This window comes from Notamacropus eugenii, chromosome 1, assembly GCF_028372415.1.
Source record: "Notamacropus eugenii isolate mMacEug1 chromosome 1, mMacEug1.pri_v2, whole genome shotgun sequence".
Classification (NCBI taxonomy): Eukaryota; Metazoa; Chordata; class Mammalia; order Diprotodontia; family Macropodidae; genus Notamacropus; species Notamacropus eugenii.
Genome location: NC_092872.1, coordinates 109,372,623 through 109,516,801, shown reverse-complemented (window position 1 = coordinate 109,516,801; position 144,179 = coordinate 109,372,623). Strand labels below are relative to the sequence as shown.

The 144,179-nt window shown below is 37.8% G+C and overlaps 1 protein-coding gene and 1 long non-coding RNA gene across 3 annotated transcripts; one reads left to right on the top strand and one right to left on the bottom strand.

Moving 5' to 3' along the window:
- Positions 1-24,934: 24,934 nt before the first annotated feature.
- Positions 24,935-81,271, bottom strand: MTAP (methylthioadenosine phosphorylase). The gene is made up of 8 exons (XM_072612059.1): positions 81,026-81,271; positions 66,330-66,416; positions 64,745-64,803; positions 61,175-61,342; positions 39,779-39,881; positions 31,998-32,237; positions 29,364-29,486; positions 24,935-25,562 (listed from the first exon to the last, which is right to left on the bottom strand). The coding sequence occupies exons 1-8, from the start codon at positions 81,056-81,058 to the stop codon at positions 25,524-25,526; spliced, it is 852 nt and encodes a 283-aa protein (XP_072468160.1). The 5' UTR covers positions 81,059-81,271; the 3' UTR covers positions 24,935-25,523.
- Positions 81,272-92,556: 11,285 nt separating this feature from the next.
- On the top strand, positions 92,557-100,799 carry LOC140505757 (uncharacterized). Of its 2 annotated transcripts, none has more exons than XR_011967652.1 (3): positions 92,557-92,957; positions 99,092-99,166; positions 100,368-100,799. It is a non-coding gene; the product is annotated as an uncharacterized lncRNA (long non-coding RNA). The 2 variants fall into 2 exon arrangements; XR_011967651.1 differs by having other exon boundaries at positions 92,557-93,109.
- The last annotated feature ends 43,380 nt before the right edge of the window (positions 100,800-144,179 follow it).

Sequence of the window (144,179 nt, the reverse complement as noted above, 5' to 3'; positions counted from 1 at the left end):
AACTGACCCTGTCTGAACTAAGACTGTCCTGGTGGCAAGGTGTGATTTCTTTGAAGGATAGAGAAGAATGATTCTTTTCTACTCTGATTTCATGGTCACCTTGCACCACTCCCCATGAGAGGCATAAATTCAAGCAGGCAGTTTCACACTAAAGGGGCTCCTGGTGGTCTTTCTCCTTTTTATGATTCTTCTTTCCTGATCTTAGGCAAAAATGAAACCTGACAGGGATTGTTTCAACTAGTTTCTTTGCTGATTCTCTGGGATTTTCTAAGTTAACCATAATGTTTCGATACCCTGAGAGGGAAGTATATTAAGTACTTTGTGAATTTAGAATGTCCACAGGTCCCATCAGTAAGTAGGAGCTCAGTGACAGGAGCTAAATGGTTGAAGGCAGGGGAAGTTTGTGCAGGGGAAATTTGTCGAGGCTGACAGAAAGAGAACTGGACTAGTTTGGATGTTTCAACAGCAGGTAGAAAGCAGGAGTTGGTCAAACTGGGATGAAAAGTAAAATGGCTTCGAAAGAATTCCTTAGCAACATTTTAACTGTTTGTATGATCTGATATGCCTTAACTTCTAACCAATTGTAACAATAGTTTTCTGAAGTTACTTAATCCTGTATAAATCATTCTGTTAGAATGTACACTATGACTCTTCTTATGTTCAGCACTTTTCTTTGTGTTAGAGTAAGTTATCCACCCCATGCCATATGTAAGTTTGTATATTGAGAACCTTTTTGCTTCTCCTCATTTGGGGAACACGTTAGACTTTCAAACTCTAATTACCACTCTAATTAACATTATATCCAAGATATTGGGGGTGTGGTTTGTTTATGGGCCAATGAGTGTGAGAACCAAGAGCCTAATCTGCCTAGTTAGAGGTCAGAGCTCCTCAGCACTGAACCCAGTCTATTAGAAGCTGTGGCTAAATACAGGACAGAGAGTGGAGCAGAGCAGTACTCTGGCCCTTGTACTTCCAGCAACAATTCCTCTATTAGATTTCCTTTGTGTATTCAAATTTTTTGTAGTAGTCTCAGGAAATTTATATCATAAATTTTTCTCTTAAAAATAAAAGGCAGACATATATAATTGATATCATATTACTTGCCTTCTCGATAGTTGGGGTAGGAGAGCAAAATTACTTTAGAAAGTTGAAAATAAATAAGTATTTTTCATAATGACAACCTCATTTTCCTCCTAATTGGACTGAACTGCAAACCACATTCATCCTTCAACAAGGAACTTGGCCACTCTCATTTTGAGTTAGTTTTTTCAAATGATTCATAACAGTGGACTAAAGTAGTGGTTAAAAAAAAAGCATAGCTAGATTTTACTGGTATCTAAATATTTATGGTCTAAATTTCTCAGTAACTAGTCACATTTGTATGTATGTATATGCTGATGAAGAGAGGAATCTGAATTCCTCCTGTCTGAAAAGTCATTGTCTTACATTTAAATATATTTTGTCTTTCTTTCTACTTCATAGTTTCCATTTTCATTCTAGCTCCTGCTTATCAGGAAAGCAACCATTCAATAGCCTTTGCCAGAAGTGAAGTCCCACATAATTATTAATGTTACCAGCCTCCTCTTGTTCATTTTGATACAGTATAATACATTAATCAGTTAAAGAGGCAGTCTTCTATTATGACTATGCCACATGATAGGTGAAGGAGCTAGCTAATAAGATGACCTCTCCTGCCAAGGATTCTGGAGATTCATGATTTGGGTAAGTTTTGAACAAGAAAGAGAACTGGACTAGCTTGGCTGTTTCAACAGCAGGTAGAAAGTAGGAGTTGGTCAAACTGGGATGAAAAGTAAAATGGCTTCTAAAGGACTCCTTAGCAATATTTTAACTGGTTGTATGATCCGATATGCCTTAACTTTCAACCAATTATTCAAAGATTGCATGGTTTTTATTTTAAATTTGCACATGTTTTACAGGCAAAGCTCACTTCTGATCAAGGACCATTCAAGCTTGAATCATGGAATACTCTTAAGTCCCTGATTTTATTAATGTAGGTATACTTTGCAAGAATGCAGATTATAATCCAGCTGAGTCTATCCTCAGCTATTCTTGTTTATATTTTTTCTGTAGAATTTTCTTTCTTCTTCATAAAATTATCATTGAAATCTTCTACATACACCAAAACACTTATAGCAGCACTTTTGGTAGTGAGCAAAATACTGGAAACATTGATGGGACAATGGCTAAAAAATGTTGGTACCTGAAGTTCCATAGATACTTGTATGTCTATTTCTTATATTTATTCACCTAAACTCCACAGTCGAATCCTTTGGAACATTGGAGCAAGCATTTCATAAACATCTACTTTATGCATAGTGATGTATTAGATATTATCATGGAACTAAAACGAACTACGCTTGAGGTAGTTTCAATTAAAGTGAGGAAATAACAGAAACCTAGTGAGAACCAGTTTAAAAAGGAAGGACTGACTTGGACACTAAAACATTGGACTGAGGGTGGGAGCTGAGTGGGGAAGTTTAAAAAAAAGAGGGGAATAGTCAGACCTCCTACAATTCACTTTCCCATTTTCATGGATCACCCACTGCTGATCTGTTAAAGGTATGTTCATTGGAATAAACTGTCTCTGGAGAACCTGTTTCAAACCAACATTTCAAAGATTAGGGGGGAGAAGAGAATAAAGAATGAATATTATTTATAGTAAATTAAGGACATTTCTCTATAGGTGAGAGTCAACACAGTTCTTTCTTGGTATAAGTGGACTGATCTGCAGATATCTCCCTCCCCTCCATGGTTCTGTGGCTCCTGAAGCATCTTCAGTACCTTGGAGCCTGAAGCCAAAGTAGTTTCTGTAGCTTCAGTGCCTGGAGCAGAGGACTCTGGCTGGGGGCTTCACCCAAGTTGCCACCACCTGGAAGGAGCTTGAGCAGGAGCCCAAGACTCCTTGAGATTATGCTCCACTTTCCTACCTCCCTCTAGAAAATCAAATTTACAGAATGAAAATTTACATAAAGTGAGAATTGTCTGTAACTAATGTTTTAAGTTAAAAGACTGAGTGAAAGTTAGTGAATGTTAGTTAGACTTAGTGAATGTTACAATCCCTTTGGAATTCATAGTAATATACTATGTTCTTTAAAGGCCATAAGCATTTTGCAGGAAGGGATCTGAAATTTTTAAAGTTCCTTTTTCTAGTGGTTATCATTATTGAATCAAATTCCTACCTTTTCTTCATTTAATTCATATGACAATGAGGGGTGGATTTATTTGCTATGGAGTAGCACGACTATCTTGGACATTTGAACATTTAAAAATAGATTTCCACTGTGTGGACTCTTTTCCTAGTCTATTCAGTAGTGCCTTTATTTAAAGATCTTTAGTGATGGGAAATACTACTTTCCAAGGTAGCTCATTCCATTGAACAATTGTTAGAATGTTTTTTTCTTATATTGTGACAAAATCTACTTCCCTGCAACTCTTCTTTAGTGACCGTGGTCCTGCCCTTGGAGGTCAATTAGAACCAATGTAATCCTTTTTCTTTCACATATATGAAGCTCTTGTTCTCCCTATGTATGCATGTATGCATGTGTGTTTTTTCACTCCTTTATCTATTTATTTATTATTTATTTTATTTATTTTTATTTTGAATTTAAACACACACAAAAAAGCATTTATGAACACATAGCAAAGCACAAAAAAGTATTCTGTATGAAACATGAATCTTCATTTCAAACAACTTGCTTTTATAATATTACATATCCATATATACCTATTTGTATAAATTTGATAAATTCTTCAAGATTCTTTCAAAACTGCCTGGCTTGTTTAAGCCTTTATGCATTGCTTTCTGTTCTCTCCTATGCATTTAAAAAAGTTTTAATGGCCCCTCTTTGAGAAAACATCACTATTACTAATCCCTCTTCCTCCAAGTCTACTTCTAATTCACAGGAGAAAAAAAAGGGAGGGAAGAACCCTTTTAACAAATGAGCATCATCAAACAATAAGACATCACACAATGACCATGTCCAAAAATGTATGTCTCTGTACCTTGTATCTCTCATCTCTCATCTAGAAGAGTGTAGAAGTCTTCCGAATGTGTAAAAAGATAAGAAAACTGAGGTAGAGGGTGAGGGAAGCACTTTTGGAAGGGTGTGTGTGAATTGACATTGGGGAGGTGGGCATGGAGTGGGGGAAACTCTTGGAGGGGTGGGTGAAGTGGGGAGCTTAAGGGTGGGGAGATAAGATAAGGTAACAGGGAGAGGGTAAAAAGAGAGCCTGAGAAAGACAATAATGAGTAAAAATAAGATGGATGAATATTCACAAATAGTAATTATAACTTTGAATATGAATGGGATGATAATGTGGTGAGAAGGAACTGGAAGTTGGAAGGACTGTCATCAACTGGGGTATGACTGAACAAGTTGTGGTGCATGGTTGTGATGGAATACTACTGTACTATAAGAAATGATGAGCTCAATGATCTTAGAAAAACATAGGAAGACTTGCAGAAAATGATGAAGAATGAATTAAGCAGAACCAAGAGAACATTGTATATAGCAACAGAAATATTATTGTAAGAATGATTTTGAGCAACTAAGAAATTTTGACTACTATAAATACACAAATTAAAAATAAAAGATACATGAAGAAAGATGCTATCTGCATCCAGAGAGAACTGATAAATAAAAGTATATATAGAATAATTTTACAGATAGATAGATGATAGATAGATAGATAGATAGATAGATAGATAGATAGATAGATAGATTGATAGATAGATAGATGATAGATGGATGGATGGATGGATGGATGGATGAATAGATAGATATTTGTGCCTAGTGGTAGCCATTTCTAGGGAGGGATGGGGGAGGTTAAAAAATAGAAATTGACATGATAACTTTGTTGTATATTTGTAGGAAATAACAAGTTGTACATGGCAGATTTGCAGTTTCATGTGCAATCATCTTTTTTTAAAAAATTTTACTGTGTTTTGGAGATGTTTTTGTTCTGTAAAATGAAAATAAAATAAATTTTTAAAAATAAAGTTGAGTAATATGTTTTTCATCATTGGTCCTCTGGAGTCACAGTTGGTCATTGCTTTGATCAGTTTTTAAGCTTTTCAGAGTGGTTTTTGTATACTGTGTTGCTTTTGTAGATATTATTCTCCTGGTTTTGGTCACTTCATTCATACTACCTAGGATTTTCTGAGATCATCTCTTTTGTCATTTCTTATAACATTCTCTTACATTCATACACCACAACTTATTCAGACATTTCCCCACTTGCCTAAAGAGTAATCTAAAACCCCTTTTTAGAATCCCTCCCCAGTATCATCCCAACTTATAACTCTCTAGTTCCTAATTCCACTTGTTTCTCTATTGAGTTTGAAGTATTTCTTCACTAATCTATTTGCGTATATGTATTTTCCTTTATTCATTTTGGATAAGAGTGAGGAAATTCATCTGATGTCCACTATCGCACTCCTTTCTTCATGTTTGCATAATCTTCCTCTCATGCATCCTAATCATGAGAAATAGCCATTTCTGCCCCCTCCTCCTGTTTAAGCTAGTGTATTCCCCCTTTAATCCTATTCAAACCACGAGAATTGAGCCAATCAACCCTCAGGAACTTGGTTTTTCTTATCTTCTTTGGTATTTTCTTATTTAACTTCCTCAATATCCTTTTAAGACATTACAGTTCTGAAGGGACATTTGTTTCGCATCCAGATCACCTTCTTCTTAATACATTCCAGGTTGTCAGTGTTTCTCCTAAAGTGCAGTGTTCCAAACTGGACCTAATTCTATATTAGATCTGATGAGGGTAGAAGATAGAAGGATTCTTACTTCTTATGCTCTGTACACTAGAATTCAGGGATAATGTCTTGTTACATCTCTCTATGCTCAGTGACATATGCAGTAGATACTTAATAAATAAGTGTTGAATTGGGGGGAAAATTGAATTGAATTCTAAGCAAACATTAAGAGGCAAGAGAGAGCTTATTCAGGTGGATCCCATGTGGTAAAAATTCCAAACAGAAAGTCAGAAAGTTATGTAGCCAATTGGTGGATGCCCAGTTAAAAAAGATGGAGCTTCCTGTGGTTGTACATATTTTACATATGAAAGGAGGCTATGGTAAACAAGAAGCAAAGTCACATCTAGACCTGCATTTTTTTTTTCAATTATGATACAACTGGAAAAACAGCTAAAATCAGTTTACTTGTCAGATTGTTAGAGTAATTTAACAGCAAATGACTCATACATGATAAATACTTAGTAAATATCTGTTGAATGAATTAATGAATTTCATAATCCCATAATCCCTCAAGTTAGAGGAGGGGTCAGTAATCATTGAAAAGTGGTGGAAGAATCACACTCTATTCTTTTGGTTCGGGCAGTTAGGGAAGAGAAAAATGAGGAAGTCATTGCTGAGCATTATGAACAGGTGAAAATTGGGTGTGTTCAAGGCTGGTCTTCCTGTCAGTAAAATACTCAATTTGTATGGCGATTTTATTGCAACATGGAGAATGCTCTTCCTTATACTGCCTTAAATCTCTAATTTTTCTTTGTCACATTGTGTACATTTCACCAATTAGGGAATCATTTCCATTAACATGGCTTCTTTTAATATGCAGGTATATCTGGGATGCCAATGGGCCTCTGCCTAAGCGCTGTTCTGGAACCTCCTGGCTTTAGAGTGATTATCAATAGTAACTCTTACTGTTTCCCTCCCAGCTTAATGTCTTTCTTTTTCTTGGCCTCATTAAAGGGGCCATGCCCTGACTACTTCTTAAAGAGGTCTTTTCAATGAATGGGCGTTACCTCACCTTAAGTGACTACCTGCAAAGATCTTGGCCCAAGATCTCCTAGTGCATCCTGGGTCATCTCCAGTCATCCTGATGAATATCTGGTCACTGGATTCAGATGCCTCTGGAGGAAAAATGAGGCTGGTGACCTTGCACAGCACCCTCTCACTCAAAACAAAGTCAAGTGCAAGTCATGTCGTCATTTCCCTGATGGCATGGTCTTCTTCGCCAATGAAGGACGAACACACAATATCTGGGAAAGCTATCACAGTAACTTAGCTTTACTTTCTCAGCTATATATTAGAGTAAAGCAAACTAATGTATGGAGTTTACACAGAGGGATTGAGAGTTTTGATGGAGGGGAGAAATAAATTTTGGAGACCCTTCAAAGCATTATATATGTTTTAGTTATCTTTGGTACCATAGTTGTCATCTTTATATTCATTATCATGTAGTGACTGGAAGGATAGTGGTGTCCTTAACAAATACTAAGAAGTTCAGAAGATGAGTGGGTTTGGGAGAAAAAATAATGAGTTCATTTTGGGACCTGTTGAGTTGGAAATGCCTACAGACCATCCAGATTGAAATTGGGCAATTGGAGAGATTGAACTGGAATAGAATATGTGAATTTGGGAATCATATGTATAGAGATAATAAATTAGACCCATAATGAGGTCATTGAGAAATTGAGGCTGATGATGATCTAGTGAAGGAGACTCAAGCACAGTCTATGTACCATTTCACAGCTTCACCAGCACTATTCACTACTACATTTCACCCCCGACTATTTATTAGTGTGCCTATTCTTCTATAATGCTTCCAACATTGGCCATTGCCATTTTTTGCTATTTTTGGCAGTTTTCAGGGTGTGAGGTTGAAACTCCAGGGCTGTTTGGATTTGTGTTTCTCTTAGTGCTGGTGAAATGAAGTATTCTTTCATGTGATCGTGAATTTTCAACATTTCTTTTGAGAACAGTTTACATATTTATTTTGACCTTTTGTCTATTGGGGCATAGAGATTAGTCTTAAATATATTCATTAATTGTTTATATATCTCTTAGATACTAAATCCTTGTCAGGGAAATTTGGTAGAGGTTTTTTTCCCTTTTCAATCTCTTCCCTTCTTATCCTAGATGCATTAATGTTGTCTGTGCAGAAAACTTTCAGTTTCAATTAATCAAAGTTACCTATTTATTCTCTGTAATTGCCTCCTTTTCTTGTTTGGGTAAAAATACATCTACTCTTAGCAGTGAGAGGTACATGATTTATTTTTCTTTGAGTTATTTATAATATGATGTTTAATATTAAGGTAATGTATCCATTTAAAATGTATCATGGAATGTGGTATAAGGTAATGATTTGTCTTATGTCATCTTTGATTCTCTCTTTATATTATTTCACTTGGTGAGCTCATCAAATCCTGTGAGTTTAATTTCCATTGTCTTGAAGACTCCCTAATCTATATGCTTCATTCACAATCTTTATTTTATATTTCACACTAGATGTCCTATAGGCTTCTCAAACTTGATAACTCTAAAATTGAACTCTTTCTTCCCAAATCCACTCCTCTTCCAAATTTCCCCATTTCTATTAGGAGCACTGACATTCTTTCAGTCATCCAGGTTCACAATCTCAGTGTTATTCTAAATTCTTTACTTTCCCTCATCCCATATAACCTGTCAGTTTAAAGCCTTAAAAGAAATTAATTTTTCAATCATGAAATTACTTGTCACTCACATTGTTTCAATGAGAAACAACATGCTGGATGTTTGCCAGTTTTTGCCTTTATTACTGTTTTTAATAATGTTTCTTGGATCTTTGAAACACAATACATGCAGGGATTGTTGCCACTTTTCAAAATTAAGAGGCAGAAAATTGCATAGTCAAACTTCTTTCCATTGAAGCAGCACGTAGTTCTAGATTTCATTCCTAATATGATTTAAAATGTGCAATAGGAAAAAAAAAGTATAAAAAACCAAAGCAGTAGTCTGAAAGTTCTTCGAAATCTTCAACTTGTGCACAATTCTGTGTTTTAGAAGAAAATGCCTTTTCTTAGCTGTCCATCTCCTCTTTTGTCCTGTCAGTAAATTAACAATATGAATTATTAGTTTACATCATTATGTATTAATATTTTTTCACAAAGAATTTGCCTTGCCTTTTTATAGTTCTGTAAATTATAGTTAAATGGAGAAAATGATGTTCAACCTTTTAAAAATTGCAAAACATTCTTAGATGGATATATAATTGCATTTGCTTTGTGTTTTATATGAGGAAATACCTAGAGAATTCCCTGTTATATTTGTTTTAAAGGATTGTTATCTTCTGTGATAAACTTTGCTGCGTACCTGAAAACATGTATGCATATATGTATATGTGTATGTGTATATGTACATATATACATACATACATACACACTAAAGACAGACAAAAAAGAAAGGATACTCAGCAAGTAGTATACATTATGGGTTTAGAGAAACATAGTTTAGAAGACTCTTGGGTTATGGTGACCTCATGAAAGTGCACTATATCTGAAAGGCACAGACTTCATGGGCTGACCCTTTTTAGGTCCTGAGTGTCTACAAAACCATCTCAATATCTTGAACCTCCTGGGCCAGCCAGTTGTGTTGGGATATGCCTTTTGGAAGGGGCGTGGAAGGAGGCAATAACTAGCCCAGCCTATGTATCAAGGCATTAGGAGAAATTATCCCAGTATATGATGCAGAGTTTTAATAAATATTGCTCCTACTTCATCTTCTCAATGCCTTCTCCACAGAGGTGCCAGAGATTTTCCCAACGTGCTAGTTTTACCATGTCATTCTGCTATCCAACAAACTCCAGCGACTCCCTTTCTTTCCAAATTCTGATCAAGAACATCTTTATAAGTCTTTTCTGATCTCCCTCCCTATATCCCCCCAAAATCATCTTGTATTTATGTTATATGTATCTATTTATAAATATGTTGCCACCTGATAGAATGGGAACCCCTTGAGGGAAGAGTCTGCTTTGCTTCTGTCTTTTATCCCCAGTGTCTAGTACTGCCAATTTTATAGCAAGCATTTATAAATGAAGATCGATCAATTAGCTGATGTCAACCACTGTGCTAGAAAGGAAGACTGAAGGCAGCCTAAAGAAGGCCTTAAATGACAGGCTTGGTAGTTTGCATTTAGAGGCAAAAAGTAAGTTACTGAAGGTTTTCAGGAAAGCCTTAGGGGCAGCTAGAGGAGAATAACAACTGTACCAGCTAGAGGATCAGCTATACCAACTAGAGGTAGCTAGGTGGTACAGTGGATAGAGTACTAGACCTGGAATCAGGAAGATCTGAGTTCAAATCTAGCTTCAGAATCTAAACTAACTGGGCAAATCATTTAATCTCTATCTCAGTTTCCTCAGTGGTAAAATTTGTTTCCTTCCTTTCTGCGACATGGTCTGATCCTTTGAGGTTAGAGACTGAAAGCAGGGAGAACCAGGAAGCTACAGTAAGCTGAAAATGATAGCGAAAATGAGAAGAGAGGTGAGGGAAGCAACACAAAGAAAATAAATATGGGCTTTGAGGAGTAAAAAAAGAAAGTTGGGAAAGTATATCTAGAGAGTATAATGTGCCTGGAGGGCTATTTGAAAAACTGGAGTCTGGGCTACTAACTTATTAAAAAAGGAGGCTGGCAATATAAGATAGTACAGTGAGGTCAAGAAATAAGTTTTTAGAAAAGTAAAATTTAATGTACTAGTAATATAACTTTAATCATTTTAAAAATTATTTTTTCAATTAACAAATTATCTCTCCTACCCCACTCTCATCAATAAATAAAAAGAAAAGCAAAACCCTTGTAAAATTTGTAATTTTTCAATTATTACATATCTTTTCTTTTTAAAAATGAATTTTATTTTTTTAATTGCATTTCAAGTTTTAAATTGTCTCCTTCCCCATCCTACACTAGAGAAGGTCACCATTTGACACAGATTTATAAATATATGTGAAACCATATTATGTGCACTTCTGTTTATTGATTCTTTCTCGGGATGTGGATAGCATCTTCTCTCATAGGTCTTTTCTAGTTGATTTGAGTATTTATAGTACTCAGAGTAGCTTGGTTGTTCACAATTATTTTTCGAACAATATTGCTGTTACTGTACACAACATTCTCTTGACTCTGCTCACTTCACTTATCATTTCATCCAAGTCTTTCCATGTTTTTCTAAAAATCGACTAGCTCATCATTTCTTATAGCACAGTAGTATTCCATCGTAATCAGATACCATAACTTGTTTAGCCATTTCCCAACTGATGGGCATCCCTGCAATTTCCAGGTCTTTGCCACCACAAAGAGAACTGCTATAAATATTTTAAAACATAAGTTCTTTTCCTTTTTTTCACTGATCACTTTGGGAAACAGACCTAATAGTAGTGTTACTGGGTCAAAGGGTATATATAGACAGTTTAATAACTCTTTGGGCATAACTCCAGATTGCTTTCCAAAATGATTGGATCAGTTTGTTTGTACCACCACCAGTTTGTTAATGTCCCCATTTTTCCACATCCCCTCCAACATTTGTCATTTTTCCCTTCTAACATTTTAGCCAATCAGATAGGTGTGAGATGATATCTCAAAGTTGCTTGAATTTGCATTTCTCTAATCAGTAATGATTTAGAGCATTTTTATATGACTACATATGAATATGACTATATATTTATCTATTTATATGCACTACATATTTATATGACTACACACACATATATGTATGTAGATATAGATATATATTTTTTAACTTTTTATCAAAAAACCTGCCTGTTCATAGCCTTTGACCATTTATCAATTGGGGAATAGTTCATATTCTTATAAATTTGACAAAGTTCTCTATATATTTATATATTTGATATATGAGACCTTTATCCAAGAAATTATCTATAATTTTTCCTCTATTTTTTGCTTTCCTTCTAATCTTGGCTACATTGGTTTTATTTGTACAAAACCTTTTAAATTTAATGCAATAAAAATTATACATTTTACATCTCACAATACTCTCTATCTCTTCTTTGTTCATAAATTCTTCTTCTATCCATAAGTCTGATAGGTAATGGGCTCTATATTTTTCTAGTGTTCTTATATCTCCCTTTATACCTAGGACATGTATCCATTTTGACCTTATCTTGGTAAATAGTCTTCTGCCAGACTGCTTTCCAGTTTTCCCAATAATTTTTAGCAAATAGTATATTCTTAATCCCAAAGCACAGATTTTTACATTTGTCAAACACAAGATTACTATGATTATTTACTACTGTGTATTGTATGTCTACTTTGTTCCAGTGATCCACCTCTCTATTTCTTAGTTCGTACCAGATAGTTTTGATAATCACTGCCTTATAACATAGTTATAACATAAGTTTAAGGTACTGCTAAATCTCCTTCCTTTATATTTTTCCCCATTAGTTGCTTTGATATTCCTTTTGTTCTTTCAAATGAATATTGTTATTATTTTTCTAGCTCAGTAAAATATTTTTTCATAGTTTAATTGGGATTGTATTGAACAAATAGATTAGATAGAATTGTCATTTTTTTATATTGGCCTTGCTCACCCATGAACAAATAACATTTCTCCAATTATTTAAAGTTTACATTATTTGTATAAAAAGTGTTTTATAAGTATTTTCATGTAGTTGCTGAGTTTTTCTTGGCAGGTATACTCTCAGGTATTTTATACAGCCTATAGTTAGATGTTTTAAGTGGGATATTTCTTACTATCTCTTCTGGCAGGGTTTTGTTGGTGATATAGAGAAATGCTGACAATTTATGCAGGTTTATTTTATATCCTGCTACTTTGCTAAAATTATTGGTTCTACATCTGTTGATATAATCATAGGAGTTTTTCACTTTTGTTATTGATATTATCAATATATTATTGATTATGTATATAGTTTCCCTTATAATATACCATCTATCTATATATATATACACATATCGATATATATAATATATATATGCCACCAATATATATAGTTTTCCTTATATTATACCATCCCTGCATTCCTGATATAAATCCTACTTGATCACAATGTATAATCCTTTTGATATATTGTTGTAGTCTCTGGCTAGCATTTTATTTAGAATTTTTGCATCCATATTCATTAGTGAAATTGGTACATAATTTAGATTTATTTAGTTCTGAAAGGGGAAAATTGAAGTCCCCCACTATTGTAGTTTTGCTATCTATTTCCATCTGTAATTCATTTAGCTTTTCCTTTAAAAATATGGATGCCATAGCATTTGGTGCATATAGGTTTAGTATTGATATTATTTCGTTTTCTATGGTACCTTTTTATCATAATGTAGTTCCCCTGTTCATTTCTTTTAATGAAATCTATTTTAACTTTAACTTTGCCTGAGATCATGATTGTTAACTCTGTTTTTTTTTCTTACATCTGCTGAAGCAAAATAAATTCTACCCTGGCTCTTTAAAATGTGTTTCTTATAACAACATATTGTCAGATTCTGGTTTTTAATATTATATATCTTTTCCAAAAGGCAGATCAACTTAGTGTGAGACTGAGAATTTTATGATTACATAATCACAGAAACTTGGAATTGGAAGGGACATTAGAAGTCATCTAGTACAATCAGTATCTGAGCAGAAATCCTTTCTAGGTTTCCAGGCTAGCTAACAAAATAGACTTTTCTAAACCCATAATTTAGTTCTGTTATGCCATTTCGTCTTGATTTCCTGGTTTCCTTAAAGACTCAAATTAAATTCTACCTTCTGCAGGTGGCTTTTTCTACCTAGATGCTACTGTCTTCCCCTATCAGATGACTTTTCATATATATTTTATGTACATACTGACACCCCCATTAAAATGTGAGCTTTCTTGAAGGCAAGGACTTTTCACCTTTGTTTCCCCAAAGTTTAGTACAGTAGATGGCACATAATAAATACTTAATAGATACTTGTTTATTGCCTGACTGAACTTGATACCGATGCTGATCGAGAACTAGAGAACGATTAGAACCATTAATTTTTTTTATTGGTGTTACATGCTTTTCCAACAATCATTCCTGTATATAAAATCACACACTCCCCATGCTGATACTGAGGCTTCCCTTATCACAAAGAAAAACAGCTAAGCAAAATTAACTACTTCTGAAAGCAAATGAAACATTTGGAAACCAGACTCCCAATTCTCTAATATAAAAATGGTGATTTTCCTCATCTCTTTTATGACAAATCGTTATAATTGTACAACATTTAGTTTCTTTTTAGTGTTTCATTTACATTATTTGGTCACTACATATATTTCTAATTACCACTTTAAAAATTGCTTTTCTGGGGAAATTCTATTAACAAATACTATGGATAAAGCATGAGTTACATTGGGAGAAATCAGGAATATAACTTTTCTTGATTCCCTAGTATCCTGAAGGTCTCAGCTTTTTGCAAAGAATGGACCTTGGTAGGGAAGGGTACCAGGAGTCCTTCACATGCAAAGGTCAAATCTTCATAAGTAGGAGAAATGTATTTGAGAATAGGAGGCACATGCAATAAAAATATATGACTATCCATAAAATATGTCACAGTATAATAGACATATTTATAAGTTTATTTTTAGAAAGAGCTCTTAATGGAAGGAAACACTTTAATTTTTGACAACTGTTCCTTAATCTTAATCCCTCCAAAGTACTACCTACTTTCATCTTGAAATAAATTAGGTGAGATCTTTGGATTCTTATATGGTAGATTGTTAAGTGAATCCATACATTCTTTGGAAAATGATATTCACAAAACCTACCAATCAGAATTGCAGCTTTATATCAAATGTTATTTTGAGGAACCAAAATAGTGTTTTTCACCAGCAATTTAGAAGGTAAAATAAAGAACCTGTAGAAATATATATATTTAGGTTTAAGAGAAACTTGTTGATTTCCACAGTTAAATTTTAAATAAGTCCATGATTTACACCTCCCATTTTCAAAAAAGGAAAGAGAATACAGTCTTAAAACTACAACCTCAGTCCTGACAGTCATTGCACTTCATCATGGAACCCAGAAACTTTAAAGGATCTGTGTATTTTAGAGGTAGAAGAAGGATCAGGAACAATTTAGAAGAGTTGATTCAGGGGCAGACTCACAAAAGAACTGGTCCACCTACCTTTCACCCCAAAATGATTTTCCTTAATCCTATAATGTTTTTTTTTTATCCCATTTTTATACTGCCTGAAATGACATCAATTAGAGATTTGAGTTAACCAAGTTTTTTTTCTTCTTTAAATCTACCTCTGGGAGGATTAAGAGGCTATTAAGCATTCATGTATTCATCAGATAGTTTTCCTTCTGGCACTGAGCTGAGATTGACCATGGGAATGGGAATTTTAATTGAGAGGATAGTAAAAAAGATAACTAGGGAACATAGTGCATTTTAGATGATAAGTCAGCCTATTTCCACTAACTAGTTGTGGGACCATGGGTAATTCATTTCGGAGGAGGCAAGACAAAATAGAGTTCTTAACACAAGCAAGCAAATTTGACCTCACAGGTATTCACAGAAACCTGGTGGGATGAAACCTTAATTGGAATACCCTTGTTCAAAATAAGTAAAAAGTGGGATATAGTCATGGGCGGAAATACAGGAACCATAAGGAAGGCTAGACAGAATTTGTTGAAGAACCTTGTGGAAGAGTAATATGGTGAGCTTAATTTGGGTGAAGAGCAATGGAAAGTGTTACATTCATTTTGTCATCAAGGTAAACTACCCAGAGAAGAGGACAGATAAAGACTTTGGAAAATAAATAACAAGTCTAGCACACCTCAATTATCCAGATATTTGCGGTTAAGAGAGCAGCTAATAATTTCTTTCGAGAATAACTTCATTTTAAAAAATTTATTTAGAAGAAAACTTCAATCTTTAAAAGGTAGAAGAATCAATAAATAATTCTAGACTGAATCTGATTCTTACTAGCAGAGAAGAATGGGTTGCTAGACTGAAAATGATGGGAACATTGCACGAAAGTGTCCATTTCCTCCTAAGAGTTTGTGATTAAAGAGAGAAAAGCTGGGCATGGTCTGACTTGCACTCTAGATTTGGGGAAAGATTTTAAAGGATTCTAAGCAAAGAGAAGCTGGATAGATCCCAGACCAGAGGTGTCAGTTAAACTCAAGGCTTTCAGGAAGCATGTTGCAGGCAAAACTCCTGAACCCAGATTAAAATGTAATTGGGAAATGTTTATCAAAATAAAAAAAATACAATGCAACATAGATAATGCTAATTCATGTTTTTCTAAGTCAACATGTAGCCAGGATCCATTTCTATTTTGAGTCTGATGCCACTGCCCTGGACTTTGTGCCTTTGTGCCCAGTTAGCCCAGGAGGGTAGAAAACTCTTGAGAATGAAATTTTGAAGCTACAAAGGAAAACAATTCCAATGAAGTGGAGAAATAGGAGTTATCTGAAGAGATCTATGTGAATATAGTTCATTCATACACATAGAGGTGTAGGTGAAGGAGCACAGAAATGGGGAGTCTATAGCTATGATTACATTGATAAATGAAAAGTGGGGAATTCCTGGTGAGAAAACCTCTACCAATGAACAATTGAACAATGAACAAATTCAGCCTACAGCATGATTTCCATTACATCCTGAATTTGGAAAGGGAGTTGTGTTTCATATCCTTTTAATCTAGTAGTGTGTGTTTTAAAACTGTAAATATTAAAGTAATTTAAATTAGATTTTTATGATTCATGAATGCTGTCTTGTAACAGTCTTTGGGAGGACAGATGTTCCCCTTTTGACCCTTGCTTCCTAGGACTGGGCTCTCAGCACCTAGACCTCTTCCAGGGGTGCCACTGTCAAAAGGGAAAGTTTCTGTTTGGGGATCCAATTTATATCCCAGGAATGACCATGGGCTAGTCAGAGATGTTGGGGGTGGGGGGTGATGTGGGAAACTCATTATCTTATAACAATCTATCTCTTGGTCTTAGAGACCTCCCATGCATGACCTGTATGTTTACAAAATGCATAGGAAGCAATTATTTTCAGCAAACAGATCTTACTGAGACAACCAAGCAGAGGGCACCGCCTGCTACTATTGCTCCTGCTGAAGGTGGTGGAATGTTAGGGATGGTCCTGTTATTGTGGCTGCTGCTGCCTCACCTCCTGCCTTCTCCTGGGCTATCCAATACCTCTGCCTTCCCTGCTAGAGCCTACTAGTGACAGGAAGTCATAAAAAAAAATCTAATCAGGTTGGCATTCTAGAAATTAGTTCATACAGCAAAAAATGGAACCAACCTTATAAACAACTACAGGAAGAGCAACAGTTACAGTTCATCTGAAAGTTTATAGAATTTATCGCACATACAACTTGTTCTTTCTATCTATCCCTAATCATCACAACATTTAGAAAAGATGTGGCACTATGTAGACCTAATGTTACCCATGAACGCCTATTAGCAATGAGATGGTAAGCCTAATTACACATTTGCTTAGTTGTTTAGGATGATAGGAAGTTGAGTACAAATTCAGATTAAAAACATTAAGGTGTTCATAATTGTATCCCATTAATAGTAACTCAGAGATGTTTGACTATTGCAACAAGAAGATTTAGCATTCGTATATAGATAAAGATAAATCTCATATTTCACTTACGCTGGTTATAGAAATTTGCTATGAAAGGAAAAACAGATGGACATGGTTCTAACAATATCAAGACTGTCCCTTCAAGGCACAGATTGACCTGATAGAAATATGACAGAGGAAAACTTCTTTAGCTCTGTCTGATTCCAGGTAGGAGCAAAGTTAACCTTCATTTTGGAGTAGACAATTATGCAACAAGGCTCCACATTATTCACAGTGTATTATGGGCAGGTTCAGAACTAACCAGTTGGGAAATTTTCCTGTTTAAAAAAATAGCAGAAAGCGGAAATTAAGTCAAAGGGCTCCTACCATAACCATAAGGTTGTCTCCTGAACTTTGTCTACCACAGACACTCTCCTATAATAGTTCTCAAATCTCATTCCCTTTGGGCAACACATAGCATTTCTCTTGAATGGTAGATTATTGGCTTAATGATGATTCAATCATATTCAGTATCAAAATATAGTCTCAATTTTACCTCAAAAAGCATTTCTCTCTCTGTCTTTCTCTCTGACTCTGTGTGTGTGTGTGTGTGTGTGTGTGTGTGTGTGTGTGTGTGTGTATACACCAAGTCACAGCTTAGGGCTAGATAGTTATTTTTTCTCATGTCGTAATAACAATTACATAGCAAAATGTTTACAAGGCCTTGGGTAAAACATTCATTCAACATCCTCTTTTTTGTACTCTTCCAATACTGTAATTTTTTCCTTTTAAAGCAAAATATACCTAATTGAAAACTTGATAGGTTGTAACATTATGACAACAGCCTCTAGAAACTTAATAATTTCACAACATCCTGATCAAAAGAGGAGCTAATTTTCTAATGATATCATGGCATCATTCTTCTAACCTCATTTCTTATACTATGATTCCCCCAAATTCACAATATAAGAAAATTTAGAAAAATAATAAAAATATAAACAATATTATAGATGTAAAACATAAAACAAAACATATTGCTAGTATACGCAATATTCAATGACATCAATTCTGTTAAATGTTTCTCCAAGTTATCTGCTATAAAAAATCACTTCATATTATGAGTTTTGGCATTCTATGTTGATTGCATTTAAGATCACTATAGAGTGATTGTGATCCAATTACACTTTTAACAAAGCTTTAAGAAACAAAACTTTTGGCCTTCATTGATACTTTCAAACTAACTTCAGTTTTTCTTCCTTCTTTTATTTTTTAATATTTGTTTAAGAATTTTAAACATTATTTTTTTCAAATTTTGAGTTCCAAATTCTCTCTTTCCTTAATTCTTTGGGATACAGACCTAGTAGTGTTATTGCTTGGTCAAAAGGTATGCATGGTTTTATAGTTCCAAATATAGTTTATATAGTTCTAAATTGTTCTCCAGAATGATTGAATCAGTATACAACTTCACTAAAAGGGCATTATTGTTTTAGTTCTCCTTCCTACAGGAGTGTGGTGGTAGCTCAGAGTTGTTTTAATTTGCATTTCTCTAATCAATTTAGAACATTCAGATTTAGAACATTTTTTTCACATAGACTATAAATAGCTTTGATAACTTTGTCTGAAAACTACCTGTTCATATCCTTCGACCATTCATCAATTGAAGAATGGCTCTTATTTCTGTACATTTGATTCAGTTTTCTATATATTTCAGAAATGAGGTCTTTATCAGAGACTCACTGTAAATTTTTTCTCACACTAATGAATATCAACTATATATTTTCCTCTATGCTATTCTCCCTATTTATCCTCCTCCTCCTCCTCTCTCTCCTTTCAAACTATCCATTCTCAAGTGTTTTGCCTCTAACTTTTACCCCACCCCCCAACCTGCTCTCCCTTCTATCAGTACTCCCACTCCCATCTCTTCCCCTCTTACTTTCCTATATGGTAAGAGATTTCTACACACCAAATGAGTGTATGTGTTATTCCCTCTTTAAGCCAATTCTGGTATGAGGAAGGTTCATGTGCTCCTCATCCCTTTTCCTCCCACTTTCCCCTCCACTGTAAAATCTCTTTTGTGTCTCTTTTATGCCAGATAATTTATTCCCCATTGTACCTCTCCTTTTTCCTTTCTCCCAGTGCATTCTTCTTTCTCACTTAATTTTATTTTTTTAGATAATCATTCCAACATATTCAGCTCACACCTGTGCTTTCTATAAATACTCCTTTTAATTGCCCTAATGATGAGAAAATTTTTAGGAGTTACAAGTATCATTTTCCTCTGTAGGAATATAAACAGTTTAACCTTATTGAATCCCTTATGATTTCTCTTTCCTGCTTACCTTTTTATGCTTCTTTTGAGTCTTGTATTTGAAAGTCAAATTTTCTTTTCAGCTCTGGTCTTTTCATCAGAAATGCTTGAAAGTCTTCTGTTTCATGGAATATCAGTTTTCTCCCCGAAGGATTATACTCAGTTTTGCTGGGTAGGATTTTCTTAGTTGCAATCCTGGCTTCTGCCCTTCAGAATATCATATTCCAAGCTCTTTGATCCTTTAATGTAGAAAACTGTTAAATCTTGTGTTGTCCTGACTGTGGTTCCTCTGTATTTGAATTATTTCTTTTTGGCTGCTTACAGTATTTTTTCCTTGACCTGGGAGCCCTGAAATTTGGCTACAATATTCCTGGGAGTTTTCATTTTGGGATCTCTTTTAGGTGACTGGTGGATTATTTCCATTTCTATCGTTATCTTCTGGTTCTAGAATTTCAGGGCAGTTTTCCTTGATAATTTCTTGAAAGATATCTGGGCTCTTTTTTTTTATCATGCCTTTTAGGTAGTCCAATAATTTTAAAATTATCCTTCTTGGATTTATTTTCAAGTTCAGTTTTTTTCATTTGGCTTATTCTGTTTTTTAAGGTGTTGCTTCCTTATTTTTTGGTGCCTCATTTACCAAACTGTTGACTCTTTTTCATGATATTCTTGCATCATTTTCATTTCTCTTCTCAATTTTTCCTCTGCCTCTCTTACTTGATTTTTCAAATCTTTTTTTGAGCCATTTCATAGCCTGGAACCAATTCATATTTTTCAGAGGCTTTGGATGTAAGATTTTTGACTTTGTTGCCTGTGTTTGGATTTTCCCTGTCACCATAGTAACTTTCTATGGTCAGGACCTTTTTCTGCTGTTTGCTCATTTTTCAGTCTATTTTTTTTTTTTAACTTCTAACTCTACACTAAAGTGAGACTCTGCTTCCAGAGTGGAGGGGGCACTATCTCAAACTTCAAGTTTTTTGAGCAGCTGTTTTTTAGAGGTAATTCTGGAAACCTCTAAGTTTTCAGTTCTTCCTTATGTGGCATGATTTAGAGAGAGGTTGTGTTTACTCCTGGTTTGTACTCTGGTCTATGAGTGACCAATAAGCACTCTTTTCCATCATGGAACTGTGACCAGGGTCCCTGCTCCCCTGTAGTTACAAATTCTGTTGTACTAGTACTTCTCCTTGCCCTGAGACTGAGAGTGAGGACTATGACCTAGATCCAAGTATTGGCAATGAAACAGTCCTGCCCCTGGTAATAGCAAGTGAACCTCTGTAATCTCTTCAAAACAAAATTGGACCAATTGTCCAACCACCTTACCATTGGTGAGCCGAGAGGTTTGGAAACCACTGGTGCTACCACTGATTTGGTCACCTCAAGGCCTGCTCCTGGTTTGCTGGGGCCTGGTCTGTGCTGGCATGTCCTGTGCCTCACTCTCACCTTTCCTGCTGACCTCTTAGGTTGTCTTGGACTGGACAATTGTTTCATTCTTTCTTTTTGTATGTCCTTCCTTCTTTCCTTCCTCTTTTTTTCTTCCTCACCCCTTCGCTCTAGAGATGGCTATCATTATTCACAAATAAACATATATATGTAAAATCATCCTATATATACTTCTATTTATAAGTTCTTTCTCTGGATGCAGATGTCTTTCTTCATATGTCTTTTTATAATTAATTTGGATATTTATGATAGTCATAATGATTTATTTGTTCAAAGTTGTTCTTAAAACAATATTGCTGTTACTGTATACAATGTTCTCTTGTTTCTGCTTACTTCACTTCATTATTTCATGCAAGTCTTTCCATGTTTTTCTAAGATCACTGAGCTCATCATTTCTTATAGTACAGCAGTATTCCATCACAATCGTCTACAACATATTCAGCCATTTCCCAATTTCTTTCTCCACTTTCTTGAAATTACCTTTCTCCCTTGTAATAACACACACACACACACACACACACACACACACACACACACACACACACACACACAAAACAAAAAACCTGTCACTCTCCAGGGGAAAAAAAACCCAAGTGCTATTTTTGTGTAACTTTCACAAAGCCTTTATTCTGATTCCTTTTTTTTTTTCTACAGGAGTGTTACTCCTCCAGATATACAGATTTTGTTGCCAAAGTCACTCTGGAAAGAAATTCCTTGGAGTCTGAGTTAGTTATTGGATCTTTTATACCTGAAACACATGGAGAAATCTGTCCTGAGACCCACAGGATTCCACCATATCTTTGCCATTGGAGGTGACTTATTTTTCACCTTATATTATGGCTAGTGCCTAGAAGCCCTAAGACACACAAGACTTCCAGAACTTTGTCCTTGGAGAAAGTTTTTACACTCTAAATCTATACCTGGGCCCCAGAAAATGGGGATTCACAAACTAAAATCCAGGGAGAAAGCATGCAGGTTGTTTGACTTTCAAACAAAATAAGACCCCATAAGTATTCCTCTCCAAAATTCTCTAGATGACATATAACTACTTATTCCTAGTTTAATGGAAATCGTTTGAATTGCCTACATTGCTCACACTGTTCCAGTATCTTGCTTTTGACAGTTATTTTGTGACAGTCCTCTGGCATAAGGGATTCCTTCCTAGAATGATGACCCTTTTGACCCTTGTTTTCCCAGTGTCCAGGTACCTAAAGAAGTAGGCCTGTCAAAAGGGAAGTCCCTGTTTTGGGACCCAATTTATGTTAAGAAAGTTCCCTGAGTCAGCTAGAGGCATCAAGGAAAATGATGCCATGAATAATGTCATGACAATTGAGGCCAGTTCAACACTTAAGTTTTATTAACAAATAATAGGGAAGGTTGGGGTGGAGAGGAGCGAATTAGGGGAAAAAGGGATTCATACGCAAAGGGAACAAGTCAGACTATAAGTATTAACATAGACTAAAACTCACTTAAGAGTGGGGCACTGCATCAGAAAGAACAGGAGTACAGGTCCATTCAAGTGGTCCATTTAGATGGGAAAGCTTGGTCCTGTGGAGCTGGGGAAATGTACTCCAAAGTGCTCTTCTGGGAATGGGATACTTAAACCCTCATCTTGGTGGCTGCCTGGAGCTGACTGATTTGCACATCAAGACTGACACCTTCCTAGGTTCTCCCTCTGCCTCACCCCTGTTATTTTAAATGTTTTTTTCTACCCATGTACTCTCGACCATAAGAATACATAAAAAGGAACTTATGTTGCTGAAAAAATTATTTTTATTATTATTACTGTTTGTTGTGACTTGGTGTATCATTTGTTTTATATTATGCAGTTTGCATAGCAGTAAATAGAGCGTGTGCATGCGTTCCTCCTTTGTTGCCAAAGAAGACCGTGCCATCAGAGATATAATGACATGACTTGCACTTGACTTTGTTTTGAGTGAGGGAGGGCTGTGTAGGTCCACCAGCCTCACTCCTCCTCCAGAACCATCTGAATCCAGTGACCAGATATTCATCAAGATGACTGGAGATGACCCAGGATGAGGCAGTTGGGGTTAAGTGACTTGCCCAAGGTCACACAGCTAGTGAGTGTCAAGTGTCTGAGGTGAGATTTGAACTCAGGTCTTCCTGACTCCTGCTCTATCCACTGTACCACCTAGCTGCCCCTAAATACAATGTACAGAGTTGGTAGGTTAGATTAAAAGAAATTTGTTACTGGACAATTGTGGTTGCAATTTTCCCATGACTACACAGAGGATTTTTGGTGGTACACAGCTGCAGAGGGGAAACATACAGTTAGCCAGATATTATTTTTGGACACATGGTTGTATGAACCATAAAAATATTATTGTCAGTGTGTTTATATGCCCTAATCTTATAGCAACGTTTTTCATGCATAGATTCTGAGTTACAGCCTCCCTTAAGGGGAGATTGTTATGGTGGGCTCAAACCACCAACCGTTATCTTACAAGTGCCTATTATTTTTCAATAGGAAAAATTTGAACCTGATTGACTTGACCAAATTGCTTAGCCTACAACGCTCTTTAAACTGAAGTTAAAAAAAAAAGATATCTTCCAAATATAGAAACAAGGGTCAAATAATGGAGTGTAAAATGGGCCTGTCAAAATGTCATGGGAGTATTCAAATTCAAAACACATCTGAGCCTGGAGAAGAAAGCTAAGGAATATTAAAAAAAAAAATGTTCTATTGTCTTCCCTCTATTATTTCCTATTTGTAGCTTGCTTTGTATATATTTGTTGCATGGGATCTCCCTAGTAGATTAGAAGCTCCTTGAGGGCAAGATCTGCCTTTTGCCTCCATTGGTATCTTCAGTGCTGAGAACGGAGGCTGGCGGACTGTTGCAGTGCAGCTGTGTCTTACTCTACATGACCCTGTAAACTTTAATCCAGGTTTTCTTGGCAAAGATACTGTAGAGGCTTGTCATTGCCTTCTCCAGTGTGTCCCCAATTTACAGATGCAGAACTGAGGCAAATAGGGTTTACATGACTTGCCCACACAGCTACTAAATGTCTTGAGGTCGCATCTAAACTCAGATCTTCCTGACTTCAGGCCCACCTAGCTGCCCACCTGATACATAGTAGGTACAAAAGCCACAAACTAGAGGCAAACTTTTTGGGTATGGGCTGGAGTAGCCAGGTGTAGAGGTTTCTTTAAACTCTAAAATTTGGAATTTCTCCAGTTTTCAATATCTGCATTGATACTTTATACGAGAGCTCAAAGTTACTGCTATTTAGCAGTGGAACACTGGCACTGTAGGCTGTGGTATATTTGTCAATATATCTTTCTCAATCAATGCTCCAGCATTCTCATTTTGAAGAAAAATACAGTTCAACCACTTCATCAGTGTTTCTAGATCATTTAAAGGCCTGCTCTTTTTTCAGCAGGATGCTTATCAAATTCGCCATTGGCTTTGGTTTAGGGGAAGAGTTCTGTTGGCTGCTCAGTCTCCATTTTCTCAGACTAACTAGGCAGATATTCTTGAAGCCCTTTTCTCTTCTAACCACCACGTTTTATGTTTTTTTTTCCTAACAATGTGAACAAGTTGGCTGCAAGAGGATATATGATTTATTTTAGAGAAACATTATCTCAAAGGCAAGTCTTTATATATTCTATAGACAACATAGCACAGAACTGAAACATGATAACAAACATTTGAAAAAACAGACAAAGGCTTACAACTCTTTAAAGAATGTTTTGTTATAGACCACAGAAAAGCAAAAGCAAACATCTATTTTTCAAGGTAAAGCTTTCCTGGAACACTCTTTGTATCTTTTGATACACATCAAATGTCAAGTCCAAATGGTCTTCCTCAGAAACTCTGTACAACATCAATCATAAATTTAAAAAAAAAAGCTTAACTTAATGGTAGGCAAGAAAATGATTTTATTAAAAAATCAAAAATCTCAAATTAATAAATCATATAAAAAGGAATTCACAGGGCCACAAAAGCAGCAACAATTTAAAAAAAGAGATAAAATGTCAACAATAAAATGCCTACAATATTAAAATGCATACGTATTTTTTCTTAAATTGTCTTCATCTCTAGACAAATATAATTTTTCTTGGAAAGATAGGCAATGAAAATGAATGTCAAGTACTTTTCTAACAGAAAAGGCTCAATAAACTGCCTCCTTTTCAGAGTACAAATATACTGTCAGCATTTAATGTTGGGAGAAATGATCCACTTTAGGATGGTACTTTCTTTAAACTTGTAAATATTAGAGATACTGTGATGGCAGCTTGTTTCCAAATACCTTTAGAAATCACTTACTTCTGAAGCTACCAAGACCTAGCAGAAGTAAACTCTTGAGTAAATACAGTCTTTTATCACCACAACTATTTCACAAGTGGTACAGAACATGTGATTCTCTATTATTTGTGGTAATTACACATCCTGGAAATTACTGGAGAAGGGACCTCTTCTGCTCCTCTGAGTATCCACACCATTTCAGTGTCTTGGTAAAATAATGGAAAATTGGACCACGTGCTGAAACAAAGATGTCAACAAATGAATGAATTCTAATATGTCACTATAAACAAGTAATAAGAACTGGAGGTATTTATTGGGTTTTCTTTACTAGAAAATGGCATATGGCACAGTTTCTGAGAAGAGGAAAGCCACTGAATGACCCTCAGGCAAATTACTTTATCTTTTAGGGTCTCAGCTTCCTTCACTTCTAGAACAAAGGGGAAGGACTCACATCAATAAATTATAAATCCACTGATAAAAAACTTTTAATATTAATGCACTGGAAATATATGATCTTATTTGTTCCTCACAATAACCCTCTTGGGTAGGTACTACAGTTTATCAATGCCATTATTTTACAGATGAGGAAATGATCAGAGATTGTGATATTCCCAAAGTCACACAACTTTAACAAGGAGAAGAGGATTTAAATTCAGTGCTCTTTTAGATCCAAGTCTAGTATATTTCCCACTCCACACACCAGGATGCCTACAGTCATATTTAAGGGTCAGGTCTTTTGACCCTAAATCCAGTGCTCTTTACATTTATTATACCCTGATACCTCCCTGATGATCCTGAGGAAAAGCTTATCACAAAAGCCAGTCAACTGTGTTCTAATAATTTTGTAAGCCCCTAACAGTTCATATACAGATAATTTAAACCTTTACATGGAAATTCTATTTAACTTAAAAAACCTGGCAACCAAGGCTTTCATTTCCACTCTACGTTGGTATTCCCCATTCTTTCAACTTATTTTCCTATTGTTAACAAAATAATTCCTCTCTTTAATATTTATGATGGTTCATTTCACAAGGAAAAGAGGCTGGTTATATCAGAAACCAGCCCTAGTTCCTTTGGATACTTCCCACTTCCACGCAGATAGTGTAACATCTACTCACTACTTATCTAGCTCCCAAGATCAGGTATACAACCAAAAGTCTTAGAGAGACAGTGTGGTACAACAGGAATAGCGCTGGATTTAGGGTCAGGGTATGGGTTTAAATTCCATCCTGCTGCTTACTAGCTGTTAGATCATAGACAATTTAATACCTTTCCTGGGCCTCAGTTTCCTCATTCGTTATATAAGAAGCTTGGGCTAAGTAATCTCTTAAAATCCCTCCCAGTACTAAATTCCATTAGACACACACAGCACAGCCTTTTCCCCTCCCCAATTCTTTCTCTACCCCAGGTGTCAAATACACCGCCCTAGGGCCAAATACCCCAGCAACACTCCTGAATGCCTCCTGATCCAGATTAAAATGCAATTGGGAACTATTTGACAAAATTAAAAAAATACAACAGAACATAAATAGGATCAATATGTGGTCCACAGGGAGACTTAACTATGGGTTTAGTAGCCCACTGTTTCCCTTAAAGCTAGGCAACATTGCTCTATAACAACTTCTGTTGTTCAGTCACGATCAACTCTTCATGACCCCATTTGGGATTTTCTTGGCAAAGACACTGCAATGGTTTGCCATTTCCATCTCCAGCTCATTTTAAAGATGAGGAAACTGAGGCAAACACAGCAAAGTGACCTGCTCAGCCAGTGTCTGAGGCCAGATTTAACCTCAGGAAGATGTGTCTTTCCTGACTCCAGACCAGACACTCTACTGTACCACCAAGCTGTCCCTTCCCCCACTCCCAAACTATTAAACCAATATTCTTAAAGCAGAGCTCACTCTCCTGCTTAAGAAACTTCAATGGCTCCTCCTGGCCTTTAGGATAAAATACAAACTGCTCTATTTGGCATTTAAAACTCCTGATAATCTGGCTTTAGCCTATCTTTCCAAGCTGATTAAACAGTATTATCCCTTATACATTCTAGGACACAGATAAACTGGATTAATTTTTCTTCCTCTATGTATGACAATCCACTTCCTACTTCTGACTTTACATGACCTGTCTACAGCACTGAGATGGTTAACTGCTTTGCCCAGGGTCACAGAGTCTCTACTTGTACTAGGCAGACTTGAACTCAGGTCTTCTGTTCTCTGTTCATTATACCTATATTGCCTATCAAGTGCACATGGTAGGCACTTAATAAAGGCAATGCTTACTGCCAAAAAATAATTTCAGTACAAGGCAGAACTTGAAAGAGCAGAGAGGAATAAAATGAATTGTGTGTTAATTACGAGAAGGGAGAGCTGGTTAAGGAGAGGAGAAAAAGCTTCATGGGGGAAGACTGGATTGCTTGAAATGGCAGGGCTAGGGGGTAGGGAGTAAACCATTATTTCAATGCCTCATTAGTGGAATAAAAGTGCGCCGAGCGAATTAAAAAAAACACAGCTCTACTGTACCACCAATCTGACTGAAACTAAAATGAAACTATAGTAAAAAGTTATTAAGCATCTGATTAGCAGTTTTGCTTATAATCTTTGTATTTAGAAGGGATTTGTGGAGAGGTATAATCTGGATAACCCAAGAATTAAAAAAAAATTCCTCATTGGCTGTGATCAGTCATACTTTACTGTAGGAGTTATTCATAAAATATTTCTAGTGGATGATGAAGAAAATCTCTCCAATGGAAAGCATTTTTCCAAGTAAAAACAAAAAAAAAAATACTGTTCCTTACCACACTTTTTCAGGTTATTCAAAGCTAGCTATAAGCTCTACTTATCAGAATGGATCATGTCACAATTTCTGATCCTTCACAGAGTCTAATTTACTTTTTATATAGGTATTATTTGAGCATGTTTTCCATTTATTATAAAGCCAGGTCATTATGAATGGACCTATTGGCAGGATCTTAGGTTGCTTCCCTAACTCAAACAAATGAAAATAAATAACCAACCCATAAGGTTATTAGATGCCTATTGTGTATGATATCTGCAAGAGAGCACACTAACACTGTGTGATAACCAACTCTGATAGACTTAACTCTTCTCAGCAAACAATGATCTAAGACAATTCCAAATTCCAAAAGACTCATGATGGAAAATGCAGAGAAAGAACTACAGAGTCTGAATGAAGATCAAAGCGTACTACCTTTTTTCTTTACTGTGGTTTTTGCCTTTTGTTCTGATTCTTCTTTCATAACATGACTAATGTGGAAATAAAAAAAAAAAGAAAAGCGCATGCTCTAGGTTCTGTAGTATTTGAAAAGAACCTTTCTAACATAGTAACTGTGTGTGTGTGTGTGTGTGTGTGTGTGTGTGTGTGTGTGTGTGTGAAAAAACAGTATTATGTTCCTTTCTAACTGGGGTGGAAGAAGGGAGACAAAAAACCAAGGAAATTTCACATAATCTTTCTCTAATAACAGTTATTATCATCATTATTATTCTTAGAATATTGAAAAAAGCAAAGAAACAGTATTCCCAATCATTGTTTTGTCCAGTGTGCCAGACTAAAACAGACTAAATATCAGAGATTCATTTAATACTTTCAGCTTCAGGCTTTATTTATAGTAAGTATGTCTCACAGGAAGGCAGTCATCATGCTAAAAAAAAGTATTAGAATTAGAGGTGTTCCAATTTGAAATAGGCTGCCTTGGAAAGTAGTGAGTTTTCTATTTCTAAGCAGAGGCTGGATAATCTCTTGGTGGACATTTCGGAAATGCAGATTCTTGATCAGGGTCATGTTGGGCTAAATGGCCTCCAATGTCTATACATTATATAAGATAATACAACAAGGCAATCTAGGCAAGAAAACACAAATGAAGTGAAAAATGTGGGCGGAAGGAGAGGACAGGTGTCTGAGGGGTGAAGACAGCGATAGGAAAAGGAAGAACAAAGCTGAGGGGGTAGGCTGAACGTAGTCAAGCAGCTGGTTAGTCTATTATCTGTTGTCTGTTGCCAAGTTCGTTTTTATGAGACTTACTTTCATGCTGCGTAGGGTTTCTGTCCATTCCACAGATCCGATCTGTGGTATTGCAGTGAGAAGTAAACTGGTGGCCTTGTTCGAATTTTCTTTCAGAGTCTTCATGACATTATCAACTGAAACCTAGATGAAACAGCAAGTGACATTAAAACCCCTAATGTTTTTGAATTCACACATTGATATTTTGTGACTACAAACACGTTTCATGAAGAGACATCTTAGTTTACGTAGAAATGACTTATCACTACTTACATTAAACATCTAATTATCTAAAAAAGATAGTAGGCAATGGAAAGACTGCTGGGTTTGGAATCAGAGCACCTCCAGATTTAAATCCTGGATCTTCTATTTACTTCTGCTGTGACCCTGGATAAGTGACCTCTCTGAATCTCAATTTCCCAAGGAGTTGGATGAGATAACCAGTAAGATTACTTCTAGGATTTAGGGTTAGGGTTAACATAACGAAGACCACTTAAATAAAAGTCTTAAATAGTTTTCAATTTCAAAGAAAAATGCAGTGTCCTAAAAATAAAAATTAGAAACTCTGAGAAAAGACACTCCTTTTACTCTGGGCAGAAGGAAATAAAAAAGGGAGGGAACAGTCCTTGTCTTCCAACTCCTCCTGCAACATGGCCTGAGAAACCATGTTTTAAAGTATAGATAATACAAATTCAAAACAAAATAAAACAGGTTATCACCGGGGCACGTGTGATTACAATTGACCTAACATACCTAAATAGTCAATCGGAGGCTGGGATCTCTGAACTGTGAAATTCTTGCTCTGCTTGTACCCCTGGGGGTGAGTTATAGCCACAGAACACATTCTGGAGGGATCTGATAGATCTGTGTGTTTTCAATAGTAGAAAATTCACTCTCAGCACTTCCCCACTTATAAATAACAAGGCTTTAGTCAAATAAAAAAAGGCAGAAAAAAGTTAGGACCTGCACAATTTCAAAAATTAAGTTTAGGTTTATTCATGGCTAAATCCAGATGCAAATTAAGTTACCACATGTCACTTTCTAAATCTGTTAGTTCCATAGTCAACTTTTCTGACAAAATATAAAAGCATTTTGCCAATGGAGTCTCTTACATAAGTGTTTTCCAGGCGTTTTTTCTCTTAGACATCCATGAGAGTGCTGGGACATATAGGCATCATACAGGGGTGATACAGGTCTAAGCATCTCTATTCATTTCTATTCTATACCTGTACTCAAACATACCATTCATTCATGATCTCTACCCTAATGTTACCTTCACCTTTTATAAGTGGTTTATCTTAGGAAGCTGCATTCTTCCCAAGTTTAGCCCTGGCCCCCTTACATACTTGTGTGGAACTTCCATAGCCAAGGAAGGAACACAATGTGGTAGAAAAAATACTAGACATGAAATAAGAAGACCTGGAATTGAGTTGTTGTTCAGTATGTCTGACTTCCTGTGATCCCACTTGGGATTTTCTTGGCAAAGATGCTGGAGTTGTTTGCCACTTCCTTCTCCAATTCATTTTGCAGATGAAGAACTAAAGCCAACAGGGTTAGTGACTTGTCCAGGGTAACACAGCTTCTAAGTGTCTGAGGCCAAATTTGAACTCAGGAAGATGTGTCTTCCTGACTCCAGGTCCAGTACTGTGCTACCTACTCACTACATGAACATGAGCAAGCTACTTAACCTCTCTCAGTTCCCTCATCTGTAAAATGGGAGTGACAATACTACCTCCCCACAGGGCTGTTGTGAGGGAAGTGGTTTGTAAATTATAAAGTACCATGTAGCTGGTTATTTCCCCAGAGTATTTCCCTGCAAGTATCACAGTCAGCAAAGAACAGATTGGTTGCCCTATTCTACCATCATGTGGCTTTAGAAATATAAGGGACTTTAGAGAGCATTTCACCCAATCTCAACATTCTACAATAAGAAAACTGGGGCCCAGAGTGGTTAAGGCAAATCAGTCCAGGGTCACAGAGTTAGTGACAGAACTAGTTCTAAAGACTCGGTTTTCTGATTTCTAAACCAGTGTTCTTTCCATGTCACCTTAATACTTTTCCACATCTGAAATCAATGGTTTCCCAATAAAAAACACTCAGATTTAAAATTTCTCATCAAAGGATCAGTGACAGCTTAGGGTTAAGCTGAGCATTGTGAATTATCCAGACCATGAATTCTGTTCTTAAAAAATCAAATGGTAGTAACCCCCCCACTTTTGGGGGGATGGGGGAAGGGTGAAGAGAAAAACTCAAAAAAGTCAATCCAAGGAAATTTCACACTGAACTAGAATTGTTCCCATTTATAGTAAAGCCACATCCACAAAACTGTTTTGCAATTCTGAAAATGTAAACAGCTTTGCAATATAACTGATCATTTAGAAATTAATTTGTCCTTTACTCCCGGCCAAAGATAGATCTCAAGATAAAAAGTTTCTCATTCTACAATGTGGTGTTTCTGTAAACACCAAAAGCCAGTCTCATTTCCAGTTTTCAAAAGCAGATTTCAAAACACTGTGAAATCTAAGCTATTGTTTAAATATAAAACCAGTTCCAAGGAGCACAGAAAACTTTCTCCGAATGGACTTAGCTCTATTAATTTTTTTTTTTTTTTTTTACCAAAGAAGGGACTTCTGTAAGGAAAGAGATTCCACCCACCGCCTCCTCATGCTCTTTCCAGCAGTCGTAATCCGTCGCCATAGCAATGGTTGCATAGCAAATTCCAGCTTCTCTGGCAAGCACCACCTCCGGAACTGTGGTCATGTTGATCAGATCTGCTCCCCAAACACGGAACATCAGGCTTTCTGCCCTTGAACTGAAACGGGGTCCCTCCACGGTTACCATTGTTCCCTTTGAGTGGCACTTGAGCCCAAGTTTCTTAGCAGTCTCTATGAGAACCTTAAAGAAACCAACAAAAAACCTCACAGCTTTTTTATGCATATCAAAAATATCTTGAGGCTTCTTAAAGGTACATCTAAAAAACAACGTATCAGTAATCTAGGGCAGTGGCTCTCAATCTTGCAGTGTTGTTGGACTGTATGGGATGGAGTTACTGGCCATGAGATCTTTCAAATGCATATGTGCACCAGGTGTCATTGTTATTTTGTAATTTCTAATATTTGAGAATTTCATGTGTGGGACTGTACATTTTTTTGACATTAAACAAAGACCTTTATATTTAAAAAATGGTTAGGAACTACTGACCTAGAATTAACAAATGAGTGGGAAGGGGGGAGTAGGATAAGAGAAGGGAGGAGGGGTGAAATCCAGCTTGACAACAGCATAATAAGTTCCAGTATGATGCGCATGTAATTAAAGCATCATGTTGCAGCAGAAGAGGCAGTGATTGGGAAATCAAGAACAAATTCAGGTTTTGCCACTGGGCAATTTGCCACCTTGGGCAATTTGCTTAATCTATGGACCTGACTTCCCTTCTCTTTATTTTTTTTATTTTAGACTCAAACATCAGAACACAAATACAGAACAGAGAAAAAACAAAAACATATAAACTTAAATACTAGAACTTAAATACAAAGGAAGAAAGAAAAAAAGCACGCTATGTGCATAGTACAACATAAGAGAGGATTCAAAATATGTAACGAAATTTCATTTCAAGAAAGCCTGCATGAAATACTTCACAGTGTGTTGAGAGGCGTTCATCTTTTCTCTATTTCTTTGTAAGCTTTCTTTTGTTCTCTGCTGTGCACATTTTAACTTTGGTTCTCCCTCTTCACACATGGCTACAATTAAGTGCAGATATATTTTTCTATAGTTATATACATATATAGACATATACTTTCCCAAATAAATTCTACACCTGATCTTTGTTTTAATGTTTGTGTCCTTCTCCTTAAAATGATGAGATTGAACTACATGACTTCTAAAGTCCCAGTCCTTTTTAGTTTCAAAATCTATAATCCTAAACTGTTAATGGATTGATGTTGAATTACCCTAGTATATAATATCTGGAGTAAATAGCCAGGCTCTGAATTTGAAACCAAGAAAATGTATCTGAACATAAGTTGATTTCCCTTATGATCCTTACTTCACAAAAGGAAACAAACATTTATCAAGCACCTACAATGTGCCAGGCACTGTGCTATAAGCACTTCACAAATATTATCTCATTCGGTTCTCCCAATAACTTTGGAAGGTAGGTGCTTTCATTATCACCCCCAGAGATGAGGAAACAGAGGGAGATGGGACAAAGGTCAAATGATTTACCCAGGGTCACATGGCTAGTAAGTATCCTCTAGGATAAGAGATTCCCATAGGCTACATAATGACTTAGAAAACCACAAAAGTTAACACTATCTACACTGAATTATAGGTTTATTTTGTTAAAATTTCCTAATTACATTGTAAACTGGTTCCAGCTCTACTGGGCTGCCACCGGTGGACAGGATTTTGACATTTGCTCTTAGAAATGAATGAATGGTAAAGGAGGAAGTATCCTCCTGAACCTGTAACAAGCAAGAGTGCTAACAAATGGAAAGAGAGCCAGAGTGGCACACCATTGGTACACTTGAAACGATCCATCAAGAAGACCCTAAGGTATATCTCCAACTCTTCAGTGTTATTTATAGGAGGATATAGGCTTGTACAGGACACAAAGACACAGATGGCTTGCAACATGAACTCCTGAATAGAGAATCCTGAAAGAGGTAACTATGGACCCAGTGAAGTATCTTTTAAGTCATATTAAAGAGTACCTCTACACCCCTACCTTTTCCTTCTTTTAAAGGATAATCTATTAATTGGGGAAGTGGGGGTGTGGGGGAAGGGAAAGGAGGGGTAAAACTATTACAGCAAGTAGGGAGAATTTATTCAAGAACCTTATCACAATGAGATCCTGAATAGCTCCTACCAAAATTCTAATGGAAAATCTAGTAACTGGCCCCAGTTCAAGAAAACTTGGGTCTGTGACAGCCATAATATCTAATATATTTTCCGTTCCACTGTTGTGAAAATCTAAAATAAAAATCAACTACTATTGGTTCAAAAATTGAAGCTTTGCCTGAATCTCATATCTGCTGGTATAAAACCTAAATGTGGAAAGAAAAAACACACTCCAAATTGAAGAATCTTTGAGAGAAGTAAAGTATTTTTTAAAATTATTGATGACGGAGGGAAAAGGTTCAATAATCCAAACCAAAGTCTAACCAATTAACCAGCGTCTTGAATCTCAACATTTGTGGAACTAAGGTTTTCTTTTGGTCACCTTAATAGGGAAAAGAAATGAAGAAGGATGTTGCTACTGTGTGCTAGGTATTGATTTAATTGCTTTACAAGCTTTAGCTCATTTGATCTTCATAACAACCCTATGAGTTAGTATTATTATCTTCATTTTACAAAGGAGGAAACTAAGACAGACAGTGGTGACATGACTTTCCCAAGGTCACACAGTAAGTGTCTGAGGCTGGATTTGAACTCAGGCAGGTCCCTCTTGACTCCACTCTAATCACTGCATCACCTAGCTGCCCGACTGTCCTAATAGCTGTCCTGATTTTCATGAAATATAGATACAACACTGGATCACTATACTAAATGTGTTACAGCTCAGAATCATTTTGCCCAGGTAATATTTAAAATGCCTATAGGGAAAGATAATTTAAGGGTTTTCCAAGTTGAAGATGGAGAGGAAGTGCTGTGTATTTAAAAAAAAAAGTGAGCTCATGCCCCTGAATCTTTTATTATCACCTGGAATTTACATAATGCTTTAAAGTTTGCAGAGTATTTTATAATAAGCATCATCTTACATGATTCTCACAACAATTCTATTAGGTAGATGCCATTATTTCCCCTATTTTACAGACAATGAAACTGAGGTTTGGGGAGAGGTAAAGTGACTTGCCCAGGGTCACATAGTTAGTAATTATCCAGGGAAGGATTTGAGTTCATATCCTCTTGACACCAAGTCTAACACTCCATCCCCTGTGACACCTGGTTGCCTCAATCATTTTGAGGTTATTATTAAATCTCTATTACACTTAGTGAATAAAAGGAAGTATTGTTTAACTGCCCATTTTTCTAAACGAAAGAACGCCTTTTCGTTATTTCCATTCTTGACAAAGTCCTCTGAAGCAGCTAAAACAATATCAAGCACTGTGGTGCAAATCATAGACATACAGCTCAGCCTTGAAGTAAGGCTAAAGGAATCAATTAACATTTATTAAGTGCCTGTTATAAGCTACGCACCATGCTAAGTGCTGAGGATACAAAGAGGCAAAAGAAAGTCCTCATCCTCAAAAAGCTTTACAATATAATGGGAGAGAGAATGTCTAGATAAATACAATAAGCAAGTTATATGCAGGGTAAGTGGAAATAAGTAACACAGAGAAGGCACAAAAATTAAGAGGGGCTGGGAAAGGCTTCCAGTGAGAAATGAAATTTTAGTTAGAATTTAAAGAAAGGTAGGAAAATCAGTAGGTGGTGTTGAGGACAAAGGTCATTCCCGGGCATGGGGGACAGTCAGAGAGAATGCCTTGAGCCAAGAGAGATGGAGTGTCTTGTTTGTGTAGAATAGCCAAGAGTGCAGTGTCATTGGATTGAAGAATACATGTCAGAAAGTAAGATGTAAATACTGGAAAAATAGAAGGGAGCTAGATTATGAAGGGCTTTGAATGCCAAACAGAGAATTCTGTATTTAATCCTGAAGGCAATAGGAATAGAGTCTATTGAGTGGGTGAGTGACATGACTAGACCTGCACTTTAGGAAAATCACTTTAGTGACTAACAAAGATGAAATGGAATGAGGGGAAACTTGAGGCAGGGAGACCCTCTGGCAAGCTACTGGACTGGTGAAGGTGATAAGAGTCAGCACTAAAATGGTCAGAGAAGAGAAGAGGACATATAGGAAAGATGTTGCAGAGGGGGAATCAAAAGGCCTTGGTAACAGCTTGGATGTGGGTGGTGAGAGATAGTGAGGAGTCAAGGATGACTCATAAAGGTTGCAAATTTGAGGGATTAGGAAGATGGAATTGCCCTCTATGGTAATTGGAAACATAAGGAAGATGGGGTTAGGGGAAAAGATAATGAGTTCTTCTGTTGTAGACATATCAAGTTTAAGATGTCTACTGGATATCCAGTCTGACATGCGTGAAAAGCAGTTGGAAACACAAGATTGGAGGTCAGGAGAGAGACTGGGACAGAATTAGGAGATTTGAGAATCACTAGCACAGATGAGATTACTTGGTGGGATTGTGTGGTTTATCCTTTCTGCTCAAAGAGGACCATGTCATCAGGGGAGATAGTGACATGACTTTGTTTTGGGTGAGGGAGTGTATTGTTAATGTATTTTTTTTTTTTTGCTTAATTTGAAGCTCTTTCCCATTCATTAAGAATTCCACTGATCTGCTTAAATCACCTGGAAGCCTAAATCACATGTGGTGGGAGGAGCCTGCTGAATGGGTGGAACAGAAAGGGTTCTGTTCTGCTAGAGCAGAGCTGAGAGGATGTTGGTCAGACTAGTCAGAGTTGGGAAAGACAGTGGAAGCAGGCAGCTAGGATTATGTTTGTTTATGGGAAAGCCTGATAGTGTGTATAGACTTCTTGGTTACTATGATAGATTATAGATTACTTTGTTGCTATGATAGATTTGGTTTTCTGGTGTTGGGATTTGGTTTTCTGGTGTCTGAATAAATGTTTTGGTTCTGTCTTTCACACGGACAGTATGATGTATTTCCTGATTCAGAATTATGCCAGCATATGGCATGTTCATAACTGCTGTAGGTGCTGTGAATATCACATTGGCACTACAGGGAGGGCTGTGCAAGGTCCCCTGCCTAACTTTCTCCTCCAGAACCATGTCAGTCTAATGGTCAGATATGGATATGGATGACTGGAGATGACCCAGGATGCAGTGGGAGACCCTAGCCCTTTTAAGCTAAGGTCTTTTCAGGTTCTCACTTTGAGTGAGGCAACACCCATTCAGTGAACAGGCTTCTTTAAGAAATGAATCAAGGGATGGTTCCTTTAATTAAAAAAACAAACAAACTGGGAGAAGACCTTCAAGGTTGCTGGCCAAAAGAGAAACACTTACTTTTGGGAGAAGGAAGAGGGCCCAAGACAAAACCATGAGGGACACCTATGATTAGAGAGTATGATCTGGAAAAAGAACAGTTCACCTATCAAAAAACTAAACCAAAGATTGGATAGTTGCCATTTTCATTTCTGTCCATAGGGCAGTACAACTGACTCAATCTACTGAGTTTCAAGCTTCCTGTCCAGTGTCTTTGTAGTCTTATGAGAAACAATCCATAGACAGATGGTCAAATTTTTACTCATAGAAGCTGGCACTTATATCTGTATCTTTCTATGTATATGTGTATGAATATGTACATATACGTTATACAAGTATATATATAATATGTAGACATGTATAAATGAACGAATAAAACATTTATTAAGTGCTTCCTATGGGCAAGGAACTAGAGCTACAAATAGAAAAGTCAGTCTCTGCTCTCAAGAAACACATCCTAGTGGAGGAAACAACACACACAGAAAGTTCTGGCTGCAAGTATGATGGAAAGTTCTTATCCTTCTTAGGGTAAAGCAGAAAAGGAGTTTGTAATGCCTCTTTAAAAATGTCATTTCCACTGAAAACTTTTATTAGTTTGCTGTAAGTTAGGTCTGGTGATCTTGCTGATCATGCCTTCATGGAATCACTCCGGCTCTTTAAAATCTAATATTAACGGACACTGTGACACTCAGAATTACCCCCCACACCCTGATGCTGTATCCTCTGGCCAGGCCAAGTCTCTGCCCTTGCTTGATTACTGAAATAAGAGCTGCACTTGTGCCTCCATCTGTTTCATGACAATCTGGCACCCAGTCAAGAAAATCCAATAACTCAATCCCCTGGAAACCTAGCATTTGAGCCCTTCTCCCAATCCAGGGTCCTTGCTGCTGGAATGCTTCCCACTCTCTTCCTTCTCATTTGTTCCCCCCTGCAATAAAAACAAAGTGCTGTGTGTCAAGCTTCTGCTTGATATATTCCTTAGCATCAACGAATGAAGAGGGTGCTGCTTCCCCTCTGATGTGGGCACAAGTAATCAGGCTAGAGTCACCTTAGATCTGAGCTGGAATCAGGTCTGTGATTAACTTTCCTTAGCAGCCACACCTACCCAGTAAACTGGTTTGAGCTGTAGTAGAAAGTGGAACAACATGATCCCCAGACAGGACTTCCTTGGGAAATAGAACACAGTTCTTGATGTCAAACAATTGACAATGTCAAGGTCTTTGGTGGCAAAAACTTTATATGCATATATGTATATACACTAGTTCCCACTATGTCTCCTAAAGTGATTTAGACCTGTACCAGGTACCCTAATACAGTAATAACTAGTATATTTTGAACTCCCATTTGCCCTTCTCCTAATTTCACTCTTCATATTCCAGTTCTGAAAAGGAACTCAATATGTTCAATATTTCTTTGAGGGAGCACTGCTGGGTAAACAAGGCAAGCACACCTGACTTCCTGAATGGATGGACAGAACTATGGATGCAAGATTTGGCAATGTTCATATATATGTTTATATACTTTAAAGCAATAGTCTCAAAACCAGAATTTTTAGGATGATCTCTTGGACTGCAGAAAAAAAATGTTAAAACTTTTATTTACATATGAATCAATGATAATTATGAATTTAACAAGAAGTAGCATTTATATAGTGCCTAGTAAGTGCCAAGAGCTATGCTAAATGCTGTACAACATTATTGCATTTGATACTTGCAACAATGCTGGGAGGTCGGTGCTAATACTACCCCCATTTTATAGCTGAGGAAACTGAAGCAAACAGATTAAGTGACTTGCCCAAGATTACACTGCTAGTAATTGTGTGAGGCTGGATTTGAACTCAGGCTTTCCACTTCCATGCCCAGCTCTTTTATCCATTGCACCACTGGTATCCTCACCTTACTTAGTGGAATTGTGTGGTTAATGCCAGCAAATACCCTTATGGAAGAAGAGTGCGATGGTGTGGAGAGCTTAACAGCAGCACCCTCATGTTCACATTTGCTTTCAATACACTGTGAAGTATTATAGTTTATAGGTGCCCAGGGAAGTGGATTCACCAATCATAATATTATCTAGTTTTAGTGACACTAACCCTCACAAAATAGCCAAGAGGCTTAAAGAGATTTCTGTGAAGAAGCCATTTTGGATATATTCTGCCATGCTTGTCAAACAGGGATTTGAAGTCTTCACAGAGAAACACAGCTACTTTAATGTCTATGATCAAAACATATACTCCTTTTGACCTACATTCAGAGAGGTGCATTGGAAGAGTGAAGGGGAAAATGGAATAAAACTTAAAACAACTGGAGTTACCAAATCAACTCTGAAAATCAGTGAGGTGACAAATGTCTTCCCCCCACCACCACATCACTAAAGTCTGTACATCATCAATTTGGATTGGGTTTTCAGGTACTCTACCAACCTCTCTGGTTTTGGAGCAAAATGGCTCAGCCATTGGAATGTGACACACTCCTGAAGAGCAGGCATGGCTTCCATCATAGAAGGTTTGATGTCTTTTGGTTGTCCTATTAAAATAAAATGAAAAGGAAAACTCAGTCAAATCTCAATTATTCATCCACTGAGGTGTTAAGTATGGATTACAGAGACCCTCTGTTTCTTTACTTCCACTTATGTCCGGTCTCCCTGTTAGCCTTCTCATTAGCAATTCATGTCAGAATTGGTGGTTTGCGGTTTTTTTTTTTTTTTAAGTGTAATTTCTTGTCTAAAGGAAGGGGGAGGAGTTTGATGCCAGCAGCTGTAAGATAGGTTTCATATTTACAAGGATTTCAGTTTGTTATCCCCAAGTCTCAATGCTACAGCTAATAAAGAGGAAGCTAAAACCATATCCTGAGCCGGATCTAGAAGGCTTGTTTAAAGAAACATCTCTGATGTTCCCTGAAATAACTGACTTCTTGAATCACAAAACATCAAATCTCTCTTAGTTCCCCCTCCCCCCAGTGTAACCACCAGCAAGTCTACTCATCATTCATGTTTTTTTGATCTAGCAATGTTTGAATTCATGAGTGAGCCAGGAAACAGAACTATCTGATCGTTCCTTTGGGTTACGGACAAACCGAAATCAGAGTTTAAAATAGCTGCTGCAAAGTAAAACATCGTTTAATTTCCTGTCCCCAAGGTGTAGATCTCTAAAAGGAATAGCTTTTCCTGATCTAAAACTCAAAACAAAGATTTGCCTATCAGAAATAATGCATTATTACCATTTAATCACATACCAAAACAGTGACTTAAGCTTATACCAAGAGTGCAATAGAAATTAAAAGAATACAGACGTTCTTCTGGTATGTCTGCTCTAGTGAGCAAATCTTCCAGCCCCCCTGCTGTCTTGGGGCACATTAAAGGGAAAGTTGTAACAACCTCAAAACAATCCCAGGTAGGGCTGAAAAATGAGGTACAAAAATACCTAATTTTAAAATCTCTTTACATACACACACACACATACACATACACACCCCAAAGGATTTTCCCCCCTTTGCAATACATAATAATAATTCTGGCACTTATGGGTCACTAATCTATGGCATTGCTTCACAAGTACTACAAAACACGTGTCTAAGATTACATCCCTAGGTATGCCCATAATTGTAAAAATAAAATACTGCTTTAAAAATCCCTGGCGGAAAAGTTACTCCATGATAATCTTTTTTCCCCTCTTCATGGCTATTTCTGCCTACCACCCTACTTAATTACCCTTTTCCCTTACCATTTTTCATCATAACATAGGAAGCAGAAGACACTGGTTTAAGTTCTAGTTACATTACTTAATAACCAGGTGACTATGAATAAACTACTTTCTCTTTCTAAAAATTAATTTCTTCATCTATCATGAGTCCTATTATCTACCTATATTACCTACTTCAGAAAACTGTTATGAGGATTCCGTAAAGTACCTGATACAAAGCACTATGTAAGCAGTTAGTCCTCTACCTTAAAAAACCAAACCAAACCAAACCTAAATCCTTATTCAATTGTTTCCCTTTTTTCTATCTTGATGACTAAATTTTCTACCTTTTCTTTGGACTAAATCCAGCATACTTCCAAACACTTCTGGGTTCAGCTGTACAGGACAACCTCTTGTTGGCAAAGTGGAAAGAGTAGATTCCTGTTTAGGCACAGATTAGACTAGGCAGTCCCTTGTAATCCCTTCTGATTTTTAATTTGTGCACTTCTGGGAATGTCTACAATTTCCATTTTACCTTTTCCGGAATGAAAACTACCTTTCTTTTAAGCACCAGTATTCTACTTATTCAATATTATATTTAATTAAATGAGTTGGAGCTCAAAGTAGTGGTTAAAAGAGCTGACCTCAGAGCTAGGAAGATCTGGGTTTGAGTTCTAATACTGACAAATATTACCCAGGTGACCCTGGGTAAGTCACTTAACTTCTCAGTACCATGGGCAACTTTAACTTTCTAAGACTCTAAATTGGCCCTTCCTGTCTTCCTAGAATTCCTTATTCCTAAGAAATCACAAGTTTAGTCCTTATCCCTATTTAATCATTAACACTGAAATAGGACCATTAAAAACTACAGTGCTGAGACTATTATGTTTCTATAACAAATTTAGATAATGACAACATTAAGACTTTTGCAGCCAAAGAGCAACAGGTATAAAATCTTTAAATTCTTAATCTATGTTTTATTAGAAGGTTTAATTTTTCAGAAATAAAAACTACTGACAAGCTAAAAAAGACAAGTAGAAATGAGGTCAAGACCAATGCTTCAGACGGTGGAGATTTCAGAAACGCTAACAATAAAAAGCCACACGGTACCCAAAAAAGGGAACAAATGAGGTCAGGTACCTTTCCCAACTACTGCAGGAGAATGAGTACAGGAGAACATAATGTACAATAAGAGATATCAGGAATACATAAAAAAGATTTTGAAAGACTAAAATCAATGCAAAACTATCCGAGAAACAAGTAGGATGAGACTATTTGTATCACAGATGAAAGTCTGATACATAAAATATACAGAAAATTGACACAAATACATGAAACACCACAAGCACGTCCTAATAGTTATGTGGTCAAAGTATACAAAGAGTTTTCAAAAGAAATGCAGCCTATTTGTGACTACATGAAAACATACTCCAAATTACTAATAGTAAGAGAAATGCAAATTAAAACTACTCAAGGTTTTATTTACATTAAAAAAGTTGCCCACTGCAGTAGGGCAAAAGTACTCTTGAAGCTTTACCGCATATCACACAAACTGACAAATGTAAAAAAAAAAACAAAAAACCATGAGTCAAAGCTGGAAGACAGTCATTAAAATACTATTTTACATATAGGAATTTTATGGTAGAGTAAGTACAGACAAATATAAGGAACTCAGAGGAAACATTCTCAAATTTGCACCAGAAGATGCAGAATAAAATTAAGCAGAAGCAAGAGAACATTTCTCTCCAACAGCTACTAACTAAATGAAAAGACCATCCAAAGGAAGTCAAACTCTGAGTACCAAAAAACTAATGAAGGGATAATGAACCACACTGAGAAATAGAAGACAACGAGGATGGCACATAATTGTTACATGTGGTTGCTCCACTGGAAGCTCCTTATTTGCCTTTCCTTTTAACAAAGGAGAGCTAAGTCTGGGAGTGGGGGTTAAAAAGTCTCTAACGTAAAGACAAAAGTTGGAAATTTTCTTTAAATAACAGCATCAGACTATAATAACTACATTAATTTTTATGTAAATTTTATATAAATTTTATACTTATAGTTTGCTATACTATAAATACATATTTATTAATACATTTAATAAATATAATTTGTAACAAAATATATTATATAAATATATGAAATATAATAATACATATATTTATAGAAATAATTTATATTACATATAATATATAAAATGTATGATAAAATAAAAAATATTATAAAATATAATAATGAATAACACTTCTTCATCTTCTCCCTCTAATGTGTGCACTAGGATTCTCTGTCCATTCATTCTCATTCACTTTCCTTCATATGATCACATTCAGCAATGTATACCATTCTTCTGGTTCTAGCTTTCCTCCCATTTTTATATTTCATAAAGGTTCTTCCAAAAAAAAAAGGTCCAACTTTTATATGAAAAGTTGGGTTCTAAGTTCCAAATGACTGAATTAAAAAGAAACCTTCAAAATAAAACTTGTATGTAAGTCAGGAGCTCAGAAGATGGAAAACCATAAAGACCACCAAGAAGTCCATGACCAAATAATTTATCATCAGAACAACAGGCACGTCCCGAGCGAGACAAGACATGCAAGGAATATTACTGGAACTCTTCAGCAAAGCATGACAATTGTCTAGGTGAAGACGACTGGCATGAAATAGTTCTCTATTATATATTTTTCCCTTATGACACACAAATTTAGCAATGTAAGCTCAATCTTATAAAACAAAAACTCCCTTTAACAAATATATTTGCTAGAGACATCAAGAAATAGCAACATAAAATAAAAAAAGGCAACTGCTAAATAATCAACACTAAATGCTGTGGAATTATAAATATCACCTATGCCTGGCCCCACAAGAGAAACAGAAAGTGGACGAGACACTCTGAGTGTGGAACACTGCATAGAATGTCAAACATTAGATACAGTGGTTAGCTTGGCCGATCTCTATTACTCGTTTTTTCCTTTTTTAAAAAATTTTTCATTATAAGAGATGTCTTTATGGGATGAAAGAAGAATGTGTTGTGAACTGCAGGCAATGTAAAAACAAAAGATCTAAATAAAAATAAATTTTAAAAAAATATACTAGAAATAGATCTTTACTAAAGAGAAAAGAAGAAATAAAATTTCAAAAATGTCTGTTCCTCACAAATCTGTAAGATTATATAAACTATATGGCTTCAAATAAACTAGGAAATTTTACAAACACTTTTTTACGTGGCAATTTTTTATTTTGAGTGTACTTTATGACAATACACAAGCCCAAACAAATTCAGGTCTCAATCCTAATAAAAACTGAGTATTAGTCAACTGAAAGAAAGGTATTTTCCAAAATTTCTTGAGGTCCCATCCACTAAATTTCTTTGAGTCAAATGGATAGGCAGGTTTCCAGCCAACACCACTTTGGCCTTTTTATATGTCGCCTTCTGTTTCCTCCTCTGTTCTGGTTTTATATCTTCCTTTTCCCATTTCCTGAGGATAATTCCTCGCCTTCAGTTGAAAAGGGACTAAGTAGGGTAGGTTTTCAGGTGCCAGTCTTTACTGTCTATCCATCTTGAAAGCAAAGGAGCAGGAAAGCTAGGGAAAAAACAGCCACAATCTGGGAGAAAGATGGAAGAAAGGTTGAAGAGGAGAAGTAAAGCAGAACTGCTAGGGGACATTAAGGAATTTTCAGCAGAAAAAGAAGCCCCTTTCCAGAAAGGTCGTTCCGTTCCTTCTCATACTATATAGTCATGTTTCCACTAACCGTAGTACTTTACAGAAATGTTTCTTTCCTAATCTTCAGCTAGAAAATCTCCTAAAGACACTATGATTCAGCTCCACTGGGGCGGGGGGGGCAGGGGGGAAGAGGAGGAGGGAGTAGGGAAATCACTCAGAATCCAGGTGCAGCTCTGAGAACGTAAGAATACAGTTGCCAGAGAGAGAACTCATTGTTGTCTCTTGTAAGACTCGGAAAGCACGCTGGGCTGGAGGAACCGAAAAAAGGTTAAAGAGAATTCTTCTAACTCAAAGTGTTTCCCAGAAGCAAAGGGAATGTCCTCTCCTGCAACTATCCCAAAATCAAAGTTTGGAAAAACACTACTCTGTGTGTGTGTGTGTGTGTGTGTGTGTGTATACATACACACACTATATATGTATATACACACACATACATATATATGTATATATGCATATATATACACACACACATATGTATACGAATATATATATATACGTATGTATGTATATAGCACTGACAGAAAGCTAAAATGGAAAGTTGTTGCTCCAAACTAGATTTTGGACAAACAACTATTACAAAATACGAAATATGAAGATCAGCTACAGGTTCTGCTTGGAGCCCAAGGGATGGAAAATACAGAGTGGCAAATGCAGAATTAATATAAGGAAAACCTTGCTAAACAACAGTTATCCTTTGAAATGACCTCCAGTTTACCCTGTGTCGTTTAGACTGTGAGCTCTCTGATGGCAAAGACTGCTTTGGCCTTTCTTTGTATACCCAGAACTTAGTACAGGGCCTGGCACGGAGTCAGAGCTTCATATATACTTGCTGACTGCCACCTGACAAAAAATGGAATAGGATGTAACGCTTTTTCCCTCCTTCTGGAAAAAAACAAATCTGATTTGTAATTTCGTTAAATGTCAACTTAAAGCATATCATAACATCTGGGAGATGCTAAAGTTCTTTGGTGGGGAGTTTGAAAGAAGGAAGAATTTAAAGCAAGGATGAATGTTATAGAGGCCATGATTGGTCAGGAATGGGTTAGACTAAGTGGTCTTTGGGTTTATGTGTTGTAAGGGACCTCAGGGATCATTCAGTTCACCTGTTGTTCTACTCCCCATATAACCAAAGGCGTGTCAAATTAATAAGTTTGTAGATTCAGATCCACTTCTATGGGAAGCAAAACTGAAAGGAAAAACAAGAGACACGGTTTCATTCAAGGGGAGAAAAAAAGCCCTGTGAAAAGGAATGAAGTTCTGATACCACAGGAATAATTAACAAAATGCAAACAATCTAAGAGTAACGCACTCATGTATTCTAACCACATACTAGCCCTCCAAACAGCTGTACTGGGTATTTCTGACGAACAACTGGTAATCCCCAACTGACAATTATCTTAGTCGTTGTTTAAAAAAAGAAAATGACTATTTTATAATTCTGAAAGTAGAATTTCAGTTTTAAACGATCTATCATTAATTAGACCAGGAAAAGAAAGGACAACAAAATGTTCAACATCTACAACAACGAAAATAAAAATAACAGTAAGGCTACACTGAGCACTAAATCACTACAATGCCTAAGTTAGGAAAATGTGAAAACGATTATTTCCTGCTCATAGCTCATTAGTGCATAGTTGTTTGCATGCATGTTGTGTTCCCCAATAAGAATGTGAGCTCCCTGAAAACAGGTTGTCTTTTGCCTTTTTTTGTATGGCCATGGCGGGGGTGAGGGATGTGAGATGGGACTGGGGTGATTGAGGTGAGACTGAAATACCTCCCCTCATTATTTTGCTGAGATAGGGATAGGTATATGGGTATGGTCTGTTGCATATACGGTTACACATGGAAAAAGGGATTGACTGGTTTTTTTTTAAACTTCTCTTTTTTTAATAATTCTTTGTTACAAGGGATGGTTCCCTGGATAGGAAAAGGAGAGAAAGCAGAACCAGATCTACGATTTCACTGGTGTAGGGAAGGGCCAAGTGAGAAAAACCCATCTACCAGCACAGGCTGGCAACTCTTCTCCAACTTATAGTCTTATAAAATTGCCTAGAACACTGAGAATTTAAGTGACTCGCCACGCATCACAAAACCAAAATCTATCTGATGTGGAATTTGAACACGTCTTTTTTTCCAAGAAAACGAAGGTAACGGGGAAAAAAAAAACAGATGATATAGATAAAAATCATAACTAACTATTATACTCATTCCCAAGTGAAAAAAAAAAAAAAACTAAATACAAACTTTACTCCCTACACGTAAGAAAGTATTTTACTAAAGAGGAAAAAAAAACCCTCCAGAGGCCAACAGTCGTCACCATGTCAGCATTTGGTCTGGACAAGAAGAAACCTTACAAATCTTTTCAGACCATAAAGGTTAAGGTTAGGTCGCCTACTACACCCTCTCCAAAAACAACGTTAGTGGTAGGGCGTGCTTACACTCACTTAACCAAGATTTTAAAATGTGACGATATCCCCCTCTAGTGGCTGCAACTAAAATTTAGAAACATGAAAGGAAAAACATGAAGCTAACCTCTGGAGCTTCAGGATTATTGTCCCGTGTGAGAATTTGTTTGTAGATTTGCAAAAAACGCCACAAGAACCTTAAATTGCCTCTGCCCCTGTTTCTCACTACCACGAAGACTGGCTTATGATAATCTAATTCAATGCAATTTTCATAATAGCATATAACCTCTCCATTGCAATGTGTAGTAAAAGGTCACATAGGCAAGCAGAGTCAAGACCCAGGTCTCTTACTCCAAATCAAATGTCCTCTTCACTGCACCATCCTACCTCCTACTGAATCCTCTCCTTTCTCCTGGTTTTCCAGCGAGCTTTACTCTCTCAGGACCTTCAATTCCACTCTTTCCAGTATTCCACCGGCTCCTTTCTGCTTTGTCCTTTCTGCCAGTAGACTGAGTTGCTTGAGAGCAGGGGCTTCTCCCCAGCCTCCTCCCTTTAGCTTGAAAAGCCTTCACTGGATCTTGGCACCTTTCTTTAGATACTATACCATAACTTACCTTCCTTTTTCCCCCAAACCTAAAAACAAGAAATTCCAGAGATCCTAACAGAAGGAACCCAATTTGCCTTCACGGGAATCTCTGAGATCCAGTAGGGTAGAACTCATGACTGAAATATAGCTCTGGAGCTGTATACCTTATTATACCGGATAGGTAAAAGTAGAAGAGATGAAGGTAGTTGGTTAATGGGGGAAAAAAGGTCATATAAGGAAACCCAGGAACCAGAAAGGGGGAAACAAACTGGTCTAAGGTCAAAGGAAGGGCAGTCACAATGTTGTGGGATTATATCATCAACAGTACGTATGCTGAAAAGAACTTAGAGACGGATGAGTTTGGAAAATGAGTCACAAATCTAGGACCAAGGCATGATCTAGGACTACAGTAACATCTGCTGAAGCCTGCTTAAACCAAAAACCAGAAGAGCTATTAGATTCTTAGATTACCATAAAGATCATCTGAACCTTCAAGAATGTGGAAGAAAAGGTTAGGGGAACTATTTTATGGATCAGATTCTTACCAACATGGAGGAAGGATGAAATAAGAATTTACTAAATGTCTACTACGTGCTAAAACTTTGTAAATATTATCTCATTTAATCCTCAGGACCCTGGGAGGTAGGTACTTTTGTTATTCCCATTTTTACAGCTGAGGAAACTGAGACAAAGAGAAGTTCAGTGACTTGCCCAGGGTTACAAAGGTAGTCAGAATTTGAACTCAGATCTTTCTAACTCAAGGCCCAGAGCTCTATCCACTATGCCACCTAGCTGACTATAGAAGGAACTGCATAGTGAAAAAAATGGGGTGAAATGACTATTCTATTTGAGAATTTGTGTGTGTGTGTGTGTGTGTGTGTGTGTGTTTGTCCTTCGCTGCCAAAGAAGACCATGCCATCAGAGAAATGATGACATGACTTGCACTCGACTTTGTTTTGAGTGAGGGAGGGCTGTGCAGGTCACCAGCCTCACTTCTGCTCCAGAGCCATCTGAATCCAGTGACTGGAGATGACCCAGGATGAGGCAATTGGGATTAAGTGACTTGCCCAAGGTCACATAGCTAGTGAATGTCAAGTGTCTGACTCCCTGCCTCCCTGGTACTCTATTCACTGCACCACCTAGCTGCCCCATTTTAGAATTTATAAAGTAAAGCAAAACTAGGCAGTTACCTAGAGGCAAATGGGTAGTGCAATGGATAGAAAATTGGAGTTTTTTGGAGTCAGAAAAAAAACCTGAGTTCAGTTTTTGCCTGAGACACTTGAAACTGAGGCAAACACAGGTTAAGTAACTTCTTCAGGGTCACACACCTAATCTGCAAAATGGGGACAGTAATAGTATCTACCTCTCAGAGTTCTTGAGAGGGCAAAATGAGGTATTTGTAAAATGCTTTGCAAACCCTAAAGCTGTGATGATGATGATGATGATGAGATACAAGACAAGAGATGTCAGGGCGTTCAGAGAGAGGAAGTAGGATCCCTATGACTAAAACTCTCAAGGGGAAGTAAGCCCAAGCGGGATAGGAAGCTCTCAGGAAAAAAAACTCTTGAGAAAGCAAGAAATACTAAAGTAGAGGCATAAAAGGGGAAGTTGTCTGAAGGGCCCAAGTTAGATGCAAAGGGCTGAGGATGACCTCAAAAGTAACAAGGGAAAGCTGGGATCTAAAAGGGTTCAGACGGGTTAGTATTGGGGGCTGAATGGAAGGAGATGAAATTCAGTGAGGATAACTGTAAAGTCTTATACTTGATACCAATTTTACCAGCATAAGATGGGAAAGGTATGAGTGGACAGCAGTTCCTTTAAAAAAAGAGCCGGGGGCCTGGGTGGACTGGAAGGTCAATGAGTCATCAGGGGCAATAAGGCAGCCACAAAAGCTTAGCTCCCTCCCTCCAACAGCTCTACTCCACCTTGGCCAGACCACATCTGAAATGCCAGGCTCAAATTCGGCTACCACATTTTAAGAAACATGTCGATAAACTGGAGATAGACCAGGAGAGTGAAGGTTCTTACAGATTTTTGCTATATAAGGAACCAGGGATATTTAGCCAGCATAAGAGGGTGAGGGGTGGAGGAGCATTGATATCTGTCCTCAAGTACGTTAAGGAGTTTAAAAAACGTGAAGAAAGAATCAGACAAGACTTATCTTGCTTGGTCTCAGAAGAATAACTAAGATTACAGATCTAGAGCGGGAAGGCTACTTAGAGGTCATCTAGTCCAATCCTCTCCTACTACAGCTGAAGAAACTGATTCAGAAAGGTTAAAACAACTTGCCCAAGGTCATACCAGTAGTATATGGCCAGGCTAGGACCTGAACTCAGGTCCTGTCACTCCAAGTTCAGCATAATTTTCACTGTACCACACATTACTGTATCTGTTTGTTTTTTTTGTTTGAAGAATATATGAAAGTTACAAACAAAGCTCCATGTAAGGAAAAATATAGTGAGTTATTCATAAGAAAAATAGGTTACCTCAGGAGGCAGTGGGTTTTCCCCTCCCCATGGTCCTTAATGTAAAAGTTGGATGGTCAAGGGTAGATGGTAGAGACTTTATCAGGAATGGTATGGCCTAAATCTAGGCTTATGGGATCCTTTCTGAAGCTAAGATTCTGTGAGTCTCTGAGTCTTAATTTTTTAATCTGTAAAATGAAGTTAATAATATCTATTCTGTTTATAGAGTTGCTCATGAGAATTAGGCAAAACTAATATGATAGAACTTGATAAATTGTAAAGTTTTTTTTTAATCTATGGAATTATATGGAAGATGTCTTCTAAGAACTACCCATTCTAAAATTTATTTTATTCTTCATTCCTTGTCTAATCTAACAAATAAAAGAACTAAAAGGGGAAAAAATTAAAATTTTCCCAAGTCTAAGACACATTAAAAAGAGCCAGCGTAAAATGTTCTTAATTGAAAGATTATTATTCAAGACACACATTTTATTCAAAAGTATTACATATGCTTTTGTGGAATTATTCTAAAGGAAACATGTCCACCCTTACTGCCCTCTTGTCCAAGTTTATAAAATCAAAGCACCAGGAAATTATTTTCTTTGCTTCCCTTTCCCTCCCCGCCCCCATACTTCTATATTTTAAATGGCCAAACTTCTAGGCATTTACAATTTCCAGAACAGAGTGCAGACTTTTTGAACCAACAAGTATTTTCAAAGTGCCTATTATATGGGGATACAAGTATAAAGTATGAAACAACTGCTACTTATAAGGAGAGCTTAAGAATGAAATGGGAAGGGAGTGTGGCCTCTTTTTCCAGCAGTATCCAAAGCAAGAAATAGTACTATGGGTAGGGAGATGACAGAGCTAGATACAGGATAACTCTTTGCCGCCGCCACCCCCCCCCATCTTTCATTCATTTCTAAAATATTAAACACCCGCTATATGGAAACCTGAAGTAAGTGCTGTTAATAAAAGATGATGCTTATTACTATTTTTTAAAAACTCTTGTGACCCTAGTGCCTCACACTTAGCACAACATCTAGCATAGTAATTTAAAATGCACAACAAGGGCAAGATTTAATGCTACTGTCCTACTAAAAAACCTTCAGTTACTCCCAATTTCCTCCATGATAAAATACAAATTCCTCAGCTTGGCATTTAAAGTCTAATCTAATCTACTTTTCTAGACTCATTTCCTTACCATTCACCTTCAAAGACTCATCACTCCAGCCCAGCAGGACTACTGGCCATCTTTGCATTTATCCAAGATGTCCACCATTCCTGGGATAAACTCAATCCTTGATCCCGCCTCTCAGAATCAATGTCTTTCTTTAAGGTGATAACAACTCAGGGACCTACCACTTCATCTGTGAAGCCTTCCAAAATCCTCCCAGTTGCTAGTACTTTCTCCTTCCTCAAATTATTTAGAGTGATTGGTATGCCTGCTGTAGCTCGGGCCCAACTGTCCCCGACTCACCTTACCCTGATCCCACACATGAAAGCAAGAGCTGTCTCTTTTTTGTCTCTGTATCCCCAGTACCTAACACAGAATCTTCCACATAATAGTAATTTAATAAATGTTTGTTGAGTTGTTTATTTAAAGAGTACCAAATACAAAACTTCTATCCCAACAGGTTATGTCATTCACTCATCTAACAAATGTATCTTAAGTGCAAGTATCATTAGGGATAAAAAATGGGATACATACAGACACACAAACATATACACATATATATTAAACATGTGTACATACAAATATACACAGATACAGAATATAAGGGTCGTATATACTAAAGAAATTCTGAGAAGTTGCTTCTACTTAGGATGACCAAGGAATGCTTCATGGAGGATGGGTAGCTTCTGAGCTGGGCCTTAAGTGACGAGTAGCATTTACATAGAGAGGAATGGTATGGGAGGTATTCTAGGCAGAGAATGGCCATACACTGATTTCTGCAGCAGTAATGATCAAATGGGGGGTGGACGGAAGGGAAAATGAGACAGGAGGCTCTGAAAAGAATTCAGGCATGAAGTAATAATGGAGGGGACTGAACAAAAGTGGTGTCTTTTCCATTCTCCTTTGAGAGCTATTATATAGGATAGAATGACAGAATGTAAAGAAAGGGAAGGAGTACTCAAAAGATCACTCGCCTAGTCTTAAAAGCTAAATGTGGGATACTGGTACTACAGTAGGTAGAGAAGCAGCTTTGCGTGTTATGGGGAAGGTAGTCTAGTAGACATCTAGATGGAGGTATTAGGCAAGCATTTGGAAATGTGGAACTAAAACTCTGGAGAATGCCTATTTTTGGGGGTGGGAGGAAGAAGGATGGCAAAGAGATATTCAGCAAAACAGAAGAACTTGGAATGAAACATACCAAAATAGTAAGGGAACAGAGTAGTAAAGACAGGACAGCTGATATGGTTAATGCTACAGAGATCAACAAGGACGTCTGAAGGAGGGCTACGAGATTTAATGAGCATAAGAGAGTCCTCAATAAAGGAGTGCAGCAGAACGAATGAAAGATAACCTAAAAACAGTAGTGGTGCGCACTACTAGTAACCCAAGCTGTCTGTCATATTTTATGATATCTGTACATAGACATCGCAGGCCACTGCTTTGCTGGTGGTACCTTTCCTGGGTTTTGGCAGATTGGATTATCTATCGACATTCTTCCTCAGTAGACTCACTTTCTACATGATCTACACTGGAGGAGAAGAGGAAGGAAAGACAGAAATGTTGATGACAGTACCTGACATTCATATAAATCTTTAAAATTTGCAAAACATTTCATATACATCGTCTCATTTGAGTCTCACAACTCTTTAAGGTAACTACTACAGTTATTATTGTCAGGATTTTACAGATGAGGAAACTGAGGCTGGAAGACATGAGATGTTAATTTGCCAATGGTCACACAGCTAGTAAATACTGAAGGTTATCTGCATCCAGATTTTCCTGATTCTAAGTTCAGTACATTATAATTGGTTGAGATGGTACTAGTTGTTACACAGGTCTAAAACTAGTACTTAGTCAATACTCTTTTCACTAAATGAGAGCATCTGAATTCAATGAAATTAAGAAAATCTAACATGACCTTCTGTAAAAATTTCCAGTTGCAAGGTCAACACAACAGAAGTTTGCCCTTCAATGAACCAGAAAACTCAGATAACCAGAAATCTCACATACACACTCCTCCCCCCATCCTAAGAAACATTTTTCTAAATCAAGAAAGCTTAATTATGAATTAGTGAAATAATCGTGTGGGGTGGGAGAAGAGGAAGCTAAGGAAAAAAGTGATTTGGGTTTTGAGTCCCTTCCCTTGTCCCCAATTAAGGTCCAGATTATTAATAGCATGTGCGTTATCAGTGGTACTATTGAAAGGGTGTTAGTGGGAAGTGTTTTCAAAAGCTTATGACACAGTTCGGAAACAAGAATGACATAATCTTCCAGTACTAAACATTCACAAAGAGGGACTTTTTGGTAAGTACACTAAAAAAAATTTTTAAACAAAAATAGATCGCCCAAGCTACTCCTTTAATAATTAATACTTCTAAGAAGTCACATTCTTTGAAGAGGAGATAAATTCAAAACAGACAGATCTGTATGTGTGAGTAATCTTGCCCAAACCCTGTTTCAAAGCCAAGGACGCTAACTCCTGCAGATTAAGTGAAGTGCCCAAGGTCATACGAGCCAATTAGTGGAAGAATTGGGTTTAAAAAACCCGGGTCCTTCTGAGTGTTTTTTCCACTATCCCATCTCACCTCTTTCAACATCTGTCCTGAATTCTGTGCGGAAATGGTCACATGAGTGCACAGTGGGTAGAGCTGGGAACTGGTCCAGAAATTCTGGAAAGCAATTTGGAACTCTGCCTCAGAAGTTCATAAAATGTGCATAAGTTTCAACATAAAGGTCTATGCCCCAGAGAGCAAAAAAAGGAAAAGTCCTCATGCACAGAAATATTTATAACAGTTCTTTTTCAGTGGCCAAGACCTGGAAACTGAGGTGGTATCTATCAGCTGGGGAACAGGTGAGCAAGTGACAGCATATAAAAATGACAGAATGTTATTGTGCTCTAAGAAATGATGACAAAGAGAGTTTTAAAGAAACCTAGAAAGAATTATATCAGGGAAAGCTAGTTTATGTTTAACAACTGGCTCTTCTGGGGAAAGAAGTGTATATATGACACACTTAATGAATCTACTTTTTTTCCATCTCTTTCTTAAGTTTAGACAAATAAGAAAACAATGAATCAGGTCTCAATCTTTTATTTTCTTCAATTAGTGAAAATTTTCTTTCCCTTGTACTTCCACCTTAACAAGACTCCAAAAAAACTTGTCCGTGTCAGAGGGAGGGAGGGAGGAAGAGAGAGAGAAAGAGTGTGTGTGTGAGAATCTGAACTGTGAGTCTCCTACAGGAAGTGGGTAGCAAGTTTTCATGAGTCCTCTGGAAATGTAGTTACTTATTTCATTGATCAGAGTTCCTAAGTACTTCAGAGAGTTGAACATTCAGATTGTATCTGAATATCTGCAGAGACAAGAAACTCATCACTTCACGAAGATGGTTATTCCACTGCTGAACAGCTCTAATTATGAGCAGAAAGTGGGACACACGGATAACAGCAAAGGAGATAGAGAAGTAACAGTTAGACAAGGAGGAGCATATTATGAAAGCCAAGAGAGAAGACAGTATCTGGAAGAAGGAGAAGGTTCAGAGTGTCAAAGGCCTCAGAGAAGTAAATGAAAATGAGGGTTGAGAAAAGGACAATTTTAACAATCAAGAAATCCTTGGGAACCTTGGATAGAAAAGTTTCAAAGGATCATGGGATAATAAAACCAAAGACAGAAGGGACCTCAGATGAACTCTGGTTCAACCCCTTCATTTTTACAGATGAGGAAATTGAGCCCCATGATGGTTAAAGGACTTGCCCAAAGTAACAGAGGTAGTAATTCTAAAAGGTAGGATTTCAGCTGAGGGGTTGGTATAGCGGTGGTAGTGATAAAGCAAAGGCCAGAAATATTAGATAAATTTGAGTAAAGTTCCCAAATTCACATCCACCCCACCCCACCCCACATACACAATGAAAAGAACATCAACAAAAGAAACTTAATCTAGTTCAATGAACCCTCATCAAACACCCACTCTTGATACACGTGGCGCAGTGTTGAGCACTGGGGACAAGGAAGATATATTTTGGAGGCCACAAACCAACTCTAAAAGGTTAAGATCTAGTAGTATATGCCACAGAGTTAACTCTAAAATCTATCCTATTGCTCTTTGGTTTCAGGAAGTACCTTGTTACTGATTTATTTCTTTAAGAAAAAAATCAAGGCAGTATGGTAAGGAGGGGAGACTGATCACAAGGGGTAGAAACTGGGATCCTTGACCACTGCCTGTAGTTATTATCCAGGTTTAATTCGTGATTTTAAATCATTTCATCCCCAAATTGGAAACCGCCTTCTGTGTCACAGAGAGTCAAAGATTGGGGAAGTACTTTAAATACACAAAATATTGTCTTCACAGCCTAACTGAGGCAGATTTTTTCTTCATTTAACAGGGGAGGAAACTGAAGATTAGGTATGTTCAGTTTGGGGCGCCATACTTTATGAAGGATTGGGAGGGAGGGGGACTGGACTTGTGATTTCTTGCATGTAGTGAGTTCCTGGTGAGCAACTTCCTTTACCAATATAGATCAGTACTTTCACTGCAATTTATAGTCTTAAGAAAGCTTGGGGCACTGCATATTACCGGCTTTCCCAGGGTCATAAAGCCAGTAAGTGTGAGAAGTGAGCCTTTTGTAGCTAATAGTAGCCGATGAGACCTAAATTTTAAAACCATGCTATATTAGGGTGAGTCAAAGGAACTGCGCAGATAATACAGGAGAAATGAGTGACATGAACTTTTTTTTTCAAATACTTTAAAGGTTATCTTATAGAAGAGAGCAGACTCATTTGGCTCAGGTCAGAGGACAAAAGTCTGATCGACATGAGGAAGCTATCAGAATGGATTTTTTGGCAGGTTGGGAGGTCATTATGGGAAACTCAAGAATCAAAACTCCTCAGTCGGCAACAAAATCATTCACACAGCTTCTTTTCAACCAGTCAAAAAAATTTCAGAAGCATTGACAAACGTAAGATACAGGACCATGCTATACTACAGAAAAGAGGAAAGGAGAGAATTACAGGATAAAACTTTACTTAGAGAATGGGTTCAGTAAGACGATCTTATTATTAGACTGGGAACTTCTTAAGGGTAAGGACTAAATTTGCTTTTATTTACATTGCTAGAACCAACACTGTGCCATCAGGATGTTCACAGGCACCTAATAAATGCTGGTAATCATCCTGGAGAGGTAATTCTCTCAAAGTTGAGTCAAACTTTGGAAACACAACAAGTACATACATACCCATCTTCACTTCAAGTCCGATAGGTAAGTGAAAGAAAAGTCAGTCTCCTAAATACTCTGCACTTATGGAAATCCTTAATAGTGGCTGAACTTGTACACACAAATACTCTGAAATTTTTGCTAGCAGAGGCAAGAAGGTGGTGGGCAAAACCCCTGTATAACATGTTTACTAATCCCACTGGGCTTAAAAACCCTGTTTAGAAAAGGAAAATAATCTTGAAAACAACCTCTCTCTTCCCCCTCAACCCCCACCCCCATAAAACCCCAAGAAGTATGAGCTACAGCAAGTACTACTAAGGTCAGCTCTACCAAAACATGAGAAAGGAATGATATAAAAATAAAAGACTATGCTATAAGGGGTAAATCTGGCCCAGTAAACTGAGAAAGTAGAACAAAATTCTTGGGACCTCAAGAGCTCCTTGTAGGAGATATTAATTATGAGCTCCTCAAACCCTTCAGGACTGTGATGTGGTGGGAGGGCAGGCCCTTGTCTCACCAGAGACATTCTGGCCAGCCCATCTAGAATTGAAGGAGAAAGAAGACTCTGGCCTTGCTTTAGGATAGCAGTCCGTGGCTACTAAGATGGGTATCTTCCACACAGCGGCCAAAATTGATATTCCTAGAGTACCCTGATCGAAGAAGCTTCTATGTCCTCCTACTACCATCAGGATAAAATACAAACTCCTCTGTGACTTTTTCGATGCTTTATATTTGGCCTTCACATTCTTCTTCCAGACTGATTTCATGACTTTCCTGCATGATCTCTGTATTCTACTCAGAATTATTACCTCTTCGCTAGTCCCTGCACACAAATTCCATCTCTCATATTCTGTTGCTTGTGCCTGGAATAAACTCCTTACTTACATTTGCCAGTGTCCCTAAAGGTTCAGTTCAAATGTCACCTCCTACTCACAGCCCTGTCCTGATTCAAACCAGCTGTTAAGTGCTTCTGGAACCTCTCAAAAAATTAACTTTTATTGGTATCTATTATTCTCTCCCTTCCTTCCCCTTTATACATACATCCTGAAATGAAATCTTGAGTGCAGGGAATATTTTGTGCCTTTTGTGGAAGTAGCTACGTAATAAATGCTTGTTAGATGAATGAATTATAACACTCTATGTCCAAAGACTATTAATATGCAGCTCTAACAACAGGAAAAAAATCACTGTCATTTAAATGGAATGTGTTGGGTTATAATGATTCTACAAAGCTAGGAACTGGAGCAAAGGACAATTCAAGAAGTTTGTTGTGAAAAAGCAGCTTTATGAAGGAGGTTTTTTCTTATTTTTGGAGGGTGAGGGCAAGAATGAAAAAGATAACATGGTTCTTTGTTATCTGAGTTTCTGACAAGTATATGTTTTACTTAATCCTGCTTTATCAATCATAAGTAGAAATGAGAAATGGTTGACCTCATTTTAAAATGACAGTTAAGAAATTTTCCTGTAAGTTCAAATTTATGACAGTCACACCCTCGCCCACTTACACACACACACACACACACACACACACACACACACACACACACACTTTCAGCATTTTATAATTTGGAACATTGCATGAGATGGAGGACTGATGTTCAGAATACAAAAACTCTCAACTTAGGCTATGAGACTTCATCAACGTTTCTGAGGTTATACAAATCTGATGTGGCCCCTCTCATTTTGAAAGCTTATATGTGGAAGAACATGCACCATGCTGAACCCTGTGAAATGGGTATCCTGAGAATACAGATCTGTTTTCACCTCCCTCTGTACCAAGACAAAATCTCTTCATCTTTATATACTTTATATATCACAGTACTCTGGGGATAATGTGTATCAATAGTCTAAATGCCTTGATTTTTGTCACTGTGTGAACTCTCTCTAAGAACACAGAAAAATCTTGCCCAGAGCCTCAAGGAATATAAACACCAAGTCTTCCTGACCGTAATTCTGGCACACATACCCAACCCCCCCTTCCTACCCCCACCAAACTGAAGGCTATGTAATTATAATGGTCTTAGAAAGACATGGAAATACTTGTATGAAATAATGAAGAGTGAACTAAGCAGAACCAAGAGAATAAGGTATACAGTTACAGCAATATTGCTTTGAGCAACTAAGTCATTTATTAAATGTTATTAAAATTACCCAAATTAACTACAAAGAACCTACGAAAGACGATGCTATCTATGTCCAGAGAAAGAACTGATAAATGGAATTATGTATAGAAAGCTTTTACATGTATGTGTGTTTTTATATATATGTGTGTATGTGTGTATATATATATGTATATATGTATGTGTGTATATATATATCTATACACACACATATATTTGTGGCTAATAGTAGCCTCCCTTGGAGGGAGGGAAAAAAAGTTACATGATAACCTTATTATATATTTAAAAGAAATAGCAAGTTGTAAATAAATAGATTTACAGTTTCACCTGCAATTCTCTTTTAAAAATATTCCACTATGTGATAGAAATACTTGTTTCATTTCATAAATTAAAAATAAAATAAATAAGATCTGACTCTGAGGGAGAAGGGTTTCTATATTCTTCAAGAAGATCAAGGGATCCATTCATTAATAACTATCCTTTTAAAAAGGTGGAATGTCCTGACCCAATCTCATTCCTTAGGAGGTGGCCAAACAGCATTTTATTTTTTATCTTGGAATTAATAGAGAGTTTATTGAATAGAAGACAGAAGTGGTATGATCAGCTTGAACCTGGAAGAGTTTTCAACAATGAGGTTTTAAGATAGATACATAAAAAAGATTTTCCAGCAGTAACCGAATAGGGAGAAAGAATACCTGTAAGGAAGCCACTTCACTGCAAAAGTTGAGGTAGATGATAACAAGAACTGATACTAAAACAGTGGTATTGGGAAAACAGAAGATGCCCCTTCCAAATATGGGAATGTAACTTGTTCCAAATCATACAGTATGCAGCTGTCACAGTCATAGAAATCAAGGAGTAGTAGGCAGGAAGCGGATGCTTGAAGGACCCCATTTCAAATCTGATGACTATGGATTACAAGATGGTTGGGCTAAGACAGGGGTGGGGGAACCTGAGGCCCCGAGGTCACATATGGCTCAGTAAGAACATTAGACTTCTGGTTATTCACAAACTTTTCAACAATTAATTATCCAGCATTTATTAAGCCCTCTATCATTAGCCAAACACTTAAAAAATAAATAAAAACCAGACAGTTTTAAGAAACTGCAGACTCACCTAGAAAACTTTCTACACTCTAAGTCTAACAAGATCAATGAAAAAGGAAACCAGCCAGCTAGTAAGGCAGCTAGGGTTTTAAATTATTACAATGAAAATGGTCATTTTGGAATTGTAATTTTTTGAAAAAAGAGAAAGAAGAAAAAAGAAATGAAAGAAGGAAGGAAGTAGGTTAGAAAGTAAATAGGACCGGAAGAAAAGAAAGGGAGGCGGAGGAAGGGAGACAAGGGCCACTGCTTTTTGTGCTCAGGAATCTCAGAAACTAGTCCAGGTTCTGGTTCTCTTCCCAGGCACCTCAAGCCACTCTAACAATACCCTGTTCTGATTTCTCTGCACCATCCCTCAAAAAGTCATTAAATGGTGCCCAGCAAAAGTCCTGCCAAACCTACTTTTAATACAGAGGACAAAAGGGTTTGGGACATCGGTCAGTAATTATTCATAGTTCAAAAATCAATATCTATGTCAGTTCCAGAATTGGGCTTAATAAAGATTCATTCCTTATTTACCTAACACCTTTTTGTTACATTCCCCAGTGACTTTAGGTCTTGAAGTCACCATTATTTTGTCCTCCAATTTCTCCCTACCCTTTCTGGGAATCTGGGACAGCCTCAGGACTTTTGCCTAGTGCCAGGGGTTGATGTGGTAACTGACCTTTACAGAAACAAAAGCATCTGAATTCTTGACGCTAACTGTTTTTTTAACATCCTAAAATGTTCCTTGCCCCACACCTGCATTTTAAACATGACTACTCAACCCTGATTATACACATCGAGGGAGGAAAGGCATTTTTTCACACACTACCTAAGTGATGTGGCTGACTTCTACCCAGCAACAATGAGAGCCTTGCCCAGTAACAGGGGGCTCTATCTGTTGACAAGAAAACCTTGTTATTTTCTGTATATGTAATTACCCCCTAATGTTTGTGCCCATATCCTCGAATGCTGCAAGTTAAGTTCCCTACATCCATGAACTGTTTTGTAAAGTACCCAATATCCCTGTATCTCCTTTCCTTCTTCTCAGTACTCACCTGCTTCCTCTTACCTGATATCCTTCCCTGGGGTTAACTGCCCACCCACGAGCATACTGGTCCCTCCTCTACCACCTTAGCTGAGTGCCCAAAACTTGGGTATAAAAGCAAGCTCCAGTCTTATTTCAGGTTGCTAGTGCTCCTAAGAACTAGCCCACCACTTCTGTGACAATAAAGCTCTCTTGTTTAGGAGAATCTCTGCCCCTTGAATTCTTTCCGAACAACCCAACTTTAAACACCATCTACCTCTTCACTAAGGATTCATGATCTTACAAGAGCTTGAAATTTCATAAAAACAAAAAAAAAAAGACTTACCTGTCAATAAACTGATCAATTATGACTATGTCTCCAGGTTGAATTTCTTCCCTTAAAGAGCCACAAGCAGTAGTCACTATAATGTGAGTGCAGCCCTCCTCCTTTAAGGCCCAAATGTTTGCTTGGAAGTTGATATTTGAAGGCATGATGGTATGCTGCCTTCCATGTCTACAGGAAAGAGACAAAAGAGGAAGAAAGCACAGGCTTTTTTGGGGGTGGGAAAATCAATTGGGGGTTAAATGACTTGCCCTGGGTCACACAGCTAACGTCTGAGGTTGTATCTGAACTCAAGTCCTATGACTCCAAGGCCACTGCGCCATTTAGCTGCCCCCAGGATCTTTTTTAAAATCACAAAATTAAAATGCCCATTGATATGCATCATCATTATATTCTTATGAAGACTTGATTAATGTTTAAATAAAGCTGGTTGTTGCATAAAGATAATACAAGGTAGAAATAGTGGTATGGCTGACATTTATGTGACACCTTAAGGTTTATACAGCACACAGATTATCTGACAGTTTTGCTTTCTCAAAGGCAGACATGCTCAAGGTACTGGGTAGGATTATTCATTCCTTTCTTTATAAAACAGGTACGGTATGGTAGAGTTCCTTAACCTTAAATGTCAGCACTATATTTAGGTTATCATCTAAGAAGTCATTGCCAAAGGCATTGTGGTTGTATTTGTCCTTTGTTGCTGAAGAAGACCCCACCATCAGAGACATGATGGCATGACTTGCACTTGACTTTCTCTGAGTGAGGGAGGGCTGTGCAGGTCACCAGCCTCACTTCTCCTCCAGAGCCATCTGAATCCAGTGACCAGATATTCATCAGGATGACTGGAGATGGCCCATGATGCAATGGGAAACCTTGGCCCCTTTAGGCCAAGGCCCATTTGGTACTCACTTAGGGTGAGGTAATGCCTATTCAGTGAATAGGCCTGTTTAAGAAGTAGTCAGGGGATGGCCTAAAAAAGAAGCAAAGCTTGTGAAGTGTGAGAGAGAGAGAGAGAGTGTGTGTGTGTGTGTGTGTGTGTGTGTGTGTGTGTGTGTGTGTGTGTGTGTGTGTAGGGGGGGGCGGAGGGGGGGATTAGGAAAAAGGACTATCTCTTCATTAATAACTGACAAAAAGAAATTGAGAATGACATGACAGTTGGGTTTTTTTAAGTGTAAAATAAGGATCTTATGACCAATGGCCTTTATTTTTTCAATAAAATACCCCTGCTGAAAGGGGTTGGTATGGGAAGCATTTACCTAGTGCTTTCAAGAGAGTATAGTGATTTACATTTAGTCTTATGACTACTTCAAACCTCAAATCCCAAAGAATATGTTATAGCCTGAAAAGGAAAAAACCCTCTGAGGTGAAGTTTTCTGTTTTTTGGAGGCAACTGGGAATAAGTGACTTGCCCAGGGTCACATAGTTAAATGTCTTGAGGTTGGATTTGAACTCAGGTTCTCTTGACTTCAGGGACACTACTTTATCCACTACACCACTCTGCTGCTCCCAGAGGTGAAATTTTTAAACACATTCAGATACCCCACGCAAATTCCATCAGTACAGTTATCCCTTTCACACCTTGGGGGTTAGGGACATGGCACCTGTGTGATCTGGAAAATCCATGTAAGATTTTTTGGCCCTCTCTTCATACTACAGAAGACATCTGATTTTTTTCTCTTTCTTTTATGGGGTATTTACAGTACCCTATTGTAAAGTCTGGGTTAAATGGTCATAGGATCTGTGTTGACTGTTGGCCTTCATGTGTCAGTTGCAGCTTCTACAAAACTCCCTCCAAATTCCCATTTAATTTCCTATGTTGACCCTGGATATATTGAAACCAGGATGGGAAAAGTCGTGATATGGAAGGGATAACTGGACAAACAATTCTATTTTTGTTTAGTGGATGTTTACCAAAGAAAAAACATTCACCCCTTGCACATAATATACATTAACATCCTGCCCTTGGCACCATGCCAGACTGTTAGAAGAATCACAAAGACCCTTAAGTGCTCACCGTTAGAAAAGACACAAGTCAAATCTTTTAGGTTTCTCAAATCCACATTAATTTTTATGTGCCAAATTGTTTTTAAAAGCACCATGAATGACTATCTATAATTAGCTAATGACAGTGCCTACAAAATTTAGGACTTACGTTTTATTTTTCTATTAATTTTATTTATTTTTAGTGTTCTACAATCACTACCATATAACTTAGATTTTTTTTTCCCTACCTACCCACATCTCCCCCCTCCCTCCCCAAAACACCATCAATTCTATATAGGATCTACACATACATTCCTATTAAATACAAGGACTTTTTAAAAAAATTTCTGCTCTGAACTTTTCAATCACCAAAAACCGCAAGCACGTCAAAATACAAAGCACAAAAAAGGCTTGTATATTTTAAAAGCATATCATACATTTAGTGACGTAGTAACAAAACTGCCTTGTTTGTACCACTTTAACTTCTTTTTATTCTGTGTATTTTTAAATGCTCTACTGACCTGCTTTTCTTTCTAGCATTTATTTTGAAAAGTATTTGAAAAAGTGAAAGAATCTGCACACAACTAGAGATACTTGTTTAGGACTATTTGATAAATCTTAACCCACTTTATATTCATCATGACTACTAATACTCAAGAGAGAAAAACTACATCATGTGATTTCTCATGCTATAAGAATGCAAAACTCAACTTAATCTCTGGCAAAAGGAACATAGGTTCACTTAGATAAAACCACAAGCCCACTGATTATTTTAAAATAGGTTTATTCCCCTAAGGGAAGTGGTTCCTTTACAGAAATACAGTTTGACTCATTTTTGGCCATCAGATATCACTTTTTTTTTCCTTTGAGGAGACAGAAATTTTATACCTATTATGTAATTTAGACATAATTGACAATGAAGGGGAAAAATTTCTAATAAAAGAAAGCCAGTCTAATGAAAAACATATAGTAGATGGGTGACAATCAAGGACAAATCAAGGGAACCATCCAATTCTGACTCCTTTCAGGGATCTTTTCAGTAAAGCACACTCATCACTGCTTTTTCAATCTAAACAAAAAAGGTTTATTTTATCATCCCAGAAGTAAATGCCTTCATTTTGAAAATCTTTCATTTTAAGGAGGTAAGTCATAGGACTGTGGCTTTACCAACTTGGTGACATTGTTAACATTTGCCATTTTGCCACAGATTCTGGACAATATTGAGAGACTAATCAACAGGCAATTTTCATTTGAAATTTAGCTGTGGTTCAAAAGAAAACCCTGATAATACTTCGGCGGGCAAGATCATTACTTTCCTCCTTGCCAAATAAGATTTTTAAAAATGTTAGATCCCACTTAAAAAGTTACAACTGGAGGCAGTGTGGTACAACAGAAAGGATTTGACCAGATTTGGAGTCATATAATCTAGGCTCAAATTCCATCTCTGCAGATTATGGTTGCAGCTATTTTATTAACTGTTGCCTCGGACAAATCACTTAACCTTTCTGTCTCAGTCTGATCGTCGGTAAAAGGGGGTTGGATTCCATGGTCTCTAAGGACCTTTCTAGCTCTAAATCTGTGATTCCTTACCTTGCAAGCAGGACACAGTCAACATTTTTAATCTTCCCCAAAATCAAGGCATCTGACGGCTGCACATGATGCAAAAAGAAAAGGGCATAAGACACTGGTGAGAAATTAAATGATCACCATTTTTGAAAAACTTAATTCATCCTGAAAAGACACAGCCCATGATAAAAAATATTCTTGCCCTCACACATGAAAATACTACCTGACAGGTAAGCAGATGATCCAAATTTTCTAGAAGTTCTAATGGGACTATTCATGCTCTTTTCACTGATTCTCTTTGAAATCAATGGTTTAAATTCTCTTGCCTACCGGCTAGGGCTGAAGTACATTCAGTCTTGTAAGGCATGTACATGTAATTCTATACCAAGTGAGACAGCTTCTGTGGAGATCAACCTAGTAATCACAGCTCCGTCTAGCCTCATGTTCTAACTAATTCAGCCCCCCAAGCCAGACACTCAATAATGCACTCTAGTAAGAACTACCAGGTTTTTGTAGAGTGGGAAAAAAGATCCTTCAAAACTACTCCAGCTATGATTTTTTAAAATTGTCAAACATGCTCAGAGAACCCACAAGGGTTCATCCTTATATTGAGTATGAAAGATAAGAAGGAAAAAATGCATGGAGAAATGACAACAATAAATCTAGAAAGAGAAAAGTTGTGCCTTTTTGTTAATGGCCCAAAAAACAATATAAGTGGTCCTTTTCAACTCTAGATCTGAGGGTATGATCATGCCACTCTTTTAATCTCACAAAATGAGTCAACATGATTACGTTCAGTTTTGCCTTCACTTAAGTGCTATGTGTCTCTTAAGAATTATTTGCCACTTCCTATCTTCTCTCTCTCTCTATGTTCTGGGGGGGGAGAAAGCCTTGCATTCTTGAACTTCCTTATGTAAAATAGTGAAGATTTTTTTTTTAACCTAAAGTCTATTGCTTTAAGTATAGTAGGTTAAAGAAATCTGCAGAGTTACAAATAATGGAGATTAGTGTACTTTGCAGAGTTCAAAGGAGATGATACAACTATGACTCTGGAAACCAAAGAACTGGGAAGTTTTCAGTCTCAACTCTTGATATCTATTTTTCCAGTTCTGGAGTATTTCATCAGAATAGACAAACTTTTGTTTTGTTTGGGTTTTAGTTGAGTTGTGCATGATTATTGTGAGTTCCTTTCCTTTTCATTCAATGATAATTCTAACTTTATATCTCTGGAAAGGTATTAATTTCTTTCATATTTCTGTTGAGAATTTTTTTTTTAGCTACTACTTGCTGTCACCCCAGATGACTAAATTACCCAGCATCTAATGATATCCTTACAATGATATATAAACTTCGTTATATCCATATTCAGTTTGGAATACAAGTCATACACTCTCAAATCTAGCTTGTATAAATTCTGAATGTGGTCTATAGTACATACATTTTTTCTGCTTTCAAAAATATCTCAAAGTAGTGACATGGTCCACATTTGGTGACAGATCAATAAATAAGGTAAATAATTATGGAGGTTCCATAAGGAAACATAATCGTCACTTTAAAAATCAAAACATCCAAGAGAAAAAATAAGCAACACTTGATTTAGGATATCAACCTTGCCATATGGTGTGTCAACATATTTTTCAGTTCTTCCTTCTAAAATTTCAGGATCATCCAGACCAGTTCCACCAATAATCCCAATCTAAGAAAAAGAGGGAAAAAAATCATGTAGTTTACCCCTAGTAATACAATTTTAAGAGAAGAAATAATTATTTGGTGATTCCTTTATGTTTCTGCAAGGCCTGTCCTCTTCTTCCATTGTTGAGTTCCTACCAGGGCCTCTATTTTGAGGAAAAGCCTTACTTCCCTTCTTAGCCCTTTAATTGTCTTTCAGACTTCAAAGCCATGCCTCTGCTGCTATCTCATCTTAGGGCTTCCCTCAGTGCTTGGGGCCTCCTCATTCTGGAACATGCAGCTACCCACGTGGCCTTCTCAAGACCTACCCCCTTTCTCTTCTTGCCAAGATCATCCTGGGGCCTCCACTTTGTGGAGAGGCCCAAGTCAGTCTTCATGCCCTTCCCAATCTGTTCCTACTCTTGATTTTAAAACCATGTCTTCTTCCTTCCTCTGTCCCTTCACCCGCCTCGCTCCTGGTTTTCAGTTCCCTTTTTTGGTGTTCTCATTTTAGAATATAAGCTCCTCGAGGGCAGAAGCTATCTCCAGTACTCAGCACACAGATCCTGGCACAAAGCGGTTGTTTAATAAATGCTTATTTCCTTCCTTCTTTTTAAACTCCTGAGTATGCACTGCCATCTCCTCTCTATATAACCACTGCTAAAGTTCAACTGGATTAGAAGGCCTCAAACTTTAGAACACATCAGCCCAAGTATACTTTGACACCTACCTTTTTTTTTTTTTTAAGGTGACTATTAGGGGAAAAAAATGCCCCAACCCTATATAAGGAATAAAGCAGTTAACTCAGAATTTGTTGCTAATGGTTTAACGAATTGAAATGGGGAAATCTAAATGTTTAAAGAAGCATGAGACATCCCACACTTTATTAGGAGAAAGGTAATTTTTATTCCCTTGCGATAGCAAACCTTAGGATAGGTTCTTTTCTTTCTCCACCTGCTTAAGAGCTCAACATTTTTTATACTTCAAGAATCAGTGACTCCTTTCAGTGTCACTTCATTATATCTTCCTCTGATGTAGAGTATAAACTGTTTCAGCCAACTGTCTTCCTGAGTTGCTATGCCATGCCCTCCACCTCCAAAATCTCCCTTTTCCCCCCAAAAAACAAAACCCATTTCATGGTAAAATCTTCTGGTGATTAGCTTCCTCAGTTTTTGCTATGTTGGTCTGAGCAAAGCCTATACTCAGACCTTCCAGCTTTGTAGAACCTGTCTATTCAACTAAGTTCAAGAACTCAGGGTCATCTCCATGGTATTAAATAAGGTATGCATGGTATCCATAAGGCATTAAGGTAGTCCTTTTAAAAGATTTTTCTTTTTTATTATGAACTTTGTAAAAAAACTAATCAACGCAAATACCTCAATATATAAAGAAAAATAACTAAAAAAAAGACTGTCTGTGAAGTTGCAGTCACATGAACTGTTTTACTGGTTCTGCTCACATCACTGCATCAGTTTGTGAAAGTCTCAGATTTCTCTGAAATCATCCCTTTTTTCCATTTGTTACGGCAAAATAATATTCTATTTCATTGAAGTCTTTCCTTCCTTCTCTGTGCCTTTGCCTAAGTTATTTTTTATGCTTGGAATACTCTCTCCTCTCATCTCTGCCTCAGCTAGATTCCCTTTCTTCAAAGCTCACCTCAAATACCTCCTACACAAGTGCTTTAATGATGACCCCACCCCCACCCCCACAACTGCGAATGACGCTAATCCTGGAATTACCTTGTATGTGTGTCTACGTCACTTACAGGCATACACGCTGCTTTCCCCAATAGAACAGAGACTATTTTGTTTGATCTTTGCATTCTCCAGTGTCTAAAACAGCACTCAGCATACAGTGGGTACTTAATAAATCTTTACTGACTCATTTCTCATCCTGAATGATTCTTTTCCTTATTTTCTCATGCATCTTTTATAAAGAGCCAAAGTGGAGGAAGGCCTTCACTTTATTTATCTTGGAATGATGAGGATACCACTCCAAGAGGTATGAGTCTTACTCATACATTCTCAAACTGTCGTATGAGGATGCCACATACATTTTCTTTCATTGTTACATGACTAAGCCACTTCCTTTGCTGATCATATAAACCCTTGGTACCTTATCACTTCCTGAACGCAGGCAAAATGCTATAACCTGTTCATACTCCATCCAACTTAACATTTTTCCTTGCTTGTCTTTGGGTTTATGTGACATTTTAATTCTTTTGGGGCCATGATGTTCAATGACTCACAGCCATTAAACACTGTCAGAAGAATATTGGTATTTGAGGTGGGTTTTTGCAGCAGGCAGCAGTTTGAAAACAAGGCATGATTTCTCAAATGCTGAATCATTCTGATTTGCCTCCTGCAGCTCTAGTACTGGACTAGTTCATTATTCTACTTGCAAGTTTTTGAACCAAATACACACTGCTCATCCAGTCACATGCCATAACTTGGCCAATATGTACCTTCCATACTTTATTTCTTCTCAAGAATATTTTTGTAGTGTTCTGAGACACAATGAAATCAACACCATGTCATTTGTGAATGGAAGACCCTGAAGGACCTCACCACCAGTGGTAGGCCCTGCTTCTGTTTGGCCAGTAACTGGTGAATGTGTATTAAGACCTCACTTAATGCCAATTTTAATTTTTTTCTTTTTATTATGAGGTTACCAACAAACTAAATCATCAACATTTCAACATACAAAGATCAAAAAAGCATTAAATGTAAGGCTGTATCTGTTATAGTTTATGTGAATGTATATAAAATTGCCCTGTTTGTCCCCTTCCGAACTTCGTTTTCTTCTCTGTATTTTATAAGACTTTATTAATGTTATCATTTCTTTTTAGTGTGTTTCTTTATTATGAACCACTAAACTTACACCCTCTCCAACCCTATAACAATTAAGTATAGAACAGGAAGGCAACTCAACATATGACCACATCTGATCATACTCTGCATCTCTAATCTGTCAATTATCTGCCAAGAAGTATGAGTCATGTTTCACCATCAGTCTCCTGAAGACATCATCGTAAAGTTAATATTAATCAGAAAACAGAATTAAAATACAACAGTAAAATTGACAAAAAATGATCTACAAAGAAATGTCAAGGAATTGTGAATGATTTTGGTTTGTATGAGATACCCTGATTGCTTGTTCAGATGCTTTCTTGAAATTAAAAAAAAAATAAACCTCAGCTCAGTCAGCTGTGTGGACAATAAGAATACAACATGCTTCAGAAAAACCACCTGGAAAAAACCTTTGTGCTCCCTTCTCAGTTTTTTTAAATTAAGGATAACCTTCATGTATGCATAAGTAATCTTCCTAACAATTTTTATAGTAATAATAACTCACATTTATAGAGCCTTACAAGTTTGGAAAACATTTTCTTCGCAATAGTAGGAGGTAATATTGATGCATTATTCCCCTTTTACAAGAGAACCCTCAGGCTCTATCAGTTCATCAATTATATGGTCAGTCAGTGACTGTTACAGGTAGCATCAGGTCTTCCCAATTCAAGTCCAGGTCTTTTTCTACTGTGCCCCATCTACACACACACACACACACACACACACACACACACACACACACACACACACACACACACACACACACACACACACACACACACCCGAAAGCAGACACCCCCACCCCATATTCATAATCTAAGTTAAACAGACAAAATTCAATTCCTTCATTTTTATATGAGAAAACTTCTATCCAGAAGGGTCAGGTGACTTGCCCAAAGCCATATTGCTAACAGCAAGGTCAGAATTACAAACTAGGTCTCAAGGATTCCAGTCCAATCCTCTTCCCAAGTTTTCCCTCAATAAATTTTCCCTAAAATATTTTTGATAACTTGATTTTAAAATTCGTTAAATCTATCTTTACATTCAAATTTCCTCAAAGCACTTTATCATCTTCCAGAGCTTATTAGAATAGTGCCTGGCCCGTAAGTAGATACTGATGGACTGATCGATACAATATATATCGATCATTAACTATATGGCCAACAGTGTCATAGGCATAGTATGTAAAAGAAAAAGCTCCTTGAGAGGGATTAGCACAAGGTACAGTTAAACACCATCCCCAAGATACCACAGCACTAAGTGCTGCTACAATGTGTGAGGACAATGTAACCCACAGTGCAAGGATACCAGATCAGAAGGGATGCTTGTCATGATGGGATTTGAGAAGACATTTAAAGGGCAAATAAAACTGGGATAAGCATAAAAGAAAAAGAACCATCCAATTTGCTCTTTAAGGTATCCTGGACATTAGGACTATGCCTAAAAGTCTTTTTTATTTCATTTTTAGTACCCATAACCTAGTTTAGAAAGAGCCAAGAAGAGTTCTAGAATCTTTCCTTTGTTAAAAACATTTTAAAAGCAGAAATGGCAGGGGGAGAGTCACCAGAATTTTGTGGAATTGCTTTTTAACTGCAAAAGTGAATATTTATAGGGGAAAAAGGAAGAACTAAGTACCAATCTTGAACAGCAAAAATAATGACAGAAGGAATACAGAAGGTCTAAAGTGAACCAACTAAAGACTTTTTAGAAGGACAAATCATAGAGGCTTCTCATTTGGTCTTTTCACTAAAAAATCCATATGAATTCAGGTAACTACCTTAACTTCTCTGGACTTAATTCTCGTGAGTACAATGATGAGGGTGGCCTAGATCTTTCACCTTTTTGGTGTTAAGGTCCATTGCCTTTCTGGCAGTCTCGTGAAGTTTATGGATTTCTCTGAATATTGTTTTTAAATGCATAAAATAAAATGATTACAAAGGAAACCATTTAGTGAAATAGAGTTTAGTTCATCTCTGTGTGTCTCTGTGTCTCTTTCATTTCCCAGACTCCAGGTTAAGAACTGAACTGGATCGCTTTTCAAGGTTGCCCTTCCACATTTGAAATCCTACTATCTGTGACTGACATCATAAATTCTACCAGTTCTAGTTTAATTCAATGGCTACTGTATTATAGAAAATTAAAATTAATCAGACCTAGCTCTTTTAAAAACAAACTAAATCTCTGTGTGGCTTTGCTGGATGACCTGACTGTGTGGTAGTGCCCCTCCAGGCTGACACAGCTATTTCTTGCACACTGGTGCCATCCTGTGGTACAGCCTTGGAAACATAAGTAAAATGTATTTCAGCATACAATTTAAAACCATGTAAAGAAGTTCAAGTTATCAAAACACTTTAAAATCCATAGAAATATTATGTAAGTAGAAAATGGAAGGCAAATTCATTACATATAGAGCTATATACTTCTTGCTTCATCTGGGCTGTTTATTATTTCGCTCAGCCACTATCTTAGGTGCTGGGGACACACAAAAAAAACCCAGTTTCTGCCCAGAAGGAGCTTCCTTTCTAGTAGAACACAGATACCATTTTGTAATCTTCTTATAGCTTGACTATTTTTTACCACATGGAATGGTTATTTTAAGTTTACGTCTTATTTGCCTTAGTAAGACTGGTGGGGGCTATACCTTCTTTGTAGAATTACAGACTGTTAAGAGTTAGAAGGAACCTTAGAAATCATCTAGCCCAACCCCCTCATTTTAGAAATGAAGACAGGTAAAGTGAATTTAAAATCAAATAGAGGTAGAGCTGGGATTACAATCTAAGTCTAATTATAATAAGTGACATTTCTATGGCATTTTTATGCTCGCCAAACAATTTACATACATTCCCAACTGGGGGGACAGATGACATAGCTTATCTCCATTATGCAGAAACCTGAGGCTCTGAAAGCCTAATATGCCAATCGTCACACAAGGATCAGCATGAGGATGTGAAGGAGAAGGCTTCCAACTCGGACCTTCATGACTCCACACTTCTCACTCTATCCCACTATACTATACTGTCTCCCTGGGCCTGGTGTCCACCTCAAAACTTGTTTTTTTTCAGTTTTTTTACTTTTTATTTTTAATTTATTTATTTAACATTCATTTTAACAAAATTTTGGGTTCCAAATTTTCTCCCCTTTTATCCCCTCCCCCCCCAAACACCAAGCATTCTAACTGCCCCTATCACCAATCTGCCCTCTGTTCTATCATCCCTCTCTGCCCTTGTCTCCATCTTCTCTTTTGTCCTGTAGGGCCAGATAACTTTCTGTACCCCATTACCCGTATTTCTTATTTCCTAGTGGCAAGAACATTACTCGACAGTTGTTCCTAACACTTTGAGTTCCAACTTCTTTACCTCCCTCCCTCCCCACCCCTTCCCTTCGGAAGGTAAGCAATTCAATATATGCCAAATCTGTGTAGTTTTGCAAATGACTTCCATAATAGTTGTGTTGTATAAGACTAACTGTATTTCCCTCCATCCTATCCTGTCCCCCATTACTTCTATTCTCTTTTGATCCTTTCCCTCCCCATGAATGTCGACCTCAAATTGCTCCCTCCTCCCCATGCCCTCCCTTCCATCATCTCCCCCACCCTGCTTATCCTCTTATCCCCCACTTTCCTGTGTTGTGATAGGTTTTCATACCAAAATAAGTGTGCATTTTATTCCTTCCTTTAGTGGAATGTGATGAGAGTAAACTTCATGTTTTTCTCTCACCTCCCCTCTTTATCCCTCCACTAATAAGTCTTTTGCTTGCCTCTTTTATGAGAGATAATTTGCCCCATTCAATTTCTCCCTTTCTCCTCCCAATATATTTCTCTCTCACTGCTTGATTTCATTTTTTTTTAAGATATGATCCCATCCTCTTCAATTCACTCTGTGCACTCTGTCTCTATGTGTGTGTGCGTGTGTGCATGTGTGTGTGTGTAATCCCACCCAGTACCCAGATACTGAAAAGTTTCAAGAGTTACAAATATTGTCTTTCCATGTAGGAATGTAAACAGTTCAGCTTTAGTAAGTCCCTTATGATTTCTCTTTGCTGTTCACCTTTTCATGGTTCTCTTCATTCTTGTGTTTGAAAGTCAAACTTTCTTTTCAGCTCTGGTCTTTTCATCAAGAATGCTTGAAAATCCTCTATTTCATTGAAAGACCAATTTTTCCCCTGAAGTATTATACTCAGTTTTGCTGGGTAGGTGATTCTTGGTTTTAGTCCTAGTTCCTTTGACTTCTGGAATATCCTATTCCATGCCCTTCGATCCCTTAATGTAGAAGCTGCTAGATCTTGTGTTATCCTGATTGTATTTCCACAATACTTGAATTGTTTCTTTCTAGCTGCTTGCAATATTTTCTCCTTGACCTGGGAACTCGGGAACTTGGCCACAATGTTCCTTGGAATTTCTCTTTTTGGATCTCTTTCAGGCGGTGTTCTGTGGATTCCTTGGATATTTATTTTGTCCTCTGGTTCTAGAATCTCAGGGCAGTTTTCCTTGATAATTTCATGAAAGATGATGTCTAGGCTCTTTTTTTGATCATGGCTTTCAGGTAGTCCCATAATTTTTAAATTGTCTGTCGTGGATCTATTTTCCAGGTCAGTTGTTTTTCCAATGAGATATTTCACATGATCTTCCATTTTTTCATTCTTTTGGTTTTGTTTTGTGATTTCTTGGTTTCTCATAAAGTCATTAGCCTCCACCTGTTCCATTCTAATTTTGAAAGAGCTATTTTCTTCAGTGAGCTTTTGAATCTCCTTTTCCATTTGGCTAATTCTGCTTTTGAAAGAATTCTTCTCCTCATTGGCTTTTTGAACCTCTTTTGCCAATTGAGTTAGCCTATTTTTCAAGGTGTTATTTTCTTCAGCATTTTTTGGGGTCTCCTTTAGCAGGGTGCTGACCTGCTGTTCATGCTTTGACTGCATGTCTCTCATTTCTCTTCCCAGCTTTTCCTCCACCTCTCTAACTTGATTTTCAAAATTCTTTTTGAGCTCTTCTATGGCCTGAGCCCACTGGGTGGGCTGGGATACAGAAGCCTTGACTTCTATGTCTTTGCCTGATGGTAAGCATTGTTCTTCCTCATCAGAAAGGAAGGGAGGAAATGCCTGTTCACCAAGAAAGTAACCTTCTATAGTCTTATTTCTTTTCCCTTTTGGGGGCATTTTCCCAGCCAGTGACTTGACCTCTGAATATTCTCCTCACACCCACCTCTCCTCCTGATCCAGCCACTGCTTGGGGTCTGAGATTCAAATGCTGCTTCCAAGCCTCAGGGCTTTGGGCGGGGGCAGGGCTGCTATTCAGTGTGAGATTAAGTTCAGGTGCTCAGGTCAGGGCAGGGCCGCCTCACGGCTCTGTTCCCTCAGGAGGTTTAGGCAGATACCTTCAACAATGGATCCAGGCTCCTGCCTGCTTGGGGAGCCCTGGTCTGCCGCTGCCTCAGCTGCTGCCTCGTGAGGGGGCCTGAGTTATGGGGGCACCCCACTCCCCTCTCGACCCGCCAAAGAGACCCTCTCACCAACCCCCGTCACCTGTGGGTGGAGGGACCCGTGCGGCCGCTGGAGATTCCGTCTCTGAAGCCCGCTCGGATCTGCTCTCGGTGCCGCAGGCACGGCGGGGCTGTGCTGGGCTTCCAGTCCACGGCGCGAAGGACCTTTTGTGAGAGGTTTGCAGGTCCCTCTGGAAGAGAAATCTCCTTCGCTCCACTGTTCTATGGCCTCTGTTGCTCCAGAATTCGCTGTGAGTTCCTTTTTACAGATGTTCTATGGGTTGTGGGTTCGGAGCTATGTGTATGTGCGTCTTTCTACTTCGCCATCTTGGCTCCGCCGACCCCACCTCAAAACTTTTACACACAGAATATGCTCAACGAATACATGCTGACTGAAATGTTAGTTTACTGAGCTGATCATTTTCCATAAAAAGGTTTATCTTTTTTAAAAAAGTTTTATTAGAAGCTTAACATCAGTACAACCAATAAAACTTCCCAAGTGCGAGAGCAAGCAAAGTAGGCTCTTTTAGCTGTTTTTGTTTCTATCAAGAAATATAATGCCTCTGAATAATGTAATTAAGGAGGATTTTTCCCATCCATGGTTGGGCCTTTTGCTAATGAAACACTGATTCTCCAGGGATGTGATGCCCTCTGGCTCTAAGAAGTGTATAAAGACTGGAAGGTGAGGGTTTTATTTTGGGGCTTACTGCCTGGAAGTGTTTGTTTGGTCAGGAGGACTCTGGTAACCCGCTAAGCAGCTCGTCCTTGGCCTACCCAGATGTTGTCTCTTCCCTCTCTGATAACTGGGGTCAGACAGCTGGACCTGTCTTTTGAATTGTGATGTATGTATTGATTATGGTCAGAGAGAGGAAGCCATGTCTGTTGACCTTTGATTTCCCTGTATTGTCTCTGAAGTTCAGCCTGCTGACCTTTCCCCCTAAACTAACTGAATGTTATATGTACTTGTTTAAAATGATTGCTAACCCTTCAAAAGTTGCTTTTCCTTTCAGAGAAGCAGATCAAAGAACCTGTGAGAGCAGCACTTCCCTTGCTGGGGTGCTTACTGATACACCAAGTAATTTACATTTAAATGAATTTCAATGTATAAGGTATAACAACATCCTTTCAGCCATCTTCTTTCCTGAGAGTTCTCTGATTTATTTATTCAGCCCGAACCTCTCTCCATAATCTCTATACTCACATCTACAGCTCATCTCAAGTGAGTTTTGAAGAAGGCTAAGGATCCAAGAGATGGGGGTGAAAATGTAGTGTAACCAAGGTATGGTGGGAAGAGGGGGACAGTCTGGGCAAAGATTCAAAGGCAGGAAACTGAATCCCAAATTTTGGAAACACATGTGAGGCAATTTGGCTGGAACATGGAATATATGAATGGTAAAGTATCTGGGGAGTCAGAACATGAGTTTCCATTTCATCCTAGGGACAAAAGGGAGTCAGTAAAGTTTCTTAAGCAGGGAGAGACATGGTCAGACCTGTAGTTGAGGATGATTATTTTGGCAGCTGTAAGGAAGATGAATTAGAGAGAGTGACTAGAAAGATAACAGTGCCTTCAAAAGAAATAAGAAAGTTTTTGAAGAATAATAGGTTTGTGGAGGGAAGCAAAGTTCAGTTTTGGATATTTTTTGAGATGCCTTTAGGCCATCCAGGTAGAAAGGTCTAGCAAGTGGTTGTTAATCTTAGTTCCTGAGCACAATAGTTCCTAAGTGGAAGTCAGGAGGGCAGCTGGGGTTACTGATTTAGGTTTGGGAGTGTCAAGATATTAGGAGACATCCTGTTTTCCACAGCCAAGGCCCAGTAAGCAAGATGGGTCCTAAGCTTGGCATAAGAACAATCCTTTGCACTTTGGCAAAAATCACACTACTATCGCATTGCTTTGACCAGCACCAGGTGTCTCTGAGCTCTGACAAGCACTGGAGAAGTCCCCATGTCATGGAGCCCTGCTATGAATCAAACTTGTCTCACTGCTGCCATTATCCCTCGCTGTCAGGGCTACAACTCACTGCACAGCCACTGGTACAAGTACTGAGATCTCCCCACACTGCCTCAGGTTCCCCTACTAAGGGTGGAGCTCTAGCACATGTGTCTAGATCCTTTCTTAGCTTGCAAGCCCTTTTCCTCACTTTGAAATTAAACTTCTCTTTCATTCCTTACCCTCCTGTTTTTAGCCAGCTGTTTGGCTCTAGCCAAAGAGAAGCTAGTTGGGTCCAAGTGACCGGAGTTATCAGCATTCAGCTGCTAAGCATTTATTAACTATTTACTTAAAAGCCAGGGTGCAATGCTCGGCATATTTTAGGCACTTCATGAATGCTTACTGGAGATACAAAGAAAGGCAAAGACAGTTCCTCAGGTTCCTCAAGGAGCTCACAACCTGGGAAACAATATGCAAATAAGGAAGGCCCTAGAATTAAGGGGAGTTCAGAAGGCTTCCAGAAATTGGGACTTGAATGAAGACTGTTGTAGACATAAGGGAAACAAGTCATGGGGGACAGCAAGGAAGAGAACTGTGTTGTCAAAGAACTAGCAAGGAGGTCAGTGTCACCGGATAGAATTACATTCTAATAACTATTACTACATTGTGGGGGATAGGGGAAGATAGCTCTGGACCAAAAAGAGAGTATTTTATATTTGATCCTGGAGGTCAGAGGGAGCCATAAGAGTTTAACTGATGGTGGGGAGTAAGGTGACGTATTCAAACAGCTTTAAGGAAACTATTTTGGACTAGAATGGGAATGAAATTTGTGGCAGGCAGAACCACCAGCAAGCTATTAGAATAGTTCAGGCATTCGGAGACAGAGGCTATACACTAGAATGGTGGTAGTGGGTGTATCTGAGATGCTGCAAAGAGGAAATTGACAAACCCTGGCAATAGATTAAATATGGAGGGTAAGAGATATGAGGAATCAAGGATGGCATGTAGGTTTTGAGACTGGGAGAGTATGGTACTGCCATATGGTAGAAGAGGGCTAGGTTTAGGAGGAAAGAAAATGAGTTCAGTTCTGGACATGCTGAATTTTAAGTATCTACTGGACTTCCAGTTTGAGGTGTCTAATATGTAGTCGGAGACATGAGCCTGGATGTCAGCAGAGAAGTTTGAGTTGGATGAGAAGATTTGAAAATTATCAGCATAGAAATGATAACTGAATCCATGAAAGCTGATGAGATCACTAGGTTGATAGTAAATGAATTCATGAGAAGTGATATGAAAACTATGAGAGAGAGAGAGAGAAAAGGGAGCGAGCCTAGGATAAAGTCTTCAGGTTCACCTATGGTTACAGGGTCGGATATAAACCGTGGGACATGGACAGATCCAGCAAAGAAAACTGAGAAGGAAGAGACTGAGAAGAAATAGAAAAATGCACTGCTACGTAAAACCAAGGAGCAAAGTATCCAGGTCAAGGAAGGTGGTTAAAAGTATCAAGTTTCCGAGAAGTCAATGAGAATGAAAACTGGGAGAAGGTCATCAGATTGAGCAATTAAGAGATCCTAGGTATCCTTGGAGAGAACATTAGTTAAGTGGTGGTCAGATGGCAGATTTTAAATGGTTGAGAAATGAACAGCTGCTGATGAAGTGCAGGCAGATGGCCTTTGGGGGAAGTTTGGCAATGAAAGGAAAAGCTATACAGGATAGCTTCAGAGGTCAAGGAAGAAGGAGAACTGGGTATGTTTACATAGAGCAGGGAAGCATCCAGTAAAGAGGAGAGAATTAAGATTATTTACAAGCATCTACTATGAATTAAATACTGCTTAGGTGCTGAAAATCCAAAGACAAAAAAAAGCAAAGCTTGTGAACTGTGTGCCTGTGGGAGGGTGGAATTAAGAAATAGGACTATTTCTTCATTAATAATTGATGAAAAGAAATTGAGAATGAGATGAGTTTTTTGGTTTTTTTTAAGTGTAAAATAAGGATCTTGTGACCAATGGCCGTAATTTTTTCAATAAAATACCCCTGCTGAAAGCGGTTGGTATGTGAAGCATTTACCTAGTGCTTTCAAGAGAGCTCTGATTTTAACCTCACAACAAATTTGTGAGATGGGGATTATGACCCCCACTCTCCTTCAATTTAAATATAAGGACACTGAGGCTCAGAAAGGTAAAACTCATTGTTACACAGCTAGTTAGAGGCAGAGGTATGATGTGAATCCAGGTCTTCCTGCCTTCAAGCCCAGCACTATATATTACATACTTCAAGTCTATTTGATGGGGTTTAGGCTCTGGGAGCCCCCTTGAACTCTGCCTGAATCTTACCCCTTGATCTGGCACTCGCCTAAGGCAATAAGCCTTCCATAATCACTATACCCAAAGTATGTTACCCTAAACCTAGCCTAGACCTCCAAAGTCTTCAGCTGCTTCCCACTCTCAATCCCATTCTCTTGGTTCCTGGCATCGGACCTTTAGTCACCCCAGTCCCATCAAGATCCTCCTTAGACTCCTCAAGGTCCTCCCTATACCCCTCTCCTCCCATCACCCCAGACTATTTGGCCAACCCTAGATACCTCCCATAGTCTTTCTGTATATAAAATCTATCTTGCCTCCATGAAGGGGCTCAGATTCAATCTGGTCTGCATGTCCACACATGCCACAAAAATGCTTAGATTCTTTAAGAATTCAACCAAAATATGGCAGATTTTAATAAACTTTGTTTTTCTTTGGCTGAAAGAAGGTTTGGGTTGAATTCATTTGGGCAGGACCCTTGTGTTGCTATTTTGGGGTCCTAGCACCCCTAAATCTCAACATATCCACTATGCCAAGTTGAGTAAATAACGGTTGGAATGGCTATGTGGAAAATGATAAGGATAATAAAGAAATAAAAATATTGCACTAGTGGGGATCTAGAGGAGATTAGAGGACATAAATTAGTAGTGTACCCAATGGGCCCTGTTGTGTGTCTTTCTCCAGCATGAATTTAGCAGCATTCCAGTTAAGAATAGTGACAATAAGTAGGTGGCTGGGGTAACTGTCCTTAAAACTTAAAAGCTTTAAATGCTTCAGCTTGCACTAAGACTTTGGGGACAGTTTGAATATAGCTGAATTAGCTAATTATAGGGTTAAGACTAAGAATTGAGGGAAACAGTGATTTCCCAGTTTGTCAAAAGGGAAATCAGTGTGTTCCACTGGGATCCCTAAGCATGAGGACAGGGATTTTCAATAAGAGGAACACTGAGAGCCAAGTCCTGAATTCCTAGGGAATGTGGGTTGAATACCTGGGAGCCAGTACATGACTGCAACAAAAATGTGCATAGAGTGGGAGGGGAAGGGGATCCAGAGAGTAAAATAGAGGGAAGGGAAATACCACTGTATATGGATTGGCTGTAGTGAATAGGAATACAAAAAAAAAATTAAGCTGTAGTGAAAAAAAAATTTTCTAGAATAAGGTGGTGATAAATCATTTTCAGTTGGAAGACATTAACTATGCTCTTGGCTAATAATAAACAATCCCACATGACTTGTTTTTAATTTAAAAAAGTATGCAGTGTAATTCTCCATTCTCTAATGATACCATCAGAGGAATAAATGTCTAAAAGCCCCAGGGAAGGCATTTGCACTCCAGCCAAAGATCGGTTACCTTCTCTGCTGCCAAAACTTCCCACTACACAATAACACAGTATGCAAGTGATCAATGTGTAGACCAATAAAAGAATCTCTATCTTCCAAGGTTGCCAAACAAACCCTCTTCTAAGCCAGACGGTCTCAAGGCAGTATCTGGCCTAGAGGAAGGCTTTAATACAAAAAGCCTCCTTATTGAGAGATTTAAAAAAAAAAAAGCACCGTAACATCAGCCACGTTTCACAGATTTCATGGAGCTGCGGGCATTGGCTCCCCAAATCTCAAAGTTTGGTGGCACACTATATAACTGCGAGTCCCCCGCGTTTCCTACCAAATCCAAGTCCATCTGAACGCCACTACCCACGTGTGCACACGTGGGGCGGAAAAGAGTAGCAGAGAAAAGGAGGAAGGAAGCAACTGTAACTAGTCCAGCAGGGCAAGAGCTACTGTGTCAGATATCACCGGATCCTCCCCAGGGATGCTTTTTTGGGTGTGCAGAACGCGAGCGCTGGGCTAGAACGGATAACCTGTAGGACCCCGTGGTGCTCTGGACCTTGGAAACTCCAAGTCCTCCCGCTCCAACCTGCGCCCACCCCTAAACCCCAGGCCCCACTCGCTGCGGTCCGTAACCAAAGGGTGGAGACGAAGGGCCAGTTCCGGACCCCGGCTCGTGGCCGGGAGTGCCCCCGAAGCAGGGCGGCTCCTTCGGTAGCACAAGGTCTCCCGGGCTCCTCGGCTGGGTTCTTACTCACCTTCACAGGCGGGGCGGTGGCTGCAGAGGCCATGTTGGCAGCAGGGCGGACAGGGGAGCACGCAGACCGAGCGCAGCTTGCAGACAGAGCGCAGCCTGCAGGCCCGGTTCCGACGCCCCAGCGGATAAGGGCGGGGCGGAGCAGAGAGCGCCCCGGAGGGTTCTGGCCCCGCCTCCTTCTTGCCCGGAGTTGAATTGGTTGGTTGAGGGGGATCCCACCCTCTCGAGATATTGTCCACACCCCACCTCGGAGCCATTGTTCCCGCCTCCCCCTCGCCCCCAGTTTTTTAAATTGAAATTTACCAATTGTAATCGATCCTTCTCGGTAGGCTCTTCCGCTGTATTTCTCCTGCCCCAAATCATGAAAGCAGAAATCTGCGTCCCAGGAAGGGTTTTCCTAGTTAGACCTAGGAAAACCTCTCTGTACTTCCATCCTCCTCAAGAGAAGCAGCCAGTCGACTTAATCAATCATTTTTTTTTTTTATTAAGCACCCACTAGGATACAAAAAGAGGCAAAATTCAATTCAAGTTGATATAAATTTATCAAGTGCCCACCTTGTGCTAGGCACCGTGCTAGTCGCTTGGGATAATAAAAAGAGGCCTTCAAGAAGTTTACAATCTAAAGGAGAAGTCATAAGCAGACAAATACACACAAAGACAGCTTAATGTGGGTGGTGTGCCCCTTCAGGACAGAGGACTTGTTATTCAGAAGTCTGGCTTTGAGAAAAAAATGAGGACACGAGAATTTGAGTGGTGATATTAAGATTACTCACAGTTTGACGGTAGAAATGGAAATCTTTAGGTACTCCATAGCTTTTAACTTGCTAAAATTACTTTTTATTACTTCCAGAAGTCAGAACAGTTGACTCTTCTTACCTCCCATTAGTTTTTATTTCTTGTTTTGCTGAATGAGCTCACTCTGTACAACCTGATGTTTTCAATTTCTAAAATCCTTTCTGTAGTATCTTCTGTAGTATTCTTTCTCTTACAAGAGGCCATTTTACCCATTAAAAAGAAATATAATTCTTCTTTGTTAGTCTTGTTATGAAGATGGCGTAAATTCAAGTAGTTGGTTCTGTAGTCTACAAAGAATGTTTGACCTTTGTTCAGGAACAAGGAAAAAAATAAAGTTTGAGTTTTATTTCATATTTCTGAACTGTATAATTTTAGACAAACTTCTTAATTTCTGTGGCCTGGATATGCTTCTGTTAAATGAGAGGTTTGGAGTTGATTTCCCTAAGATCCCTTCTAGTCTAACATTCTATACTGTCCTATTGCTCTAAAGAAGAGGCTTTTTCGAGGGTGAGTTTATGGGGATAATAAATTGATAACTGCATTTCAAAATAATCCATTTTCTTTGTGATCTTCTTGTACTTTATTAAATGCATTTGGCAACATTATGTTGAGGAGGTAGTCCCCAGACTCCCAAAGAGATTCATGATACAAAAAAGTTAAGAATCCCTACTCTAAGAATTCGACATAAGGATCTCTCAAACCCAGTAGCAGTTGATAAGCTGCTACATTACCTGAAAGTAAAGTATTTTTACTTTGATTCTGATAATATTTAATATAAAAGTTTGGAATAATCTCTTTGTTCTCTCTGAAGCAAACTCAGAGAGGGCCTCTTCCTATGTCAGCAAAAGCCAGCCAAAGCTGACTCTGCATTCCTTGGAGACCTTTAACCTATGACATATCTTGAATAATGGGTCTTTCCTTTGTATCTTATTATCTATAGACACATACTATGTTATGACATATCTTGAATAATGGTAAAGAAAAAATAGACATCTTGGGTCATAATCTCTATTGAACATTGTTTGCCCCTTCCTGTGTCAATTATCTGTGGTGGGATTTCCTTCCTTGTCACCAAGACATATGTTTACCCAGCTTGGTATCTCAACATTTGATTGACATTGCTTTGTTAATTGTCTTGTCTTACTGAATTTATGATTTTCCTCCTCATGGCAAAATGTATATAAGCCAAAAGATTTCTGCACTGGGTAGCCAGAACATTTCTGGCTCCATAATGCATTATGTTACCGTTGTCTTTAATAGGGAATTGATCAATTAATTAATTAAATCATAAAATGTATGCATTTAGCCATGTTGCCTTTTCTTAACAAAGTTTTCAGGTCAACAATTCCTATGAGATTCATGTTGTGTTAAGTTCCTTGGAATAATAACAATGATAAAAATAGCTAAACTTTGCATAGCACTTTAAGGTTTACAAATATTATTTCATTTGATCCTTTCAACAACCCTGGGGGATTGGTACTATTATTATAATCATAATAAAGCAGGATTATGAACTGACCACCCTATTTTACCCTGATCCACCTAGCTGCTTCATTAGTGGCTCTTTCCAGTGCTTTTTAAACTACTCACTCTGGCTGTAGGACTTTTAGCAGCACCTGTTCCAAGTCTTTTAACTTATTCCAAATCAGAGCCTCTAGGTCCACTACAAACTCATGCTATGTAATTCAGGTTGGCCCTCTTGTGCCACAGCAATTCTTTTATTCACCTTGGATTATCACTCTTTCACATTCCCCACAGGAGTCATACTGACTCCTGTTTCTTCAGGCTCCCAACTCTACCCTCAGTCCAAGTCTCTCCCAGGAAAGAGACCTTTTATATTTCTCTACTGAGAAGATTCAGGCTTTTAATCTAACCTTAACAGTTTCTATCTCCTCTACTTCAGACTTCAGAATCTATATCTTTCTCCTTCCTCTCCTGCTTGGTTTCAGTTTCCCGATGAAGTGGGCCTTCTCTTTGCCAAAGCTTACTGCTACCCTTTGCCCTGGAACCTCAAACTTCCCCTTTGAGCTTGTGTCATTGACCATTTGACCATTCTGTCTCTGTCTTTCTATACGTCTCTCTGTCTGTCTGTCTGTCTGTCTCTCTCTCTCTCACACCCACATACCCACACATTCTCTCTTTCTCTTTCACACACTCACTCTCTCTCTCTATTTTCTTTCCCCAAATTCCTTCCTTGCTGCTTATGAATGTACTCAGTTCTATATTCTTAAAAAAATTCTTCCATCCTCTCAACTTACTATCCCTATATCTCTTCCCAATAATTATTCAGCTTCTAGAAAGAGTGTGCTAGGCCTTTCCTAGCCCTAGTCAATTAAGATACCCTAATATATGAAGTACAAAAAAAAAGTCCTGTGTTACCTTGTTTATTGTAACTACAGCCTGCTTAGAGACTGGAGGTTTGTTCATTAGAGTTAAGGATTAAATTAGAAATTTAGTCCAAGAAACACTTTGGTACTTTTTTGTACAAGCTCATGAATCTGTTCAAGAAAGAGTTTCTCAGAAACCCAACCCAAAGCCAGGCCACTGGTAATCAATCAATCAATCAACAAGCATTTATTAAGTACCTTCTATGTGCCAATCACCCTAGGTATGGGGACATAAGTATAAAGAATGAAACAGTCCCTATTCTCAGAGTTGCATCGTATCAGGGAGGAAAATGTGTTTCTATATGCATCTACAGAATAAACAAAAAAGTTATAGGAAGCCACTTGCTATTGGGAGAAATGGGGAGGGGGATCAAAAGCCTCTGTGTAGAATGGGGTGCTTAGCCATGCTTTGAAGGGAGTATGCTCCAGACATTGAGAATGGCCGGTAGAAAGGCCTAGAGACAGAAGATATAGTGCTTGTGTGAAGAACACAGAAAAGGCCAGCTTGGCTAGAACGTAAAGTACAGAAAGGGCAAAATCTCTAAAGAGACTGGAAAGATAAAGGCCAAGTTATTATTTTGTCTTCTAGGCAACTGGAAATCACTGGAGTTGATTGAGGAGCAAGAAGTGTTGTGATCTGAGCTAACCTTAAGAAAAGTTACTTTGGCAGCTGTATGGAGTATGGATTTGAATGAGGAGAAACTCCTGGCTAGGACACCAATTAGGAGAGTTTTTTAATAATCTAGGCAAGAAGTGGTAAGGAGTCAGAACTGATGTTGTGGCTACGTGAGGAGAAAAAGAAAGATTCTGAAGCAAAAGATGTTGTGGAGGTTGAAACAAGATTTAACTATAAAATTTGACAACTGATTGGGCATATAGAGTTACTGCAGAGTTGAAGGTAAGACTAAGCCTAGGTGAATGGAAGAATAGTGATGCCTTTGATAGAAATAGGTACATTTTAGAAAGGGGTGCATTTTGATGAAAATATTATTTCTGCTTTCGATATATTATTGTGTTTGAGATGTCTTCTGGGGACATCCAGTTAGAATCATCTAATAGGCAGTAGTTGATGCAGGCCTGAAGTTCAGGAGTGAGAAAGGCTGGATATATTCCTATGATTTATCTTCTTAGAAATGACAATTAAATCCATGCGAACTGAAGAAGTCACCAAAAAAAATGAGTATAGAGAGAGAAGAAAAGAATCCCAAGGATGGAACCTTGAGGAACACCTATAATTTGGGAGTGTGACCCAGGAAAGGAAACTGAGAAGGAACGGTCAGAGAGGTAGAAGGAAAACTACAAGAGATAATAGTGTTCCAGAAACCCAGAGAGGAAGGTGTATAACTAATAACTAGAGCTAATGTTTATATAGTGCTCTAATGTCTGCAAAGTACTTTACAAATATTATATCATTTTCTTCGCACAACAACCATGGAGGGTAGTTACTATTATAATGCCCCCTTAACAGATGAGGAAACTGAGAAAAACAAATTAATTGACTTACCCAGGGTCATACAGTTGCTAAGTCTCTGAAACAGGATTTTAACTCAGATCTTCCTGACTCTAGAACTAGCACTCTATGCGCTCTGATCCATCTAGCTGCCAAAAAGAAAGGGTTCTGAGTGGTGTCAAATGCAGGAAGTAAGTCCAAAAGGATGAGTACTGAGAAAGGACTCTCAGATTTGACTTACTGTTGGTAGCTAGGTGGTATACTGGATAGAGTGCAGGGTTGGGAGTCAGGAAGACTTCTTTCCAAGTTCAAATCTAGCCTCAGATACTTACTAACATGATCCTGAGCGTCACTTAATCCTGTTTAGCTCAGTTTGCTCGTCTATAAAATGAGCTGGAGAAGGAAATGACAGAACCACTCCAGTATCTTTGCCAAGAAAACCCTAAATGGGGCTCAAAAGGGTCAGACATGACTAAAAAACAATTCAACAACAAAAGATTGTTAGTCACTTTGGAAAGAGTAGTTTTTAGTTTGAGTAATGAGGTTGAAAACCAAACTGCAAAAGATTGAGGAGTGAGTGAAAGCAGAACTGGAAGCAAGGAATATAAATACCTTTTATCTCCATAAACATTACAACCACCCTAGCTCTGACCCTAATCACATTGTAGCAGCCTGCCTTCTCCCCTCTCCTGTCTATATTTCTCATGCCTGTCAAAATAATCTCCCTAAGGCAGAGTACTGACCACGTCATTCCCCTGTTATTTTTATAGGAGAAAATACAAAATCCTTAGTCTGCTATCTTATAAATTTTTTTAAAGGCAGACACTTTTTTCTGTCTTTAAATCCCCAGTGCCTAGTGCAATACCTTTCTTACTTATTAAGTCGTTAATAATTTTTTTTTAATTTAACTGAATTGTTAGTCTGAATATCGGTGGAATGACGGTACCAAGAACAGAAATAGAGAAACCAAGAGAAGCTGCATATTTTTAGAAACAGAGGATCATGGTACAGTGGGAAAAGGGCTGTATTTAAAGTCTTAGGACATGACTCTGTTACTTAATTACCTGTGTTCTCTTAGACAAGTCACTTATCCTCTCTGGGCCTCAGTTAATTCCTCTGTATAATAAGGGATTGGGACCAGATGACCCCTGGATTTGTTTCCTCTACAATCTTAGGATAATTAGTGTAGTTTGGAACATGTTGAGTTTGAATTTCTGGCAGAACATCCTGGGGGTAGCCTTCTATATACAACTGGGGTTGTGTCTGGAACTTAGGAGAAAGGTTAAGAATTAAAGACAGAATTGGGAGTCATCTATAACGAAGTAGTTGGTAAAGACATAGAAAAATGTGAAATTGCTAAAAAAAAGAATATAATCTTAACACTTTCTCTGGAATATTTTCCCAATTCATACTCAAAGTTGAGTTCCTCTGGAGTGAGGGAGGGGAAGATAACCCTTTTAGATGGTTACTTCTAGAACTATGTTTCATGAAATGCCTCTGGTGTGGTTCACAATAATGGTCAGCTAGTAGAATAGTTCAAAGCATTTACATTCACTCCACACACTCTTAGAGCTAGACAAAGTATCCATGGAAAGAATGATGCCAGACTTAGAGTACAATGATAGTAAAGCACAGGCAATAGAAACACATGTGGCCAAGGCAATTCAAAATGCTTGTACAGCAGGAGACCCCAAGACCCTGAGGTCCTTTCTTCCCTCCTGGAACTCTGATCAAACTCACTTGGTTGCAGCATTTCTGCTGCATGAGTCACCCAACTTTGTTCCCAAGGTCTGCTCCTCTCTGAAGTGAAGCTTGACTTTTTAGAGTCAAGGCTAGTGCTCTCTTGAGAGCATGTGCTGGTTCTAATTTTTGCTTCTAGAGGTCCCATTTCTGAAACTTTTTTTCTTTTTCATCTGGGGATTGAGTTTCTCTGCTCTCTCAATTGCACCTCAAACACTTTCCAAATGCTAGAATGGGTGTTTCCTAATGAGGGAATAGTTCCCCTGTTATATCACATGATCTTTGGTGGGGCTGAGGGATAAGAAAGAGAAATCTCCTGCTCTTTCTCCTCCAAGAACAGTTTCCTTTCCAGGATTGCCTTATACCTTACTGTTCCCTTCTATTAGAAATGTCCCAGTTTCTTGAAGGATTGACCATGAGCACAACCTGTATTGTTTGATCAATAACATTACTTCTGATGAAATTTAGAATTGTCACAGCTGGTTCTGGTGTGAAAGAATTCATGTAGACCTTCTCTTTACACAGTGAGGAGCTTTAATGATGCAAAAGCACAGGGACCTGAGATTTAGCAAGGAGCTAAACAAAGACACTGATATAGGAAAAGAACCAGACATATACAGAAAGTGATGCAATTTTGAAGTTTCTTATAAGGGTTGCAGATTTTAGGGACAGGATAAGTTTAAACAAGGTAAGGAAGGTGATTGCTTGCAAGATAAGGAAAAGTCATGACACAGGATGAGGATGATGAATGACAGGATAGGGAACACAGAATAAGGGGGACAAAGGCAATTCTTTTGGCACAAGTTGTATGATATTTCAAAATAAGGGGGAAAGGACATTAGGATACCCTCAAGTTATAGGGTGGGCTATAGAATAAGCCTCAAACCCCCTCAGAGGATCTGGGAAAGTGACCCTTACTGACCCTTATAGGGCACCATTTGTATCCACATCAACGTCCTCTGACTTAGTCAGAGATGGGGATCAAATACAAAGACTTAGGGGAGACCCCCATTTAGGGCTCAGAAGGAAGCAAAAGAGACAGATAAACAGTCAAAGAAATGAGAGGAAAATTGGATGGGTGAAGTTTCATAGGAAAAGGAAGGAATATTAAAAAGAAAACAGTCAACAGTGTTAAAGTCTTAAGAATGGTCAGATTTAAATTGAATTCTTAAAATGATGCAACCATTAATTAGGAGGTCTTTGGTTACTTTTGAGAGAAGAATTTCAATAGAGTGGAACAGAAACCAGTTTTCAGTGTACAGGAATAAACAAGTAGTAAACCCTACAATGAGTGTTTAAAGTTTCTTGAAAACACTATAACATATGACATAGCAATAATCAGCCTAGCTGAAATGAATATAGGATGAATTTCACAAGGTGTTACAGCTGGAAGGGAGCTCAGTGACCATTTGTACAACCAGCCCCCTCGCTTTTATAGATAAGGGAACTGAGACTCTGAAAGTTTATGTGGCTTGTCTCAAAATTCAAACCTATAAGCCCAAGCCCAGAATTTTTTCCAGTGCACCAGAATTCATATTGGACCTGGTCACAGTAGTTTTGTAACTTTCATAAGCAATGCTCTGGTGCATCATCTTACTTTCATTCTGTTTCTCACATTTTCTGCTTCTATAATAAACTTCAATAAACTTTCCTTGATTCCATAGCTCGGTCATTGACTGTAATCACTAATAAAGACTTTTACTCAGTTTCCATAAAGTAGGCAGACTGTGACATTTTTGACTGAATGAATATATCAGTTTAAAAGCATTTCTTAGGTACTTAATATGTGTTAAGTACTGTAAATACATTGGTAAACACTAGGAATACAAATAGAAAAAGTAACAAAGTCCTCAGTGTCAAGGAGGTATGAGCTGTCTCTACTGGGGTCTGAGGGGATATGGTGACAGTAGTTTGACCCACCTGGCATGCCTCTGATTTCTTCCTGAGATGCTCTTGCTACTGCCCTAGGAGTCCCAGTTGGTGTTGGTGGATGACATGCCCCTTCTGCACGGATTGAGGTCTATGGGGTGTTCAAAGAAGACTAACATCTCTGATGTGATCCACTTTTGGTGTCCACTTGTCACTCAACTCTCACCCTTGGCTCCAAGAAGCTGTAGCATGCAAAGCAGTCACACCCTGGTAAACCATCTTGGCAGAAGGGTTAAACTAGGTTGAAAGTAATTAATGGGTTTCAAAGGCATCCGTTAGCAGAGTGCCTACCTCAGGCATGAGAAGAATTCCTTTGGCAGAATGGGCAGACAAGGCTACTGAAGGAGGCTGTGGAGAGCCTAGAGCTTGGTCAGACCTTTGAAGACACAGAAGTTATCCACTGCATCCTGGGTCACCGCTAGTCATCTTGAATTTTGTCTTGTCACGGGATTTTGATGACCTGGAAGAGAGAGTAAGGCTGATGACTTTGTGCAACTGTCTCACTTAAATCCAATTCACACATGAGTCAAGAAATTACCTTTGATGTCATTGGTCCTCTCTGAAAATGAAGGACATTTACTCTGGATCTATCACCTGTCTGACCATTTCCAAACCATGCTGCCTGATCTCTAACCATCCTCCTCAATTCTCTCTCACCACAACCAGGATTCTGTTCCTGGGACACTGCCTGGGCTCAGATAAATCAGCTTTTTTCCCTATCTGACCCAGAACCATGCACCCTCATCACTTCTTGTCTATCTTCAAGGTGTACGCATGTACCACCGTCTCTCTTTCCTTTATGTATTGTCTTCTACCTAAAAATGTAAGCTCCTTGAGGTTGAGGAATGTCTTTATTACTTAATTGGTTTCATTTGTATCTCCACTATTTAGTACTGTGCCTAGAAAATGCTCTTGATAAATATTTCTTATTTGTTCATTTCTTTACTTACATTCATCACGGAACTATTTTTTTTTTTTTTGCTAGTCTCAGGGTTTTAAAGTTCTTTACCATTTTTGCTATCATGCCTCATCATGGTATAGAGGGAACTCTAGGTTCTTGAAGGAGATGTCAGCAGATTCTGAACTCTAGGAGGCTCCACTAAGATGGAAATTGCTTTGAGTTAGCCTTAATCACTGAATGGGTGTCTCAGACAAACTGAGACCTGGGAAAGACCTTAGCTTAGCCCACTATATCTGGGACCATCTTCAGTCATCCTGAACTATATCTTGCCATTGGGCCCAGATGGCTCTGGAGGAAAGAATGAGGCTAGTGACTTTGCACAGCCCTGCCTCACTTAAACCCAATTCACTTGCAAGTCAAGACATCACCCTCCTGATAACACTGGTCCTCTTCCAGAATGAAGGACAAACATCAATTTCCCCCCAGAGATATAACTAGGGTGGGATAACAGGGGCTTTGCTCCAGTATACTAAAATTTACAAAGTGCTGACAACACTTGTACTCCTTAAGTAAGTATAACTGATGGGTCAAATAGGTATCTAATATCCAAGGAGCCATGCATCTTCTCCCTGGTGTTTCTCTGACCCACTGTTCTTGTCCTCCAGCCCTCAACATCTGATGTGACCTCCCTTCTACTACGTCACATGAACTCCAGATCATCAGACCTCATTGTCCCCTCTCTTTACCCCATTGTCTAGGGTTTCATGGTCAGTCTACCATGAAGTAACTTCTTCTAGGTAAATCAATCACCAAGCACTTATTAAGTTCTTCCTTTGTGCCAGATTCTCTTCTGGGCTCTGGAGAAACAAAGATAAAAATAAGTACAATCTCTGCCTTCAAAATTTATTCCATTTTGGGACAGAGAGTTGCACAGTACTAAGTAGATTACAAGATATATACAAAGTTAATACAAGGTAGTATTATATTCAGTAAGTATAATGTAGTAAATACAAGATAATTATGGGGGAAAGTAATAACCTTGGGGGAGATCAATAAAGACTTCAAGTAGGAAGTGACTCAAGTTGAGCTTTGAATTATACTAGAGATTCTAAAAGGAAGAGGTGGGGAGGAAGTAGATTCCAGGCATGAGATGACTCTATGCAAAGACAGAGAGACAAGTGATAAAACGTCATGTGTGAAGAACACATAGGATCAATTTTCATGAAAATTGTTTTGTTTCATGTTCATGAAAATATTTTAAGTCTGGAAAATCAAACTGGAGTCATGTACTAATACATGAAGGTCTTTAAATGCCAAACAGAGGAATTTGCATTTGACTTTAGAGACTGCTAGAGCTTGTCAAATGCAGGAGATGACCTGGCGCCTGTGCTTTAATAATATCACTTTGGCACCTGTGGTAGAGGATGCATAGGAGAGGGAGAAATTTGAGATAGGAAGACTAATTTGTAGCCTGTTGCAATAATCCAGATGGGAAATGATGAAGGTCTGATCTAAGGTGATGGTTATATGAGTGGTAAGAAGGGAAAGCAGAGATGCAAAAGGTGTTGTGGAGGCAGAATGAACAAGCTTGGCAGCTTATGGTGGGTGGGACAGAGTATGGAATCAAGAATAACACTGAGGTTGTGAATCTGGAAGGAGAGTGATAGATACCATTCAGAGAAATAGGGAACGTAGGAACAAGAATATATCTGAGAATCAACTTTTACTGTTCCTTTATCATGTTCATTTTTCTGGCTTTCCAATAAGTGATTGCTATAACTAAGTTCATCACTAGAAAAATTGACAAGATTAAAAAAATTTTTTTGACCATAGCAGTTCATGATGATTCCTTACCAAGTTGTAGAAGGACTGGGCCCTATGTCAGCAAGCATTAAAATCACAGACCTATTATTAGTTCATTTTAGCACAGGAAAAACTAAATTCCCTAGTGTTATACTTGACCACATGGGGGCAGCAGATATTGGTAGAACTGAATTATTTACATTAATTATTTAAAAGTCTAGACAATTACAGGATGTCTTGAGTCATATTGTCTCGGTGGAAGAAACAAAGTCGTCAGAGTAGAAAAGAGCAATCCCCACGTGACAAAAATATACTATATTATTTCTAGACTATTGACTGTGGAAAAACCCTACAGACCTTCAATCTCATGCTACGTCTAACACCAATGCACTGTGTGCCACTGGACAAACCACTTCATCTTTTTAGCCTCGCATTTCTACAAAATGTGAATTCAGATGAGGTGATCTCCGAAGTCTTTTTCAGGTGTAAAATCCCACGATTCAAGCGCACCAAACCCTAAACTGTTCCCATGTAGCAAAGTGTCCTGCAGGTGGCAGCGCATCTACATGCATCTACAGGTAACGATCACGCGGCTCGTTCTCGACTCGAGAAAATAAAATCCTGTAAGGTACAACGAGTAAAACGCTGGAAGGGGCTAAAGCTGTGATTGCAACAGCCAGGCCAGGTAGAAAACCATCATAGGGCTGCAGCCATAGACTTGAAGCTGGAAGGGACTTTAGAGGCCGGTGAAGCAGCTAGGCATTTCAGCGGACAGAAGGCCGGACCTGGAATCTGGAACACCTGAGTTCAAGTCCTTCTTCAGGCACTTACTAGCTGCGACCCTGGGCAAGTCACTTAACCTCCATCTGCCCCAGTGTCCCCCTATGTAAAAAGGGGATGATGATAGCATCGGCCTCCTAGCATTGCTGTGAGTATAAAATGAGACATCTGTACAGGGCTTTGCAGACCTTCAGTGACGTGATGTAAGTGTTGGCTGTGATTGCTGTGAGCTGTTACTGCGGAGACGAACGCATCTTACGGAGAAGTTCTGTGACTGGATGCATCAGGGGCTGTCATACAGTAGGCACTGAAATGCTCATTGTTAACTGAGATCTCTTATCTGGGGAGGAGAGAGAGGGAGAGAGAGAGAGAGGGAGAGAGGGAGGGAGAGGTAGACAGGGAGAGAGAGGGAGAGAGGGAGGGAGAGAGGGAGGGAGAGAGGGAGAGAGGGAGAGAAGGAGAGAGGAAGAGAGAGGGAGAGGGAGGGAGGGAGGGAGAGAGAGAGGGGAGAGAGGGAGAGAAAATGTGATAGGGTAGAAAGAACACTGTTTATAATCCAGAGTCCAGGGTTTGAGTCTGGGCCTATTATTTTCACTCATACTGCACTGAACAGGTCACTTAAGCTGAGTGTCCTCCTCTGTAAAATGAAGGGATTGGACTATTCGATGATCTCTAAGGTCCCTCCCTATTCTAAAAGTCCTGTGAACTCTAGGTACATTGGTCCATTTAAGCAAAAACATCACGTCATTTCCTATAAGCAGTCGTTATTTATTGGATATTGTTCAAGCCTCACTCAGTATGAGTGCTCCTTTATCGTGTTCATTTTTCTGGCTTTCCAATTGCAGAATTAAGAGAAATGGAACTATACATATAGAGCAGAGATTCTTAGCCTTTTTTTGTATCATGGAGCCGTTTGGAAATTTGGTGAAGCTTATGGAAACCACAGAATAATGTTTTTAAATAATAAAATAAAACATAGTATTATAAAATAAACCACTTATATTGAAATAGTGCTATATATGTATGTATATCTGTATCTATACATATACATACATATAGATAGTTGTTCAGTCGTGTCGCACTCTCTGTGACCCCACAAAGTCCATGGTTTTCTTGGCAGATACTGGAGTGGTTTGTCGTTTCTTTCTCCAGGGTGTCTCCTTTATGGATGAAGAACTGAGGCAAATAGGGGTCAAGCAACTTGAACAAAGTCATACAGCTGGCAAGTATCTGAGGTCATATGTGAACTCAGATCTTCCTGACTCCAGGCTTGGTGCTGTATCCACTGTACCACCTAACTGCATCTCTCTCTCTTCCCCTCTCTCTCCCCTCCCCACATATATCTGTATGTATATATGTGTGTGTATAATACCCCCACACACCCCCACATACATTTTAATGTTCAGTTATCAATCCCTAGTTAAGACTCTGACATAGATGCAATGTTTGTAGCTTGTTCATTAATAATAGTCTTTGGTCCCACTATTTAAGTCCTAACAGAGGACACTCTCCCACCCCAATTCTCTTCTACACTTGATGCAAATTTAACTACTTTAACTAGATAGTTTTTATGGCAGATTTTTTTTTTTTAAATCTAAGACAACATTCAGAGTTACAATACTTGTTCAGAAAAGTATGCCGATTCACTGGTTTGGGAGCAGGATGTCACTTGACCCGAAACTTCAAACATTCCTGGCAAAATGCCTATCTTGCTAAAAAAGAACGGAGGCTAGCCAGGTACTAAGTTTCAGTTTTAGCTGTTTCTATTTTTAAATCCCTCAGCTAAATAATAAATGTCTGAATGTAAATTTAAAAAAAAAATCTAGCCCATTTTAACATATACTGAAAGTTTCTTCTGTCTCTTCAACTTACCTCTAAACTTCATTTTAGATTTTGGTGTAGTAACATACAAACAAAAGAAGACTGAAAGGAAAAAAAAAAAAAACAGATTTACTTGCTAGCATTCCTGATAGCAAGAAAGAGAAACCACTAATGGGGCCATTATTGGGTCAGACTACCTCTAAAATCTTGAATTCTTTGGTGTAAATCCTTCCCTTTTCAGTTTCAATACTCAAATACAGAAGCTTGGATTTAGGGTCTTAAAAAACATATAATTTGGAAACCCCCATTTTACAAGGGGAACTCAATAAGGAAGGGAATTTTTCATTTCCCATAATAATGATTTACTAGGTGGTATATACAGATGTGAGCTGTTACCATTAATATTACATATGCATTACCACATACTTTTATTACAAGGCTTGAATTAGCAGTACACATAGGTGAGCAACATGTTCACTCATGTTTTTTAAATGAAATATTGTGAACCCATACTTAGATTCACCTTAGTTATTAAGTCCTTCTCAGAGAAAATTATTTGGTTGATGGCCAATATGTTCATCACTACATGATGAAACTCTAGAATTGTTAACATCAAGAAGTGGAAATGACTCCAGAGGTCATCTGGTCCAAGTCCCTCATTTTACAGACTATCCTGAGGACTCCCTTAATTCATATATACATACATACACATATACATGCATATATGTGTATATATATATGTGTGTGTGTGTGTGTGTGTGTATATGTATGTGTGTATACACACAGAGAAAAGGGAATTATAGGACACTCAAATAACTATAATGCTCACTTCTTTTCCAAAGAATAACACAAAGAAATTCCCATTCCTGTTATTTCATGATCAGGAGACAGAGCCTACACATAGAGCACCATAATATGGTATGTTTGTAATGAATTAGATATCATCCAGTTTTTATTTTTTAACTTTTTTTCTGGATTTTAAAAATGAGAGAGGTGAGCACACAAGCGCAAATGAATTTCCATGGTTTGTTACATTATTTGAATTTAATCCGGAAAATAAAATCCACCTTTGAAAATGTGGCATTTGCACGCAAAGTGAAAGCTAACTAGTCACATCTGGCGAAGGGCTAAGAAAAATACCTCTAACAGGGTGACATGAAAAACATTCATGATAACATATGACTAATAGTCAAATCAACAAGCATTTATTAAACAACTACTACGTGCCTGGCACTGTGTTAAGTGCTGGTGATACAAACAAAGGTCAAAACAATCCCTACTGTCAAGAAGCTCTACAATAGGGGGGCAATACAAACAATTACTTACGAATAATATCCATCCATCCATATATATGTATATACAATACATATATACACACATACACACATGTGTGTGCACATGTGCTCACGCACAGAGACACATATATATTAACTAGGTGATGCAGTAGATGGAATGTCAAGACCTGGAGTCAGGAAGACTCATCTTTCTGAGTTCATATCTGGCCTCAGACGCTTACTAGCCCTGGTCAAGTCACTTAACCTTTACTTCTTCAACTGTGAAATGAGCTGGCAAAGGCAAACTACTCTAGAATTTTTGCCAAGAAAACCTCAAATAGGGTCAAAAGATCAGACACACTTGAAAAAATATACCTATGTGTGTGTATGTGTATATATATATATATATGTACATTTATGCATGCACATTTCATATATATATACATATTTATATTGAGAGAGAGGAGAGAAGGGGAAATGAGGGAGGAGAGAGAGAGTGAATAAATTTTCATCTCAGAGGGAAGGCACAAGCATTTAGAGGGATCAGCAGAGACATCTTACAAGCAAACGGATATTCACAGCCAAGGTAACTCACCTCTCTGGTACCCTAGGGTCCTAATGTCTTTTCTCTTTTTATAACGTCTTCATGGTGCTCCACCTAATGTAGTACCTCCGCTGAGGTTGCTCATCTGGGTTCATGTTCCTACTGCTCTCTGTAGTTCCCCTTGACTCTGCAGCTGGACTCTGAGAGGCTTGTTCTCTGTTGAATGCAGCAAATTTTATTGAGCAAGTGATTCTGGTGCAAGATGCCATTGGGGGAGGAGGGTGCACAATGCAGAAATCACCTCTCCCCACCTCTGGAAATGACACAAAAGGTTGAAGTTAAGAATGATTCTCTCCATTGCTCACCATCTTCTAAACTGTTGGGAATGAAGCCTATAGGGATACTATATGCAGTCTATAGAGCTGGCTGGCTGGCTGAGGTATAACAACTGATCCTTCCAGTAGCTTAGACACCTTAAAATTCCATCAAATAGATGGAGGAGCATCTTTATACCTCCTAAAGCAACAACAAAGTATAAAAACTTTTTTACACTTTCTTTAATTCTTTAAAAACTTTGTCGTCTCCAATAACTTATTTCTTGTAATTTCCCCAAGTGAGCTGGACGGTACTCAGTTGATGAGGTGTACTCTGATTAACCTCCCTATATACATAACCAGTAGGAAGGCTAGGCTAGTCAAAAGGGTAGGAACTTGTTAGACCCTTTCTGGTCATCAGAAATGGCATAGATATGTGAGTATTAGTAGTATAGCTTTATGATATAGGCCATTTTGGCATGACTGGGGAAGAAGGGAGAAAGTATTGCAGAGAATGAATCCTCACTGTTGGAACTCTTTCCTCATGGTTTCTCTTGCTCTGCAAAAATAAAAGTAGCAGATCTCTATTTTTAACACCAGTCTAGACTATACTTTTTCTTTACAAAGAGTGCTAGACCTAGAGTCAGAAGAGATATATGTTAAAATCCTTACTTTGGCACTAATTGTGTGACTCTGAGCAAGTTATTTAACTTCTCTGAACCTGTTTCCTTTTCTGTAAAGTAGGAATAAAAGTACTTACATCACTTAACTCATTGTGTCACTTCAAGAATTGAATGAAATAATGTAGTTAAGGAAGGACAATCTCCCTAAGTATAACAGAGTTATATGAATCATCAGTCTCACTTATTGATATTTTATTGCTTTACCCATTTCCATGTTTAACTTTTTCATCTTGAGCTATAGGGTAGTCTAGTAGTATGTTTGTATATTTCATTATTTAGTAAAATTTCAAAATATTTCTTAATCAGTTAAATGCAGAGGCCCCCTCATCTCAGTTCATTAAGTACTATTAATTTAATAAACTAGAGAAACTTGTTTTCCTAGTAGTGTTTACATCTCTATGAAGTCCCTTAGTTTCTGGGGATTGAAGGAATTTTTACATTGCTAATATGTAATTTATTAGCAATGAAATCAATAACACAATATTAATAATATTTTAGCAGTGAGAAAGATTATAGCTGAAGTCATAACAATCCTCACTGTAATGGCACATAATTTCTCGTTATTTCAGGAAACAATTTGGTTCGCTCAAGATAACAAATAAAATGTCTTTAAAAGATAGGTGTTAGAAAGCTTCCCAATGTATGAAGGTATCTCAAATCCCTCCTCAAAAAATTCTCCTTATAATATTTCCCATAAAATAAAAGTTAAGAAAGTTCAAACAAGAAATCATTTCTTTTCGCCTTCTTTCTTTCTGTCTTCTCCATAATTTCTACGATAAATCAAAGTTAAATTCACACAGATTCTCTTCTTAACTCCATAGAGAAAAGCTCTCATAGAACTACAGTTACAGCATCTCTCCTTAAAAAGACCATAATAGTATGTTAAGGGGGTATTAGACTGGTGCTTTGAACTTGTTTTGTTTTAAAATTTTGATAATATAGTTCTGTATAATTGGTTTCCTTTCTAAACCTTTGTATTTTAATTTATGCATTTAAAAACATGATTCTCAAGAGAAGTCCATAGATTTTATCATTCTGCCAAAGGGATCCATGACACAGAAAGATTGAGAGCTGCTCTATCTCCTTTGTTGGAAAGGTCTTCTTTGCTGAAATGGTGGACTAGTGAAGTTCTTCCAGCTTTTAAAAACTCTGAGAGTCAACATTGACTTGTCAGCTAATTATAATGATCCCTTCTTGACCAAAAGAGGTTCACTTCACACTTCATAAAGGGATTTATCGGGTGTAAATGTCATCTTGTTTACTATAAATTCAACAAGTGTGACTTCATTTGTGGGGTTGGAGAGAATTCCTTCACACCTGCTTCATATTTTGTGATTATAATCTAGGCTGTCTGGAATTAAATTAATTTGACAGGGTGAGTGTGTGGGGCGGGAAGCCAGGTGATAATAGCAAACAAGGATGAACTCCTCTTATATTTACAACAGCCCTGTGAGTCAAAAAAGGTATTATTATCACCCCCAATGTCCTGAAATAGGAGCAGCTCATGGATTTCCCCCTCCCCAAATTCCAGACTACTACCTAAGGCAGGAATGGGGAACCTCTGTCCTCTAGGCCACAAGTGGCCTTCTAGGCCCTAAAGCGCTGCCCCCTGACCTACAGGAACCTTCCCCTCTCACCCTATACAGACTGCCACCTGAATGTGGAGCCTGAGACACAAGGAGACTGAACCTTCCATTACCTACAGAGAACACCAGTTTAAGGTGGGTTCACCTACTCCCCTGTTACTAACAAATACACCCTACTTATTTTTCCTTTTCCAGCTCTTGTGGTGTTGAATCTGACTACGTGATTTACATTCACTTTAATGCTACCACTCCCATGTCCCGTTCTAACCCTGCTCACCTCTTTCACTGTACCTTCTGGAACACTTTTTTTTTTTTTTTTGGAGTTAACATGCTTTCCTTCATTTTAGATTTCTTCCTTTTAAACTCCTTCCACATATTCAAACCCACAGAGACCTCCCTGAAGGTCTGACACTGTGTCCCTGGTCACTCTCTACAGAACTGACTTCACTTTTTATTTTATGCCCTTAATATTGTAGTCATAGAAATTGAATTGGAATTATTCATGCTTCCCACTGTCCCTTTCAGTTTTTCTAGATTCTCCTTTTGCTTCTATTGTGAGCAACCTTTCCTCCTTTAAGATTCACTTCATTCAAATTTATTACGCAATCAGAATTTTTGTAGCAATTATCTATGTCTCCCAAGTAATTCTCACTTCTTCTCTATCCCAGTTTCTAAGTCCTTTTAACCAGGAGGCACCAACATATGGTGATGAAACACTTTATCTGAACTTTCTCAGCCTCCTCAGCTCCCATGACCTACTTTTCCACACCACTTTAGCTATACTCAGGAATGACCACACCCTGTATCACAACTTTATATACAAATATTCCACTTCAGTGATCAAAACTCCAAATTCACTTAATCAGATCTCAGCTTCCTATCATTCCCTCTCTCCTTATGTGCCACCCTTCTAAATTCATTCTTTTTCCTGACCAGGACCATTTCTGGCCCCTGTGATCTTCCATACTTTTCCAAACCTTTGCTCCTGCTCTAGCTACTTCTCTTCTTAGTCTTGACCAATTCTAATTCATGCCATCCTCCACTCTTGAATTCCTTGTTGCTTTGTCCTATTGCTGGTCACAATTTGCTAAACCAGAATCCTAGCTTGCTCCCTTTCAGCCTCCTCTGCTCCTACTTGTGTGCTGCTAAACAGAGACAAAGGATATTATGCAGTTTATCAAGTCAGCTGCACTACAAGTTTTATATTACGTAACCCCAACTGAGCACACAAAACAGTCCTTTTACTCCTCCGTAAATAATTCTCTATGTCGGAAACCTATTTCAAACCTTCCTTTTTTTCCCTTATATACCATCTTTTCCATATTCCTTGTGACAGGTGGACACCAAAGATGGATGAGCTGTGGCTCCAACAGGCTGGAGCATCTGGGCTAAACCAGGTTGAGTAACCAACAGACCTCAAACCCATCAGTGGGTTAGTGGGATGTCTATTCTAAGCATGTAAAGACTTGCCCTAGCAGAATAGGCAGATGAGAACAATTTGTTCCAATGGCCATGAAGGGGGCTGAAGCAGATGCTGTGGAAAGCTTAGAGCTTTAAACATTGAAGATACTAAGGTCATCACAGACCATCGATAGTCATCCCCTGACTTTTGTCTTGCCGCTGGACTTTGATGGCTCTGGAAGAGAGCATGAGGTTGATGACTTTGTGCAGCTCTGCCTCACTTAAATGCAATTCACGTGTGAGTCGAGACATCACTCCACGATGTCATGAGTCCTCTTCAAAAATGAAGAATAAACAACTGAGAAAATACATATCATTTACTGCTGAATTACAAAACCACCTGATGGCTTTCCTCATTGTCTCCTCCTTTACTATGGTCCCTGATAAAGTACATTTCTTTTCACCAAAATCAATCCCTTTACATGTATCCTTGATGTCAGTCCCTTCTATCTTCTCCATCAAACTCTTCCCACTATCGCTGCCCCACACTTCTCTTTAATACTCATTCTTCTCCTATCAATTAGTTTCTTCCCTATTGCCTACAAAGATGCCCAAGTCTCTTCTATCCTGAAAACAATTCTCATTAGACCCCACTATCTTCTCAAGCTATAGGTTTATAGATTCCTTACCCTTTACCATCAAACTTCTAGAAAAATCTATCCACCCTTATTAACTTCATTTTTCCTCCTTTTACTTGCTTCTGAATGGTCCTTTGCACCCTGGCTTCCAATCTCATCACTCAGTGGAGGATCAAATCTGATAGCTATCTCCCATGTCTGGAATGCATTCCTTTTGTCCCTTAGAATCCTTCATTCCCATTAATATCTTTTAAATGAAGCTTACTGACCTTCCCTAAGAGCTGGTGACCCTCCCCCAAATTAATTCTGCATTTTTTATATACGTATTATTTTCCTCAATACCATATAAACTTCTTGAGTACAATAATTATATTATTTTTAAAATTTGTATCCCTAGCACCTAGAATATGACCAGTCATATAGCAGATGCTTAATAAATGCTTTTTGATTGATTTATAGATGCCATTGCAGACAGCATTCTATTATTATTCAAAAATGAACACTTAGGTCTCATCACACTTTATGTAGTACTCTCTCCACAAATACCATATGATCATACGATTTTGAGTGGAAAAAGATGCTGGAAACCAAATTTTTGAAAGAAGAGGAAACCTCAGAGAGGTTAAGTGACTTCCAGTGTCACCATGGTAGTTAATGGCATAGTCAAGAAGTGGACCCAGGGCATAGGATCTTAGAACTGAGACCTCCAAGGTGATATAGTACAACCTCCTTATATTACAGATAAAGAAATCAAGGCCTTGAGAGGTTGGATTAATGATTTTCCCAAGGTTACATACATAATAATTATCAAAAGTAGGAATTCTAACTACCGAGTCAGTTTTTTTTTTTGATTTTTTTTTTTTTAACACTGTGCCATATATCCTATGATTCCAAATCCAGAGTGTTACTATTTTTGACCAAGATGGGTCATTCCAGACTAAGCTAATTTTCTTTTTTGCTGAATGTTAGGTAAATTGTGGAAATAGTACTGATATAATAGACTTTACTTGCAGCAAAGCATTTGACAGTCTCTCATGCTATGCATATGGATAAGGTGAAAACATACAAGTTAGGTAAAATAACATTAGGTTGATTTGGAATTAATTTAATAATTGGATTTGAAAGTAGTCATTAACGAGATGATGACAACTTGGAGATATCTTCAGTGGAGTACTCCAGGGATCTGTTCTTGATTTTCTGCTTTCTAATATTTTCATCAGTCCCTTGAAGGACAAAGTCATAACTGGCATGTTTATCACATAAGAAATTTGTAGTGATGGCTAACAAATTGGATGACAGAGTCTGGATCCAAACAAACAAACAAGTAACTAGGATAAAAGGTGAAACTTAGAGTTAAAAGGGAAGTTTAGAGCTTGAATATGATGAAATTTAATAGGGATAAATATATAGTTCTCTGTTTGGATTTTAAAATATCAACTTCACAAAGTCAGAATGATGGTGGTAGGGCTTGATAAGAGTTTGTGTGAAAAACATCCAGGGGTTTTAGTGAACTACAACTTTAATATGAATAGGACACCACATGTAATAGGGCATTAAAAAAAAGCTTATGCTGCCCTAGGCTAAATTAAGAGAGACATAATATTCAGAATATTTTCTATAACACTAAGTCTGTCAGGGTCAGGCAACATGGAGTACTGTTTTCTCTTCTGGATACCTACGTTTTAGGAAATCCATAGAAAAGCTGGAAAATATCCAGAAGAAGGTAACTAGTAGGATGAGAGTATTAGAGAACATGTCATACAAAAATCAGTTGAAAGAATTGGTGATGTTTAGCCAGGAGAACTTAAAGGGGTCATGATACTTTTCTTCTAAGTAACTTTGAGTATTATAAATATGAAAATTAACTACAAAGGACCTATGAAGGAAGTTGCTATCTGCCTCCAGAGAAAGAATGGTTAAATACAAGTTTGTATAATATAGTTTTACATATAAACTTAAATGCGTGTAATGTAACTAGCCATCTCTAGTTGGGAGGAGGGGAGGGAAAACTATAAAAAGTGTACAGAAGAGAATTTAAAAAATGTAGACAGGAGCACAGAAACCACAAGTAGCTTTGAAAATGATGGGTAGTACTTATATATTTTTGAAAAACCGAAACTGAAATGTAAACTCATAATTTTATAGTGACTTTTCTTTTTAGGCCATACTGTATACATGGAAATGTTCTTTTTTTTGTTTTTATATATTTAAATTCAAAATGTATTCAAAAATAACTTCAGGGCCTCGGTTTTCAGACAAAGAAATCAAAGCTATATAGTCATGAAAAAAATGTTCTAAATCACTATTGATTAGAGAAATGCAAGTTAAAATAACTCTGAGGTACCATCTCCCACCTATCAGATTGGCTAATATAATAGAAAAGGAAAATGACAAATATTAGAGGGGATATAGGAAAATTTGGGACACTAATATACTGTTGGTGGAATTATGAACTGATCCAACTATTCTGGAGAGCAATATGGAACTATGCCCAAAGGGCTATAAAGCTATTTGTATGCTTTGACCCAGCAATACCACTACTATGAATACCAAAAAGATTTTTTACAAAAGGGAAAATGACTTATTTGAACAAAAACATTTGTAGCAGTTTTTTTGTGGTGGCAAAGAATTGGAAATTGAAGGGATGCCCATCAACTGGAGAATGGCTGCACCAGTTGTGGTATATGATTGCAATGAAATAGTATTGTGCTATAAGAAATAGCAAACAGAATGACTTCCATGCAGAGTGAAGTGAACAGAACCAGGAGAACACTGTACACAATAACACTGTGTGTGTGTTCATCCTTCGCTGATGAAGAAGACCATGCCATCAGAGAAATAATGACATGACTTGCACTTGATTTTGTTTTGAGAAATCAACTCAATAGGAAGAAATAGACTTAAGACTGAGACCTAACATCTGAGCTTCATCTTACATTCTGCTTTAGTTAAAAACAAGCCCAATAAATTAATATTCTCCTTTTAAGCTCTTGAATCATATACTGCCTACAATGCATTATTCATCTTGCTGAAACCTTGTTTTCTTTCAAGAAAGCATGAAATTACTAGTATTTGGACTTTGGACTTTCCATCAAGAGACCTCAATTAATTTAACAAGTACAAACATCCTTGAAACAAGCTTCGTGGAGTAGGTTAGAAGCATCAGAATCCTCATTTGGCAAATGAGAGAAATACAAAAACAAAAATAAAATCTGAAACGACTTACATAAGGTTAAAAAGTAAACAGAATAGTAACACTGTGTGGTCCTGAGTTTAGGTTGTGACTCCCTTACTTTCTCCCTGAAACTATTTGGTCCAATGAATGGTTTCACATTAATTTCTTCTATTGAGCATGTGTTTAAAGATGTATCTAACAATAAATTTGTTATCTAAAGCAAATGGAGTGAATTAGCAACATTCTCCTACCTGTTTACAGCACTTTCTTAATGGGCATCCTGTACTGATGAATGAGTCCATAATATTAAAAAAAAAATCAGCGTAATCTGGAAAGCAGAAGGCATCCCAAGTGAACCAAATTGAAGTCTATGTCTCTGTGTCTGTCTGTCTCTCCTTGAATCCATTAGGGGCTCAACTGAGCTTATCTTAACTGAAAACCACTCACTTTACATGTATGTGGGATTTCCCCCTCTCTATCACTTGCAGAAAGACTCAGTCTTATTGTGTGTAGAAAGGTTTCTACTTTGTTATATAAGTAGTTCAGATCATTTGGAATGAACTAAAGAGGGAAAAACTAGTTTGGCATGCTGAATTAGTGTTATGGTCTTTCTTTAAATGTTACCATACACCCATTGCTACCAAGCTAAGCAGATGAAACCAATGAATTACTTCTATTGCCAAAAAAAAAAATTCAGAACTGAGTATTCATGTAGGATGATACTCAGGTTCTCCTTTGTTTATAAGTGAGAGAAGGATGAATTGCTATGTCATCTGGCAAAGACTCTTGAGCTGGGATTACCTTTAGGCTTTTATTTTTTTTGAAAGTGGGGGAAAAACATCCAATTGTCATAACACATTTTTTTCTAGGTTGTGCCTTCACACTTTTCTACAGAAGCATGATTTACTATGATTTAATTACAGTTTTTTCTCTGGTGTGGAAATGATCACCTGCAAGATAGGACAGGGTATTCACTGTGTGAATGGAAGTACTTGATCATAATTTCCTATCCAGAATATACTATAATAGGTTATTATTTCTGATAAAGTCATACTAACCCTTTCTTCACCCATCTGGAATGAAGGAAATAGGTGATATGGATGTGTATATACATATACATATATTTAATTACTCTAAAAGAATTAAATGCATTTTCAAATGTGTGCAAAACATCATGAAAATGATCCTCATATTTTGTCTTTTGTTCCTGTGTAAAGAAAAGCTACAGACGATTTCTTTTTTTTGTCATTGAAGCTTATTGGTTTTTTGTACATCACTATAACTTCTCTCCAGTACCACCTTCTCCTTATTATAAAATCTTCCTTTATAACAAATAAAGTAGTTAAAGGAAACAAAGCAACAAACTGAGCATGTTTACATGGTTAGCTGCCATCATTCTACCAAGATGAGGGAAGTGGGATTCTTTGTTTTAAATTTTTTTTCTCTCCTCTGGTTTCTATTAGTCATTAATTAACTTAATTTAAGTTCAAATACCTTTTATTGTTTTATTGTTCTTTCCATGAACATATTCCATGAATATAAGCTTTTACTCTTTGTCTGTTTGCACAGGTTTTCTCGTTTCCCTGACTTTCTCACATTAGAGCATTTTTTCAGAACAATATGTTTACCTTTAACACAGGATGAGTTTTTGTTTGTTTTGTCTTAATTTTCCATTCAGACCTATGATCTTATTACTATGAGGAATTTCTGGAGTGGAAATTCCCTCCACTGGTATAGATTGATAATCTTATCTGCAATTTACAGCCATAGAGGATAGCCTGGAACTCAGAACATTAGAATGAGTTGCTCATGGTCATGTAGCTAATATATTTCAGAGGCAGACTATGACTCCAAGGTCATACAAGGTCAACCAGTTCATTGGCACTGAATCAGGCAGCAAAATGCTATAGATTCTTTAGTGTGGACTTCCAGATATTGCCATGCTAAGATATCTAGAGTCAGATTTATCTTGATTACATTTAAATATTTAGTAAAACATTTTATAGATGAGAAAGCCAAGGGCCATTGAGATTAAGTGAATTCCCCAAGTTTACACAAATATTAATAAGAGGTAAAGCTGGAATTTGAACCAAGGATCTGATTCTAAATCCAGTCCTCTTTCCATTGCATCACATTCCTTCAACTCAGTCCTGAACTTTATGCTCCTTACTCCAAGCCTTCAGCCAAAATTGCTTCTTCTCAAGGGCATCTGAAGATATCTGAGAGCCAATGAAAGAGGTTAAAATTAAGGTATTGTTATACATCTCAAGGCAGAGTATCTGGCTTCACCAACATAATTGACATCTTCTCAGAGTACTACACCATACTGATAGAGAGAGAAGAGATCTTTGTCCATTCAGAATTTCACCATTTTCAAAGAGCAAAGGGTAAGTTCAGGGAATGGGTGTGGTTTTATGCTGTTTTGTTGTTTTATGGAAGTTAGGGAAAGGACAAGAATACATGAGGGAAGAGGGAGGACATTTTCTTCATAATTTGGGTGGATCAGAAGAGGAATATATAAACATGGAATTCAGGAAGAGAGAGAAACCATCTCATAAATCTCAGTCTTATCTGAACCAAAGTAAAGAAGGTCAAACATATGACCAAAAAAAAAAAAAAGCTTAGTATTAAAATAATTTATGATCAACAGGGAAATAAGTTGGGACAGAGAGAAGAAAGAGCTAGATTTAAGAGAGGATAGTTCTGGAAAGGGAAAAGTCAAAAAGGCAAAACAAACGTCAACTACATTTCCACCCCTGCCTCTTCCCTTTCTTCCCTTTCATTCTTCTTTCCTTTCCTGCTCTCCTTTTAAAATTTCCCTCCTCTCCTCCTTTTTCTTCCTTCTATTGTCCTTCCTTCTGTCTCTTCTTACTATCCTCCTGTCTTTAAATGACAAATAAAAAGGACAAATCACAAAGTAATGCATCCCTTAAAAACTAAACTAAGTTTTCCATGCATAGGTATGAGAAACCAAGCTCCAAACTTTCTTCATGCTTTCATGTTCCTGGCCTGACACCTTTCTTCCAGAGCTGGTTCCCAGAGTCAGTCAGCTCCAAGTTTGCCTGTGTTGAACCGTAGTCTTGCCTGAAGTAACTTTGGTTTGGCAAAACTACTATATTACTCAATTCTACAACTACCTTCCCAACCTTAGCTCCAGGGGCGAAATGTCTGACTTCACCCACAGCTCAGTGTAAGTATTTCCTTGTCTGGTATCTTCCATGGGATCTAAGTGACCTGCAATGACTTCAAGGCTGACTCTCTCAGGGTTCCTTGCATTCTTAATGATTCCAGGGCCTTGGAAATTCCTTGGGTCCTAGAGGAGAAAAATCTTTCTCTATCTTGAAAGATTAGAAATATCTAGCTTGATTCTTTAAATGTTAATTGAATTTAATTCTTGAATTCTTGATTTTACAATTCAATCTAGGTGGTTCTGACTGCAAATCCATTGTCTTTTTCACACTTTGCCTTTTCTTTCTTTGTTTGCCCTGAATGATGTCATACTAAAAAACTCTAGCAGTTATCCTTGACCCAGTGTTGCTAAATATAGTTGTCAATGACCTGAATAAAGACCTAGTCTATCCATGGCAGCTAGATGGTTCAGTGGATAGAGCATTAGTGCAGAAATCAGAAGGGCCTGATTTCAAATCTCCCCTCAGACACTTGATACCCACTAGCTGTGTGACCTTGGGCAAGTCACTTAACCCCAATTGCCTCATCCTGGGTCATCTCCAGTCATCCTGATGAATATCTGGTCACTGGATTCAGATGACTCTGGAGGAGAAGTGAGGTTGGTGACCTGCACAGCCCTCCTTCACTCAAAACAAAGTGAAGTGCAAGTCATGTCATTATTTCTCGGATGGCATGGCCTTCTTCAGCAACAAAGGACAAATACACAGTCTAGAGGCAGGATGGTAAAGTAGGAAAAAAAACAAGTGGATTTGGAATTGTCATACCTGGGTTCAAATCCAGCACTGACACTTACTACTTGATCTTAGGAAAGTCACTACACCTCTCTTAACCTCACCTTCCTCATTTGTAAAGTGTTGGATTAGATGATATTAAAGTTCTCTTCTCTAAATCTATGATGCTGTTAGCCTATCAAATTTGCAGATGAAGCAAAACTAGGAGGGTCAATCACTGTTGGATGGCAGTGTTATGATTCATTGGACCAAATCTAGTGAGATGAAAAGAAAAAAAAGAATGGTCCTACAACACCATTGGCAATGTAACAGATTTTCTTCAGTTTATAGACTTAAAGAAGTGCTTGGGAATTGGAGAGGTTAAATATATAGCCAGTAATATCAGAGGCAAGAGCTGAACCTAGGTTTTCCTGATCTAAGGACATCTTTTTATTCAATAAACTATGCTGGGATACATATAAAATCTTACATGTGACTTCAAAAAAAAAAGCTTTACAAAATCAAGATATGAGAGGTTCAGCTAAACGGTAGATTACTTCAAAAACAAAAAAGAAAAACTGGGATTTCAGTATGAATCAACAGTGTAATGTGGCATCAAAAAAAAATTGTGTTCCTTTAGGCTTTGTTACAAAACACATAATAGGGAGAGAATCTAGTCATACTGAATTCTAACCTGTTAAGGCCACACACCTGTAATAATATGTTTAATTCTGAGGGTCACATTTTAGGGAAAGATAATAATAAGCTGCAGGACATTCAAAGGAGAGTACCTAGAATGATAAGAGGACAGGTGGAAATGCCTTGCAAAATCAGTTGAAGGAACCAAATCAGTTGAAGGTTGTTTTGATTGAAGAATAAAATATTTGTGGGAATATGCTAGTTATCTTTAAGCATTTCAAAGCTTTTCTGGAAGAGAATTAGATTTGTCCTATTGGACCCCAGAGAGCAAAACTATGAGTACTGAGTGAATGTTTCAGAGAGACAGATTCCAGTTTACTATAATGGAAAAATTTTCTTGCATTTAATAGCAAAATGGACTACTTTGGTAGATAGTGAGTTCAAGAAAAGGAAGGATGATGATGAGCATTTTGTAGAAGAGCTTCTTTAAGTATCCTCAACAGAGGTCTTCAAGCAAAGACTAGATGACCATTTTCAAGTGTCTTGTAGAGAAGATTTTTGTCCAAGTAATGATTGAACTAGATGGCCTCTTAGGTCACTTGTAACTTTAAGATTACATAATTCTTCTTCCTTTACTGTCCTCAAAATCTTTAAGATTTAAGTTTTATGGAAGTTCTAAGACATCCCTGACAAATTATATATCCTCGTAGTTTGTCCTTATTAACATACCTTGTTCTACCCTTTCTGTGAAGTTTGGCTTCTTCCATCTTTTGAATATGATAGGATCTAGCCTTCATTCTTCCTAAGGAGCATGTTTCATTCATGTTCTATGACTTGATGACATCCTCCATTACTTAATTTTAGTCTGTGATCTCCATGCATTCTCTCTGCAATGATCATCAATCAATTGAACTTCTCTTTCTGTTCAAAGAGTACACATGCTATTGGACCTTATTTTAAGTTCCTGATTCCATATCATCTCTGGCTCACTGGCAGAACTATAATTGTAATAACTCTGTGTACTATCAATTCTCTGTCCATCTCCAGTGGGAAGAACCAAGAACAATGAAAAGAAATTAAAGGAGTGTTAGTGGTATGTATGGAGTGGAATTTTGGTTAAATAAAAGGAAAACCTTCCTAACAGTTTAGTTGTTGAAAAATGCCTTCAGACATTTACTAGCTGTGTGACTCTGAGCAAGTCACTTAACCTCTGTTTGCTTTAGTTTCCTTAATTATATGACGGGGATAATAATAGCACCTACCTCACAGAGTTGTTGGGAGAATCAAAAGAGATAATATTTTTAAAATGCTCAGGCACAGTGCCTGGCACATAGTAGGTGCTTAATAAAAGCTTGTTTCCTTTCTCTTTCTCTTATTCGAAATCACTCCCTCCTAGGAATGACTTTTACAACCGTCATCTCTCTCCTTAACCTATAGATCCATCTATTAACTCTCTCTTGAGCTCCAGTCCCATATCATAAAATGCATATTGGGCATTTTGAAATAGATGTCCCATAGACAGCTCAAACTCAACATTTTCAAAAACAGAATTCATTATCTTTCCTCTCAAATTCATACCTCTTCTGAACTTCCTTTTTCTGACAATAGTACTACCATCTCTCTAATCACCCAGGTTTGCGATTCAACTTTAAAATGTGTTGTGCATGCATTTTTTTCAGTCAGTCAATAACTAGTGTTTTTTTCTTTTAATGTTGTCATTTTTATTTTAAAGGAAATCAAAACAAACCAAAACTAAAGCAAATAAACAAAATAAAACAACCTTAGCATTGGGGAAGAGGAACTATTTTACAGTGGGTTTTTGTTTTTTTTTTTTAAGAAATAAAAGGAATTGAATCAGGAACAAATTATATGAACATGAACTTGCATTGAACAGTTGCTGCAAGTTCACATCTGAACACAAATAATTGACATTCTGGTTCAGAACAATAGATTACAAGGTTACCTTTTTCTATTTGCAGTATCAATTTCAGAATTTTCACAAAAACCCAGCATTTCAAAATCATTCACAAAACCCCTGCAAACTGACATTTATATGAAGAACCATTTTTTTAAAGGGCAAAATATTGATATTTTACCAACAGATCCCTGTTCATATCTCTCCCTTCTCAAATAGCCAGAATTCTAATTCCGGCCCTAATCTCTTCTTTCTTAGACTATTACAAGTAGCCTCCTAATTTATTTCCCTCTTTCAAATATGTCTCCACTTCAATTCATGCTCCAAATAGCTAACAAAGCGATTTCCTTAAACTCAAGTCTGATTGAGTTATACCTTCCCTTATTCAATAAACTCCAGTGGTCCCCTGGTACCTCTAGGACAGGAGTTGTCTGAATATTTTGGCTGAATATTTTGGAAATTGTATTTTTGGTATATTATTTGTATAATTGTGTATTTGTATGATTTGCTTATTTGGCAATTGTATAATTTATTTCCTTTGTAATTCTATACATCTTATTTTATACATTTAAAGACAGTATTCTGAGAAGGGGGTCTGAGAATGCAGACTTTAAGACTTCCAAAAGGATTATTACCAAAATTACCAAAAGGGTAATTATCTCTATAAATTCTTCTGCTTCACTTTTGGAAGCTCCTTGGAACCTGGCCCCAACCTGCCTTTTTAGCTTTATACATTACTTCCTACCATGAACTTTACAATTTAGCTGTGTGACCTTCTAGCTGTTCTTTACACACAGCGTTCCATCTTCCATCATTTTGTCTTTGTAATGTGTGTCTCCCATGCTTGCAATGTTCTTTGTCCTTAGTTCTACCTTGTGGAATCGTGAGTTTCTTTCAAGACTGAGCTCAAGTGCCTGCTTTTAAACAAGATTTCCTAGTTCCCTGGTTCTCTCATATGCTAGTGCTTTTTTCCCAAGGTGACCTTGCATCTGTTTTTATTTACTTGTGTATATGTGCATGTTGATTACTAGTTAGAATATAAGGTTCTTGTGGGTGTGAGTTCTTGTACTTTTATCATTGTACCCCCAGGAGCCAGGACAGTACCTGATTTATATTAGGCAATAAATACTTTCTGATTGATTTTGCCTAATGTTTGTCTTAGAGGGTGTGTGTGTGTGTGTGTGTGTGTGTGTGTGTGTGTGTGTGTGTGTGTGTGTGTGTGTGTGACAGATCACTTTAGCAGTGTGATGAAGCCCATGGACTCTTTCTCCAACTAACATTTTTAAAAAATACATAAAATAAAATACATAAGTTTGGAAAGGGAACCAATCATATTGAAATATGACTATGAGATCGAAAAAAATTATAAATCCCAAGAATCTTTGTCCTATCCCATAATGACTTTCCCTCCATTATATATATATCATACTTCCTCTATTAAGAATAAGCACTTGCTTTCCTCATAAGGCCTGTGGCTGGATATTCTATCCGTGGCTGGATATTCTATAAAATCTATTTATGAATAGAAAGAATTCAAGAAAAAAGATATCCTTCAGTAATATGAGTCAAGGGAAAGTGCTTTGAAGAGAGAACACCTGGTTCTTTTGCAACTATTATCCTGTCTTGTAATTAGCTAATAAGATTTCCCACTGAGAATCAGTCACAAAATCACAAAAGGCTTAATCATGTTGGTTAAAGTGATTGTGGTTTTTTATTTGTTTGTCTGCTTTGTTTTGTTTCCTAAGTTTTGGTGGCTTTATTTCTATAATGTTATCCTGGCCAAAAATTGCCTCCTTCACTATTCTGTGATGTCCAGATATGGGTACCCAAAAGGAGAGCTTCCCCTTGACTTTTATTCCTGAGCAACCTTAGTCTGAAAAGTGGAGATAAAGACCATCACTGTGAGAACTGGATTTCTTGATCTACTGTTTAAAATACTTGAGATAAAAGACAACTGTACCAGGGTGTGATTTATTTGGGTATTCCTCTAAAGTCCTCCCCATTCCCAATCCTTCTTTATCCTATGAAAGTGATCCAGTGTTTTCAAATGCTATGCCAATGGTTCCAATGTTCTATCAGGTCCTGACAATGATGGGTTAAGTACTGTTGTGTTTGTCCTCCATTTTCGAAGAGGACCATGACATCAGAAAAATGATGACATGACTTGCAGTTGACTTTGATTTGAGTGAGGGAGGGCTGTACAGGTCACCAGTTTCACTTTTTCTTCCAGAGCCATCTGGGTCTAGTGGCCGGATATTCATAAGGACAACTAGAGATGTCCCAGGATGTAGTGGGAGATCCTGGAAACCCTGGCTCTTTAAGGGTTGTGAATAGGCCCATTCAGTGAATAGGCCTTTTTAAGGAGTGAGTCAAGGGATGGCCCCTTTAATTAAAAAAAAAAATCAAATTGGAAGAGGAAGACCCTCAGGGTTGCTGGTCAAAAGAGTAACAGTTACTATTGACATTCACTCTGAGCCAGAAGGGTCCAAAATAGAGCCATTAAATGGTGCTTGAGTAGGGACCTATTATGGTCCAACCTAAGAGCTCCAAAGTGAAATGGGTTTAAGGTTTGGTCTATGAAAAAAGAAAAGGAAGGAAGGAAGGAAGGAAGGAAGGAGGGAGGGAGGGAGGGAGGAAGGAAAGGACATCCAGCCAGTATACATAAGTGAGTATTATTGGATTCACTTTTTCCCATGATAGGATGTCTACAGAAGATTTATATTATCTTTGGGACTTAAATGGTGATTTTATTTATCTATTACTATCTCATAACCTGATCTGCTGTATAAATCCTTTCAAACCTCTCATGTCAGCAAGAGGCAAAGGTAAATAAGGGGGTAAGTAGGACAAATAATCAAAGAGGACACCTTCAGGATAGAATATTATGAAGGCAAGAATCCAAAGAATTCAGTTTATGCCAGTAAGGATGTACTGAGTACTTAGCAAGAGAATCTTCCCATCTTAGGGAAGGTTTTTTTTTCTTTAACATAAAAAAACTTCCTTACACCTTTAGTCTTAGGACTTCTAGAGAGTTGAAAGTAGCTTAGCAAAATGAGAGAATAGAGGCAGCAAGGTGTAGTGGACATGGCCTTGAATTTCAAGTCAGCAAAATCCAGATTCAAATCCTGCTTCAGACGCTGATTAGCTCTGCACTCTCAGACAAGTCACTTGACATCTGTAATTTCAGTTTCCCCCTCTGTAAAATGAGGGGAATGGAAGTGGAAGTCGTATGAGGTTTCTTACAGCTTTGGTCTGGTGTCCCATGATCCCATGGACTCATGAAGGTCTTAAAGGAATGACTGGGCAGAGAGAAACTGAGGCAACAGATATGCAGTATATAAGCTTGGCAGTGCCAGAAAGGAGAGACAGAGACAGAGAAAGACTTAGAAAGAGAGAGACAGAGATGGAGGGAGAAAGAGTTGGCTTTGTTCAGATGGAGCAAAGCAGTGAAAGACAGATGGTGAACATCTTTTAGCATTTGGAAGTAGAGGAACCGGATTGAAACCTACTACATGTTAACACAATAACATATTTTTATGAAAAATAGCTATTTATGAAAACAAAAATATTAATGAAAAGAATGGCATTGCTTTACCTATTTTTGCAACTAACTTTAGTGTCTGGATTAACTGAAGACAGTTGGATTCTTTTTCTACTCTGCATTCAATCTGTTGTGATGTTTGCCTCACTTTCCTCATCTATAAAGTGGGAATAATAATAGCACTTGCCTCCCATTGTTGTTGTGAGGACCAAATGAGAAAATAACTAAAGCATTTACCAAGGTGCCTGGCACATGGTAAGCACTATTTAAATGTTACTTATTAGCTGTCATTATTATGTGTTGAAGTATTTGAAAGAAAATCTAGCCTCATACAGATATGTAGTTGGGAAATGGAGGTGTATTTTAATAAGCAAATAATGTTATTATTATTATGAAAATAGTTTTGACCTTACAGATTCCCTGAAAGGCACTTAGGACCTTGAGGAATCCTCAAACCTAAGACAGTAAGTGGCACCCTTGTAGAAAGAGAAGGAATTGAAGAACAGTCTCTAACTCTCTAATCACTACTGAGAGCATAGTACTTGCTCATTCTTCATCATGGAGCATGTATAAACATCAGTTCTCACTGGAGAACTCCCCAGCGAGTAGAGAACAGTGACACTTGGCTCCTAAATATATATGCAGGTTCTTCAAGTAGAAATATTATTGGTTGAAAGAAAATTCACAGAGACCTCACTATAATGTAGTCCTTGGGCCCATGTTATATGACTGCCTTATAAAAAGAGAGTTGAATAATTATCTAGGATAGGACCCAAGACAAATCTGTGGCATACATTGTCATGCAGAGATTTCAAGTGTGTTCATTTAATTAGTAATGGTATACATGCCCACTAGCTACAGACAATGTAACTGTCTAAACTCAGGGGAAATTCATAGGGACCTAGATAAAAATGAGACACTAAAATCTGAGGATGAAGGAGCCTAAAAATCCAAAATCTTTAGTCATTTGATCTGTAAGGTACTCCTTGTTCATTTATTTAATAAATATTACTTGAATATCTACTGCATTAAAGGGACTGTGGAACTTCTGAAAATGGTAAGACGTAATTCCTGCTCCGCAGAGCCTTACAACTTACCTACCACTTGAGACAATTGAAAGTCTATCTGTTAGGAGATGAACAAGTTACTTGCAGTTTTGGTACGTTATGTCAGAGAAAAGGCCTGTGCTCCCTATCAGAAGACAAATTTCATTCCAGAAAACATCCCAGGTCATCAAATTGCACCCCTTCATTGTATTTTTTCCTTTAAAATTAAATTGATTTAAAAAAAATTAATGATTCTATTTTTTCTCCCTCCTTACTTCTCCCCGCATTGAAAAAAATAAAGGAAGAACAAAGCCCTTGTAACAAGTATACAAGATCAAACAAAACAAATCCTCAAATTGATCAGGTCTAAAAAATATGTGGCTTCTTCTGCACCCTGAGCTTATCATCTCTCTCTCTCTCTCTCTCTCTCTCTGTATCTGTCTGGAAGTGTATAGGAACCCCTTCATTTTACAGATGAAGAAACTAAGGCCTAGAAAGAACTAATGTGATTTTCCCAAGGTCCCACAAGTAGCATGTCGTAAAGCCAGGATTTAAATTTAAGTCTTCTGATGCCAAATTCACAAACACCCTTTCCACTACAACATGCTGCCTCCAAAACTTACTGGCTTTCTCAAAATCCTGTTGACTAGTTCTGATTTGGTTGCTGTTGTCCTTTAGTGCTTAGTTAAATCCAGTTCTTTCTCAAATAATTCTACTGAAGGACACTGTTCCTGTTGAGATGCACCTCAGAAATACCATAAGAAAAGCAGAAAAGTAGCTAAAGAAGTTTATAATTCCTCAAAAATGTGCTTGTTGTTGTCTAGTCATGTCTAACTCTTCATGACCCCATTTGGGGTTTTTTTTTGGCAAAGATACCAGAGTGGTTTGCCATTTTCTTCCCTAGATGAAATGGAGGAAAATAAGGTTAAGTGACTTGTCCATGCTCACACAGCTAGTAAGTGCCTGAGGCTGTATTTGAACTCAGGTCTTCCTGGCACTCTATCCATTGTACTACCTGGCAACCTCAAAAAATTTATACCACAGCTTATTGTATTTGCTCTTCCTAAAAGTCATTTTTCAAAGGAGGGAAAGAATCTCTACAGGATTATTTAACCTTTCTGATATATCAAGGCAGCGGTCTCTAGATAAGGTCTTGGAAATCTACCTCCAAGGGCTGTTGGGAGGATCAAATGAGATAACTGTAAAGTGCTTACCACAGTGCCTGGCACAAAGTAGGTACTATATAAATATTATTTTGTTATTTCAGTTGTTTCTGACTCTTCATGACCCCATTTGGGGTTTTTTTGGCAAGGATATTGGAGTAGTTTGGCATTTCTTTCTCCAGCTCATTTTATAGATGAGGAACTGGGGCAAATAGAATTAGGTGACCTGCTCAGAGTCACACAGCTAGCAAGTGTCTGAAGCCAGATTTGACCTCATGAGGATGAGTCTTCTTGACTTCAGTCCTGGCACTCTGTCTACTTTGCCACCTAGTTGCCCTATTTATTGTTATTTTTAAATGTTGCATGACAGCCTTTGGAGAGGGGCTTCTTGTTCAGAGAAAGTTTGGAGTAGGTAACCTAATGAACTTCTTTCCAAACTTGCCATTTTGAGATTCTGTGGGACTACAGATCATGCCATGCCAGGTAGAAAGAATTGGAATGTTAAGTAATGCCAAGATAAGACTTGGCAACACAAGATAGTTATCTTCACATTTTTGAAGGGATACTGCTTAATAGTATAAGTGAGTGAGTACCAAGGTCCTCTACTGTGGGAAAGTCTGGAATGTTCCATTTCACCCCTCCGCCAGGGCTCTCTGGTGCCATTAAGAGAGGCTGAGAATTCCTGCCCTTGGTTTCAGCCCCCATCAGTAATGTTCTTCCAATTTCAGGGAGTTGCCTACACTCCAGTTAGATTTAGTTATTTAACAGTCAGATTAGCTTTTGCAAAGGAATGTTTACTTCAGAGATATAGCAAGGATAAATATACAAACAACTTCCTTTTCCCCCCCTCCACTCCCAAACACCCAGAGGGAATTATTCCTCCCTTATATCACCTAAGTTTCTGGAAAGAGGAAGAGGATTAATTTCAAGGCTTAACTTTATCAGCTTCTATGTAGCATGGTCCCACCGAATCTCAAGACCTCCTGGGCATATTAGGTTCTCAGGGTTTCCCTGCTGGGCTGGCAACATCCATCCAGGAATCCTGCCTCCAAGGTGATCCCAGGTTTGGAGATCATACTGCCTGCCTCTGACAAAGCACTAATTCCATTTCCCTGCACTTATCTCACTTGAACAGAGCCATCATCCTCATAGGACACTGCCAGAAACAAAGAGACTGTTTCAGTCTGATAAGTTTTAAACGCACAGTCTGTTCCACCTGTTCGGTTTTTTTTTAATGTGAGCTATTTTATTGGTGCTTTTAAAATATATATTTATTTTCCCCAATTGCATATTGAGACAATTTTTAAACATTTTCAAAAAAAGTTCTGAGTTCCTAATTCTGTCCTCCCTCCGTCCTGCTGTCCCCTCCCCATCCTCTCTGAGACAGTACGCAATCAGATACGCAATCATGTGAAACATTTCCGTATTAGTCATTTTGTGCAAGAAGACTTACATAAAAGAAAGAAAATGAAAAATTACATGCTTCAATCTATATTCAAACAATATAAGTTCTTTCTCTGGAGGTGGATAGTGTACTTCATCTTTTATCCTTTGTGATTGTCTTGAGCCATTGTATTGCTGAGAATACCTAAGTCATTCACAGTTCTTCATTAAATAATTTTGCTGCTACTGTGTATAATGTTCTCCTGGTTCTGTTCACTTCACTTTGCATCAGTTCTTGTAAGAATTTCCAGGTTTTTCTGCAATCATCCTGCTTGTCATTTCTTATAGCAAAATAATATTCCATTACAATCATATACCACAGCTTGTTTAGCCATTCCCCAACTTATAGACATCCCTTTGATTTCCAGTTTTCAGCTACCACAAAATGAGCTGCTTTAAATATTTTTGTACAAATAGGCCCTTCCCCATCCCCTTTTTTTTGGATATCTTTAGGATATAGATATGGTAGTGGTATTGCTGAGTCAAAAGATATGCACAGTTTTATACTCCTTTGGGAATATTGCCAAACTGCTCTCCAGAATGATGGATCAGTTCATAATTCTACCAAGAGTGCATTAATGTCCCAGTTTTCCCACATCCCCTCAAATATCCATCATTTTCTTTTTTCTGTCACATTGGTCAATATGATAGGTGTAAGGTGGTACTTCAGAGTTGTTTTAATTTGCATTTCCCTAATAGTGATTTAGAGCATTTTTCTCATGACTATAGATAGCTTTGATTTCTTTGTCTGAAAACTGCCTGTTCATATTCTTTGACCATTTATCAGTTGAGGAATTACTTGTATTTTTTATATATTTGACTCAGTTCTCTATATATTTGAGAAATGAGGCCTTTATCAGAGATACTTGTAAAAATTTATTCCCCAGTTTTCTTCTTTCCTTATAATTTTGGTTGTATTGATTTTGTTCACGTAAAACCTTTTTAGTCTTAGGTAATCAAAATGATCCATTTTACATTTTATAATACTCTCCATATTTTCTTTAGTCCTAAATTCTTCTCTTATCCATAGATCTGACATAAATTCTTCTATGCTCTCCTAATTTGCTTATGGTATCACCCTTTATGAGTAAATCGTCTACCCATTTTGACCTTATCTTGGTATATCTCCACCTTTGGAAAGAGGTGGCTATTGCCCACTTGGTAGAGGAACCCAGGATGTCTTCTCACAGAAACAGGTCACTGCCTTCTCCCGCATGGGTGCCTTCATCTTAAGTGATCTGGGCATTCTGCTTTGCTTTAGAGGACGGTACTTAAACTACAGGCTGAAATTGTGTAGAGACAGATTTGAATTCAATAAAAGGGTAAATTCCTCAAATCTAGAGCTATCTAAAAGCAGATTAGTTTGCCTTGGGTTCGTTTTCACTAGAGAATTTCAAATGAAGTCAGAAGGACCACTTATTGCGATTGCTGTAGAAAGGATTCCTGTTTTCCCAGGAGCTAGCCTAAATGACTTCTAAAATCTGTTCTCATTCTGAAATTCTGGCTGTAAAAAGGTTTGATGGTGAGAAAAGATGACCATGAAATGATTTCTTTTTGGCCTTCAGTTGAAAATTAAAAGCTAAATTGGCAACTCCTTTATTTGTCTTTATTAATACTTTTGAAACTTCATTTGCTTTAGCTGCTTTTTAAAAATGTATGTTGGTGTTTTTTATAGTGAAGTATGCCAGTAACAGAGAAGAGTCTACATAGATTGTGTAAATGTATAGATATGTGGCTTCCAGGCAGATTCTCTGGAATCTAGTCTATCCCTCTCCCAGGGAAACTGATTTCCACCTTAAGGGGAAATATGATAAGGACCATGCTTGGACACCATGTTCCTTTCTATACCTGTCTTCAGGAGGATCAGGCTAGATTTAAAACTATCTGTTCTCTTAGATATTGCTGGCCTAGGGCACAAAAATATCTGATTTGGGAGAGTTCAAAACAAAAGTCATTCCCTTGGTTGCTCTAAAAGATAGCCCTTTTACTTACATTGGAAAGCTTATCCTTTTCCATCAGATACTGGTTATACAAAATATTATCACAAATATAGACTTAGCAAATAGATCCGCTTGTCCAAGAGAACAGTAAACAGAGCTCAGAGTTCTATAGATTAGCATATACCAGAACCATACATAATGAGCCTTTAACTAGGAGTGAGATGAGATCTTGGCTTATATACTCATTTCACCCAAGGAGTAATTCCTTCTCCTAAGTCTCTAGAGAGGTAAATTGGAAGTCAGGGACATATTGGAGGGCCAGCTTTCCCTAAATGTCTGCACTTCCTCTCTATGTGTGTCTGTCCTGAACAGACACAACCACACATGTCTCTCCCTTGCAAAATTCTTGTACCACCACTATCTCTTACGCAGGTACACAGCTTTAACTCAGTTGTTCTCTTTGCCAGTTAGGAGTCATGTTTTCCTCCATATGCAGCACATAATACAGGGCTTCCCCTCTCCCATCTTGCCTGAGTGGGAATGAGGGTTGTAACAGTCTATACATAATTCAACTTAAAAAACATAGGCAAAGTATTTATATTGTAGAAGGTATTGTGCTAGGTCCTAGGGATATAAACGCAAAAACCCAAAATTATCCCTGCCCTCAGGCAGTTTACCATCTGTTACAGGGAAATGAGTGTATAGACAATTAAATACAGGGTAATTTGAGGAAAGGGCAACTAGGTAGAGCAGTGGATATAGTGCTGGGCCTAGAGTCAGGAAGACTCATCTTCCTGAATCTGGCCTCAGACACTTAAGTGATCCTGGGGAAGTTACTTAACTGTGTTTGCCTCAGGTTCCTCATCTGTAAAAGAGGCTGGAGAAGGAAATGGCAAACCTCTCCATTATCATTGCCAAGAAAACACCAAATGGAGTCAGAAAGGACTGGACACAACTAAAGTGACTGAACAACAGTTTGAGGAGAGGGAAGGCATTAAAAGTTGGGGAAACTTCACTGAGAGCTTGACATACGAGCTGGTTCTTGAAGGAAGATAAAGACTTTGAAATGCTGATATGAAGATGAGTGATGGTTTATGCCATTGTCCAGGGGTGAGAGATAAAATGCAAGTTTGGAGTCCAGTTTTGTTGGAAAGTAGAGTGTGCAAAGGGAGGACAAGACTGGAAAGGAAGTTTGGATCCAGATTGTCAAAGACCTTAAAACATCAGATTGATGGGTAGTTTGGTTCTCCCCAGAGATTATTGCTTCTCACATTAAGAAGACCAAAAATTAAATGACTTCTATATAGTCTAAAAACTGTGTAATAAAGAGTGTTTAATGCACATTTTTGCATTTCAAATTATTTTGATGCTTTTAAAATTTTGTCTATCATCATTTAACTTTCCTCTCCTGATCTGAGTAGAAGTCATCCCTTCCAACAAATGTGTGTAGTCAAGCAAAGCAAATCAACACTTCATCAGTGTCTGAGAATGAATGATTCTGATTCTGTACCTTTAGTTCTTCAGTTCTCTGCCAAGATAATGGGAGCAGAGATGCATTTCATCAGGAGTCTTTTGAAATGATCATGAATCTGCTTTGTTACTTGAGTCTTTCAAGGTCATTTCTCCTTATATTATTGTCATTGTGGGGAAAATGTACAAAACCTGTGTGTTGTGAACTTAGGGGAACATCTCCCCAGAAACAGTAGCCTTAGAGCTCAAAAGTAATATAGCCTGAGGGCTGTATAAATAAAGAAAAACTCTGAGTGGATTCCATTTCACCTCCAATAAATTATGATGAGATTAACTAGAGACTTCCAGCCCCCACCAACAAGGTCTAATGAGATTAGCTACATGGAAACACTCTTACTACACCAAGCTTACCCCAAAGTTAACATTTTTTCACCCTCAACCCCTAACTCCCAAATCTCCTGACAACCTGTCCCATTTAAACTCTGAGATAAGGAAAGTGGATGAGGAGCTTAACCTGATAGGTTTTTTTGGTATTTGTCCTAAAATTAAATTAATTGATATTAATCAAACTATCTTTTAGCCTTGCCTTTTGATTTATTGACCTCCAGTCAAATGGACCTAGTTGGGAGGAATTACTTTCCTGGGAAGATCTTAGGATCTCTGGGTTGAGGAATTCTCCAATATGATCATGACATAAACTCTTCTCCTGGTTTGCCCATTTCACTCTCCATCAGTTCATGCAAGTCTACATTCCTCTGAATCTTCCATATGTGTAAAAGAAGTATTTTATTCCTTTTTCACCATTCAATTACTGCCATTTTGGAAGTAGAAGAGGGTCACGCAGCACTGAAAACTATTTAAAATTTTAATTTCTCTCATAGATACTTTCTAGAAACTAAGGTTAGTCACCTCTAGCCCTTGATAAGGCATCAGAGGAGGGCTTTTGTGGAGGTTTTATCCGGATATTTGCCACTTGTCATGCAACCTGTTGTGGATTTTAGAAAGGTAGGTCTATTTAAAATCAGCCAGTTAGACAAGTTTCCAGAAATCTGTATTCAATAAATGTGAACATGAATTTGTAAAAGGTAAATAGAAATAAAACTTCAAGGTGAAAACCAAACCAATCCAATCCAAAACAAAACAAACAAAAATAAAAGCCTACTACCTCTGCAGAAGTGCTGATATGTAAACATGGTAAAGGGTAATGGTTCTTACAATGCGGCCTGGGTACCTATAAAGACTCCTTAGAGTTGTTTAGGGGATCTTTAAGGTCAAAATTATTTTGATTATAATACTAAGACATTTTAATTCCTAATATAATAAATACTGATAGACATTACCGTAGGAGGGGGTTCCAATAATTTTTTTTCAGCAAGGCAGTAGGATTAAGTGACTTGCCCAAGATCACACAGCTAGTAAGTATCAAGTGTCTAAGAGTTCTGGTGACCAAAAAGTTTGAGAACCATTGAAATGGGGAAAGGACCAGGGCCAGGGTCTGGATTCAACCTACTGGCTCAGCAACCTACTCTCTGGAGGGTCTTGGGTAAGTTACTTAAACTCTATGGACTTTAATCTCCTCATTTGTAAAATCAGGGGTTTGATTCAGATAATCTTGAAGTTCTTTCTCTTCCAATTTTATTCTATAGCAATTTTATGCCAATAGAATGAAAAGCAACTCTTTTGGAAATACCTGAGATCTTTCTAGTCTAGTCAACGATAAGGGAGAGTTAAACATCTCAGTAGTAAAGTTAATGTTTTATGCTCCAATTATGCATCCTAACAGACCAAACCTAGTATATAGGGCAGCGTCAAAGGATCACAAATATTTTTGGAAAACATCTGATAAATTATGCTTAAATGAAGTTAGCCATTTAGAAATTTCTTTCATCCTAGGCAGCTGCTTGAAGAACAGGAAAGTTTGGAGTCAAGGCCACTTAGTTTAACAATATTGAGGTATATGATTTAGAGAGGTAATTCAGTTTCTTCATAGGAAAATGTAGCACTTAGAAACTAACTATCCCTTTCCAGTATACGAGGGTGGGAGTGGTCTCTTATGCTGGTGACAGTCAGCAGACTGCTTAATCACTGGCAATCCCTTGCTTTGCAGGTGCCCAAAGGTGACATCCCAGACGCCCCTTACTTTAAGGGAAAGGATCTATTTTCTGTATTGGAGTTTAAAGCACAAAGTCACTACAGATTGAGATGGATATACACTGACAGCAATATGTTAGTAAATGCTCATTTCCCTTTTTTTCAATAGATTTTCATGTACTTCTCATCTTACTTATCTCCACGTATTTGAAATGAGCTGGTAAAAATTTTCAAGGTGAGGACATGGAAGATTCTCATCTCTAGGTTCTGATAAGTTTTTCCCACTTGCAATTTTTCAGTCTTAATCCATTTAATGATGATTCAAAACATTTTTTTTCAGCCAAACTGATTTTTTCTAGCTATTCTGGAAGCAAAATTTGTGCAGCATATGCCCTGGCCTCTTCCTACCTTTTCTGAAGAAATGTGCTGGATTTATGAGTTTGGATCAGGGGTGTAAACTATCAGAAGCTAGAAAAACAGGATTTGAGGTTTTATATCCTTGCTGTACCTCAGAGTTTGAGCAGTGTTAACCTTTCCAGAGAAGTTGAACTCTCTTTATAAAGAACTGAAGCAACATGAAACTGGGTATCAAAGCACTGGATCAGAACGAGAAATCTTATATGACAGCTGCCAGTGTTGGAGGTGTGGTAGATAGGCATAATTCTAACCCAGTACCTCTCTTGGAGATCTGGATTCCTTCTGTGGTTACTATTGCTGGCATAGTAAAGACCTTCTCCCCACCCTCTACCAAGGTAGAAATTGAAGTTTCCTTTTGGAGATAGGAAGTGGTGCTTTCCAGATCCCAGATCTAAAAATCTATCTACGTGTATCACACATGGGTCAGTTGTTCTATATTAGAGGCATCCACGTCTACACTATATGTGGTTGTATTAAAAATGATACATACATTGTTGTTGTTCAGTCAGTTTCACTCATGTCTGATAATTTGTGACCCCATTTGGAGTTTTCTGGAATGGTTTGCCATATCCTTCTCCAGCCCATTTTACAGATGAAGAGACTGAGGCAAACAAGGATAAGTGACTTACAGTTGTGTGATCACACAGTTAGCCAATGTTTAAGGCCAGATTTGAATTCAAAGTCTTCCTGACTCCAGGCCTGGCACTCAATCTACTGCACCACCTAGCTTTCATTACATAAATTATGTATTATATGGTCCATATGATATCACTGTTACGTAGCAATTGAATCTGGAGTCTGACTTTATCAGTATATGCAGAATAAATAAAAAGAGAATAAATACAAAGTAATTAAACATGAGATAGTTTGAAAGGAAGGCCACCAGCAGTTGAGGAGATCAGGAAAGACTTCATGTTGAAGCTAAGGGATGCACTACATTTTGAAGGAAGTTATGGATTATTTGATGGAAGGATGAGGAAGAGGTGCATTTCAGGCATAGGGGATAAACCAGTGTAAAAACAGAAATAGGAGATGGTATTGTCATGAGTGGGGAACCAAGGGAAGGCCAGTTTGTCCAGACTGTAGAATATAGTAGGAGGAATAATAAATAATGAGGTTGGAAAGACAGGTCATAGCCAGGTTGTAAAGTGCTTTAAAGCTAAACAGAATATAAATTTTATTTTACAGGGAATGAAATAAACTAGAGTTTGTTGAGAAGGGAGAGGCATGGTCCCCTTGGCACTTCAGGAAAATCACTTTGGCAGCTATGTGGAAGACGAATTATAGTGGCGAGAGACATGAGGCATGGTTGCAATAAACTAAGCAACAGGTAACAAGGATCTGAATTAAGGTGGTACCTTTGTGATTAGAGAGGAGATGAATGCAAGAGATGTGGAGATATAAACAGAAAGATTTTTATAGCTGATTGGGTATGTGGGGCAAGGCAGAGGGAGGAGTCAAAGATGATGCCAAAACTAGGAATCTGGGAGATTGGAAGAATGGCAGTGCCTTTGAGAGAAATAGGGAAGTGTTGGAATAGAAGAGAAAGATAATTAGTTCTGCTTTGGGCATGCTGAGTTTGCTTTTTCTCTGGGATATACAATTTGAAACATACAATGGGCAATTGATGATGTGTTACTGAACTAGAGAGAAGAGTCTGGAGCTAGGTATATAGCCTAGAATCTAGGCTTTGTGAATAAGATCATCTAACTTAAACTCCCTGAGAGTTTGTAACCTACCAGCATACACAGTGATGTCAGAGAATAGCAAGAGATGCAAAAGATGATGTATTGCAATTCACTTGTTGCATAAATCCAATGTTCTTAATCTTTTTTGTGTCATGGACACCACCTTTGGAAGTCTGGTGAAGCCTATGGATTCCTCTCCAGAATATTTTTAAAAGGATAAATAAAATTTGTGGATCCCAGATTAAGAACCCTCCATCTAAAGGATCTAACACAATCTAATAAATATTAATTATGTGCTTAATATATGCCAGGCTCTGTGCTAAGTGCTAGGGATATAATAAATAAAAAAGAAAGACAGCACCTTCCCTCAGGGAGCTCACAACAATGATTGACTTTTTTGTTTCTTTTGTTTTCTTTCCCTTCTTTTTTGGTTCTATTTTCTGTTTATTTGTAAATACATTAGTGATAGATCCATACTGGTTCTATAGGTACATGAGTATGTTTTGCATATAATTTACATATTTAGTCATTTAAGCAGTCCTGTTGCTAGAATTTGCATTTTGCTATTTACTGGATGTGATAGTAATATGGATATTGAATAAATGGTGCCTTAGGATAATTACCCAAGATGTGGCTATGATATCTTAGTTGTATTGCATTTTAATATTTATCATGATATTTGCAAATGTTCAAATGTTCTTGTAATTTTGCGGGGATTGCAAAATCTTTCACAGGAGAAGGAATGGCATATATCTTTTGAAAGAGCTTGATATCTGACTTTAAAATTTCTTATATTTGCCTAGTAGGTAGAAAATAGGACATACAGATTAGGAATTGAATTGCTGAGGTTATTGTCATTAATGTAGTATCTCAGCAAGGCATTTTAATGAAAAGGGAATTGGCTACTATATAGTAGTAAAGCTAAGCATGTTAGATAGATCAGCATATCCAGAAAACCTCTTACAAAGACATTATAGGAGAGAATCACTGCCCATGAAATAGTAATACTGGCTCCCCTCCCCTGCCTCAATTCCTTGGGCAAAGTTTTATGAGCTACCTGTGAAGTCACAGTTTCCTGAAAACTGGAGACCCTAACAATTTGCTCGTTCCTCGTTAGAGAAGGTAGAAATTGCACATGGCACTCTTGCTGGGCAGGGATTTGAGGGGTTGGTTAGGGGTAAGGAGATGGTGAGCAGCTATTCCTGGGAGATGTTCAAGATAGTGTCTCTGAATCTTTTAATGTGGAATTTGATTGGTTGTTAGTGAGGTAATTCCTCCTCTTTCCCCTTTTGACCTTGAAAGTGGTGTACAAGAAACATGCACACACACACTTAGGTACACTGAAATGCTCAGTCAAAGACTTGGGAAAGTATAGGTTTTTCATTTCTTTATGATAGTGATAGAACAGCTAAATTTTTTAATATTGCATCTTTTAAAATTATGATTCCATTCAGTAAACCTACTCTAATTAATAATGCTAATGTTACATTCCTTTGGGTCACCAAAGTTGGGAAGGATGTATTAGTCTAAATGGGAACTGGGGGGCCATTTCAATTCTGATAAAATGTATAAATTATTAAATGATTGTTAAAAATCAAATTAAAGGAGATAGAACTATAGAAAGAAACTAGGAGGCTAGAGGTGCTTCTTGTTAGAGACACAGAGAAATACAGGTAGGTAGTCCACTCTCTGTTTGTACAAGGGAAGCAAGTAGGTATCACCTGCCCATTTACCTATCTCTACCTCCAGTATCCATGAAAGGGGATTTACCTCATTACAAAGCATTGCAAAGTTATCTGTTGTTGTTGTATTTGTGGGTCATTGCTGAAGAAGACCATGCCCTCAGAGAAATGATGACATGACTTTCACTTGACTTTGTTTTGAGTGAGAGAGGGTTGTGCACCAGCCTCACTTCTCCTCTGGAACCATCTGGATCTAGTGACCAGATATTCATCAGGATGACTGGAGATGACCCAGGATACACTGGAGGACCTTGGCCTGAGGTTAAGGGGGAAAGGAAGAATGAGATATTACTAATAACTGGCATTTGTTAGATAGTTATCTATTCCTAATGTAACCTTATATTAGTAAATTGTATGGAATTTTATTGTTATGTTACAGGAAAAACAAAACAAACCATCCAAATTGTTCCACACTGCTCATGTAAAAACAGGAATTAGTCAAGTCAATGAATGTTTATTAAGAGTTTACTATGTTCCAGGTACTGTGCTAAGACCTGGGGATACAAATAGAGGCAAAAAGAAAGACAGTTCTTGTCGTTGAAGAACTTACCTCAAGAAGGGAAGAGAGCACGTAAAAAGAAACTAAAAAGAGGGTGGGAGATACCTCTGTGGTCAGGAGTGGACCTTAGGGAGGAATGAAGGAGTGACTAGAGTTGACCTCATCATCCTTCCTTAAAATAAAGGTTCCAGAACAAACCAACAAGGGGCTGTTGGAGCAGAGGCATCTTCCAGGGTAAGAAAGATGCTAGAGATGAATGAAGAGGAGAACAAAAGGATTAGCATGGCTAGCATTCTTTTACAAATGCAATTTTAATTTCAGAAACGACTTTCAGTATAACTTTAGCTATTCCTTTCCAACAATAAAGTGATGAAATTCTTTTGTGGAAGGGGGATCACTCTGTCCATCAGGGACTGTCATAAGGTCTGTTTTGGGGATTAAGTTCATTATAGTCATCATGCTTCCGCCTGAGTAAGACTTTTGAATATTTTTGGGTAGGTAACAAATGAGCTCACATGTGCAAAAGGTCATAACCTTTCTGGCATTGTGAACTAATTCAATTCAAGTTCATGATCATGTTTATCACACAATGATAAACAGGTAGAGTCTAGGCAGAGTCAGACTTCAAAGCAGACAGCAGAGGTTAGGGATAGAGGTAGAGAGTAGCATGATCAGAATGTGAATGGATTTGGGTGTGGAGACATAGGTGAGGAATAGGAAGCATCAACAAGTGGGCATTAATGTTATGATACATAGGAATATTCCTTGACAGGTTTTCAGGTGGTGCTAAGTATATGAGTGCCATCTCTAGTCAGTCTTAACTATTCAGCATCTAAATCCCAACTCTTGAACTGGAGTTGACCAAGTTGGCCATTGGTACTAGGAACACATACTTGGCCATGTTTTAACCTATCCTTTTACAGATTATAGACAAATGTATTGTCTCTACATCATCTCAGAAATAGGTTCCTTATTCTCAAGTTTAAATTTTAGGACTAGTCTGAAGTAAAACACACACACACATATTTATGTGTGTATATATGTTTATCTTCTGGTAGGTAGACTACTGAACTTGGAACCATGAAGTCCTGCATTCAAATCTTAACTCTGATATTTGTTGTATGACTGTGGGCAAGACATTTATCCTCTTGGAGTTTCAGTTTCCTAACCTGTAAAATGGGAATAATAATACAGGTATTACTTGCTACACAGGGTTATTGTGAGGGTCAAATGGAATAATGTATGTAAAAGGCTTTGCAGACTTAAAAGCCTATTGTAAATGTCAGTCAAGAATGACAGACATTAGACAAGCATAGATTAGACAAGCATAGAAACTGGAAGAAACTCCCAAATTTGTGAGATAAGAGATATATTTGAATATTTGAGTAAAGGGCAGTTAAGAGGTAGCAAGATATAGTGGAAAAGTAATTGGCCTTGGAACCAGGAAGACCTCAGTTCAAGTCTTGATTCTGACACATAATAGTTGTGTTACCATGGACAAAACTCTTAATTTCTCAGTGCCCCAGGAAAGTTACTGATGAGTTCCCAATATGTATGAATATAAAGAGCTTTAACACAAAGAATTCCCTATGGCAGATGAAAGGATATCTAATAAATGCCAGTTATTAGTAATATCTCATTCTTCCTTTCCCCTTTCACCTCAGGCCAAGGTCTCCCAGTGCATCCTGAGTCATCTCCAGTCATCCTGATGAATATCTGGTCACTGGATCCAGATGGCTCCAGAGGAGAAGTGAGGCTGGTGACCTGCGCAACCCTCCCTCACTCAAAACAAAGTCAAGTGCAAGTCATATCATCATTACTCTAATGGCATGGTCTTCAGCAATGAAGGATGAACACAACAACAATAGATAACTTTGCAATGCTTTGTAAAGAGGTAAATCAACGTATAACAAAACCAAATGCACTGTCAACTTGTTTGTCTTGCTACTGACATGAATAATCCTTTGGGTTTACAAGCTGAAGCACTCCTTCAGAGCTATTAGAAATGAAAAAGCCTGAAGCCATAAAGATCTTTCTGCATATGTTGAAGTTGCCTTTATAAATAAAAAAACTAGAGACACAGGAAATGATACGTTGGCTGCATCTCCATGTTCTGTATCTTCTGGAGTTTTCTTATCAGGTCTATGGTTTGATTCTATGGCGATTGATAGGTGGTGATGGATGGAAAATCAGGAGCAACATGATGTCTGAGGAACAATGTCAGATAATGTTATGATGAAGGATTGAAAGCCAGGCTGTATCACTGTTTGTGCATCTTACAGATTCCCCAAAGCAGAAAACCAAAAAGGCAAACAGCCAAGAAAAGACTAAAGAAATGAATACTTCTTCCTTCATGCTGAAAGAATGCCATATTCATTTACTGAAACTGCCTGTTGTACCCACACTGACCCAACAATACGTTAAATCTCCTTTCCTTTTCCAGCCTGCCAATTTCCTGCAGATATTCAGGTCAGAGGCGTTGGTTACCAGAGTTGACAGGATGCCAGTGACTCATCAGAGTTGGCAGGAAGAAAAGAAAACTTGGCAGAACTATATAAGAACTGTTAATGTGGTGGGAAATGGCCATACATTAAATAACCATAGCACCCCTTCTAACTGATCATTTTCCTTAACAACAACAACAACAAAAATTCATTGGATGCTATAGTGATATATGATTCCTCCCATTTAATTGCTTTAGAGAGAGAAGTTTAGAATGCCAAGGGACACAGATTTCTCAGGCATGATCTATTTTTCAATGTATATTCTCTCCACTGAAATGATATACAGGAGATGAAACATAAACCTAACACCACATTTTTTTCTTATCATTTGGACCTAATGGTCTTCATTAACAAACGTACTATTCCTGAGATGAAGTGAATAATGTGAAAATAGTGGAAAAGAAAAGATCCTTGATGTACCTTTTGAGTTCCTTTCTTACAAAGCATCTGAGGACAGCTTTACAAGTAGCATGTTCATGACAAATACCTTTAAATGTATTGCTTCTGACAGTTTATATCACCTCAAGTCCTTTGGAAGGAGAAGGGGAGCTTCAGACAGCTGAATTCTCTTCCATTAATGACTTTTAGCAAAATCCTTGAGGTTTAAACTTGACTTTTGCTTGGATAACAAGGGATATGAGAGAGAAGTCTATGAGATTTCAGTTTTCAGTGCCTAACCCACATCCTGAAATATTGATTATAACTTTTATTAGAATTGAATTCTCCAAATATATACTTGTAGCAATGAGAAAATTATCATTCAGTTGTTGGCTAGTCAATAAGCATTTATTAAGCACCTACCATGTGTCAAGCACTCTATTAAGCCCTGGGGATACAAAGAAAGGCAAAAGACAGTGCCTTCCCTCAAGGAACTTACAATATAATGGGGGAAATGATACATAAACAAGTATGTGCACATAGGATACATATTGGATAAATTGGAGATAATCAACAGAGGGAAGGCAGTAGCATTGAGGAAAATCTGTAAAATCTTCTTGTACATAGTGAGTTTTTTGCTAGGACTTGAAGGAAGTCAGAGAATTCAGGAAGCAGAAATGAAGAGAGAGAGGATTCTTGGAATGGGGAAAGACTGTGAAAAGACTGAGTCAGGAGATCGATGGTCTTGTGAGAGCAATATCAGGGAGGTCAGTGTGACTGGGTCACATTGTGCATTGAGGGGAGTAAGATATAAGAAGCCCAGAAAAATAGAAAGGGGACAGATTCTGAAAGACTTTGAATGGTATAGGATTTGATATTTGATTCTGGAAGAGAATCACTGAATTTGTCGAGCAGGGGGCTGACATGGTCACACCTCTGCTTTAGAAGGATCAGTTTGACAAACTGATAGATTAAAGTGGGAGAGATTTGAGGAAGGGAGATCAACTATGGGAGATGATGAGGAAGGGGGTATATATGAGAAATGTAGCAAAGGTAAAATCATTAGGCCTTGACAACAGATTGGATATGGATGGGAGTGAGAGGAAGGACTTGAAGATTACCTTTAGGTTTAAGCCTGGGTGACAAGGAGATTGGTAGAAACATAAAGTTAGGAAGATGTGAGGATTTTGAAGGAAAAATAAGAAGTTCAGTTTGCAGCATGATTACTTTAAAGTTTTTACTGGGCATCCAGTTTGAGATGTCCAATAGGCAGCTGGAAATGCAAGATGGGGAGGGGTTAATAGAAAGAACTGGATAAGTAGATTTGAAAATCATCAGCATAAAGATGGTAATTGAATCCATGGAAACTAATGAGATCATTAAGTGAAATAGTATAGAGGGAAAAGAAAAAAAGGATCCAGGACAAAGCCATGGGAGGGAGGGGAAGAGGGAGACTTATCTTCACAGGGTATGGTTTGAATGAAGATCCAGCAAAAGGAGACCAAGATGGAGATGCTTCCTAAGTAGGAAGAGAACCAGGAAAAGACAGTATCTTGAAAACCTACAGAGAAGAGGGTATCAAGAGAAAGAAGGTGATTAACAATGTCAAAGACAACAGAAAAGTCAAGAAGGATACAAAAAGGTGATTGGATTTGGTAATTTAGAGATGACTGAGGTCAGAGCCAAGATGGCAGAATGAAACTAACATTTTTTGCTGAGCTTTCTCAATACACCTCTTCTGCAACAACTTTAAAATTGCACCAAAATAAGTTCTGATAATATAACAAACAAAAAAAGCCACAGTAAGTCATTAGTCAACAGATAACTTTGTAACGCTTCCCTTCTCGAGGTAAGTTCTTCAACCCATGACATCTTAGGAAGACAAAAAGAGAGGTTTGTAGACACTGGTGTCCCTGGGGCTGCTGGGAAAATGACATGGCAGAAGTGGCATCATCTGTAGAGTGGGGTGGCAGAAGAAGCAATGGTATCAGAAGTAGTCAAGCTCTCAGGGACAGTAAAGGCCTGAAAGTGAGATCAGAAAGAGAAAGCAGGGGACCCTTATACTGGCACTGGATATAGAATCAATGCCATTTAGCATCTCTAATACCCATTATCCAGTCTTAGGTTGCAGTTCTAGAGAGGAGAGGAATGATTGCAGTCATGAAGGAACAGGAGACCTACTTATGTAAAGAATAGAGCTCAGATCAGGAGGGCAATGAACAGACCTCCCTCCGGATCACATTGCATTGAAACTATCAACAACTTACAGGCTCTCACTGAGCTGTCAAAGCAGCAGAAGAACATATAAAAGAGAAACTCAAGTGAGAAATCCCTCCTCCCCCACAGACAAGCAGAGCCCAACTCTACTATAAAGTTCAAAGTCAAAAAGAAGACTTGAAAAAGTGAGCAAACAACAACCACAACAAAAATAATCTGACCATGAAAAGCTACTATAACGAGAGATATGAACTAAGAAGACAATTACTTGAAAACATCTATATCTACTATTTTTCCTTAAGGAAAAAGGCAGATTGGACACAAGCCCAACAAGAATTCCTACAAAAAAAAAAGAAAGAAGTTTTTAAAAGATTCTAAAAACCAATTAATAGTGGTAAAAGAAAAAATTGGGTAGAACAATTAACAGCTTAGTAAAAGAGGTACAAAAACTACTGAAGAAAATTACTCCTTAAACATTAGAAATTGTCAAGTGGAAACAAATGATTCCATGCAGCATTGAGAAACAATAAAACAAAACCAAAAGACTGAAAAAAAACAGAAGGAAATGTGAAATATCTCATATAAAAAAAACTATTGACCTGGAAAGTAGATCAAGGAAAGATAATTTAAGAATTACTGGATTACCTGAAAAGAAAGAGTTCAGACATCATATTTCAAGAAATCATAAAGGAAAACTGCTTTACTATCTTAGAACCAGAGAGAAAAGTAAAAACAGAAAGAATCCACTGATCTCCTGAAAGAAATAGCAAAATGAAAACTTGCAGGAATATCATAGCTAAAATCTAGAGCTCCCAGGTCAAGGAGAAAACACTACAGGCAGACAGAAAGAAATAAATCAAGTACCATGAAGCCAAAGTCAGGATCACATAAGATTAGGGAGCTACCACTCTAAAGAAGCAGAAGGCTTGGAATATGTAATCTCTAAATTCAAAGGAGGTAGAATTACAGCTTAAAACTACCTATCCAGCAAAACAGTATAATCCTACATTATACTCAGGATGGGGGGGAATGGATACTTAATGAAATAGTGGACTTTCAAGTATTTCTGATGAAAAGACTAGAGCTGAATAGAAAATCTGACATTCAAACACAAGACTCAAGACTCAGGAGATATATAAAAAGGTAAACATGAGTAAGAAATCGTAAAGGATTTAGAACTAAATTGTTTACATTCCTACATGGAAAGATGATACATGTAATCCCTAAGGATTTTATCATCATTAGGGCAGTAGGAGGAGTCTAGTTAGAGGGCATAAGTATGAGTCTAGTTTGTTGGAATGATTGCAAAAGAAGAATGCAAGGGTGAGAAAGAAGAATGAATTGAGAGAAGGGAGAAGGAAGAAGGAGGAAAATTATCTCACATAAAAGAAATGTGCAAGGAAAAGTTTATACAATGAGTGGGAAAATGATGGAGGAAGTGAGCAATGCTTGAACCTCATGCTCATCTGAATTGGTCAAGGACCAATTATCTATCTATCTATCTATCTATCTATCTATCTATCTATCTGTCTGTCTGTCTGTCTGTCTGTCTGTCTGTCTGTCTCTCTCTCTGTATCTATATATACACACACATACACACATATACACATATATACACATACATATACATGTCTGTATGTATGTGTGTATGTAAACACACAGAGTTGGGTATTAGAAATGGATCTTTGTAATTGGGAAGTAAGAGGGAAGGGGTTAAGAGAAAGCAATGGTGATAAGAGGGAGGGTATTTAAGGGAGGGAATGGTGAGAAGAAAAACAGACTTTTGAGGGGGGGACAGGGCAAAAGAGAGAAGAGTAAACAGAAAAAAATAGGATGGAGTGAAATATATAATAACTATAACTGTGAATGTGAATGAGATGAATTCACCCATAAAATGGAAGAGGATAGCAGAATGGCTTAGAAACCAGAATTCAACAATGTATGGTTTATAAGAAACACACTCAAAACAGAAAAAAAAACAAAAAAACAATACAGAGTTAAAATAAGGGGCTAGAGCAAACCTATTATGCACTAACAGAAGTAAAAAAGGCAAGGGTAGCAATCATGATCTCAAACAAAGCAAAAGTAAAAGTAGAATTTGTTAAAAGGGATAGTCATAGAAACCACATTTTGCTAAATGGTACCCTAGACAATGAATTAATATTAGTACTAAACATATTTGCCCCAAATGGCATAGTTTCTAAATTCCAGAAGGAAAAGTTAAATGAGTTACAGGAGAAAATAGACAGCAAAATTATACTAGTAGAGGATCTCATTTAATATTCCCTCAGATCTAGATAAATCTAACCATGAAATAAATAAATAAATAAGGAGTTATGGAGATAAATATAACTTTAGATATGATATAGTTAGATATGATAGACCTCTGGAGAATATCAAATGGGGACAGAAAGGAAATCTTTTCCTCAGCTGTACATGATGCAAAAATTGGCCATGTATTAAGGCATTAAAACCTCACAAGCAAATGCAAGGCATAATACAAAATAGAAATATTAAATGCACCCTTTGGAGACAATTGTACAATGAAAAGTATATTCAATAAATATGGAAACTAAATAAACCAATCCTAAGAAATAAGTGGGTCAAATAACACATCATAGAAACAATCAAAAATCTTATTAAAGATAATGACAATAAGACAACATACCAAAATTTGTAGAATGTTAGGGGAAATTTTATATTGCTAAATGCTTACATCAATAAAAGAAAGAACAGATTAATAAATTGAGCATGAAACAAAAAAAAACCTAGAAAAATGACAAATTTTAAAATCTCAATAGGAATCTTGAAAATCAATGGAAAGCTTAATAAACTGAAAGTTAAAAAATAATAAAAATAGGAGCTGGTATAATGAAGAAAACTAATAAAAAAGGTACACCGTAGGCTAATTTGATGTTTAAAAGAAAGAAGAAAACCAAATTACCAGCATCAAAAATGAAAAAAGATGAATGCACAACCAATGAAGATAAAACTAAAACAAATATTAGGAGATATTTTGCCCAATAAATTTGCCAATTTGTCGATAAAACTGACCATATAAATAAAATAGAGGAATATTTACAAAAATATAAATTGTCCAGATTAGCAGAAAAGGAAATAGAATATTTAGGTATTCTCATTTAGAAAAAGAAATTGAACAAGTAATAAATGAACTTTTTTAAGAAAAAAAGCTTTAAGGCCAGATGGATACTATAAAAATTATTTTTTTTAAGATATAGAATATGTCCTACCAACTATGACACAGATATGGATTTGGTACCAAAAAGGGAGAACAAAATGGAGAAAGAAAATAGATCAATTTCCCTAATGAATATTTATGCAAAAAATTTCATATAAAAATTAGAATGGAGATTATAGCAATATATCACTATAATTATATACTATGACCAGGTGATCATGAATGCAGGGTTGATTCAATATTAGGAGAACTATAAACATAATTGACCATGCCAATAACAAAAACAAAAAATCATATGAGTATCTGAATAGATACAGAAAAAAACTTATAATAAAATCCAGCACTCATTAAAAATACTAGAAAGCATAGGAATGAAGTATTTTTTAAGATGATAGGTATATCTTCTAAAACCAAGAGTGAGCACTATTTGCAACAGGGATAAACAAGATGTCTTCCCAATAAGACCATGGGTGAAACAAGAATGCCCATTATGACCATTATTATTTAATATTATACTAGAAATATTTTGTCGGGATATAGGGGATATTCAGGGAAGACTAGTACCTCTGGGATGAGGGCTGCTGAGCCCTTTATGCCTTTGGTTTCTACATGATTCACCTCCTTGTGGCTCCAAGAAGCTGTGGCATGCACAGCAGACACACCCTGGTAAACCAATTTGGCAAGCAGGCTAAATCACGCTGAAGGCGACCAAGGAATCGCAAACTCTTTGGTGAGTTAAGGAGGTGTCTGTCTCAAGCACATGAAGACGTCTCCTGGTGAAACGGGAGAGTAAGAACAATTTGTTCCAGTGGCCATGAAGACAGAGAAGCAGGCACTGTGGAATACTTGGAGCTTGGTTAGACATTGAAGACAACAAGGTTATCCACTGCATCTTGAGCCATCACCAGTCGTCTTGATTCTGGCTTGCCATTGGACTGTGATGACTCTGGAAGAGAAAAGCCAGTGATTTTGTGCAACTCTGCCTCACTTAAATCCAATTTATACATGAATCAATACACATCATCCTTACCACTTTACTATTTTTACTTATCTCAAAGTCCTCTGCTAACAGGCAAGTGATGCAGCAGCAGGTAAAGATATACTGGGAGCTGCAGTAACCACCCTGCATACAGGTGGCCCAGCCATATGGTCATCTTCTCACTGGAAACAGCAGTGGGATTTGGCAGCTCCCTGGGTGTCTGAGCAGCCTTTTAAGGACCACACTACTTACCTCCTGGTGTGGAAGGGACTAGAAAAGGTGCCAGAAAAATTGCCTGCTTACCCAACCCTAGTCTGATTACTGTGGCAGGTGGGAAATCCCACCCTGTGGTCAAAACACAAAAAAATGTATAAAAACTTCTGCAAAGATGATTACACTCACCACCGGTACATGGAATATGCACGCACTTATGGACAACACAAAATCTAGTCAGAGCTGGATATACTTTTTTCTGGAGTGGCAGCAGCAAAGAGAAAGCCATGAAGCTGGTGTAGGTTTTGCAATAAAAAACTAATCTAGTCAACGAGTTTATATGCCTACCAAAAGGAATGAACATGATGAACATGAAGGCTCACAATAATATGATTGCCACTTGCAGTAAAGCACCACCCTACCATCATTACCCCCCAGGAGTTCAAGGACACCTCCATTGTCCATCTCTTCAAAGGTAAAGGAAGTAGATTGTCCCGTGACAGGGGCATCTCTCTTAGTCGTTGCTGGCAAGATACTTGCCAGTGTCCTCCATCACCTGATCCTTCACTTGGAAGATGGTCATCTACCTGAGAGCCAGTGTGGTTTCAGAAAAGGCACGGAACAGTCAATATGGTGTTTGCTGCCTGAGAACTCCAGGAGAAATGCCAGAAGCAGAACAGAGGTCTGTACACAATGTTTGTAGATTTGGACTTTGATATTGTCAGTCACTAGAGTTTATGTAAAATGAGGTCAAAAACTGGTTGCTGGAGAAGTCTGTTAATACTGTACCTCAATTTCATGCTGGCATGCTTCCCAGGTTCTGTATGATGGACAATGCTCTTGCACTATCCCAGTTGCCAATACAATGAAATAAGACTGTGTGCTTGTTCCTACGCTTTTTAGCATGATATTTTTATCCATGTTGTCAAATACCTTTAATGAGGATGAATGGGGCATCAAGGTCGGCTCTTCAACTTGATGCATTATTTCTTGTTTGCAGATGATCGTGCACTCAATGCAGCCTTTGAAGTTGACAAGAAACAGAGTATGGAGAAGAAAAAAAGTGTGCTGCTTGGGCTAATTTTGGCCTAACAATTAACACCAAGAAAACACAGGTGTTCCATCAGCCAGCACCACACCATCCATATGTGGCACCATCAGTTACAACAAATGGAGAAGTTTTAAATACTGTGGATAAATTCACTTACCTTGGCAGTGTCCTTTCCAGGGATGTACACATTGATAATGAGGTTGATGCATACATTGCTAGTGGTAGCTTTGTGTTTGGGAGACTCCAAAGGAAAGTATGGGAGAGAAGATTGTTGTGTCTATCCTTTATTTTTGAAGAAGACCATGACATCTGAGAAGTGATAACATGACTTGTACTTGACTTTGTTTTGAGTAAGGGAGGGCTGTGCAAGGTCAGCAGCCTCATTTTCTCCTCCTCAGCCATCTGCATCCAGTAACCAGAGATTCATCAGGATGACTGGAGATGGCCCAGTATGAAATGGAAGAGTTTGGCCTTTTTAGGGTAAGACCTTTTCAGGTACTCACTTAGAGGGAGGTAACACCCATTCAATGAGTAGGCCTTTTGAAGAAGTAGCCAGGGAATGGTTACTATTGATAATCACCGTAAGCCAAGAGGGTCCAAAGAACAGTCATTAAGTGGAACTTGGGCAGGACCTATTTTTGTCCAATATATGGGCTTCAGGGTTCACTGGGTTTAAGATTTTGGGAAGAAGGCAAGTGAGAGAGAGAGAGACAGACAGACAGACAGACAGACAGACAGACAAAGACAGAGAAAGAAAGAAGGAAGGAAGGAAGGAAGGAAGGAAGGAAGGAAGGAAGGAAGGAAGGAAGGAAGGAAGGAAGGAAGGAAGGAAGGAAGGAAAGAAAGAAAGAAAGAAAGAAAGAAAGAAAGAAAGAAAGAAAGAAAGAAAGAAAGAAAGAAAGAAAGAAAGAAAGAAAGAGAAAGAGAGAGAGAAAGAAAGAAAGAAAGAAAAAGAAAGGAAGGAAGGAAGGAAGGAAGGAAGGAAGGAAGGAAGGAAGGAAGGAAGGAAGGAAGAAAGAAAGAGGAAAGAAAGACATTTAGCCAGTAAACCCCAAGTTAACTGGGCAGCCTCTGGCCATTCAAATTTACCTTCCTTTGGAGAGGAGAAGGATGGGGAGAGGGAGACAGAAGGGAGAGGATAAGCTGAGTTTCCCAGCTAAATGGGTCCCCACTCAGCAGCTCAGTCTACTCACAGGTTGTGTTCGTCCTTCATTTTTGAAGACCATGACATCAGAGAGGTGATGACATGACTTGCACTTGACTTTGTTTTGAGTGAGGGAGGACTGTGCAAGGTAACCAGTCTCACTTTCTCTTCCTTAGCCAAGGCTGGGGGAGGAGGGGAGAGAAGAGGTATTAGACTGAAGATCTACAGAGCTGTTGTGCTGACCTTATTGTGAAACCTGGATTGTATGCCAGTGTCATGCCAGGAAACTGAATCTCTTCCATTTGAATTGTCTTAGGAAGATTCTGAAGATCACCTGGCAGGACAAGATACAGGACATTGAGGTCCTTTCTCCAACTAAGCTACCAAGCATTTAAACTCTACTATACAGAGCACAACCCTGATGGACTGGTCACTTTCTTCAAATGCCAAATATATGCTTGTCAATGGAGAACCCACACAGGGCAAACACTCACATGGTGGTCAGCAAAAAACAATACAAGGACACTATCAAAGTCTCTCTTAAGAACTTTGGAACTGATTGTGTGACACAGGAGATACTGTCACAGGACCACCCAGCCTGGTGTGCCCTCATTAGAGAAGGTGTTGTGCTCTATGAGCAAAGCAGAATTTAAGTAGCTCAAAAGAGATACAAAACACAAATTTAGAGAATCCACCCCAAATGTTCACATGGAATATTTGTGTCCAACACGTTGTAGAGCATTTCAAGATGATACTGGTCTGATCAGTCATAGCTGTACACTGTAACTTGACTCTAATGTAGTGATGTCATTTTGGTTCTTTTTGAGAACCAACCAACCAACCAGTCATAGATACATTCAATATTTGCTCTTTGGAGGTGCACCCCAATACACCCTGCCATGTTTATATACACATGTGCAGATTTTTCTTTTTCCTTCCTTCCTTCTTTTCTTCTTTCTTATTTTCTTCTTTCCTTCCTTCCTTCTTTTCTCTCTCTCTCCCTCTCCCCCCCCTCTGTCTCTGTCTCTCTCTGTCTCTCTGTCTCTCTGTCTCTCTGTTTCTCTCTCTCTCTGTCTCTCTCTCTCTCTCTCTCTCTCTCTCTCTCTCTCTCTCTCTCTCTCTCTCTCTCTCTCTCTCTCTCTCTCTGTTTTGTAAAGAGGAAGAAGAAGAGTATCATGAAACCAAAAAAAGGAGGAGAGAGTCACTACACCAAAGGATGTTAGGACATAATGTTTCAAGTCCATAATTTTTTTGATTCTTCAATTTTGTCTGAGTATAAATAATATATAAGGACAAAAGATTTATCTTTCTCAATCCAAGTTGTTTTATTCAGTTATCTATATTTTGCAGGAATAGTTACATTGATATAACTCAAACCAAATATTCTTTGCTCCAAAACCAAATCTCAGCCTCCCTTTAGAGTAGGCCTGTACAACATACAACCTGCAGGTCACTTGGGGCCCGCCAAAAAATTTCCACTGGCTTGTCAAAAATGTAGGGTTGCCAGTACACACTCTCTCCTGTTTGTCATATGATCCATGGCAGCCAACCATCATCAGTCTGTGTCTAGTCTAACCTATCTGGGGGCCTGGAGAAGGTTAGCCTATTTTAATTTTGTCCCCTACCTACTACCAAGTTGTTCAGGTTAGGGTTAGGGTTAGGGTTAGACAACTAAATTAGACAATTAAAAGTAGGAGAAATTCAGATAATCAATTAAGCACTTTTTATTGGGTACCTACTATTGTGGTCAGAGTGATTTGCCAATAATTCATCACATTTATGCCTAGGAAGAATGTTTGAAAGATATTTCTGCCTAAGTCTACTCCAATCTCTTTCTGTCACTATATTTTTAGTTCTTTTGAAAGTCACATAACATATTGAATGAAAGTATAAAACATGAAATTTTATGTATATCACACATTTGTAAAGTGTGCTTAAGCACTACCAATAGTCCAATATTAGCATTTTGTATATAGAATTTTAAAGACAGAATATATTCCTTTTTTTACCTAAGTTTCACTTATTCTAATAGCAGCTATTGAATCAAGGCAGAAGAAAATGAAGTTGATGGGAGAGTTAGAGAGTTAAAATGAGGAGGTTCAAGAGAGTTAATGGCTCCTATTTTGTTCTCTACAACACTTTTTTCATGGGCAATTTATAATATTTTCCTTATGAAATCACAAATTGCTTCTTTAATCTTTGAATTCTTACATTAACAACAAATTGTTCAAATCATTTTTCCCCAAAAAGTAAACAAGAAAAAAACACATTATATATTTTCCATCTAAAAGCACAATTTTTTTCTCCCCATGAAATACATTTCAAGGGGAAAATATAGTCTTTTTTAGGACAATTGATATCTGCCGAGCTATTATCTATCTACCTAGGTTAAATAAAATATGGTTTCTTTCAGTTCCCTTGTTTTTCAGTCATTTTTTTATTTTTGTAACCCTATCTGGAGTTTTCTTGGCACAGAGACTAGAGTAATTTGCCATTTTTTTCCTCCAGCTCATTTTATAGAGAAGGAAACTGAGGCATACAGTGTTAATTCACTTGCACAGAGTCACTCATCTCATGTGTCTGAGGTCAGATTTGAACTCAGTAAGAAGGGTTTTCCTAATTCCTGGCCTGTCATTCGATCCACTGTGCCATTACATTCAATGGTAGTGTTTTTGGATTTGGGCACAATGGCTCCCATAGATGTAATTTAGACAAGGAAACAAAGAGTGCTGAACTTGGAACAGAGAAGACTTGAGTTCAACTCCTGCTCTCGATATTTGCTAGGTCTGTTACTCTGGATCAGTCGCTTAACCTTTCTCAGCTTTAGTTTCCTCTTCTGTGAAATGGGAATAACAACAGTACTTATCTCACAGGGCTTCTGTGAAGATCACATGAGGTAGCATATGAAGTACTATATAAATAGAAGCTATTATTATTATTATTAGCTATTAACCAACACCTTTCATAGTGGCTCACTTAATTTACTGAAACTTCTGTGAGTTATTTTAAGCAGAATCTTACAGTTGGAAGAAATTGGAGTCTACCTAGTTCAGGAGTGGGGGAACCTGCATCCTGGAGACCACATGTGGCACATGTGGGTGCAGCCTTTTGACCAAGTCTAAGTTTTACAGAACAAATCCTTTTATCAAGGGGATTTGTTCTGTGAAGTTTGAATTCAAAAGGCCACACTTGAGGACCTAGAGGGTGACATGTGACTTTGAGGCCACAAGTGCCTCACCCCTGGTCTAGTCCAACTCATGGCTGAAGATGTATCCTTTATAGCATCCCTAGCAGTGGTCATGAGACCTGTGCAGGCACATCTCTATTGAAGAAGAATCTCCTCCCTCCCCACATAATCCAGTTTACTTTCGGATGGCCTAATCAGCAACTTTTCTTTACATTAAAACAAAATTGTCCTCTTCACAAATTTTAACCATAACTTCTAGTGGAATGAGCCCAAGTAGAACAAGATGTAATGTTAATGGAATGGGAAGATCTTTCATGCCCATTAATAGGCCTTTGTGACCTACTTTGGGCTCAGGCCTGGCTGACTGCTGTGATGGAGCCTGAGTCACATGGAGCCCATGGTGGGAGGAACTTGTCGAATGGGTAGAGCAGGAAGGATGGAGCAGGAAGTGAGAGTGAGGCAGAGCTGAGGCAGAGAACCTAGTGTGAGTGAGAGAGGAAGGAATTTTGCCTAGAGGAGCTTGTTTGTGGGGAGGCCTAATGGGGAAAGGCTTAGGGATGATTGGCGATGTGTATAAATTTCTTTTTTTACCATGGTGGAATTGGCTTTCTGGTATCTGAATAAATATCTTGGTTTCATACTTGAGGAAGAGAATTTGTTATATTTTGTGATTCAGCCCTGGAAATACATCGCATATTCGTAGCAGCTGCTGTGGGTTTCACATTACAAAGCTAATTACTCTTCAATGGGAGAGTTGTGCAAATGTTGATAGACAGTTATGTCCTCCTTAAATATCCTTTTTTTTTTGTCACTAAACTATTTCAATTTTTTTTCAAAGAGACAAAACCAGAATTCAGATCTGTTAACTGAGTTTCACATAGCCTAGTCCATGAGTGTACAACATATAATCTTAGGCAAATGGTAATCCACCTGACCCTAGAATGCAACCTACCTGAGGTTCTCAGCAAAAAATAAAAGTTTTAAGTAAACATACATAAGTAACCTTGGTCATTTTGCCTCTCTGTTTCTATTCTTATAAAATAAGTGGGTTGGAGAATATGATATTGAAGATCTTTTAAAACTCTATCATTAAATTATTCTACTAACTTGCTGACTTCCATTGTTATTGCCAGGCATATTTAGCAAGCATTTTACTCTATTGTAACAAAGCTGAGTGTGATTAGTCATTGTAAAGGAGATGACTGTGATGAATTATATAACCAAATTCATATGGCCCACACATAAATTGATTTCTTATCATTTTGCCCACTAGGAAAACCTTGGATGCCCCTCGCCTAGCAGTACTGTGCTTTGATAATCCAAGGAGCAACTCTCTAAGAGTCTACAGAGAAGGTGTGATGTGTATCATTAGAGTGATGAAATCATAGGTCCAGCTTCTGTACCTATCCTAATAATAGCACTAATAATAATGCTATATGATATTTACATGAAAGGAACTTCAGGATCTGAAAAGAATTTTATATATATTTGCTCATTTAGTCACCATACTGCTTATTAGGTAACTTTTTAAAGTTATTATTAATCTCAATTTACAGATGGAGGAAAGAA

Bases quoted from the DNA above. Each gene is read 5' to 3' on its own strand.
- MTAP (XM_072612059.1), bottom strand. From the start codon at position 81,058: ATGGCCTCTGCAGCCACCGCCCCGCCTGTGAAG. The intron at 66,417-81,025 runs GTGAGTAAGAAC...TCTTTTTCTTAG, and splicing joins CCACCGCCCCGCCTGTGAAG to ATTGGGATTATTGGTGGAAC. The intron at 61,343-64,744 runs GTAAGGAATCAC...TCTTTCCTGTAG, and splicing joins GACTGTGTCCTGCTTGCAAG to ACATGGAAGGCAGCATACCA.